This window comes from Ranitomeya imitator, chromosome 3 (assembly GCF_032444005.1).
Source record: "Ranitomeya imitator isolate aRanImi1 chromosome 3, aRanImi1.pri, whole genome shotgun sequence".
Taxonomy (NCBI): domain Eukaryota; kingdom Metazoa; phylum Chordata; class Amphibia; order Anura; family Dendrobatidae; genus Ranitomeya; species Ranitomeya imitator.
In genome coordinates this window covers 657,016,847-657,142,064 of record NC_091284.1, presented here as the reverse complement: position 1 = coordinate 657,142,064, position 125,218 = coordinate 657,016,847, and the positions used below count along the sequence as shown (strand labels likewise).

The window sequence follows — 125,218 nt, the reverse complement described above, 5'->3', positions numbered from 1 at the left end:
TTGAGTAAGTCAAAAGCACATTGCAAATAAACATTAATTACAAATCAAGAAGCATGGCGCGTCCGAGGGTGAGTAGATACCGAATAAGAATATAATCACCCTCGGACGCGCAATGCTTATTTAAAACAGCCTTCCTTCCTATGAATCAGCCCTTCCGTGGTGTAGAGAGAGGTTGTGTTACACTCCAAGGTGTTCCCCAGGTTGCCTTTCCTGAGCTTCGATCTTCCGGCTCTCGTTTAGTAGCTGTTGGAAACTACGCTGCATTAGGCCTACTAATTGTGTATGGGTGAAACAGTGGCGCATCTGCGGTCCCTCCTTCCACTAGGCCTCCACTGACCTGTCTACTGCGGCCCGTGTACCCCTTGAACCAACCTAATAAAATATTTTAAAAATTAATTTGATTATAAAAAATAAGATCGTGTTGAGATCTCAAATGCAGACATTTTAACAATCAAAACAAACACACAACAAATATCTGGAACTGTACTACAAAGGTCCAACAGCTACAATTTCTTTCTCCTGCAAGAAGTTAACTGAAAGTTTTTTGGAGTTGTTAACACAGATATGGCATCCACCGAGTGTTGTCCTGTCGCGTCTCCTTTAAATTATTTCCAATAAGATGTTAAACTACTAATTTAATAAAATCAATAATTAAAAAATTAATTGAGTAAGTCAAAAGCACATTGCAAATAAACATTAATTACAAATCAAGAAGCATGGCGCGTCCGAGGGTGAGTAGATACCGAATAAGAATATAATCACCCTCGGACGCGCAATGCTTATTTAAAACAGCCTTCCTTCCTATGAATCAGCCCTTCCGTGGTGTAGAGAGAGGTTGTGTTACACTCCAAGGTGTTCCCCAGGTTGCCTTTCCTGAGCTTCGATCTTCCGGCTCTCGTTTAGTAGCTGTTGGAAACTACGCTGCATTAGGCCTACTAATTGTGTATGGGTGAAACAGTGGCGCATCTGCGGTCCCTCCTTCCACTAGGCCTCCACTGACCTGTCTACTGCGGCCCGTGTACCCCTTGAACCAACCTAATAAAATATTTTAAAAATTAATTTGATTATAAAAAATAAGATCGTGTTGAGATCTCAAATGCAGACATTTTAACAATCAAAACAAACACACAACAAATATCTGGAACTGTACTACAAAGGTCCAACAGCTACAATTTCTTTCTCCTGCAAGAAGTTAACTGAAAGTTTTTTGGAGTTGTTAACACAGATATGGCATCCACCGAGTGTTGTCCTGTCGCGTCTCCTTTAAATTATTTCCAATAAGATGTTAAACTACTAATTTAATAAAATCAATAATTAAAAAATTAATTAAGTCAAAAGCACATTGCAAATAAACATTAATTACAAATCAAGAAGCATGGCGCGTCCGAGGGTGAGTAGATACCGAATAAGAATATAATCACCCTCGGACGCGCAATGCTTATTTACAACAGCCTTCCTTCCTAAGAATCAGCCCTTTCATGGTGTAGAGAGAGGTTGTGTTACACTAAGGTGTTCCCCGGGTTGCCTTTCATGAGCTTCGATCTTCCGGCTCTCGTTTAGTAGTTGGTGGAAACTACGCTGCATTAGGCCTACAAATTTGGTATGGGGTGTAGAGACAGGTTGTGTTACACTCCAAGGTTTTCACCAGGTTGCCTTTCCTGAGCTTCGATCTTCATGCTCTCGTTTAGTAGTTGTAGAAAAGTACGCTGCATTAGGCCTACAAAATGGGTATGGGGTGGAGAGAGATGGTGTGTTACACTCCAAGGTGTTCCCCAGGTTGCCTTTCCTGAGCTTCGATCTTCATGCTCTCGTTTAGTAGGTGTCGGAAAGTAGGCTGCATTAGGCCTAAAAAATGGGGAATGGGGTGGAGAGAGATGGTGTGTTACACTCCAAGGTGTTCCCCAGGTTTCCTTGCCATTGCTTCGGTCTTCCGACTCTCGTTTAGTAGTTGTAGAAAAGTACACTGCATTAGGCCTAAAAAATGGGTATGGGGTGGAGAGAGATGGTGTGTTACACTCCAAGGTGTTCCCCAGGTTGCCTTTCCTGAGCTTCGATCTTCATGCTCTCGTTTAGTAGGTGTCGGAAAGTAGGCTGCATTAGGCCTACAAATTGGGTATGGGGTGGAGAGAGATGGTGTGTTACACTCCAAGGTGTTCCCCAGGTTGCCTTTCCTGAGCTTCTATCTTCAGGCTCTCATTAAATTGTGGTTAAATGGAACAACTGCATTTGGCGTACTAGTTGGTTTGGGGCCTACTATCGGTGTCTGCCACTCCTTGCTGTTCTCCTGGTTTCCTGTCCTGAAATTCCATTTTCAGGCTCTCGTTAAGTAGTTGTTAATGTTAGACTGCATTTGGCCTACTAGTTGGGTTGGGGCCTACTATCGGTGTCTGCCACTCCTTGCTGTTCTCCTCCACTGAACAAAGCTGTGCCGCCTGTTTACTACGGTTGCCAATTTTGAACTGCATTTCGACTACTTACTGATTTGGCCCTACTCTCTGTGTCAGCCTCTCATTCCAGTTGTCCTCCACTGCAATGCCCCCTGGTTATTCCTGTGTTACCAATTTTGAACTGCATTTAGCCCACTTTATTCTTTGGGCCTATATCTGTGTTTCCACTTCATCGTGCCCATTGCCCAGCCAGTGATAGATGAGTCTGCTGGTACATTGACCCATAACGCAACATTCCCCGTGCACGCTACACAACAACATTGTGACCCTGCTGAAAGTCAGGTTGCTCTTCCCGCATACCATACCACCTTACACGGGGACAAAGAGGAAGGTGCAGATGAAAGTGCAGGTTCCTTCATCAGGTGGGGGGAGGAATACTAGTTGGCGACGTCACTGGCACAGGGCCTCTCATAGTACGCAAAAGTGTTGCTGCCGGTGGGAGGCGCCCCCGCCGTGCAAACACACCGCTGTACTTTGAGGGGCCCTGTGCCAGTGCCAATGCCAACGAGTGGGCCCCCCCTGCTTGCTCAGGTTCACAGCACTTGCAAAGTTGAAATACTTACCTCTCCCTGCTCCACTGCCGTGACGTGGTCCAGATTTCCTGGGCCCACTAATTACTTGAACCAGCCCTACCCCCCACAACTTTAGCCAAATGACCCCCAATTTCAAATGCCTTCCAATTATTATAAGGTAAATTACGCTTGACAAGCTTCATTAAGAAGAATGGATGGTTTTGACATTAAAATGGGCACTCTAGGTGTTTTCCTGGCCCCCACTCACTGCCGACTATGCTGCCCCATTGACTTGCATTGGGTTTCGTGTTTCGGTCGATCCCGACTTTACGTCATAATCGGCCGATTTCACTCGACCCGACTTTGGACATAGTCGGGTTTCGCAAAACCCGGCTCGACTCTAAAAAGGTCAAGGTCGCTCAACTCTAGTGAGGAACACTGTGTTCCATTCATCCCCCTCCCATACCTGGATCAGGTTTCATGCCCCCCCCGCAAGTCCAACTTAGAAAACCATTTGGCCCCAGACAATTGATTACACAAATCGGGAATGAGTGGAAGAGGGTATGTGTTTCTTACAGTGACCTTATTAAGTTCACATAAGTCGAGGCATGGGCGGAGACCACTGTCTTTTTTTTTCTTTTTACAAAAAAGAATCCTGCAGCTACAGGAGAAACAGAAGGGCGGATGAGTCCCTTGCGGAGACTCTGGGATATATACTCTTTCATGGCGGTCCGCTCAGGGCCCAAAAGGTTGAACAAATGGGCATTAGGCAATTTAGTACCCGGAATCAGGTAAATGGCACAATCAAAAGGGCGATGCGGTGGTAAAACCTCTGCCTCACTTTCGAAGAACACATCCTCGAAGTCCTTCAGGTACTTCGGAATTCCCTCCAGACCAACGGAAGACACAAATGCAGAAATCAGACATTTATTTGTACAATTCAGACCCCATTTAACAATCTCCCAGGATTCTCAGTCAATGTCTGGGTTATGACATTGCAACTAAGGGATCCCCAAAACTAAACCCGCAGGAAGATTGTCCAAAACAAAACAGGCTATACCCTCCAAATGTACAGGGCCCACCTTTAGGATGAATTTCTCAAAAATGGAGCTGATCCCATCCTTGGTGAGAGGTATGGAGTCTATAGCCACAACCTTCATGGGGGTCCCCAACCTTACTGTCCCTATCTCACAATAGGTCACCAACTTTGAGTCAATTAAGTTCACTAAAGACCCACAATCGCTGAAGAAGGGAAAACACAGTCATCCACTCCAAGTTCCACTTTTAGCAATAGTTTGAAAACTGAGGAAAAATGTACCTGAGGGTCTGGGTAACCTCCTCGACAGCTACCCAGACCTAGGCATTTTCTAACACCTTGGAAACTGCTGGACAGGAGGGACAGTCCTTTGTTATGATCTGGTGGTTTAGGAACAACATGAGACAAGCTCTGAAGGAGGTGGTATCTGTACTGACCGCAAACCCTGAACCTAGCAGCACAACTAAAAATAGCCGTGGGGGGTACCTGACGCTCCCTAGACCCCTCGGCACAGCCTAAGATCTAACTTCCCCTAAAGATGGAAACAGGAAACCTATCTTGCCTCAGAGAAAATCCCCAAAGGAAAGATAGCCCCCCACAAATATTGATGGTGAGAGGAGGGGAAAATAACATACGCAGAAATGAAATCAGATTTTAGCATAGGAGGCCAGTCTAGCTTGACAGATAGGACAGGAAAGGATACTGTGCGGTCAGTATAAAAACTACAAAACAATCCACACAGAGTTTACAAAATCTCCACACCTGACTAAAGGTGTGGAGGGTAAATCTGCTTCCCAGAGCTTCCAGCTAAGAGAAATAATCAATACTGACAAGCTGGACAAATATAGAATGCACAGAACAATAAGTCCACAACATGTGGACTGAAATGAGCAAAGCCAGAACTTATCTTTGCAGAACTGGTCAGGAAACCAGGAGAATCCAAGCAGAGATGTGAATCCAGCCAGGAAACATTGACAAGTGGCACAGGCTGAAGAAAGAGCCAGACTTAAATAGCGGAGCAGAAGAGACGATAAGTGGAGGCAGCTGATGACAGCTAACTCCAAGGAGCAGCCATACCACTAGAAACCACAAGAGGGAGCCCAAGAGCAGAACTCACAAAAGTGCCACTTACAACCACCGGAGGGAGCCCAAGAGCGGAATTCACAACAGTCCTTTCTCCAATGTCCCGGGGCACCACAATAGAAGCAGGGTTTGTTCTCTCTTCGATGTCTTCTCTCTTTCCTTCAAGGAGATGGCTCCCACCTCCATGGGCATGACAGATGGCGATGGTTCGGGTTTGACCGGAAACAAGGGAGCCTCACGTTGCACCATGCCCCTCTCTCGCAGTCTGCGACCCATGCGGACGGCCAGAGTCATAGCCTCCTCCAGAGAGTCGGGTGGTGGGTGCAGAGCCAAAGTGTCCTTTAAATGCTCGACAGCCCCCTTCAGAATAAACCTCTGAGTGCCAAGTCTTTCCAAGATACCTCCGGAGCCCATCGCCTATATTCAGAACAGTACCACTCGGCATAGAGCTTTCCCTGGGAGAGACTCATAATCGTGTCCTCAGCCAACCTCACACGATCAGGTTCATCGTAAACCCCAAAGACTCAAAGAACAGATCAGACGTTTTCTCAGCAGCAGTGGGGGATAAAATGCCCAAGCCTGCGGATCCTCCCGCAAAAGAGATATGACTATCCCCACTCTTTGACTCTCATCTCCCGAAGACGAATGGAAAACAGTAATCTGCAGCCGTCCCTAAGCACTCAGAATTTACCTTTTTCCCCAGAAAAGGTATCTGGGAGTTTGACTGAGGGTTCAGGGGAGGGCAATTAAACATCTGACACACCACTGCCAGTCCAATAGGAAGCATTCTGGACAGATTTAACAGTATCAGCCAACTCTCTTTGCACCTAATGGTGGGATGCCACCAAGGCCCTCTATTCCACTGACAGATTCTGCATCATTTTGGTCAGGTTGGTTACCTGATCCAACAGAGCATGGAGTGGATCCATGAAGGAAAGTGAGAAAGGAAAAAAAGTGCCCCAAAAATAGTTTATGGTCGGTGATAATGTAATGACACGCAGCTGGTGTCACAGGGGGTTTTGCCTAGATGGACAGAGGAGACAGACCAGCCGGAAGATCAAGCAGATGCTGCAACATGCAGCGTGAGTGGGATCCGAGACCTGGTGGAGAGCTTGGTGTCAGAAGAGATGATGGAGGTGGAGCCAGCAAGCAACCATGAGAACGGAAGCTGACCGAGGCTGCGGTACAGAGAGGGAGAGGACAGAACGCTGTCAGAGACGAGCAAAAGAGTAAAACGCCAGACGTGAGCATGAGATCCAGAGGACAAGACATGAGCGTGGTCAGAGGTGAGCCAGGGGTCAGAAGCCAGACGGGAGCATAAGAACTGGAGGGCAAGACGGGAGCGTGGTCAGGGACAAGCCGAGGGGTCAGGAAACCAGAGAGGACTGAACGGTACCAAAACGGAAGATGGAAGCACAAGTCAGGAAACAAATCGGGTCATACACAATAACGATCACACATACAGAGGAACAACGATTATAGCAGAGTAACCTGGGTCAGCTGCTCAAGTCGAATGAACAGAAGTATCACCGACACCAAACCTAGGAAGTACCATCACTAAATAGCCGCCCCTGAACCAGAGAGAGGCGAATAAAATTAACCCTGAACTGACCAGGATGGAAAGGGAACAACCTCATCCTGTTGTGAATTCTGTGGCTGAGTTCACTTCTGTGGTCACAAGTGGTATTGCAGTCTCTGGGCTTCCTCCCTCAGGTGTATTGGTGAGCTCGTTGGCTGCCTTGCTATTTAGCTCCACCTGAGTCTGTCTTCCTTGCTCCTTGTCAATGTTCCAGTGTTGGATCTGAGCTACTGCATCTTTCCTTGGGCCTGCTGCTCTGCTAGATAAGTGCTTCTAGTTTGTTTTCTGTTTTTTCTGTCCAGCTTGCTATTAACTTTTGCTGGAAGCTCTGAGAAGCAAAGGGGTGCACCGCCGTGCTGTTAGTTCGGCACGGTGGGTCTTTTTGCCCCTTTGCGTGGTTTTCGTTTTAGGGTTTTTTGTAGACTGCATAGTTCTCTTTGCTATCCTCGCTCTGTCTAGAATATCGGGCCTCACTTTGCTGAATCTATTTCATTCCTACGTTTGTCTTTTCATCTTGCTAACAGTCATTATATGTGGGGGGCTGCCTATTCCTTTGGGGTATTTCTCTGAGGTAAGTCAGGCTTGTATTTCTATCTTCAGGCTAGTCAGCTCCTCAGGCAGTGCCGAGTTGCATAGGTAGTGATAGGCGCAATCCACTGCTGCTTATAGTTGTGTGAGGATAGATCAGGTACTGCAGTCTACAGAGATTCCACGTCTCAGAGCTCGTCCTATTGTTTTTGGTTATTGCCAGATCTCTGTATGTGCGCTGATTACTGCACACTGTGTTGCCTGATTGCCGGCTATAACAGTACAAGGAGCCACAATGATTCCCAATAGAGGGAAAAAAGAAATCCTGACATCATTTTTTTTTCTTAGCTCTGTCTTCAGTCTTTTTTTTCCCCTAGACATTAGAGTGCTTCAGGACACAGCTGTGGACATGGATATTCAGGCTCTGTGCTCCTCAATGGATAATCTCGTTGTAAATGTACAAAAGATTCAAGATACTATTGATCAGAAATCGATGCTAGAACCAAGAATTCCGATTCCTGATTTGTTTTTTGGATCGGTCGTCGCTTGCGCGAGCGTAAATCTGTGCACCATCTGGCGGTATTGTCTGAGAGTAAACCTGAGCCTATGCAGTGCGACAGGACTATGACTAAAGTAGAACGGCAAGAACACAGACGTCTGAACAGACTGTGTTTCTATTGTGGTGATTCTACTCATGCTATTTCTAATTGTCCTAAACGCACTAGGCGGTTCGATAGCTCTGCCGTTATTGGTACTGTACAGTCCAAATTCCTTTTGTCCATTACCTTAATGTGCTCTTTGTCATCGTATTCTGTCATGGCGTTTGTGGATTCAGGCGCTGCCCTGAATCTGATGGATTTGGATTATGCTAAACGTTGTGGATTTTTCTTGGAGCCTTTGCGGTGTCCTATTCCGTTGAGAGGAATTGATGCTACACCTTTGGCCAAGAATAAGCCTCAGTACTGGGCCCAGCTGACCATGTGCATGGCTCCTGCACATCAGGAAGTTATTCGCTTTCTGGTACTGCATAATTTGCATGATGTGGTCGTGTTGGGGTTGCCATGGCTACAAACCCATAATCCAGTATTGGATTGGAACTCTATGTCGGTAACCAGCTGGGGTTGTCAGGGAGTATATGGTGATGTTCCATTTTTGTCTATTTCGTCATCCATTCCTTCTGACATCCCAGAGTTCTTGTCGGACTTTCAGGATGTATTTGAAGAGTCCAAGTCTGATGCCCTACCTCCGCATAGGAATTGTGATTGTGCTATCGATTTGATTCCTGGTAGTAAATTCCCTAAGGGTCGTTTATTTAATTTGTCCGTACCTGAACACACCGCTATGCGCAGTTATGTGAAGGAGTCCCTGGAGAAGGGACATATTCGCCCATCGTCGTCACCATTGGGAGCAGGGTTCTTTTTTGTAGCCAAGAAGGATGGTTCGCTAAGACCGTGTATTGATTACCGCCTTCTTAATAAGATCACTGTTAAGTTTCAGTATCCCTTGCCATTGATTTCTGACTTGTTAGCTCGGATTAAGGGGGCTAGTTGGTTTACTAAGATTGATCTTCGTGGTGCGTATAATCTGGTGAGAATCAGGCAGGGAGATGAATGGAAAACGGCATTTAATACGCCCGAGGGTCATTTTGAGTATCTGGTGATGCCGTTCGGACTTGCCAATGCTCCATCTGTTTTTCAGTCTTTTATGCATGACATTTTCCGTGAGTATCTGGATAAATTCTTGATTGTTTACTTGGATGACATTTTGATCTTCTCAGATGATTGGGAGTCTCATGTGAAGCAAGTCAGAATGGTTTTCCAGGTACTGCGTGCTAATTCCTTGTTCGTGAAGGGATCAAAGTGTCTCTTCGGTGTGCAGAAAGTTTCATTTTTGGGGTTCATCTTTTCCCCTTCTACTATCGAGATGGATCCGGTTAAGGTTCAGGCCATCCAGGATTGGACTCAGCCGACATCTCTAAAAAGTCTGCAGAAATTCCTGGGCTTTGCTAATTTTTATCGTCGCTTCATCTGTAATTTTTCTAGCATTGCCAGACCATTGACCGATTTGACCAAGAAGGGTGCTGATTTGGTTAATTGGTCTTCTGCTGCCGTGGAAGCTTTTCAGGAGTTGAAGCGTCGTTTTTGCTGTGCCCCTGTGTTGTGTCAACCTGATGTTTCTCTTCCGTTCCAGGTCGAGGTTGATGCTTCTGAGATTGGTGCAGGGGCGGTTTTGTCACAGAGAGGTTCTGGTTGCTCAGTGTTCAAACCATGTGCTTTCTTTTCCAGGAAATTTTCTGCTGCTGAGCGTAATTATGATGTGGGCAACCGAGAGTTGCTGGCCATGAAGTGGGCATTCGAGGAGTGGCGTCATTGGCTTGAGGGTGCTAAGCATCGCGTGGTGGTATTGACTGATCATAAGAACCTTACTTATCTTGAGTCTGCCAAGCGCTTGAATCCTAGACAGGCCCGTTGGTCGTTATTTTTTGCTCGTTTTGATTTTGTGATTTCATACCTTCCGGGCTCTAAAAATGTGAAGGCGGATGCTCTGTCTAGGAGTTTTGTGCCCGACTCTCCGGGGTTATCTGAGCCGGCGAGTATCCTCAAGGAAGGAGTCATTGTGTCTGCCATCTCCCCTGATTTGCGGAGAGTGTTGCAGAAATTTCAGGCTAATAAACCTGATCGTTGTCCGGCCGAGAAACTGTTCGTCCCTGATAGGTGGACTAGTAAAGTTATCTCTGAACTTCATTGTTCGGTGCTGGCCGGTCATCCAGGAATCTTTGGTACCAGGGAGTTGGTTGCTAGATCCTTCTGGTGGCCATCTCTGTCACGGGATGTGCGTGCTTTTGTGCAGTCCTGTGGAATTTGTGCTAGGGCTAAGCCCTGCTGTTCACGTGCCAGTGGGTTGCTTTTGCCCTTGCCGGTCCCGAAGAGGCCTTGGACACATATTTCGATGGATTTCATTTCTGACCTTCCCGTTTCTCAAAAAATGTCGGTCATTTGGGTGGTCTGTGATCGCTTTTCTAAAATGGTCCATCTGGTGCCCTTGGTTAAATTGCCTTCCTCCTCTGATTTGGTGCCTTTGTTCTTCCAGCATGTGGTTCGTTTACATGGCATTCCTGAGAATATTGTTTCTGACAGAGGTTCCCAGTTTGTCTCGAGGTTCTGGCGAGCCTTTTGTGGTAGGATGGGCATTGACCTATCTTTCTCCTCGGCCTTCCATCCTCAGACTAATGGCCAGACCGAACGAACCAATCAGACCTTGGAAACATATCTGAGATGTTTTGTTTCCGCTGACCAGGATGATTGGGTGTCATTTTTGCCGTTGGCTGAGTTCGCCCTTAATAATCGGGCCAGCTCGGCTACCTTGGTCTCTCCATTTTTCTGCAATTCTGGGTTCCATCCTCGTTTCTCTTCAGGACAGGTTGAGTCTTCGGACTGTCCAGGTGTGGATTCTGTGGTGGACAGGTTGCAGCAGATCTGGACTCAGGTAGTGGACAATTTGACCTTGTCCCAGGAGAAGGCTCAGCTTTTCGCTAATCGCAGACGCCGTGTGGGACCCCGACTTCGTGTTGGGGATCTGGTTTGGTTATCTTCTCGTCATATTCCTATGAAGGTTTCCTCTCCTAAATTTAAACCTCGTTTTATTGGTCCGTATAGGATTTCTGAGATTCTCAATCCGGTGTCTTTTCGTCTGACCCTCCCAGACTCCTTTTCCATACATAATGTATTCCATAGGTCGTTGTTGAGGAGATACGTGGCACCTATGGTTCCATCTGTGGAGCCTCCTGCCCCTGTTTTGGTGGAGGGGGAATTGGAGTATATTGTGGAGAAGATTTTGGATTCTCGTGTCTCTAGACGGAAACTCCAGTATCTGGTCAAATGGAAGGGTTATGCTCAGGAAGATAATTCCTGGGTTTTTGCCTCTGATGTCCATGCCCCAGATCTTGTTCGTGCCTTTCATGTGGCTCATCCTGGTCGGCCTGGGGGTTCTGGTGAGGGTTCGGTGACCCCTCCTCAAGGGGGGGGTACTGTTGTGAATTCTGTGGCTGAGTTCACTTCTGTGGTCACAAGTGGTATTGCAGTCTCTGGGCTTCCTCCCTCAGGTGTTTTGGTGAGCTCGTTGGCTGCCTTGCTATTTAGCTCCACCTGAGTCTGTCTTCCTTGCTCCTTGTCAATGTTCCAGTGTTGGATCTGAGCTACTGCATCTTTCCTTGGGCCTGCTGCTCTGCTAGATAAGTGCTTCTAGTTTGTTTTCTGTTTTTTCTGTCCAGCTTGCTATTAACTTTTGCTGGAAGCTCTGAGAAGCAAAGGGGTGCACCGCCGTGCTGTTAGTTCGGCACGGTGGGTCTTTTTGCCCCTTTGCGTGGTTTTCGTTTTAGGGTTTTTTGTAGACTGCATAGTTCTCTTTGCTATCCTCGCTCTGTCTAGAATATCGGGCCTAACTTTGCTGAATCTATTTCATTCCTACGTTTGTCTTTTCATCTTGCTAACAGTCATTATATGTGGGGGGCTGCCTATTCCTTTGGGGTATTTCTCTGAGGTAAGTCAGGCTTGTATTTCTATCTTCAGGCTAGTCAGCTCCTCAGGCAGTGCCGAGTTGCATAGGTAGTGATAGGCGCAATCCACTGCTGCTTATAGTTGTGTGAGGATAGATCAGGTACTGCAGTCTACAGAGATTCCACGTCTCAGAGCTCGTCCTATTGTTTTTGGTTATTGCCAGATCTCTGTATGTGCGCTGATTACTGCACACTGTGTTGCCTGATTGCCGGCCATAACACATCCTGGATCATGACAGATGCCATGTTGACAGAGCAGATTGGAAGAGAAAGCACTGCTTTGTTGACAAGAAGTAAAATGACACGGGGGAATTGGAGCCATCAGAAAGTGTACCTCTGCAGAACAGGAATGTAGTTAGTATATAGAGAACTTTGGGTTCAGTTTGATACATATTAGGGCAGCATAGTAACTCAGTGGTTAGCCTTATTGCCTTTCAGTGCTGGGCTCCTGGGTTTACATCTCACCAAGGACAACATCTGCAACAAGTTTTTTTTGTTTGTACTCTTGTTTCCTGCCACACTCTTAAAAGACATATTGATAGGTACTCTAGATTGCGAGCCACAATGAGACAGTGATGATAATATCTGTAAACCACCATTGAATATGATGGTGCTATATAAGTGAGTAAAATAAATCAACATATAGCAGATCTATTGCAGATTTCAAATAGGATATACAATAATATCATCACCAGATATGCCAGTGCTAAACCTAGACTTTACAATAGAGGTAAGTCCCACCATATCAAAGCAAAAGAGGGGAGAAGCCAGCGCTGCCTATGGTTAAGACGCAATACATAAAGTGCAAATGCACATATTGATTTCTAACTGTATTTTCAAAATGAGACATTTAGCAAACAATTGATCAATTCTTTGAGCCACCCCGCCACTTCACAGCATTCTCATAATGGGGCAGTCCTACTCTACGTTTTTATATTCGCTGTGCCATAAAGGCCTCCTTAATGAATTAAAAGCAAGACCACATTAAATGCAAGCTGTACCTGGAGCATTACTGAATGCTGGCTGAAGATCAGAAGAGGACGTCTTGGAATGAAGATGGGAGGCGCCGCAGCAGACCAGAGACACCCATCCGACCGGACCAGCAGCTCTCTCAGGTAAAAACCTCTTTCAGGTAATATCGGGGGCTTATCTACAGCATTACAGAATGCTGTAGATAAACCCCTGATGCCGGTGGGCTTACCTCACCCGCAATTTTCGGGGTGACAGGTTCCCTTTAACAGAAACAGTGGAGATCAAGATAAGGTCTCGAAGACCAAACAACATTTTAGTGGGAGCTGTTTGTAGTTTTGCTACAGAGGCAAATCAGAACCCCTGCTTGACTCAAAAGAGTTAGAAGACTCTGGAGTTGTGGTACATTGTTCTCTTATTCAGAGACACTCACACATTCCATTGGCCCATTTTCCTTTTCATAATTTTTAAAATGTAAAAAATAACATTTTTTTGCCAAAAATATACAGGAAATGTGTCATCTTTAACTTTAGGCCTTTTAAAGATCATTTCATCTTCAACTTTTCACAAAGCCTGGAGATTAAGTAGGGAATGGGGGAGGGATGAAATGGAGCTCACCACACTGGAAGCTGGAATCAAATCAATTGCAGCTGGTGTTTGTCCGGTGAGTGCCATACCTGCTGGTGATTACAGCCATGGTAGAGGCAAAGCAAAAAGGTTGGTTAGTGCACATACAGGTAATAAAACAAAAATAACTGGTTGGGCCACCCTTAGCAGCAACAACTACAATGAAGCATTTGCGATAACTGACAATGAGTCTTTTACAACGCTCTGGAGGAATTTTAGTCCACTCATCTTTGCAGAAATGTTGCCACATTGGAGGGTTTCTGAGCATGAACCACCTTTTACACATCATACCACAGCATCACAATCAGATTAAGGTCAGGACTTTGAGTAGGCCACTCCAAAGTCTTAATTTTGCTTTTCTTAATCCATTCAGATGTGGACCTGCTGGTGTGTTTTGGTTAATTGTCCTGCTGCATAATCCAAGTGAGCTTCAATTTTAGGTCACGAACAGATGACCGTACAGTCTCCTTCAGGGTTTTTTGATAGACAGCAGAATTTATGGTTCCATTTACACAGCAAGTCTTCCAGGTCCTGAAGGAGAAAAATAGCTCCAAACCATCACACTACCACCACAATATTTTACTGTTGGTATGATGTTCCTGTTTTGAAATGCTGTAGTACTTCTACGCCAGATGTAATGGGGCCTATACTTTCCAAAAAGTTCAACTTTTGTCTCATCAGTCCACAGAGTATTATCCCAAAAGTCTTGGGGTTTATCAAAAATTTTTCTGGCAAAACTGAGAAGAGCCTTTATGTTCTTATTGCTCAGCAGTGGTTTTCTTCTTGGAACTGTGCTATGTAGGACATTTTTGCCCAGTCTCTTTCTTATGGTGGTGTCATGAACACTGACCTTAACTGAGGCAAGTGAGGCCTGCAGTTCTTCGGATGTTGTTGTTTGGTCTTTTGTGACCTCTTGGATGAGTTGCCACTGTGCTCTTGGTGTAATTTTAGTCATCTGACCACTCACCACTGTTTCATGTTTTTGCCATTTGGGAATAATGGCCCTCATTGTGGTTCACTGGAGTCCCAAAGCTTTAGAAATTACTTTATAACTTTTTCCAGACTGATAGATCTCAATTAATTTGTTACTGATTCCTTCTAGAATTGCTTTGGATTGCAGCATTATGTCTAGCTTTTGAGGTTCTTTTGGTCTGTTTTTGTCAGGCAGGTCCTATTTAAGTGTTTTCTTGACTGAGAACAGGTGTGGCAGTAATCAGGCTTGTGTGTGGCAAGGGAATTTGAACTCAGCTTTCCAAAGATGTGATAAACTACAGTTAATTTATGTTTTAGGGTGGTGGGAGGGGGGAAATCACTTTTTCACACAGGGTCCCGTAGGTTTGGATTTCTTTTTCCCTTAATAATAAAGACCTTCATTTAAAAACTGCATTTTGTATTTACTTGTGTTATCTTTGTCTAATATTTAAATTTGTTTGATGATCTGAAACATTTAGGTGTGATAAGCATGCAAAAAAGTAGGAAATCAGGAAGGGGCAAACACTTTTTTACACAACTGTTTGTGTACGTGTTACCATCTGAAAGAAGCTAAACTATTTTTCTAATGTGTCATCCATGTTGCATCCTATTTTTTTCTCTTGCTTATTTTTTAACTGAAGACTGTCTGCACATTTTCATCCTTTGAAGTTTAATAATATATCATTTAAAATGAATGAAACTCAGACAGACCTATGTAGTACCAAGTATGTGTAAACAGTGTGTGATCCGTTTTACATGAATTCCAAATTAGAATAGGACATGCTTTGAGTTTCATGGATCAAAAACATGGATCCATTTTTAAAACTGATGTGTGTATTAAAATCTATGGGTCCGAGAATAAAGATGACAGCACTAGAATGTGTCACCCAGGTATGTGAATGTAACCTCAGGCTGTCTTTGTGTTAAAGACATAAAGGCTAGATACAGTCCTAGGAGACCTCATAGTGTTGTACACATTTTTTCTGTGCATTTGTAAGATATGGAGTACTTTCTATTAAAGGCAAATAGATTTTAGTTTTTATGCTACTTGAATTCCCCAAGCAAATTCGGCCAAGCTAGTGAACTAAAAATTCAGAAGATTCGCTCATCATTAGTAAATGGTAACAAGTAGGGTTGAGCGAAACGGGTCGAACATTTTCAAAAGTCGCCGACTTTTGGCTAAGTCGGGGTTTCATGAAACCCGATCCGACCCCTGTGCGGGGTCAGCCATGCGGTACGCGACTTTCGCGCCAAAGTCGCGTTTCAATGACGCGAAAAGCGCCATTTCTCAGCCAATGAAGGTAAACGCAGAGTGTGGGCAGCGTGATGACATAGGTCCTGGTCCCCACCATCTTAGAGAAGGGCATTGCAGTGATTGGCTTGCTGTCTGCGACGTCACAGGGGCTATAAAGAGGCGTTCCCGCCGACCGCCATCTTACTGCTGCTGATCTGAGCTTAGGGAGAGGTTGCTGCCGCTTTGTCAGAAGCAGGGATAGCGTTAGGCAGGGTCCATTAACCACAAAACCGCTTGTGCTGCAGCGATTTGCACTGTCCAACACCACCCTCGGTGTGCAGGGACAGTGGAAGTTTTTTTTTTTTTTTTTTTTTTTCCCCTCAGCGCTGTAGCTCATTGGGCTGCCCTAGAAGGCTCCCTGATAGCTGCATTGCTGTGTGTACGCCGCTGTGCAAACCAACTGCTTTTTTCAAAGCACAAATCCTCTTGTTCCTTCCTTTCTGCACAGCTATCTTTTTTGTTTGTCCACACTTTTTATTTCATTTGTGCATCAGTCCACTCCTTATTGCTGCCTGCCATACCTGGCTGAGATTACTGCAGGCAGGGAGATAGTAGCTGCCTGCCATACCTGGCTGAGATTACTGCAGGCAGGGAGATAGTAATTGTAGGACATTCCCTGTTTTTTTTTTTTTTTTTTTTTTTTTTGGTGGGAGATTAAGATTGGCAATTTGGCATTTCTGCTAGAGTGCCATCCCTGTGTGTGCCATCTCTCTCACATAGTGGGCCATAGAAAGCCTTTTCATTTTTCTGTATTTTTTTTTGTGGGGTGTATAAATTCTCCCTGATAAAAATACAGTGGGAGATTAATATTGGCCTTTGGGCTTGTGTGCCAGTCCTGAGTGTGCCATCTCTCTCACAAATAGTGGGCCATAGAAAGCCTATTTTATTTTTTTTTGGGTTTTATAAATTCTCCCTGAAAAAAAGGGAGATTAATATTGGCCTCTGGGCTTGTGTGCCAGTCCTGAGCGTGCCATCTGTGCCAGCCCTGAGCGTGCCATCTCTCTCACAAATAGTGGGCCATAGAAAGCCTATTTAATTTTTTTTTTGTTTTATAAATTTTCCCTGAAAAAAGGGAGATTAATATTGGCCTCTGGGCTTGTGTGCCAGTTGTGAGCGTGCCATCTGTGCCAGTCCTGAGCGTGCCATCTCTCTCACAAATAGTGGGCCATAGAAAGCCTATTTAATTTTTTTTTTGGTTTTATAAATTTTCCCTGAAAAAAGGGAGATTAATATTGGCCTCTGGGCTTGTGTGCCAGTTGTGAGCGTGCCATCTGTGCCAGTCCTGAGCGTGCCATCTCTCTCACAAATAGTGGGCCATAGAAAGCCTATTTAAATATTTTTTTGGTTTTATAAATTCTCCCAGAAAAAAAGGGAGATTAATATTGGCCTCTGGGCTTCTGTGCCAGTCCTGAGCGTGCCATCTGTGCCAGTCCTGAGCGTCCCATCTCTCTCACAAATAGTGGGCCATAGAAAGCCTATTTTTTTTTTTTTTTGGGTTTTAGAAATTCTCCCTGGAAAAAAAAAGGGAGATTAATATTGCCCTTTGGGCTTGTGTGCCAGTACTAAGCGTTCCATCTCTCTCTCTCTCTCAGTCAGTGGGCCATAGAACGCCTATTTTTGGTTTTATTTGTTTTCTAAATTCTCCCTGAAAAAATCATTTTATTTTATTTGGTTTCTAAATTCTTCCTGATAAAATCATATTTTTTTTATTATTTTTTTTTCTAAAGTCTCCCTGAAAAAAAAAAAAAAAACAGTGGGAGATTAATATTGGCCTTTCTGCTTGTGTGCCAGTCTTGACTCCTGGGTGCGTCATCTCTCAGTCAGTGGGCCATAGAACGCCTATTTTTGGTTTTATTTGTTTTCTAAATTCTCCCTGAAAAAATCATTTTATTTTATTTGGTTTCTAAATTCTTCCTGATAAAATCATATTTTTTTTATTATTTTTTTTTCTAAAGTCTCCCTGAAAAAAAAAAAAAAAAAACAACCAAAAAAAACAGTGGGAGATTAATATTGGCCTTTCTGCTTGTGTGCCAGTCTTGACTCCTGGGTGTGCCATCTCTCTCTCTCTCTCTCTCTCTCTCTCTCTCTCTCTCCAATTGTGGTCCATAGAAAGCCTATATTTTTTTTCCTTGATTTGGGTTCTAAAATCTACCAGAGAAAATAACTACATCAATCATTGGTAGAAAAATATTGGCCTCTGGGTTTGTGTGCCACTCCTGACTCCTGTGTGCGTCATCTCTCAGTCAGTGGGCCATAGAACGCCTATTTTTGTTTTTATTTGTTTTATAAATTCTCCCTGGAAAAATCATTTTATTTTATTTGGTTTCTAAATTCTTCCTGATAAAATCATATTTTTTTTATTATTTTTTTTTCTAAAGTCTCCCTGAAAAAAAAAAAAAACAAACAAACAAAAAAAACAGTGGGAGATTAATATTGGCCTTTCTGCTTGTGTGCCAGTCTTGACTCCTGGGTGTGCCATCTCTCTCTCTCTCTCTCTCTCTCTCCAATTGTGGTCCATAGAAAGCCTATATTTTTTTTCCTTGATTTGGGTTCCAAAATCTACCAGAGAAAATAACTACATCAATCATTGGTAGAAAAATATTGGCCTCTGGGCTTGTGTGCCACTCCTGACTCCTGTGTGCGTCATCTCTCAGTCAGTGGGCCATAGAACGCCTATTTTTGTTTTTATTTGTTTTATAAATTCTCCCTGGAAAAATCATTTTATTTTATTTGGTTTCTAAATTCTTCCTGATAAAATCATATTTTTTTTATTATTTTTTTTTCTAAAGTCTCCCTGAAAAAAAAAAAAAACAAAAAAAAAAAACAAAACCCCCCAAAAAATGGGAGATTAATATTGGCCTTTCTGCTTGTGTGCCAGTCTTGACTCCTGGGTGTGCCATCTCTCTCTCTCTCTCTCTCTCTCTCTCTCCAATTGTGGTCCATAGAAAGCCTACATTTTTTTTCCTTGATTTGGGTTCCAAAATCTACCAGAGAAAATAACTCCATCAATCATTGGTAGAAAAATATTGGCCTCTGGGCTTGTGTGCCACTCCTGATTCCTGTGTGCGTCATCTCTCACTCAGTGGCCCATAGAAAGCATATAGTTTGTTACATTTGTTTTCTAAATTCTCCCTGCAAAAATCTATTTTTTTTTTTTTGGGGGGTTTCTAAAGTGTTCCTGAAAAAAATAAAAATAAAAAAAAAATAATAGTGTGACATTAATATTAACATTTGTGCTTCAGTGACAGTCCTGCGTGTGGGGCATCTCTCTAATTTGCAGCCACCAAAAAAAGAGTGTGTAACATTGGGCCTGATTTTCGCTGTGGTCTCACCAACCTGTAAAGGGGTAGCTAAATCATACTGAAGTTATAGCTCACCGTGTAAGTTGTGTGACTGCAACAAATAACGTTAGTTTGGTTACGTTTTTAAAACAATGAGGAAGTCTAGTGGAAGAGGTCGTGGCCGGGGGCGTTCATTGTCAGCTGGTAATGAGGGTAGTGGTAGTGGTGGAGCATCAGGTGGTCGTGGGGAAAAAAATATTGCACCTAAGTCTGGAGCTGTGGAGCCAGGTTCGTCGTCCGGCTACACAAGGCCTCGAACGCTCCCTTTTCTGGGATTAGGAAAACCGCTTTTAAAGCCGGAGCAGCAAGAGCAAGTTTTGGCTTATCTTGCTGACTCAGCCTCTAGCTCTTTTGCCTCCTCTCGTGAAACTGGTAAAAGTAAAAGCAGCGCGTCGTTAGTGGATGTTCACGGTCAGGGACAAGTCACTTCCTTGTCCTCTTCAGCAAAAACAACAACAGAGAAGAATGCAGCAGGCGACACAATGGGTTACTCCATGGAGCTCTTTACACATACCGTCCCTGGCTTAGAAAGTGAAGCAGTTAACAGTCCATGCCCATTACAAGTTGAATCTGACATGGAGTGCACTGACGCACAGCCACAGCCAGACTACTATGCTGGTCCTTTGACTCAGACCACAACATTGCCCTCGCAGGGTGCTGATCAAGAATCAGACCCTGATGAGACTATGTTGCCCCATCACGAACGCTATACCACCGAACGACACGGTGACACAGACGAAGTTGCGCAGGAGGTACAAGAAGAGTTATTAGATGACCCAGTTCTTGACCCCGATTGGCAGCCATTGGGGGAACAGGGTGCAGGCGGCAGCAGTTCTGAAGCAGAGGAGGAGGAGGGGCCGCAGCAGGCATCAACATCGCCACAGGTTCCATCTGCCGGGCCCGTATCTTGCCCAAAACGCGTGGCAAAGCCAAAACCTGGTGGAGGACAGCGTGGCCATCCGGTTAAAGCTCAGTCTGCAATGCCTGAAAAGGTATCCGATGCTAGAAAGAGTGCAGTCTGGCATTTTTTTAAACAACATCCAATTGATCAGCGCAAAGTCATCTGTCAAAAATGTTCTACTTCCTTAAGCAGAGGTCAGAATCTGAAAAGTCTCAATACTAGTTGCATGCATAGACATTTAACCACCATGCATTTGAAAGCTTGGACTAACTACCAAACGTCCCTTAAGGTTGTTGCACCCTCGGCCAATGAAGCTAGTCATCAACGCAACATCCCTTCCGGCAGTGTAGGACCACCATTTAGCGCACCACCTGCTGTATCTGTGCAGGTATCTTTGCCAGGCCAAAGCAGTCAGGGTCAGGGAATCACCAGTTTCGTAGTAGGAAACACTGCATCTAGGGCACCGGCGGCAACAATACCATCTCCCACCGTCTCTCAGTCTGCCATGTCCACCGGCACCCCCGCTAGTTCCACGATCTCCAGCTCTCCAGTCCAGCTCACCCTACATGAGACTATGGTTAGAAAAAGGAAATACTTAGCCTCGCATCCGCGTACACAGGGTTTGAACGCCCACATAGCTAGACTAATCTCGTTAGAGATGATGCCCTACCGGTTAGTTGAAAGCGAAGCTTTCAAAGACCTGATGGACTACGCTGTACCACGCTACGAGCTACCCAGTCGACACTTTTTTTCCAGAAAAGCCATCCCAGCCCTCCACCAGCATGTTAAAGAGCGCATCGTCCATGCACTCAGGCAATCTGTGAGCACAAAGGTGCACCTGACAACAGATGCATGGACCAGTAGGCATGGCCAGGGACGTTACGTGTCCATCACGGCACACTGGGTAAATGTGGTGGATTCAGGGTCCACAGGGGACAGCAAGTTTGGGACAGTTCTGCCTAGCCCACGGTCTAGTAAACAGTTGTCTGTAGCCGTTCGCACCCCCTCCTCCTCCTCCTCCTCCTCGTCCTCCTGCAGAAGCAAGAGCTCGTCCACAGACCGCAGTCGCACAAACACTCCATCCGCACCTGCCACTGTTGCACACCAGGTCTCCCATTATGGGGCAGCTACTGGCATACGTCAGCAGGCTGTATTGGCTATGAAGTGTTTGGGCGACAATAGACACCCCGCGGAAGTTCTGTCCGAGTTCTTGCAGCAAGAAACGCAGTCGTGGCTGGGCACTGTAGATCTTGAGGCAGGCAAGGTAGTGAGTGATAACGGAAGGAATTTCATGGCTGCCATCTCCCTTTCCCAACTGAAACACATTCCTTGCCTGGCTCACACCTTAAACCTGGTGGTGCAGTGCTTCCTGAAAAGTTATCCGGGGTTATCCGACCTGCTCCTCAAAGTGCGTGGACTTTGCGCACATATCCGCCGTTCGCCTGTACACTCCAGCCGTATGCAGACCTATCAGCGTTCTTTGAACCTTCCCCAGCATCGCCTAATCATAGACGTTGCAACAAGGTGGAACTCAACACTGCACATGCTTCAGAGACTGTGCGAACAGAGGCGGGCTGTTATGTTTTTGTGGGAGGATACACATACACGGGCAGGCAGTAGGATGGCAGACATGGAGTTGTCAGGTGTGCAGTGGTCGAAGATTCAAGACATGTGTCAAGTCCTTCAGTGTTTTGAGGAATGCACACGGCTGGTTAGTGCAGACAACGCCATAATAAGCATGAGCATCCCCCTAATGCGTCTGCTGATGCAAAGTTTGACGCACATAAAGGATCAGGCGTCTGCACCAGAGGAAGAGGAAAGCCTTGATGACAGTCAGCGATTGTCTGGTCAGGGCAGTGTACATGACGAGGTACCGGGCGAAGAGGAGGTGGAGGATGAGGAGGATGATGGGGATGAGTATATTTTTAATGAGGAAGCTTTCCCGGGGGCACGGGAAATTGGTGGCGTGGCAAGGCCGGGTTCTGGTTTTTTGAGGGACACAAGTGACGTAGATTTGCCTGCAACTGCCCCTCAACCAAGCACAACCGCAGATTTGACAACGGGAACTTTGGCCCACATGGCGGATTATGCCTTGCGTATCCTCAAAAGGGACACACGCATTACAAAAATGATGAACGATGACGATTACTGGTTGGCCTGCCTCCTTGATCCTCGCTATAAAGGCAAATTGCAAAATATTATGCCACATGAGAACTTGGAACTAATATTAGCAACAAAACAATCAACTCTTGTTGACCGTTTGCTTCTGGCATTCCCTGCACACAGCGCCCGTGATCGTTCTCACACGAGCTCCAGGGGCCAGCAGACCAGAGGTGTTAGAGGGGCAGAAATCAGAAGTGGCGTTGGCCAGAGGGGTTTTCTGACCAGGTTGTGGAGTGATTTTTCTATGACCGCAGACAGGACAGGTACTGCAGCATCAATTCAAAGTGACAGGAGACAACATTTGTCCAGTATGGTTACAAACTATTTTTCATCCCTTATCGACGTTCTCCCTCAACCGTCATTCCCATTTGATTACTGGGCATCCAAATTAGACACCTGGCCAGAATTGGCAGAATATGCATTGCAGGAGCTTGCTTGCCCGGCAGCTAGTGTCCTATCAGAAAGAGTATTCAGTGCTGCAGGTTCAATACTAACAGAAAAAAGGACTCGTCTGGCTACCCAAAATGTAGATGATCTAACCTTCATTAAAATGAACCACAACTGGATTTCAAAATCTTTTGCCCCACCCTGCCCGGCTGACACCTAGCTTTCCTATGAAAAGGTCTTGCCTGTGGACTATTCTGAATGACTTTTCCAATCTCGTAATTTTCTTCACCTGATTGTCCAGCATACGACATGTTTCCACCTCACGAAATGGCCAAACTCCCCACACGGGGCCGTGCTATCGCCACTTTGCGCTTGGACCCTTGAGAGTGCTGTTTGTCTGAAGAGGTGGGTGTGGCCGCTTTTGGTCGACGGCACTGCCACTGGGTCCCTCATAGTACAATAAAGTGTCTCTGGCGGTGGTGGTGCGCACCCAACGTCAGACACACCGTTGTAATATGAGGGGCCCTGTGCCTGTACCGCCGGCCACAAGACAGTTCCCCCCCCCAGCTCAAACAGTGCTCTACCACTAGCAAAATTATCTCTCACAGCTTCACCAATGTGTAGTCTAGGCGCTGACATCCTTCAATGCCTGGCACTGACAATACCATTGTTTTGACATTTTTGTTATGTTAGGCCTTCGAAGCCTGTCTGCGGTCCCTTCTTTCTACAACTACTACACTGACCAGGCCACTGCTGGCCGTGTTACCCTGGAACCAATTTAAAAGTGCCTACAGTCAGCCCAATTTTGTTATGTTAGGCCTTCGAAGACTGTCTGCCGTCACTCCTTCCACTAGACTTCCACTGACCATACACTGCTGCCCATGTACCCCTGGAACCAATTTAAAGTGCCTACAGCCAGCCCAATTTTGTTATGTTAGGCCTTCGAAGCCTGTCTGCGGTCACTCCTTCCACTAGACTTCCACTGACCAGACCACTGCTGCCCGTGTACCCCTGCAACCAATTTAAAAGTGCCTACAGCCAGCCCAAGTTTGTTATGTTAGGCCTTGGAAGCCTGTCTGCGGTCACTCCTTCCACTAGACTTCCACTGACCAGACCACTGCTGCCCGTGTACCCCTGGAACCAATTTAAAAGTGCCTACAGCCAGCCCAAGTTTGTTATGTTAGGCCTTCGAAGCCTGTCTGCGGTCACTCCTTCCACTAGACTTCCACAGACCAGACCACTGCTGCCCGTGTACCCCTGGAACCAATTTAAAAGTGCCTACAGCCAGCCCAAGTTTGTTATGTTAGGCCTTGGAAGCCTGTCTGCGGTCACTCCTTCCACTAGACTTCCACTGACCAGACCACTGCTGCCCGTGTACCCCTGGAACCAATTTAAAAGTGCCTACAGCCAGCCCAAGTTTGTTATGTTAGGCCTTCGAAGCCTGTCTGCGGTCACTCCTTCCACTAGACTTCCACAGACCAGACCACTGCTGCCCGTGTACCCCTGGAACCAATTTAAAAGTGCCTACAGCCAGCCCAAGTTTGTTATGTTAGGCCTTGGAAGCCTGTCTGCGGTCACTCCTTCCACTAGACTTCCACAGACCAGACCACTGCTGCCCGTGTACCCCTGGAACCAATTTAAAAGTGCCTACAGCCAGCCCAAGTTTGTTATGTTAGGCCTTGGAAGCCTGTCTGCGGTCACTCCTTCCACTAGACTTCCACTGACCAGACCACTGCTGCCCGTGTACCCCTGGAACCAATTTAAAAGTGCCTACAGCCAGCCCAAGTTTGTTATGTTAGGCCTTCGAAGCCTGTCTGCGGTCACTCCTTCCACTAGACTTCCACAGACCAGACCACTGCTGCCCGTGTACCCCTGGAACCAATTTAAAAGTGCCTACAGCCAGCCCAAGTTTGTTATGTTAGGCCTTGGAAGCCTGTCTGCGGTCACTCCTTCCACTAGACTTCCACTGACCATACACTGCTGCCCATGTACCCCTGGAACAAATTTAAAAGTGCCTACAGCCAGCCCAAGTTTGTTATGTTAGGCCTTCGAAGCCTGTCTGCGTCCCGTTCTTTCAACTACAACTACACTGACCAGGCCACTGATGGCCGTGTTCCCCTGGAACCAATTTTAACTTGCCTACAGCCAGCCCAATGTTAGGCCGTTGATGCCTGTCTGCCGTCACTCCTTCCACTAGGCCTCCACTGACCTGTCTATTGCTGCCCGTGTACCCCTTGAACCAACATCATTAAATATAAAAAAAATTAATTTGATTATAAAAAATAAGATCGTGTTGAGATCTCAAATGCAGACATTTTAACAATCAAAACAAACACACAACAAATATCTGGAACTGTACTACAAAGGTCCAACAGCTACAATTTCTTTCTCCTGCAAGAAGTTAACTGAAAGTTTTTTGGAGTTGTTAACACAGATATGGCATCCACCGAGTGTTGTCCTGTCGCGTCTCCTTTAAATTATTTCCAATAAGATGTTAAACTATTAATTTAATAAAATCAATAATTAAAAAAATAATTGAGTAAGTCAAAAGCACATTGCAAATAAACATTAATTACAAATCAAGAAGCATGGCGCGTCCGAGGGTGAGTAGATACCGAATAAGAATATAATCACCCTCGGACGCGCAATGCTTATTTACAACAGCCTTCCATCCTAAGAATCAGCCCTTCCGTGGTGTAGAGAGAGGTTGTGTTACACTCCAAGGTGTTCCCCAGGTTGCCTTTCCTGAGCTTCGATCTTCCGGCTCTCGTTTAGTAGCTGTTGGAAACTACGCTGCATTAGGCCTACTAATTGTGTATGGGTGAAACAGTGGCGCATCTGCGGTCCCTCCTTCCACTAGGCCTCCACTGACCTGTCTACTGCGGCCCGTGTACCCCTTGAACCAACCTAATAAAATATTTAAAAAATTAATTTGATTATAAAAAATAAGATCGTGTTGAGATCTCAAATGCAGACATTTTAACAATCAAAACAAACACACAACAAATATCTGGAACTGTACTACAAAGGTCCAACAGCTACAATTTCTTTCTCCTGCAAGAAGTTAACTGAAAGTTTTTTGGAGTTGTTAACACAGATATGGCATCCACCGAGTGTTGTCCTGTCGCGTCTCCTTTAAATTATTTCCAATAAGATGTTAAACTATTAATTTAATAAAATCAATAATTAAAAAAATAATTGAGTAAGTCAAAAGCACATTGCAAATAAACATTAATTACAAATCAAGAAGCATGGCGCGTCCGAGGGTGAGTAGATACCGAATAAGAATATAATCACCCTCGGACGCGCAATGCTTATTTACAACAGCCTTCCTTCCTAAGAATCAGCCCTTTCGTGGTGTAGAGAGAGGTTGTGTTACACTCCAAGGTGTTCCCCGGGTTGCCTTTCATGAGCTTCGATCTTCCGGCTCTCGTTTAGTAGTTGGTGGAAAAGTACACAGCATTAGGCCTACAAAATGGGTATGGGGTGGAGAGAGATGGTGTGTTACACTCCAAGGTGTTCCCCAGGTTGCCTTTCCTGAGCTTCGATCTTCATGCTCTCGTTTAGTAGGTGTCGGAAAGTAGGCTGCATTAGGCCTACAAATTGGGTATGGGGTGGAGAGAGATGGTGTGTTACACTCCAAGGTGTTCCCCAGGTTTCCTTGCCATTGCTTCGGTCTTCCGACTCTCGTTTAGTAGTTGTAGAAAAGTACACAGCATTAGGCCTACAAAATGGGTATGGGGTGGAGAGAGATGGTGTGTTACACTCCAAGGTGTTCCCCAGGTTGCCTTTCCTGAGCTTCGATCTTCATGCTCTCGTTTAGTAGGTGTCGGAAAGTAGGCTGCATTAGGCCTAAAAAATGGGGAATGGGGTGGAGAGAGATGGTGTGTTACACTCCAAGGTGTTCCCCAGGTTTCCTTGCCATTGCTTCGGTCTTCCGACTCTCGTTTAGTAGTTGTAGAAAAGTACACAGCATTAGGCCTACAAAATGGGTATGGGGTGGAGAGAGATGGTGTGTTACACTCCAAGGTGTTCCCCAGGTTGCCTTTCCTGAGCTTCGATCTTCATGCTCTCGTTTAGTAGGTGTCGGAAAGTAGGCTGCATTAGGCCTACAAATTGGGTATGGGGTGGAGAGAGATGGTGTGTTACACTCCAAGGTGTTCCCCAGGTTTCCTTGCCATTGCTTCGGTCTTCCGACTCTCGTTTAGTAGTTGTAGAAAAGTACACAGCATTAGGCCTACAAAATGGGTATGGGGTGGAGAGAGATGGTGTGTTACACTCCAAGGTGTTCCCCAGGTTGCCTTTCCTGAGCTTCGATCTTCATGCTCTCGTTTAGTAGGTGTCGGAAAGTAGGCTGCATTAGGCCTAAAAAATGGGGAATGGGGTGGAGAGAAATGGTGTGTTACACTCCAAGGTGTTCCCCAGGTTTCCTTGCCATTGCTTCGGTCTTCCGACTCTCGTTTAGTAGTTGTAGAAAAGTACACAGCATTAGGCCTACAAAATGGGTATGGGGTGGAGAGAGATGGTGTGTTACACTCCAAGGTGTTCCCCAGGTTGCCTTTCCTGAGCTTCGATCTTCATGCTCTCGTTTAGTAGGTGTCGGAAAGTAGGCTGCATTAGGCCTAAAAAATGGGGAATGGGGTGGAGAGAGATGGTGTGTTACACTCCAAGGTGTTCCCCAGGTTTCCTTGCCATTGCTTCGGTCTTCCGACTCTCGTTTAGTAGTTGTAGAAAAGTACACTGCATTAGGCCTAAAAAATGGGTATGGGGTGGAGAGAGATGGTGTGTTACACTCCAAGGTGTTCCCCAGGTTGCCTTTCCTGAGCTTCGATCTTCATGCTCTCGTTTAGTAGGTGTCGGAAAGTAGGCTGCATTAGGCCTACAAATTGGGTATGGGGTGGAGAGAGATGGTGTGTTACACTCCAAGGTGTTCCCCAGGTTTCCTTGCCATTGCTTCGGTCTTCCGACTCTCGTTTAGTAGTTGTAGAAAAGTACACAGCATTAGGCCTACAAAATGGGTATGGGGTGGAGAGAGATGGTGTGTTACACTCCAAGGTGTTCCCCAGGTTGCCTTTCCTGAGCTTCTATCTTCAGGCTCTCATTAAATTGTGGTTAAATGGAACAACTGCATTTGGCGTACTAGTTGGTTTGGGGCCTACTATCGGTGTCTGCCACTCCTTGCTGTTCTCCTCCACTGAACAAAGCTGTGCCGCCTGTTTACTACGGTTGCCAATTTTGAACTGCATTTCGACTACTTACTGATTTGGCCCTACTCTCTGTGTCAGCCTCTCATTCCAGTTGTCCTCCACTGCAATGCCCCCTGGTTATTCCTGTGTTACCAATTTTGAACTGCATTTAGCCCACTTTCTTCTTTGGGCCTATATCTGTGTTTCCACTTCATCGTGCCCATTGCCCAGCCAGTGATAGATGAGTCTGCTGGTACATTGACCCATAACGCAACATTCCCCGTGCACGCTACACAACAACATTGTGACCCTGCTGAAAGTCAGGTTGCTCTTCCCGCATACCATACCACCTTACACGGGGACAAAGAGGAAGGTGCAGATGAAAGTGCAGGTTCCTTCATCAGGTGGGGGGAGGAATACTAGTTGGCGACGTCACTGGCACAGGGCCTCTCATAGTACGCAAAAGTGTTGCTGCCGGTGGGAGGCGCCCCCGCCGTGCAAACACACCGCTGTACTTTGAGGGGCCCTGTGCCAGTGCCAATGCCAACGAGTGGGCCCCCCCTGCTTGCTCAGGTTCACAGCACTTGCAAAGTTGAAATACTTACCTCTCCCTGCTCCACTGCCGTGACGTGGTCCAGATTTCCTGGGCCCACTAATTACTTGAACCAGCCCTACCCCCCACAACTTTAGCCAAATGACCCCCAATTTCAAATGCCTTCCAATTATTATAAGGTAAATTACGCTTGACAAGCTTCATTAAGAAGAATGGATGGTTTTGACATTAAAATGGGCACTCTAGGTGTTTTCCTGGCCCCCACTCACTGCCGACTATGCTGCCCCATTGACTTGCATTGGGTTTCGTGTTTCGGTCGATCCCGACTTTACGTCATAATCGGCCGATTTCACTCGACCCGACTTTGGACATAGTCGGGTTTCGCAAAACCCGGCTCGACTCTAAAAAGGTCAAGGTCGCTCAACTCTAGTAACAAGTTCAACCTACTGTTAGGAAGCATCCAATATTCCATATTCAGCTATGTAAAAATATACATCTTCTCCTCATTTGACATATTCACTCAAAAACAATGATTATTGGAAAGTCAAAAGCTACTGACATCTCATCTAATTTTATAATGGTTTTAAGGTACCTTCACACTAAGCGAGGTCGCTAGCGAGATCGCTGCTGAGTCACAAGTTTTGTGACGCAACAGCGACCTCAGTAGCGATCTCGCTATGTTTGACACGTAGCAGCGACCAGGCCCCTGCTGTGAGATCGCTGGTAGTGTCGGAATGGCCTGGACCTTTTTTTGATCGTTGAGGTCCCGCTGGGTAGCACACATCGCTGTGTTTGAGACCTTACCAACGACCTCATTGACGACTCAGACACCGACACATAGGCGTGCATTTGCGTTGCCTTTTCCGCACCCCTTCGCTCCGATTGGTGGTCGCTACTGCGTTCTGATTGGCGGTCATGCCTTCAACAGAAGGCGACATAGTAGCGCTTCCATCCTTTGTTCCTGACCGCGTGGTGGTTTGCAGATCGTTGTAGAGTTCTCCGGCCTGCGACTCCTCTTCGATTTATCTATTCTTCAACGGTTCTTCTGACACCTTTTGTGCACGGTAGGTATCGTTTGGGGTCTCAAATGCGTTCCCACCGAAGGGCTATTTTGTCGCCTCATAAGGCAAGGCCGCCACCAATCAGAACGCAGTAGCGACCACCAATCGGAACTGAATGGGCGCGGAAAAGGCTACGCAAATGCACGCCTGTGTGACTACAACGTCACACAGGACGTCCCTCATCGAGGTCTGAATCGTCATAATAGCTGCCATGTGACAGGGTCTCAACGACCAACAACATCGTTGTACAGGTCGCTACAGGTCGCCGCATCGCTGCTGCGTCGTTGGGAAGATCTCACTGTTTGACATCTCACCAGCGACCACATAGCGACGCAGCAACGATCCCTGACAGGTCGTATCGTTGTCGGGATCGCTTTAGCATCGCTAAGTGTGACAGGGCCTTTAAGTCTGTATTTGCTTTATGTACATACCTGATCCACAGACAACAAAAACAAACAATGCCAGTAGCCAAGGTCCTACAGGATATTTCTCTTCTTGTGGTCTCTAAAATGAAAAAATAATTTAGAATTTGAGTGTAAACATTCTGTTTCTCTAAAAAATAAAAAGCGCAAAAAGTGTGAATGAAATTCCACTATTATGTATATATTGAATAGCATTTCTGACATTAATTACCCACAAGTAGAAAACCATTCAATGGCTTTTTCTGTCAAGTTATTGATCATTATGTTTTTATCCCCTTTACTACTGAGCCAATTTTAACTTTAATGACGAGGCCAAATTTTTAAAATCTGACCAGTGTCATTATGTGGTAATAACTCTTCAGCAGATCCCAGTGATCCTAAGAATGTTTTTTTTCATGACACATTGTACTTTAAGTTAGTAGTAAACTTAAGTCAATATGTTTTGCTTTAAAAAAAATATTGATTTTTTGCCAAAAATTTCTAAAAATTCTCAATTTTCAAACTTTCAATCTTTATATTCTTAACCCCTTAGTGACAGAGCCAATTTGGTACTTAATGACCAAGCCAATTTTTGCAATTCTGACCACTGTCACTTTATGAGGTTATAACTCTGGAACCCTTCAACGGATCCCGCTGATTCTGAGATTGTTTTTTCGTGACATATTGTACTTCATGTTAGTGGTAACATTTCTTCGATATTACTTGCGATTATTTATGAAAAAAACGGAAATATGGCAAAAAAATTTAAAATTTTGCAATTTTCAAACTTTGTATTTTTATGCTCTTAAATCAGAGAGATATGTCATGAAAAATAGTTAATAAATAACATTTCCCACATGTCTACTTTACATCAGCACAATTTTGGAAACAAAATTTTTTTTTGTTAGGGAGTTATAAGGGTTAAAAGTTGACCAGCAATTTCTCATTTTTACAACACCATTTTATTTTAGGGACCACATCACATTTGAAGTCATTTTGAGGGGTCTATATGATAGAAAATAATGAAGTGTGACACCATTCTAAAAACTACACCCCTCAAGGTTCTCAAAACCACATTCAAGAAGTTTATTAACCCTTTACGTGCTTCACAGGAACTGAAACAATGTGGAAGGAAAAAATGAACATTTAACTTTTTTTTGCAAACATCTTAATTCAGAACCATTTTTTTTATTTTCACAAGTGTAAAAACAGAAATGTAACCATAAATTTTGTTATGCAAATTCTCCTGAATACGCCAATACCCCATATGTGGGGGTAAACCACTTTTTGGGCGCACCGCAGAACTTAGAAGTGAAAGAGCGCCGTTTGACTTTTTCAATGCAGAATTGGCTGGAATTGAGATTGGACGCCATGTCACGTTTAGAGAGCCCCTGATGTGCCTAAACAGTGGAAACTCCCCACAAGTGACAACATTTTGGAAACTAGACCCCTTAAGGAACTTATCTAGATGTGTGGTGAGCACTTTGAACCCCCAAGTGCTTCACAGAAGTTTATAACGTAGAGCCGTGAAAATAAAAAAATCGCTTTTGTTTACACAAAAATGATCTTTTCGCCTACAAATTTTTATTTTCTCAAGGGTAACAGGAGAAATTAGACCACAAAAGTTGTTGAGCGATTTCTCCTGAATACATCGATACCCGATATGTGAGGGTAAACCACTGTTAGGGCGCACCGCAGAGCTTGGAAGAGAAGGAGTGCCGTTTTACTTTTTCAATGTAGAATTGGCTGGAATTGAGATTGGATGCCATGTCGCGTTTGGAGAGCCCCTGATGTGCCTTAACAGTGGAAACCCCCCACAAGTGACACCATTTTGGAAACTAGACCCCCCATGGAACTTATCTAGATGTGTGGTGAGAACTTTGAATGCCCAAGTGCTTCACAGAAGTTTATAATGCAGAGTCGTGAAAATAAAAAATATTTTTTTTCCACAAAAAATATTTTTTAGCCCCCAAGTTTTTATTTTCACAAGGGTAACAAGAGAAATTGGACCCCAAAAGTTGTTGTCCAATTTGTCCTGAGTATGCTGGTACCCCATATGTGGGGGTAAACCACTGTTTGGGCGCACGGCAGAGCTCGGAAGGAAGGAGCGCTGTTTTGGAATGCAGACTTTGATAGAATGGTCTGCGGGCATTATGTTGCGTTTGCAGAGCCCCTGATGTACCTAACCAGTAGAAACCCTCCACAAGTGACCCCATTTTGGAAACTAGACCCCCCAAGGAACTTATCTAGTTGTGTGGTGAGAACTTTGAATGCCCAAGTGCTTCACAGAAGTTTAGAATGCAGAGTCGTGAAAATAAAAAATATTTTTTTTTCCACAAAAAAGATATTGTAGCCCCCAAGTTTTTATTTTCACAAGGGTAACAGGAGAAATTAGACTGCAATAGTTGTTGTCCAATTTATCCCGAGTACGCTGATGCACCATATGTGGGGGTAAACCACTGATTGGGCGCACGGCAGAGCTCAGAAGGGAAGGAGCGCCTTTTTGGAATGCAGACTTTGATAGAATGGTCTGTGGGCATTATGTTGCGATTGCAGAGCCCCTGATGTACCTAAACTGTAGTAACCCCCCACAAGTGACCCCATTTTGGAAACTAGACCCCCCAAGGAACTTATCTAGATGTGTGGTGAGAACTTTGAATGCCCAAGTGCTTCACAGAAGTTTAGAATGCAGAGTTGTGAAAATAAAAAATATTTTTTTTTTTCACAAAAAAGATATTGTAGCCCCCAAGTTTTTATTTTCACAAGGGTAACAGGAGAAATTGGACGACTAAAGTTGTTGTCCAATTTATCCTGAGTATGCTGATGCCCCATATGTGGGGGTAAACCATTGTTTGGGCGCACGGCAGAGCTCGGAAGGTAAGGAGCGCCGTTTTGGAATGCAGACTTAGATAGAATGGTCTGTGGGCATTATGTTGCGTTTGCAGAGCCCCTGATGTACCTAAACAGTAGTAACCCCCCACACGTGACCCCGTTTTGGAAACCAGACCCCTCAAGGAACTTATATAGATGTGTGGTGAGAACTTTGAATGCCCAAGTGCTTCACAGAAGTTTATAATGCAGAGTCATAAAAAAAAAAATATATATATATATATATTTTTCCACAAAAAGAATTTTGTAGCCCCCAAGTTTTTATTTTCACAAGGGTAACGAGAAATTGGACCCCAGAAGTTGTCCAATTTATCCCGAGTATGCTGATGCCCCATATGTGGGGGTAACCCACTGTTTGGGCGCACGGCAGAGCTCAGAAGGGAGGGAGCAACATTTGACTTTTTGAGCGCAAAATTGGCTGTCGTGTTTTGAGACCACCTGATGTACCTAAACAGTGGAAACCCCCCAATTCTAGCTCCAACCCTAACCCCAACACACCCCTAACCCTAATCCCAACCTGATCCATAATCCTAATCACTAACCCTAACCATAATCACAACCCTTACCCCAAAACAACCCTAATGTCAACCCTAACCATAACCCTAATCAAAACCCTAAATCCAACACACCCCTAATCCTAATCTCAACCTTAACCTCAAACCTAACCCTAATCCCAATACACCCCTAATCCCAAACCTAACCCTAATCCCAAGCGTAACCCTAATGCCAACCCTAACCCTAATACCAACCCTAATCCAAACCCTAACCCTAATCCCAACTCTAACCCTAACTTTAGCCCCAACCCTAGCCCTAACTTTAGCCCCAACCTTAACCCTAGCCCTAAGGCTACTTTCACACTTGCGTTGTTTGGCATCCGTCGCAATCCGTCGTTTTGGACAAGAAACGGATCCTGCAAATGTGCCCGCAGGATGCGTTTTTTGCCCATAGACTTGTATTGCCGACGGATCGTGACGGATGGCCACACGTCGTGTCAGTCGTGCACTGGATCAGTGTTTTGGCGGACCGTCAGCACAAAAAAAGTTCAATGTAACGTTTTTTTGTACGTCGCATCCGCCATTTCTGACCGCGCATGCGTGGCCGTAACTCCGCCCCCTCCTCCCCAGGACATCGATTGGGCAGCGGATGCGTTGAAAAACTTCATCCGCTGCCCACGTTGTGCACAATTTTCACAACGTGCGTCGGTATGTCGGGCCGATGCATTGTGACAGCCCCGTACCGACGTAAGTGTGAAAGAAGCCTAACCCTAAATTTAGCGCCAACCCTAACTCTAAATTTAGCCCCAACCCTAACCCTAAATTTAGCCCTAACCCTAACCCTAATCCTAACCCTAACCCTACCCCTAGCCCTAACCCTACCCCTAGCCCTAACCCTACCCCTAACCCTACCCCTAGCACTAACCCTACCCCTAGCCCTAACCCTACCCCTAGCCCTAACCCTACCCCTAGCCCTAACCCTACCCCTAACCCCAACCCTACCCCTAACCCTACCCCTAACCCTACCCCTAACCCTACCCCTAACCCTAACCCTAGCCCTAACCCTACCCCTAACCCTACCCCTAACCCTACCCCTACCCCTAGCCCTAACCCTAGCCCTAACCCTAACCCTAACCCTAATTTTAGCCCCAACTGCTCTTCTCCTGCCGGCCGGCAGATGGAGACAGATGGCGGGCGCACTGCGCATGCGCCCGCCATTTTCTTACCGGAGGAAGAAGCCAGCGGCCAGGAGGAGCAACAGGAGGACCCAGGGACACAGGTGAGTATGGCAGGGTCCCCGAATCCCCCTATTTCTCTGTCCTCTGATGTGCGATCACATCAGAGGACAGAGAATTACACTTTGACTTTTTTAGTTTTTTTTTGCGGTCGCCGGTAAACAGTTAATTACCGGCGATCGCAAAACAGGGGTCGCTAAAACCGACCCCAATCATGCTCTTTGGGGTCTCGGCTACCCCCGGCAGCCGAGACCCCAAAGATTCTCGCGGGGCCGGCCGGCGGGCGCACTGCGCATGCGCCCGCCATTTTGAAGATGGCGGCGCCCACCGGGAGACACGAGGAGCATCGGGGGAGATAGGTGAGTATTGGGGGGCCACCTGGGACCCCTTTTCTCTGTCCTCTGATGTGCGATCACATCGGAGGACAGAGAAATTAAAAAGAGATCGCGGTTTGTTTGTTTTTTGCGATCGCCGGTAAACGGTTAATTACCGGCGATCGCAAATGCGGGGTGGGTTAAAAACCCCCCAAATCATGTTCTCTGGGGTCTCAGCTACCCTCGGCAGTTGAGACCCCGGAGAAAATCCGACTCTGGGGGGCGCTATTTACTTTTTCCACAGCGCCGTTAATGAACGGCGCTGTGGTTTAAGTACCCTTAGCGGCCGCCGTTAAAAGGCGTATCGGCGGTCGCTAAGGGGTTAAACCAGTTAGTCATGCTGTACAAACTCGTGAATACATTTCTCATATGTCTACTTTACATTTGCATCACTTTTCAAAAGCCATTTTATTTTGTTAGGCTGTTAGAAGGGTTAAAACTTCAGCAGCAATTTCTACTTTTTAAAAGAATTTACAAAACCTGCTATGTTTAACCCCTTAACAACCGCTGATACGCCTTTTAATGGCAGTTAAGGGTACTTATTAGCACTGCTTTTTAATGGCTTTGAGAAATAAGGTTATAGCGCCCCCCCAGCATCAGAAATTCTCAGGGGTCTTGTCTCGGCTACCGGGGGTAGCTGAGACCCCAGAGAACATGATTCGGGTTGGTTTTTACCGACCTCAGTGTTGTGATCACCGTTATTCACGGAATAATGGCAACCTATTTATTTCTCTCTCCTCTAGCAAATCAGAGGAGAGAGAAATGAGGTCCCCTGAACCTCCCTGGTACCTCCGGCTTCTGCATTTCCAGGTAATGTCCCCCGTCTTGGCAGACGCATGTGCAGTGCGCCCCTGAGATCTGGCGACCGGCACCCGGCAACATTAGGAGATTTCTCCTATTGGTTCATTTTGATCACTGTGATAGTGTTATGATACGGTGGTTTAGGAGCAACATGGAGCGAGCTCTGAAGGAAGTGGTAACTGTACTGACCGCAGTCCCTAAGCTCAACACAACACTAGAAGTAGCCGTGGGGAGGGCGTGGCCTAGCAGGCGATGTGAACAGACGTGCAACAGAGCTCTCCCGCTTCATTATCTCTGTATTAACCCCTTAGAGGCGCCGCCGAGCGCAAATCATACTCTCAGGAGTGCACATAGTCTCGGGGAGCGAGGTGTGACCCGAAGGAACGGAATCTTATCTGAGGATGACACGCAGGAGACAGAAGGAGCTGACAGCTGCGGGAAGCTCACAGGCCCAAGATGGCGCTGAGACTGCAGAGGAGGCGGCGAGGGCAAGCGCTGCTTATCAGAGGAAGATGGATGTGATTGCTAAGTTGGAGCGATTTGCCAGGTCAGAGGAGGCTGTAAATCTACAGTCAGAGGCTGGAAGTGTGGAGTCTGGAGCAGCTGGTGCCCCCGGAGATCAGCAGGAAGGAGGGGCTCAGCTACAGTGCAGTGGGTCAGACCAGGGATCTCCTACAAGGGCCGCAGGAGCTGTTCTGCCTGCACAGTCTGACATGCCAGAAATGGAGGAGCCGACTCTGAAGGACATATTTTCAGTGGTGATGTACTGTAAGTCTGCCCTGGGGGCTCTAAACCTACGAGCGGATGAATTAAAGGGAGAGATGGTCGCTTTAAACTCTGCTATGCGTAAAGTTGAAAAGAGAGTGGAAGAGGTGGAAGAAAGGGTTGGGAGTGCAGAAGATCGGATTGGTGAATTGTTAAACAGGGAAAAAAAGTATATTCAACGTATTGCTGATCTGGAGTTTAAGACTGATGACCTTGAAAACCGATCCCGCAGGAACAACCTAAGGATTGTGGGGGTCCCAGAAAAGGCGGAAGGGAGCAACCCCACGGCTTATATTGAGGCATGGCTAAAAAACGCTGTGGGTGGAGATGGCCTTACTAAGATGTTTGCCGTTGAAAGAGCGCACCGTGTGCCCACCAGACCCCTCCCCCCCGGCTCGGCCCCAAGAGTTATCTTGGCTAAAATTCTGAACTATCAGGACCGAGACATTTTGTTGAGGAAAGCCAGGAATTGTGATGAGCTGACCATTGATGGTAATCGGGTCTCCCTTTATCCGGATTACTCTGCGGCGGTCCAAAAGCTTCGGATGAAGTTTGGAGAGGTCAAGAGGAGGTTGCGAGACTTAGATGTCCGTTATTCAATGATTTACCCAGCAAAATTAAGGGTGGTGGCTCTGGATCGGGTGCATTTTTTCCAAAATCCAGAGGAGGCGTCACAATGGCTGGATCTCAATACTAAGCATGTCAAAACGGGGCAGACCCGCTGAAACTGATTTAAGTGCTACTGAGGCAATTGTTAACCCTTCACTGTTATGTTTGGTTTGATAGTTAACTGGTACTTATACTGTGACTTTATGGTATATTGATATCATCAGGTTGTGTTCGGCGGCGCAACGAAATTTGCATTTTGGCTATGGTGGGCGGGGGAGCTGAAGGAACGCAGAGTTTTTATCGTTAGGCTGTGAAACAGCGTTCCCAGATCTCAAATTGAGAGGGAGAGTTTATTTTGATATTCTAAGAGTAGAGAGGAGTTGGGTGGGCTTAAAGAGAGGGGAGAGATAGAGAGTTATTTCAGTTGGGAATTGGGGATGGGGGGGGGAGGAGGGAGGGGGTGGGAGTTGGGGTTGAGACCTTAGGGAGCTTGAACTCATTCATTGTTTCTATAAGCTATAATGGGTGGGGAGGTTAAAATCCTAAGTTGGAATGTTAGGGGCCTTGCAAATGCTACTAAAAGAACAGCTATTTTCCAATATGTACTGAAACAGAGGCCTTCAGTGATATGTCTGCAGGAAACTCACCTAGTGAAGGAAAAGGTTGCTATTCTACAGAAGAGATGGGTGAGAAAGGCGTATCACTCAACGTTCTCAAATTATGCCAGAGGTGTGTCAATTTTGATACACGTTAGTGTTCCGTTTGAAGAGATTGAGGTAACCACCGATAAAGACGGCCAATTTGTGTTTTTAGTATGCAAGATATTTAACAGGTTAATTTGTATTGTGTCAATTTATATTCCACCACCATATTCCAAGAAAAAGATACAGGAGATTCTGGAAATTACGGGTAGGTGGGATGGGGTGCCCCTCCTTATAGTGGGGGATGTGAACAATATATCTAATGATCACTGGGACAAGGGTAGACATGCAGAGTTGAGAAGTGAAGGGAACTCTACTCCTTTTGGAAATTATCTAAGAGAAATAGGATGGATAGATTTGTGGCGGGTGCGTAATCCTAGGACATATGCCTACTCATGTTATTCAGCAACATACGGATCTTTATCTCGCATTGATGTGGCTTTGGGAAATGGGGGGGTGAATAATCTAATACATGAGGTGGAGTATAGGCCTAGAGTAATATCGGACCATAGCCCAGTACTGGTCTCTGTACAAATGACTGGGAAGAGTGGTCTGACGGGGTTGGGATGGAAATTTCACCCCTCCTGGCTACAGTATTTGGATATGGAACAGGTGGGAACTGAACTCGGGGAGTTTTTCAGGATAAATGAAGGGAGTGCGGGGAATCTTGTAGTGTGGGACACCATGAAGGCATACCTGAGAGGAATTTTATTCCGGGACATCTCGAGACATAAAACTAAGTCTAAAATTCAAGACAATGCAGTGATGGAGGAACTGAGGGTGGCGGAAGAGACACTGGCCTCTCAGAATTCAAGAGAAGCACAACTTCGTATGAGGGCGGCTCAGGTAGCGGTCGATGAACTCCATATGCGTAGGGCAGATAGGTTGAGAGCCTTTCAAAAGGAAACATTTTATTCTGAGGGAGAGAAGGTAGGACATTTGCTCTCGGTGGTGGTTTCTGCGCAGCGGGATTCTTCACATGTATACTCCATAAGAACAGAGGAAGGTAAAACGGTTACTCAGGGGGGGGAAATTTTAGACGTTTTTCGGAGATTTTATAGTAAATTATATTCCTCTAGGGTGGATAAAAGTCCTGAGGAAATGAATAGATATCTGAAAGAGGTTGACTTACCCAGACTAGGTAGAGAGGAAAGGGAGTGGATGGATAGACCGCTTGGGGAGGAAGAATTGAAGGCGGCTTTGGCGAATATGGCGGGGGGCAAGGCTCCGGGGACGGACGGTATCCCAGTAGAGGTTTATAAAATTCTTAATGCAGAGTTAATGCCCAAATTGGAGCGAGTGTTCTCTGAGTCGTTGGAGAGGGGAGTGCTGCCCCCATCAATGAGAGAGGCCACCGTGGTGGTTATTCCTAAAGCTGATAAAGATCCTCAACAGCCGGAGTCGTATAGACCAATTTCACTTCTAACGGCTGACATAAAGATTTTGGCGAAGGCCCTGGCGAACAGGCTGACCCAAGTGATCGATAAATTGATTCACCCAGACCAGTCTGGCTTTATGCCCAATAAATCCACGGCAATTAACTTGAGAAGGCTATTTTTAAATATGCAAATTCCTGCAGACAATGCCGGAAAAAGAGTTGTGGTGTCTTTAGATGCCCACAAGGCCTTTGATTGTGTGGAGTGGAGTTACTTGTGGTCGGTACTGGATCGCCTGGGGTTTGGTCCAAAATTCATCTCCTGGGTTAAGTTGCTGTACTCGTTCCCAATGGCAAAAATTAGAGTTAATAATAATTTGTCAGAGAGTTTCCCGCTGTTTAGGGGTACCAGACAGGGGTGTCCGCTGTCCCCGTTGCTCTTCGCTCTGGCCGTGGAGCCGTTAGCGGCTAAAATAAGAGGTGCTCAGGAGGTTAGAGGTTACATCTATGGTAGGAGGGAAGACAAAATTGCATTATATGCTGACGATATTTTGTTGTTCCTGGAGGATTCTGAAAGGTCCCTGTGCAATGCGGTTGCTTTGATTGAGGAGTTTGGTCGGTTTTCGGGTCTCACAATAAACTGGGATAAGTCTTGTATGTTGTTGATTGAGGGGGACAGTATGGGCAGTGGAGAGAGGGCGATAACCACAAAATTAAAGATTGTTCAAAAATTCAAATATTTGGGTATTCAGATTGCTCTTCCTCTAACTACCTTTGAGGAACTGAATTTAAGTCCATTAATGCAGAAAATTCGTACCAAGATTGCGGCATGGAACAAATTACATTTATCGGTGGTTGGTAGGGTGAACCTCTTAAAGATGATTGTAATGCCACAGTTGTTGTACGTGCTACATAACTCTCCCATTTGGATTACACAATGCAGATTCCGTAAGATTAGGTCTTTGTTTGGGGAATTAATATGGGGAGGAAAGAGTACTAGGTTTAAACAGGAGATACTTCAGAGGGCCAAAACAGAGGGGGGTCTTGCACTTCCTAATCCATGGCTATACTTCTTAGCAGCACAGTGTCAACATCTCAAAGGATGGGGGGAGGAGGCAGGGAGTGTGCAAATACCTAATAGCTTGAGGTTCTTACTACAGGCAGACGTTTTGAGTGACAGTTTGGAGGGAGGACAATTCAAAAAAATGGGTTCACATGGGTGCACTATCAAATTAATTCACAGAGTATGGGAAAAAGTCAAACTCATTAGGGAAGTGAGTGGGTTCACCAGATTCTCACCTATTTGGGACAACATTTATCTACCGGAATTTAGGCAGAGGGAGGGTTTTCACTTTTGGTCTGCAGCAGGTATTAAATGGCTGGGGCAGCTGATAAGTCAGGGCAGACTTAAAACATTTGAGGAGTTGCAGGAAGAATTTCAGTTGCCACGGTCTGAATTGTTCCAGTATAATCGTATCTCTCATGCTTATCAGGCACAGAATAAAAGGGGAGCCATAGTGGTACAGATTGATCTCATGATCGACTATATCCTTAAGAATAGCTGCACGAAGGGGGCGATTTCAGAAATATATGGGTTTCTACTTTTTTCTTTCCTGGAAAAATATCCCATCCGAGCCAAAGGGAAATGGGAAGCTGAATTGGGAATAATTGACAATGATAGATGGGAGTCGGTCCTAGAATATGTGCCCAAGATATCAATGAGTGAACCAGGCAGGCTATCACAGTTATTCGTAATCCATAGGGCCTATAGAACCCCTGACAGGTTGTTCAAGGCTGGGCTTAGGCAGAACTCGGACTGCCCTCGGTGCTCACAATCCCAGGCGGGGATATTGCATATGATGTGGCAGTGCCCTAGACTGTCCTCCTTCTGGATAGTTGTTTTAAATCGTATTGAACTGGTGTATGGATGTTCTGTCCCTAGGGTTCCACTGACTTGCATATTGGGATATGTGGAGGAAATTGTTACGGACAACATGTTTAAAATAGCTATTGCACGATTGTTATTCATTGCTAGGAAATTGATCGCCAAATTTTGGATTAGAGAGGAACCTCCAACAAGAAGAGACTTTCTTAAGCAAGCGGAGCATATACTTACTTTGGAGAAAAGTATCTACACCAAAAGGAATAAGCTGGACATCTTCCACAAGCTGTGGCAACCGTGGATGGACTTGAATTAGGATGATAAATGAGAATATAGGGAACCTAGTATTCAATGGAAATATAACGGATGTTTATTCAAATGGTTGTATGATGATGGGAAGTGGGGTGGCTCTGGCTGAGGTCTCGGGTTGGGCAGGGTGGGGGGGCTCTGGGTCGGGGGGGAAAAAGTTATCTGTAAATGTTTAATGAAACATTGCCATGAGAAATATTCTGATTGTTTATTCTTTGCGGATAATAAAAATCTATCTGATAAAAAAAAGAAGTAGCCGTGGGATGCTCCTAACTCTCCCTAGGCACCTCGTCACCGCCTAAGAGCTAACTACCCCTAAAGATAGAAGCAGGAAAACTATCTTGCCTCAGAGAAAATCCCCAAAGGATAGATTAGCCCCCCACAAATAATGACTGTGAGTGGAGAGGGAAAAGACATACACAGAATGAAACCAGGATGAGCACAGGAGGCCAGTCTAGCTTGATAGATAGGACAGGATGGAATACTGTGCGGTCAGTATAAAACACTACAAAAATCCACGCAGAGTTTACTAAAAATCTCCACACCTGACTAAAGGTGTGGAGGGTAAATCTGCTTCCCAGAGCTTCCAGCAAGACAGAATTAATTCATACTGATAACGCTGGACAAACATAGAAAGCACAGAACGGATAAGTCCACAATCAGTGAACAGAAAAAAGCAAGCAAGACTTAGCTTTGCTGAACTGGTCAGGATAACAGGGAAATCCAAAGAGATGTGAATCCAACCAGGAAACATTTACAAGTGGCACTGGCTGAAGGAAAAAGCCAGGCATAAATAGCCGAGCAGAAAAGACGATCAGTGGAAGCAGCAGCTGACAGCTAACTCCAAGGAGCAGCCATACCACTTGAAACCACAAGAGGGAGCCCAAGAGCAAAACTCACAAAAGTGCCACTTACAACCACCGGAGGGAGCCCAAGAGCGGAATTCACAACAGATAGACTCTATCACATAGATCAAAATAAAGAAAATAGTAAATCAAACTCACATTCATAATCCCCTTAGGTAAAAATAATAAGATTTAAAAAATTATTTATTTCCATTTTTCCATTAGGGTTAGAGTTGGGGCTAGGGTTAAGGTTAGGGTTGTGGTTAAAGCTAGGGTTAGGGTTGGGGCTGGGGTGAGGGTTTGGGCTAGGGTTAGGGTTGAACTAGGGTTAGGGTTGGTGCTAGGGTTAGAGCTAGGGTTAGCGTTGCAGCTAGGGCTGGGGCTAGGGTTACTTTTGGGGTTAGAGCTAGGGCTATGGTTGGGCTAGGGTTAGAGCTAGGGTTGGGGTTGGGCTAAGGTTAGAGTTGAAGCTAGGGTTAGGGTTGGCACCAAGGTTAAGGTTGGAGCTAGGGTTGGGGTTGGGGCTAGGGTTATAGCTAGGGTTAGAGTTGGGGTTAGGGTTGTGTTGGACTTAGAGTTGTGTTGTGGTTAGGGTTGTGGTGTATTGGGGTTAAGGTTGTGGTTAGGGTTATGGTTAGGTTTGGGATTAGGGTTAGGGGTGGGTTGGGGTTAGGGTTGGGTTTAGGGCTGTTTTAGGGTTGGAGTTAGATTTGGGGTTTTCCACTGTTTGGGTACATCAAGGGGTCTCCAAACGCAACATGGTGCCCACCATTGATTCCTGCTAATTTATCATTCAAAAAGTCAAATGGTGCTCCCTCCTTTCTGAGCCCTGCCATGCGCCCGAACAGTGGCTTTCCTCAACATACAGAGTATCGACATACTCAGGAGAAATTGTACAACAAATTTTGTGGTCCATTTTCTCCTGATACCCATGTGAAAATAAAAAACTTTGGTTCCAAAGTAATTTTTTTGTGAAAAAAGTAAAATATTTTTTCCTTCCACATTGCTCTCATGAAGCACCTGAAGGGTTAATAAACTTCTTGAATGTGGGTTTGTGCACCTTGAGGGGTACAGTTTTAAGAACAGTGTCACTTTTTGGTATTTCCTGTTGTATTGACCCTCAAACTCACTTCAAATGTGAGTCCCTAAAAACAATTAATTGTAAATTTTGTGGTAAAAATTAGAAATTGCTGGTCAGCTTTTAACCCCTATAATGCCCTAACAAAAAGAAATTATGTTTCCAACTTTGTGCTGATGTAAAGTAGAAATGTGAGAAATGTTATTTATTAACTATTTTGTGCTATATGAATCTCTGATTTAAGGGCACAAAAATTAAAAGTTTGAAAATTGTCAAATGTTCAAAATGTTTGCCAAATTTCCATTTTTTTCATAAATAAACACAAGTCATATTCAAGAAATTTTACCACTAACATGAAGTACAATATGTCATAAAAAAAAATCTCAGAATCAGTGGGATCTGTTTAAGCATTCCAGAGCCATAACCTCATAAAGTGACAGTGGTCAGAATTATAAAAATTGGCTTGGTCATAAAGTGCAAAATTGCCTCTGTCACTAAGGGGTTAAGAACCTATTTAGGTTTAAATGGACTTTGCAGTGCTTATTTTTTGGAAACTCCTCAAAAGTGATACCATTTTAAAAACTGCATTTCTCAAATACCGGCACTTCAAAACTGCTGTCAGGAAATTATTTAACCCTTCAGGTGCTACACAGGAATTGATGCAAAGTCGAATAAAAAAAAGTAGCCTCAATTTTTTCACTTTTACAAGAAATAGCACAAGAAAATGGATCTCAAAGTTTATTACCTAACTAGATGGCAGCCCGATTCTAAAGAATCGGGAGTCTAGAATCCATATATACTTGAAATTCGGCAGGAGCTTGAAGAGCAACGTCACTGGGCCCGCCTCCACGCAGTAGAAACTTGCTGTGAGGTAAAACTTGGGTAGAAGTAATAAGATGTATAATTATGTGCTTTATTCTAAAACTCTGGGCAAAACCGTCAATGAAAAAGACCTGGGTGTATGGGTGGATGACAAACTTAAATTCAGTGGCCAGTGTCAGGCAGCTGCTACAAAGGCAAATAAAATAATGGGATGCATTAAAAGAGGCATAGATGCTCATGAGGAGAATATAATTTTACCTCTATACAAGTCACTAGTTCGACCACACTTAGAATACTGTGCACAGTTCTGGTCTCCGGTGTATAAGAAAGACATAGCTGAACTGGAGCGGGTGCAGAGAAGAGCGACCAAGGTTATTAGAGGACTGGGGGGTCTGCAATACCAAGATAGGTTATTACACTTGGGGCTATTTAGTTTGGAAAAACGAAGACTAAGGGGTGATCTTATTTTAATGTATAAATATATGAGGGGACAGTACAAAGACCTTTCTGATGATCTTTTTAATCATAGACCTGAAACAGGGACAAGGGGGCATCCTCTGCGGTTGGAGGAAAAAAGGTTTAAGCATAATAACAGACGCGGATTCTTTACTGTAAGAGCAGTGAGACTATGGAACTCTCTGCCCTATGATGTTGTAATGAGTGATTCATTACTTAAATTTAAGAGGGGACTGGATACCTTTCTGGAAAAGTATAATGTTACAGGGTATATACACTAGATTCCTTGATAGGGCGTTGATCCAGGGAACTAGTCTGATTGCCGTATGTGGAGTCGGGAAGGAATTTTTTTCCCCAATGTGGAGCTTACTCTTTGCACATGGTTTTTTTTTGCCTTCCTCTGGATCAACATGTTAGGGCATGTTAGGTTAGGCTATGGGTTGAACTAGATGGACATATAGTCTTCCTTCAACCTTAATAACTATGTAATAACTATGTAACTATGTAAAAATTCAAAAATCACACCAAAATGGCGGGCGGAGTGTGTCACAGTACGGCACGTTTCTGATTGGTCGCTCGCAGCAGGCGGCAACCAATCAGACACTGGACACTGTTGACGTCACTTATCTCCGGACATTAGCTCCGGACATTAGCTCCGGACATTAGCTCCGGACAAAGCCACGGAAGTTGGCACAAATTGCAGGAAGTAGTATTCTAGGCAATTATATATAAGATTTCTTCTGTGTGCGAACATGTGGCTGGAAACCTCTGTTTGGACAACTGGAAGGGCTCGGAAATGAAGGCGCACCATTTGAAATTTGGAACACAAATTTGGCTGAAAGAGATTGCGGGAACCATGTTGCATTTGCAGGGCCCCTAAGGCTACTTTCACGCTTCCATTTTCTGGGGTCCGTCGTGGTGCAGCAAAATGACGTATCGATGGATGTCATGAAAATAGGTAAAAACGTGTGCGACGGATCCAGTGTAATGACGGATCCGTCATACAGAAATTCCGGGAATTTAATGTCCGGGGACGAGAGAGAGGGAGAGAGAGAGAGACACTTTTTCCCGGACTAGAAAATCCTTCTGGGCATGCTCAGCAGGGAAAAACTGGATCCGTCGCTGGATTCCAGTGTGTGACGGTTAGCGACGGATCCTGCGTCCATAGGCTTCCATTGTAGCTGACAACGGCCAGCGCAGGACGCGTCGCTGAACAATTTTCCGACGTGCACAAAAAAGTTACAATGAACGTTTTCTCTGCACGATGGACCGCTATTGGACGTGGTATATCTCGATTTTTCCAAAGCGTTTGATACCGTGCCGCACAAGAGGTTGGTACACAAAATGAGAATGCTTGGTCTTGGGGGAAAATGTGTGTAAATGGGTTAGTAACTGGCTTAGTGATAGAAAGCAGAAGGTGGTTATAAATGGTATAGTCTCTAACTGGGTCGCTGTGACCAGTGGGGTACCGCAGGGGTCGGTATTGGGACCTGTTCTCTTCAACATATTCATTAATGATCTGGTAGAAGGCTTACACAGTAAAATATCGATATTTGCAGATGATACAAAACTATGTAAAGCAGTTAATACAAGAGAAGATAGTATTCTGCTACAGATGGATCTGGATAAGTTGGAAACTTGGGCTGAAAGGTAGCAGATGAGGTTTAACAATGATAAATGTAAGGTTATACACATGGGAAGAAGGAATCAATATCACCATTACACACTGAACGGGAAACCACTGGGTAAATCTGACAGGGAGAAGGACTTGGGGATCCTAGTTAATGATAAACTTACCTGGAGCAGCCAGTGCCAGGCAGCAGCTACCAAGGCAAACAGGATCATGGGGCGCATTAAAAGAGGTCTGGATACACATGATGAGAGCATTATACTGCCTCTGTACAAATCCCTAGTTAGACCGCACATGGAGTACTGTGTCCAGTTTTGGGCACCGGTGCTCAGGAAGAATATAATGGAACTAGAGAGAGTACAAAGGAGGGCAACAAAATTAATAAAGGGGATGGGAGAACTACAATACCCAGATAGATTAGCAAAATTAGGATTATTTAGTCTAGAAAAAAGACGACTGAGGGGCGATCTAATAACCATGTATAAGTATATAAGGGGACAATACAAATATCTCGCTGAGGATCTGTTTATACCAAGGAAGGTGACGGGCACAAGGGGGCATTCTTTGCGTCTGGAGGAGAAAAGGTTTTTCCACCAACATAGAAGAGGATTCTTTACTGTTAGGGCAGTGAGAATCTGGAATTGCTTGCCTGAGGAGGTGGTGATGGCGAACTCAGTCAAGGGGTTCAAGAGAGGCCTGGATGTCTTCCTGGAGCAGAACAATATTGTATCATACAATTATTAGGTTCTGTAGAAGGACGTAGATCTGGGGGGATTTATTATGATGGAATATAGGCTGAACTGGATGGACAAATGTCTTTTTTCGGCCTTACTAACTATGTTACTATGTTACTATGTATTTTACGACGGATCCAGTGCACGACGGATGAAACGGATGGCCATCCGTCACAATCCGTTGCTAATACAAGTCTATGGGAAAATGCAGGATCCTGCAAATTTTTTTGCAGGATCCTGCATTCTCAAAAATCGATGGATTGTGACGGATCTGAAAAGATGGAAGTGTGAAGGTAGCCTAAGACACACAAACAGCAGAAAACCCCCACAAGTGACCCCATTTTGGAAACTAAATCCCTCAAGAACTTCATAAAGGAGTACAGTGAGCCTTTTGAGCTCACACATACTACACAGAATTTGATAATATTATGTTGTTATATTGAATATGTTTACTCTTTTTCATGAAAATATTGCTTTAGCCCCAAATTTTTCACTGTTTCGAGATCTAACATGAAAAAGCGGACCATACAATTTGTTACCCTCTTCCTTCTGTGCATGGTAATACCCAACATATAGTCAAAAATGTCTTTTTGGAAACACGGCAGGGCTCATAAAGGAAGAAGCGAAATTATTTGGTATTTAGAAGGTAAATTTGGCTGAAATAGATTACAGACACCATTTCTCATTTGCAGAGCACATGAGGTACCAATACAGCAGAAATCCCCACAAGTGACCTCATTTTGGAAACTAGAACCACCAAGGAATTCATCTGGGAGAATGTTGAGCTTGTTGAACCCCTAGGTGCTTCACAGAACTTATGTTTATGTTTTAAATTTTGTTTTCTCCTATAAAATGTTGTTTTAGCCCCAAATTTGTAATTTTCACAATGGATAATAGGAAAAAAATGGACCCCATAATTTTGTATGCAATTTCTTCAGAAAACTAAGATACCCCATATGTGATCAACGTGAATAAGGATGTTTCAGAGCGCTTCCTTCAGAGGATCCTTAACCCAATTTAGGATTAGAGGGATAAACTAAATGAGAAAGGGAACAGGAGATAAACAAACACATACTACAGCAAACTACAGAACACCATAACTCAAACTCCAAACTTCAACTACTTAGCTTTAGCACACAGCACAGGAAGACGAATCTCCAATAGCAACATCGAACTCCTGTTCAGCACAGCGTCTCCAAAAAGCAAGAAGCAGAGCTTTCACCAGCAGGACAGAGAGGGTCTGGCCAGGTTTTATAGGAAGAGTTAACGACCAGGTCAGAAGCAGGTAAAATGTAGCTGCATGTTTCTGACCAGCATAGAAAGGGTTGTTAACTTATTCAGCTCCAAATGAAACTAAAATTCATTTAATATAGGATCCAAATACACAGGCTAAATGGAAGATATGCGATTCACAATATGCAGTGATTACCTACTGTCAGGTCTTTCAGATTGATGTGACACGCTCTTGACATCATCCCCTTTATGAACTTTAATCATTACACCAACTGTCCTTATGCGTTATTACTACCACATTGCCCCTTAAAAACGGCAACAATCACATTGTTCTCTCTTAAGAATTATATCCACCGCATCCATCCACCCTTATGAACTATAACCACCATACTGTCACCCCTTATGAACTATAACCACCACACTGCCTCTACACCATTCTTCTTTATGAACTATAATGAAAATATAAGCAAGCTATAACTAAAACACTATCTTCTGTTATAAACTAAGATGCCACTTTATCATCCTACATGAAGTAAGATCTGTACACTGCCCCCTCCACAGTGTGATGCTTTATGATCATATGAACTATGCACTCCTAGACTCTCTCCACTTCTTGACCTCCCTTCTCCAGTGTTTGTCCTCATGTTGTCTTCAACTTAAATGTTGCACCCATTTTACCCTATCACCACTCTGTACTCCATCTTCACACTGTACCTTCACACTGTACTCCCCCATGCTGCCTCTCCAAATACTGTGGCCATTTTCATACTCTGCCCTTACACTGTAATCCCCCCCCCAAAAAAACAACAACTAAATAACAAAATATATATTTTTTTAATAAGATTTTTTTAAGTTTTTTTTTTTAGATTTTTTAAAAATTATTATTATTAGTGTCTGCAGTTCTTCTAGTTTGCAGCCCGACCGCTCGCACCAAAAGGAGAGAGCTATTTACCATATATACTTGTGTATAAGCCGACGCGAGTATAAGCCGAGGCACCTAATTTTGCCACAAAAAAATGGGAAAACGTATTGCCTCGAGTATAAGCCGGGTATGCATTGTCCCCTCATCCCCATCCTTGTCTGTATGGCTCCTTATTCCCATCCTTGTCTGCATGGCTCCTTGTTCCCGTCCTTGTTTGCCTGGCTCCTTATTCCCATCCTTGTTTGCCTGGCTCCTTATTCCCATCATTGTATGCGTGGCTCCTTATCCCTATCCTTTATTCTCATAGTCCTATATTTAGCAATGGCTAGAGTCACTTCGACATAAGGTATTATCCCTATCCTTGTCTGCATGACTCCTTATTCCCATCCTTGTCTGCATGGCTCCTTATCCCATCCTTATATGCGTGGCTCCTTATCCCTATCCTTGCATGCTTGGCCTCCATGAGAAAAGCATTAAAAAAAATAAAAAAATCCTACTTTCCTTTCTTGCCCGCCCTTGCTGCATCTCGTTCTGGTGCCATCAGCTCTTCTGTCTGAGCGATCACGTGTCCCCACTCATTAAGGGAATGAATATTCACCTCTCTCCACGCCTATGGGAGTGGAGAGAGATGAATATTCATTACCTTAATGAGCGGGCACCCATGATAGCCCGGAAGCTGCTGGAAGCCGGCAGCTGTAACTGTGCACACTATAAGAGAAATGAATATTCATTGCCAGTGCAGTGAATATTTATTTCTCTTTAGCAGCGGGCACAGGCTTTAGCCTTCTGTGACCTGCTGCTCCCCCGCCGTCTTCTGGGACAAGGACTTGTGTATAAGCCGAGGGAGGAGTTTTCAGCACAAAAAATGTGCTGAAAAACTCGGCTTATACACGATTATATATGGTAATCAGACATATGTACAGGTTTTTTGGGGAACATGTATATTCACATGTGTGAGTGCCTAGATTTTATAGACACATTGTTTTAACCCTGGGATAGGTGAAGGAGAGGTGATATTATATAATATCTGTGAACAACATTTTTTTCTTGAGGATGAAGTTATAATATACATGAAGTTATAATATACATATTCTAACTGCTAAACTGTTTGATAGACAGCGATTGCTTCCTCAGTTAGTACAACCACACCTATTTGTAATGAAAATGAAAAATTCCCAAGAGCTTGCATTATTTAACTTTAGTACATGCAATGTTAAGTCTGTGTCCATTTTGGTGTATTTTTGTATTAGATTTTGAGGGTGGGCTCCATTTTAGTCAACCAAGGTGGATCCACTATGATCAGTTATTACTTCATGATGTAATACTGTTTTTGCTCATGAGCTCCATAATAAAGCAGTGATAGATCATATTGGAGGTGTCCTGGACTTCTTTGCACTTTTACTGGCCATGCAATACAACTCTTGGACTGAGGAATGATGAAGATTATTTGTCCTTTTTCTATAGTGGCTTGCAAAGTATGCACACCCTTGTTGGTTTAACTATTTTATTACATTACAACCTGTGTTTAAATAGTTTTGTAATCCAAATTGTATGTGATGTATCAGCACTAACTGATCTAAGTTGATGAAGCAAAGTGAGAAAAATATAGGCATACATTAAATTTATGGGATCAAATAACAAAAATTGGCATGTGCATGTGTAGTTACCTTACTGCAATGAAGCCCCGAAAAATTTCTGGTGCAAGCAATTACCTTCACAAGTCTCATGCTTAGGAGAAGGAAGTCCACCTCTCAGCCCAGGAAAGGAGGGCATTAATCAAAGAGGCAGCACAGAAACCAAAGGTAACCCAGAAGGAGCTGCAGAGTTACCAAGCAGACTGGAGTATCTGTCTATACGGCCACAAAAAGCTATACTCTCCATAGATGTGGCTTTTATGGAATAGTGGGCAAAAAAAAGCCTTATATTACAAACAAAAATTGTAAGGTTAATTTTGTGCTTGCCAAAAGACATGTAGGAGAATTCCCAAATGTATGTTGGAAGGTGCTGTGGTCAGATGAGACCAAAATTGAACTGTTTGGCCATTAAGTTAAAAACTTTGTATGGTGCCAAACCAGCACAGCCCATCACCTCAACAGCACCATCCTCACAGTGAATCAAGGTTGTGGCAGTATCATGCTGTGTAGATTTTTTCCATAGCAGGAACAGGGAAAATGGTCCTATTCGAGGGGAAGATGGATGATGCGAAATACAGGGATGTTCTTGCGCAAAACTTGTTTCAGTTTGTCAGTGGTGTGAGACTGGGACGGAGATTCACCTTCCAACAACACAATTACCCAAAGCATATTGATAAAGCTACACTCCAGTTGTTTAAAGGTGAGACGGGTAAATGTTTTGGACTGGCCTAGTCAAAGCCCAGACCGTAATCTAATTGAGAATCTGTAGTCAGACTTGAAGATTGCTGTTCACCAGAGGAAACCATCTAACTTGAACGAGCTGGAGCAGTTTTATCTTGAGTAATGGGCACCGATCCCAGTGGCAAGATGTAGAAAACTCATAGGAATTTATTCAAAGCAATTTGCAGCTGTAATTGTCGCAAATGGAGGCTTTGCAAAGTACTGACTTTAGGGGGGTGAATTTTCAGTTATTTTGTCCTATTTGTTGTTTGCTTCACAAAAAAAAAATGTTCACAGTTGTAGGCATGCTCTTGTAGGTACGTGCGATCGAAATGAAGTGGAGGTTCTATGGATGCGGCTATAGCAAACGATCTGTTAAATATGCCTATAATAGAGCAAGGAATGCTAACCGCCATGACCTAATGTATTCAAAATCAACAAAACCAATAATGGACTCTTTAAGGATGGTGACACAGTACCACTCCCAATGGCAGACAAAGTATGAAATATTACAGAAACACTGGTCAATCCTCTTAGCGGATAAAACATTAAAACAATACTTACTGCGCAGACCTGCAGTAGCAAACCGACGATGTGATAACTTGCGAGATCACCTGGTTAGGAGTCACTAGTACTACACACCAACTAATCAACTACAGGTGTTTTCAGATATAAACAAGAAATCAGCTAACAACTGAGGATGCACACCATGTGGCAAGTGTGTTGCTTGTCAAAATATAGAAAAAACTAAAGGATTTTTGTCATCTAATGGCAAGAAATTTGTTATTACACATTCTATCAACTGTTCTACACAGACAGTTGTATATCATGCAACGTGCCCATGTTCCTGCTCAAAAAAATAAAGGGAACACTCAAATAACACATCCTACATATGAATGAATGAAATATTCTCATTGAATACTTTGTTCTGTACAAAGTTGAATGTGCTGACAACAAAATCACACAAAAATCATCAATGGAAATCAAATGTATTAACCAATGGAGGCCTGGATTTGGAACGATACTCAAAATCAAAGTGGAAAATCAAATTACAGGCTGATCCAACTTCAGTGGAAATGCCTCAAAACAAGGGAATGATGCTCAGCAGTGTGTGTGTGTGGCCTCCACGTGCCTGTATGACCTCCCTTCAATGCCTGGCCATGCTCCTGATGAGGCGGGGGATGGTCTCCTAAGTGATCTCCTGCCAGACCTGGACTAAAGCATCCGCCAACTGCTGGACAGTCTGTAGTGCAACGTGACGTTGGTGGATGGTGCGAGACATGATGTCCCAAATGTGTTCAATCGGATTCAGGTCTGGGGAACTGGCGGGCCAGTCCATAGCTTCAATGCCTTCATCTTGCAGGAACTGCTAACACACTCCAGCCTCATGAGGTCTGGCATTGTCCTGCATTAGGAGGAACCCAGGGCCAACTGCACCAGCATATGGTCTCACAGGGGGTCTGAGGATCTCATCTCAGTACCTAATGGCAATCAGACTACCCCTAGCGAGCACATGGAGGGTTGTGCGGCCCTCCAAAGAAATGCTACCCACACCATTACTGACCCACTGCCAAACCGGTCATGCTGAAGGATGCTGCAGGCAGCAGATCGCTCTCCATGGCATCTCCAGACTCTGTCATGTCTGTCACATGTATTCAGTGTGAACCTGCTTTCATCTGGGAAGAGCACAGGGCGCCAGTGGCGAATTTGCCAATCCTGGTGTTCTGTGGCAATTGCCAAGCGTCCTGCACGGTGTTGGGCTGTAGGCACAACCCCCATCTGTGGACGTCAGGCACTCAGACCATCCTCATGGAGTTGGTTTCTAACCGTTTGTGCAGGCACATGCACATTTTTGGCCTGCTGGAGGTCATTTTGCAGGGCTCTGGTAGTGCTCCTCCTGTTCTTCCTTGCACAAAGGCTGAGGTAGCGGTCCTGCTGCTGGGTTGTTGCTCTCCTACGGCCCTCTCTACATCTCCTGGTGTACTGGCCTGTCTCCTGGTAACGCCTCCAGCCTCTGGACACTACACTGACAGATACAGCAAACCTTCTTGCCACAGCTCGCATTGATGTGCCATCCTGGTAAAGCTGCATTACCTGAGGCACTTGTGTGGGTTGTATCGTCCGTTTCATGCTACCATGAGTGGGAAAGCACTACCAATATTCAAAAGTGACCAAAACATCAGCCAGAAAGCATTGGTACTGAGATGTGGTCTGTGGTCCCCACCTGCAGAGCCACTCCTTTACAAAGGGTGTCTTGATAATTGCCAATAATTTCCATCTGTTGTCTATTCCATCTGCACAACAGCATGTGAATTTGATTGTCAGTGTTGCTTCCTAAGAGAACAGTTGGATTTCACAGAAGTTTGATTTACTTGGAGTAATATTCTGTTGTTTAAGTGTTCCCTTTATTTTTTTGAGTGTAAAAGGACTATGAAGGTCAGGGCACGGGAACACGTGCGAGTTATTGTGGTGGCCGCAAAAGAGGATGACTTGGAACAGTTGAAGACAATCCCAAGACATTTTAAGCAGTACCATTCCTGTGATCCATCAGGCCTCCAGATTAAGGGAATTGATCGTATCCATTCCAATCTCTGTGGAGGTAACCTCAGCCGTGTGTTGGCACAAAGGGAAAAGGGAAGCTAAGTGGATTTGGACCCTGCGTACCCTCCAACCTGATGGACTTAATGAATCTCTAAGTTTTGCTCCTTTCATTTAAGCTCTGACCCCGTGCATATGTTTTTATTGTTTGGCATCTTGTTGTCTATGTGTCTGTTTGTGTTTTCATTATTGTTTTAATCTATTTTTGATGTTTTTATTTTGGTACTAATTTGTGCTATCTCCTTATGCCCTTTAGCATTGACTGATCATCCTTTTTCTTTGAGGACAATGAAGCCATATTCCCATGATCGAGTGTGGAGTTATCACCCACAATTCAATAGGACAAAACTTGGTGGCCTTATAAGAAGAAAAGACAGCCGGCTATATCCTTGTAGTATATTTGAAAACAACATCCATACTATCCCACCCAGAGTTGCCTACAACTGAAAAAGAAAGAAAAAAGGAGAAAATCTGAAGGCTCTGTAAAAAGATTACTTGAAGATGATCGACTATCTTTTAACAGCATATTCTATCAACAAAGACTCTATCACATTGCTATAGATCTCTTTATTCAGTAACGATTACTGTTGGTCCAAATTCTCTATTTATGGACTTACATACACTTGTGGATGGACGATTGGAAGATCAGTGAAGGGGCAAATTTTGGCCTGGGATCACTATGTGGACCTTTTATATTCTTACGAGTTAGGCCATGTTGAAGCCATGTGCCTTTTGGTTTTATAACATGTATTCTCCCTTGTGAGGTAATTATAGATAGTTATAGTATAGCCTGCATGATCCACATATGATTATTATGTACAGTTTATGTGGGATTGCCAATGATATGGGTTTTTATATCTTAGACATATCTGGTGAGTTTTTATATATTTTTTTACATATTCACTATTTACTCACTTTTATCTCTTTAAATAAAATTCTTTCTATTTTCTTTTTCTTTTATTATTTGGTCACATGGTTTGCTTATATGTGAGATATATGGGCTAGTTCCATGTAGTCTTACATTTTTTGGCACTATATAAGCACTAATATTTATGTATATTTCAATTGATATGCATAAATTAGTCAATTGTGAATTTTTATTTTAAATTAAAATGGCACTGTTACACTTTATCACGCTTTTGTTGTTATCTCCTTTTGGTGGCACTCATATCTGCGTTTCAGCTTCACTGTTTAATCTGCAATAATTGTAGTTGTATGTATCTTTTTTTGATAATCATGTATCACAATATTAATTTTTTATCACTAGCGGTTATTTTTTGCACAGAATCACTAACCATGGTGGGTTTTTTAAGTTTACGTTTTTATTTATTTTATCTCTCTTCCCTCATTATTATTATTATGGCGCTCTATCAATACCTAATATTGGTTCATGTACTCTATATTTCTAATTGTGATGGATTCCATGTATTTTTTGCGTTAAACTGATTGGTGGTCATCCATAAGGTGTTATATGCGAAAGGATCAATGCTCTGTGTGCATAGGTATAGACATTCTTGTGCCATACAAGTTCCGGCTGGTGCGCATGCGATCTGACACTCCGGACATGTTTCCGACGATGGGGTCTATCAGTAGTGGTGGGCGGGGCGCTGGGTGAGGTCTACGCCATCCGTTATGATGCCCTCGTTGGCTTCATGTGATCCGGATGTGTCGGCATTGCATGCGCCGACTCGCGGCCATTGAATGGGTACTTCATTTATCTTCATGCGGTCAGCATCTTATATTAAACTACAAATACTGGCATTCTGTTCTTCCATTTCCTGTTTGTCACAGAGACGTGACTAGGTGCGAGATGTAATCTGATTGGTCATCCATGGTTTATAAGATTTAGGCTATGAGACCACTTTCCCTGTTGAAGGCACGCTTCCGAAACGCACGTAGGCATTGGTAATTGGTACCATCGCCTGGACATTGGTAAGTTATGTTTACTTTTACTTTGATTTTCTGCATTCAGGGCGATATAGGTGTAACACTAATGATTGGTAGTATGTCATTTTGTAATATGGGCACGCAATATGGTCTAATGATTTGACATAATATGATGTATAACTTGAGTCCGGTTTTGAATATTTTGACTATCTAGACCTACTATATTCACCTGTTTTTGCTCTGTATTGCATACATTATTGATATTATTTAGTTCTGCCTGTCCTGTTGGTGGTGCCACTGTAACTTTTTGGCTCATATACAAGCACCATTGGCTATCTTTTTATCAGTACTTTTTAAAGTAATTACGGTAATAAAGTTTTTTCTACTTTTGCTCACAAATATGCTTTTGTTTATATATTTTTTCTTTACATGAACTGATGCAAACCCCCCAAAAAGTGAAATTCCAGGTTGTGCAGTAGCAAAATACAAAAAATGGTTGTGAATATTTTTCCAAGCCACTGTATATACTGATGAGATTGCAATTATTCAGTGAAGACAGACTTAACATTACTGAGATGGCAGTTGTTTTTATAAGATTCTACATAGAGGGGAGGAAGAAAAGGAGGTAGGTGCTAGAGGCAGAGCTCCTCTCTTCTTCTGCTGTCTGCATAAAATCTTATCATCAGAAACTACCATCTCTTATCTCAGTAATGTAACAATCTGTATTCACTGAATACAGATTTTACCTGTGAATTGAGAATTTTGACAATGAATGATCAGTCCTGGCGGAGAAAGAAACAGATTTTTCTGCTAAGATATATAACAGAGTTGCTTTGGTTCATGTGTAGTGATGAGCGAATATACTCGTTACTCGAGATTTCTCGAGCATGCTCGGGGGTCCTCTAAGTATTTTTTAGTGCTCGGAGATTTAGTTTTTCTTGCCACAGCTGAATGATTTACATTTGTTAGTCAGCAGAAGTACATGTGGGGATTCCCTTGCAACCAGGCAACTCCCACATGTACTTATGCTGGCTAGCAGATGTAAATCATTCAGCTGCGGCAAGAAAAACTAAATCTCTGAGCACTAAAAAATACTCGGAGGACCCCCCGAGCGTGCTCGAGAAATCTTGAGTAACGAGTATATTCGCTCATCACTATTCATGTGTACTATTTATTTATTAAATAAAAATGTAAAATGATTGATGGTTATTAGTGATGAGTGAGCACTAAAATGCTTGGGTGGTCATTGCTCGGGTCGAGCAAATTGTAATGCTCGGGTGCTCGACCTGAACGAGCCCAATGTAAGTCTATGGGAAACCCGAGCATTTTTGCCGCGACCCCCAATTTTTAGAGTCTAAAAATGTTGGAAATTGATGGGAACAGTGCTCAAAAGACATGGGAACATCAGGGTGAAGACCCCTGGAAGCATTTCTGATGCCCAGGTCACTGCTGTGAACAATGTTGTCAGAGTCTTACTTTTACAGAAGCAAGAAAACATACAAAAACGAAACTAAAATGGATTTTCCTGGGAAATATGTTAAGGAACATCCTTTCCAGGGTAATAAGTTGTATGTAAGGCAAAATAAATTACCCAAAAAATAAATGTTCCTCAACCACTTGGGCTATGTTCAGACATAGCGTTTTTGATGTGTTTTTCAACTTTAGCATTGCTTTCAACCAAGACAAATGCATTCACTGGGAAATGTCATTTTAACTGTAATGACACCTAAAGTGTCACTGGAGCTGCCCAGGGGGTGCTATCATTGGGGCATGTGAATGAATGCAGAGAGTGCAGGCAGAAGGAATGCAGTGCACAAGGACCTTAGACTAGTGTAGTGAGCACAGGACCTGTCACTGAGCGATCGCATGACTAGGGGGGCGGAGCTACCACACGTGAGTGCAGGGAAGGACACCCAGCACGCAGAGCACAGGGCAAAGACAGTAAACGTGGTTAAGGAGAGCCGAGACTCAGAAGCCAGACGAGCGCGCAGTACCTAGGGACAAGACAAAGAGTAAGGCCTCTTTCACACTTCCGTCATTTGGCCAACGTCGCAATGCGTAGTTTTGGAGAAAAAACGCATCCTGCAAAGTTGCCCGCAGGATGCGTTTTTTCTCCATAGACTTGCATTAGCGACACATTGCGACGTATGGCCATACGTCGCATCCATCGTGCAATGGATGCATCGTGATTTTGTGGCCCGTCATGACGAAAAAAAGTTCAATGTAACGTTTTTCGTCCGTCGGAACCGCCATTTCCGACCGCGCATGCGCGGCCGGAACTCCGCCCCCTCCTCCCCGGAACTCATAATGGGCAGCGGATGCATCTGAAAACTGCATCCGCTGCCCACGTTGTGCACTATTTGCACAACGTCCATCGGTACGTAGGGCCGACGGTTTGCGATGGCCCCGTACCGACGGAAATGTGAAAGAGGCCTAAACGGGGACAAGCCTAGGGGGTCAGATGACCAGGAGAGACAGAGCAGTACAAAAACAGGATACAGAGGCAGAAGTCAGGGGACAAACTGAATCATAGACAACAAGAAACACAAGCACAGAGCCACACGATTAAGGACGAGTCACCTGGGTCAGCAACCACTAACCGAGTATACAGAAGTATCACCGACACTAAATGCATGTACTGCCAACATTAAATAGCTGCCACAAAATAGCTGCCACAAAACCAAAGAGAGGTGGACTGAATTAACCCTGACCTGACCAGGATTGAGGCGGAACCATCCTGTCCAGAGTCATGACATTAACATTTTACAACCTTAGCTGGCCATGTGGTGTGTGACACATCATCAGACACATCCTGTTTCATTTATGAAGATGGGACCGTTAAAGGAGGAGGGCCTTCATGCGGACTTTAATATCCTTAAAGGGACAGCAGTTGTTCCTCACTATTCTTAGAGAGGCATAAGCTGGCTAAGCTTTGTTGTTCCCATTATTAAACAGTGGGTCTCCTATACTGTTATTGCCTATGCACTGAAAGCAAGTCCTGCCCCAAATTTGGACACACTCCAAAAACCAGATGTCCTGGAAGGCCCCATGAAACCAAAGTTCCCATTATTAGAAATTTGGTACTCCCATACTGCTTAAATATGCATTTAATGCAAGGCAGGCCCTGCCCCAAAGTTAAATGCACCCCAAAAACCCTTTGAACCGACGTAGTGGATGGGCACATGAAGCCAAAGTTCCCATTCTTTTTTATTTGGTACTGCCATACTGTATGCTTATGCATTGAATGCAAGGCCTGCCCTGCCCCAAAGTTATATGCTACCCAAAAACCCTTTGAACCGATGTAGTGTATGGGCACATGAAGCCAAAGTTCCCATTATTATGTTTTTTTTTTTTTTACTTTCATACAGTTTGCCCATGAAGTGAATGCAAGGCCTGCTCCAAATTTGGATGCACCCCAATAACCCCAAAAAACTGACCTCCTGGAAGGCCCCATGAAAGCAAAGTTCCCATTCTTTTTTATTTGGTTCTGCAATACTGTTTGCCTATGCATTGAATACAAGGCCTGCTCCCAAATAACCCTTTGAACCGATGTAGTGGATGGCCACATGAAACCAAATTTCCCATTATTAGGAAGTTGGTATTCCAATACTATCTGACTATGCAGTGAATTACAGTGTTAAGCCTGAAGAACCTGCATTTGAGAATTGCAGTGTTGAGGATGAAGACCCAATAGTGGAGAATTGCATTGCTGAAGCAGCTTAACAAACCCCCACATTTCCCATTATTAGGAACTGGGTCTCCCATACTGTTTGGCTATGCAGTGAATGCAAGGTCTGCCCCAAATTTGCACGCATCCCAATACCCCTTGGAAGAAGCGTGGAGGAGGATCTCATAAAAAAAATTTCCCCGTGGGGTAGACATCAACATACTGTGTAAACATTTTTTTACGGACATCAAAAACACCCTTTAACACAATAACATGGCTGTTGCATCACGGAACACTTTGACCCTGGTGAACTAGTGGTGGTGTCTGAAGAGACATGGAGGATGGCCACCTAAAAATTATTTTCCCAATTTAAAGGAGCGGGTCTCCTATACTTGCAATGCCCAAACACTAAGTGTATGGGCTGAGAAACATTTCCCCTGGGGGGTACACATCAACATAATGTGTAAACATTTTTTATGGGCATCAAAAACACCCTTTAACACAATCACGTGGCTGTTCCATCACGGACCACGGTCACCATGGTGATATAGTGGTGGTGGATGATGAGGATGAGGAAAAGGAGGAGGACGATGACAGCAAATAGGCTAAATCAGGAAGCCTATACCCATGTGTGGGTGTTAAGAGGTGCATGGTAATAGAGTTACCAAAAAAAGACTCTGGAGTAGAGTTTATGTTTCGCTGCTATCATTCGGTGGTGTACAGAAGTCTGTCCCAATCCAGACTTTGTTGATTTTTATAAGAGTCAGCCTGTCAGAATTTTCAGTTGACAGGCAGATGCGCTTATCAGTTATAATTCCACCAACGGCACTAAATACCTGCTCTGGCAAAATACTAGGCCGGGATCTCCAAGGCGTACAGAGCCAGTTCATGCCACGTGTCCTGCTTAGATACCCAATATTTATAAGGCACAGAGGAATCATGGAGGACCTTGGTACAGTTAGCAAAGTACTCCCTCAGCATCTTCCAAAACTTTGCACTCCTTGTGAGAGTATCCCCACGCCTCAGGGCCGGTACGATGGGAGGGTCTGAGAAAACGTTCCCAGAAGTTTGACAGTGTTCCCCTGCCTCTGCTGGATTGAAGTTGTGTCTCTCTCGCCTGTACTCCTTGGTTGTCCAACGAACTGTGACCTCTGCCGTCAGCGTTTTCAGATGGGAATTTTTTAAATAATTCCGCAACAAGGACCCTCTGGTACTGCACCATTTTAGTACACCTGTCTGCTTCTGGAATAAGAGATAGAAAGTTCTCCTTGTAGCATGGGTGTAGAAGTGTCAACAACCAGTAATGACTGTCACCCAAAATTTTGAGAATGCGAAGGTCACAGGAAAGGCAGTGTAACATAAACTCAGCCATGCATGCCAGACTGCTAATAGGCAAGACTTCCATGTCCCTACCAACAGGACGACTGACCATGCTGTCCTCCTCCTCCCTGTCCTCAGGCCATCCACGCAGAACAGACGGTATGACAGTTGTGTTTGTAGTACCGTCTATAGCGCACGAAAGTATCTCCTATTCTTCCTCCTCATCCTCTTCCTCATTGTCACCCAATCCACGTTGGGATGAGATGAGGCTGGGCTATGTGTAGTCGCCCTGTATGGTTTCTTGCTCCATCTCATGAATCTCTGCCTGCAATGTATCCTCTTTGAGTGAGCAGAGAGTGTTTCAGGACACAGAGAAGTGGGATGGTGATACTAATTATGGCATCATCGCCGCTCACCATCTTGGTGGAGTCCTCAATGTTTTGGAGGATGGTACATATGTCTGACATCCATGTCCACTCCTGAGGTCTTATGTGTGGAGCCAGAACTAAATACTGACTGCCTTGTTGATGCTGATAGTCAACAACTTCCCTCTTCTGCTCACAAATCCTTTCCAACATCTGCAGTGTAGAGTTCCAATGCGTGGGGACATCACACAACAGTCGGTGAGCTGGAAGCTGCAAATGCTTCTGAAGCATGGCAACAGCGTAGCTGACTTTCTCAAATGGGCACTCAGGCGGCATGCCTTGACAAGCAGATCCAGCAGCTCTGGGTAGCTTTTGACAAACCGGGCGAATGAGCAAAAACCAAGGCGCACCACACAGATGTACATATGGTATACCAACAATATGAAAATATGATATGGGGTGCAAGTGAGTGATAAACAACTATGTAATACAAACAAAGAAACAGGTATCACTCCAATGATGCACACCACATATAAAAATAAGAAACAAGATATTGAAAAAACACAAGATTTTATTGAAACACCACATAAAACATAATTAAAAACAACAAGCACAAAGCCCTGTCCATAACAATAAATGCAAGGTACAATAATATGTATAAAGCACAATAAATGTACAAACCTGCAATGCTGTAACCCTGCCTATGCCCCAGATAAAGTAAGGACTATATATGGTCAGGTGAAAATACCAAGCTGGCCAGAGAATGTACACCCTGCACCACCCTATATGTAGCGATGGGTACCTGACCCAAAAAGGTGCCTGAATATAAACAGTAACCTATGCGGCTCATGGGACACTTATAGGTGTCTTACCCAGACTCACTGGGCTATGAAAATAGTCCCAAAATAACTAACAGCAGAGAAAGGACCGCCAAATAGCGTCCCCAGCAAATGCTGGGATAAAGATTACCCAAGGCAGAAGGATGGCCAGGAACAGTCCAGGGGTAAACTGGCACGCCAGCAGGACTAGGGACAAAGCAGCCCCATGTGTATCGCCCTCCCAAGTAGGGCTTCGTCAGGGAAAGTCTTCCCCTGACGAAACCCTACTTGGGGCTGTCCAGTCTAATAATCAAAGTCTTCAGTTAATTTATTTAACTGCAGACTTCCTAATTCTGACAATATATGATGCACATACTGTCACGATTCCTCTGTATATTGCAGGTCGGTGGTCAAGTGACCACTTGTATGCCATTTGCATACTTGCGGTCATGTACCCATTAGACACTTACGTTTCTCTCAATTCTTTTCTATTGAAAGAAGCCATGTGAAACTAGTCAGCCCAAGACCATAAGTATACATACTGTATCATAATCATGCAGTCACATGACTGCCCCCTCGCATGGAATCGTGACTGTGTGTGCATGGCACACAGTAATGATTCAGCATTCTGCAATCACATAGAGTGACTACAGATGTTGATTTTTAAACCGCAGACCCAACAAAAAAAAGAAAATAGATGGTGCCCGGGTACTATGCCCATCACCAGTTCTTATGTCAGACATTGCCTTATTTCTGATTTACGACATGCTGTCAATGTATGCACATTACAGTAGATCTCCATTAACTGTAATGGGAAAGTATAAGTATAACTTTGGAGCAAGAAATATCAAACACGCTGTTCCTCCACTTATACCATTTACTCCCCAATACACCACAACAGTCAGCATTCTACAGGGCTGTCTTTCGCTAAAGTAGCAGAGTAATACCCACAAATCTACAGCTCCTGCTTCATGCAATAAGCATAAGGCCAGCTCCCCTTACTCAAGGATAGGCAATAGGCATACAATAAGATACAATACAATAAGGTTAACCGGAATCTGACATCAAATCATGCTTCCAATTCAGAGAAAAGCAGAAAATAAGAGGCAGAAACTCTGATTCCATCAGTGTGTTGCTTACTGCTGTAGTTTTGATAAAATCACTGTTGCATCTGCTGCAGCTCTGCTAGTCCTTTCACTGATTAGCTACAGATAGGTCCATATATATTTGGACAGAGACAACATTTTTCTAATTTTGGTTATAGACATTACCACAATGAATTTTAAACACAACAATTCAGATGCAGTTGAAGTTCAGACTTTCAGCTTTCAATTGAGGGTATCCACATTAAAATTGGATGAAGGGTTTAGGAGTTTCAGCTCCTTAACATGTGCTACCTTGTTTTTAAAGGGACCAAAAGTAATTGGACAGATTCAATAATTTTAAATAAAATGTTAATTTTTAGTACTTGGTTGAAAACCCTTTGTTGGCAATGACTGCCTGAAGTCTTGAACTCATGAACATCACCAGACGCTGTGTTTCCTCCTTTTTGATGCTCTGCCAGGCCTTCACAGCGGTGGCTTTCAGTTGCTGTTTGTTTGTTGGCCTTTTTGTCTAAAGTTTAGTCTTTAACAAGTGAAATGTATGCTCAATTGGGTTGAGATCAGGTGACTAACTTGGCCATTCATGAATATTCCACTTCTTTGCTATAATAAACTCCTGGGTTGCTTTGGCTTTATGTTTTGGGTCATTGTCCATCTGTAGTATGAAACGACGACCAATCAGTTTGGCTGCATTTGGATGGATCTGAGCACACAGTATGTCTCTGAATGCCTCATAATTCATTCGGCTGCTTCTGTCCTGTGTCACCTCATCAATAAACACTAGTGGCCCAGTGCCACTGGCAGCCATGCATGCCCAAGCCATCACACTGCCTCCGCTGTGTTTTACAGATGATGTGGTATGCTTTGGATCATGAGCTGTACCACGCCTTCACAATACTTTTCTCTTTCCATCATTCTGGTAGAGGTTGATCTTGGCTTCATCTGTCCATAGAATGTTCTTCCAGAACTGTGCTGGCTTTTTTAGATATTTTTTAGCAAAGTCCAGTCTAGCCTTTTTATTCTTGATGCTTATGAGTGGCTTGCACCGTGCAGTGAACCCTCTGTATTTACTTTCATGCAGTCTTCTCTTTATGGTAGATTTGGATATTGATACGCCTACCTCCTGGAGAGTGTTGTTCACTTGGTTGGCTGTTGTGAAGGGGTTTCTCTTCACCATGGAGATTATTCTGCGATCATCCACCACTGTTGTCTTCCGTAGGCGCCCCGGTCATTTTGCATTGTTGAGTTCACCAGTGCTTTCTTTCTTTCTCAGGATGTACCAAACTGTAGATTTTGCCACTCCTAATATTGTAGCAATTTCTCAGATGGGTTTTTTCTTTTATCACAGCTTAACCCCTTTACCCCCAAGGGTGGTTTGCACGTTAATGACCGGGCTAATTTTTACAATTCTGACCACTGTCCCTTTATGAGGTTATAACTCTGGAACGCTTCAACGGATCCCAGTGATTCTGACACTGTTTTCTCGTGACATATTGTACTTCATGATAGTGGTAAAATTTCTTTGATATTACCTGCGTTTATTTGTGAAAAAAATGGAAATTTGGGGAAAATTTTTAAAATTTTGCAATTTTCCAACTTTGAATTTTTATGCAATTAAATCACAGAGATATGTCACACAAAATACTTAATAAGTAAATTTTCCCACATGTCTACTTTACATCAGCACAATTTTGGAACCAAAAATTTTTTTTTTTAAGGGAGTTATAAGGGTTAAAAGTTGACCAGCAATTTCTCATTTTTACAACACCGTTTTTTTTAGGGACCACATCTCATTTGAAGTCATTTTGAGTGGTCTATATGAGAGAAAATACCCAAGTGTGACACCATTCTAAAAACTGCACCCTTCAAGGTGCTCAAAACCACATTCAAGAAGTCTATTAACCCTTCAGGTGTTTCACAGGAATTTTTGGAATGTTTAAATAAAAATGAACATTTAACTTTTTTTCACAAAAAGTTTACTTCAGCTCCAATTTGTTTAATTTTACCAAGGGTAACAGGAGAAAATGGACCCCAAAAGTTGTTGTACAATTTGTCTTGAGTACACCAATACAGTGGGTAAACCACTGTTTGGGCGCATGACAGAGCTCGGAAGGGAAGGAACGCCGTTTGACTTTTCAATGCAAAATTGACAGGAATTGAGATGGGACGCCATGTTGCGTTTTGAGAGCCCCTGATGTGCCTAAACATTGAAACCCCCCACAAGTGACACCATTTTGGAAAGTAGACCCCCTAAGGAACTTATCTAGAGATGTGGTGAGCACTTTGACCCAACAAGTGCTTCACAGAAGTTTATAATGCAGAACCGTAAAAATAAAAAATCATATTTTTTCACAAAAATTATCTTTTTGCCCTCAATTTTTTATTTTCGCAAGGGTAAGAGAAGAAATTGGACCCCAAAAGTTGTTGTACAATTTGTCCTGAGTGCGCTGATACCTCATATGTGGGGGTAAACCACTGTTTGGGTGCATGGGAGAGCTCGGAAGGTAAAATTGAAAGGAATTGAGATGGGATGCCATGTTGCATTTGGAGAGCCACTGATGTGTCTAAACATTGAAACCCCCAACAAGTGACACCATTTTGGAAAGTAGACCCCCTAAGGAACATATCTAGATGTGTGGTGAGCACTTTGACCCACCAAGGGTGTTAGGAGTCGAGTTTCCTCTGCTGCACAGGGGGAATCTCGATCCGTCTCCGCTGCGGTCTCCCATTCTCCTCCAGCCGCAGTGGAGTCTGCTCAGCAGGGACGTCGCTCCCAGTGTCTTGCTCGCTCTCACTCTGTACAGAGAGTTACTGCTGCTTCTTCAGCTCCTGCCATTAAAGTCAGTACTGGTCAGCGGCGAGCGGACTTCCCTGGGACTAAGTCCTTGTTTGCGCACACTGAGCATGCCCAGAGCAAGATCTCCCGTTGGAGATCGAGGGTCATGTGCTCTGGCTCTGCAGCGCATTCCATTGGTCCTCTTGGCAGGCCCTGGAAGGGCAAAGTATCAGCGTCTATTGCTGTGACCGCCAGTGCGGCGCCACGCGCCAGTAGTGCGCTTCCTGACCCACGTCTGGGTGCTTAGTGGTGCCTGCCAGCACGGCACAGTTCGCACTTCGGTGCTCTAATTATAAGAGTTGCCTAACACACCCTGTTGCGGTGTAGTGTCAGCAAGTGGTCTAATCGGACTTCAATCCTAGTTGGGGTTAAGTTCGCTGACTGCTTGCTCGCCTTCTATGTGCGGTACCGCGATTCTGTGACGCAACAGGATCGCTTCCTTCACGTTCGGTGAAGTTTAACCCACGCGAGTATACTTATGAGTACCGCCATATAGTCCGTCATTACTCAGCAGCAGGTTCCATCTCTGCACGGTGGACCCCGGGCTACGAATGCACCGTACACTATCAGTCTTATTATTTGGTGCGTTCCGCTAGCCCTAACAAAGGGCTTCACAGAAGTTTATAATGCAGAGCCGTAAAAATAAAACAAAAATTTTTTCCCACAAAAATTATTTTTTAGCCCCCAGTTTTGTATTTTCCCGAGGATAACAGGAGAAATTGGACCCCAAAAGTTGTCCAATTTGTCCTGAGTGCGCTGATACCCCATATGTGGGGGGAACCACTGTTTGAGCGCATGGGAGGGCTCGGAAGGGAAGGAGCGCCATTTGGAATGTAGACTTAGATGGAATGGTCTGCAGGCGTCACATTGCATTTGCAGAGCCCCTAATGTACCTAAACAGTAGAAACCCCCCACAAGTGACACCATTTTGGAAAGTAGGCCCCCGAAGGAACTCATCTAGATGTGTTGTGAGAGCTTTGAACCCCCAAGTGTTTCACTACAGTTTATAACGCAGAACCGTGCAAATAAAAAATATTTTTTTTCCACAAAAATTATTTTTTATCCCCCAGTTTTGTATTTTTCCAAGGGTAACAGGAGAAATTGGACCCTAAAAATTGTTGTCCAATTTGTCCTGAGTACGCTGATACCCGATATGTGGGGGGTAACCACCGTTTGAGCACATGGCAGAGCTCAGAAGGGAAGGAGCATCATTTGGAATGCAGACTTAGATGGATTGGTCTGCAGGCGTCACATTGCGTTTGCAGAGCCCCTAATGTATCTAAACAGTAGAAACCCCCACAAGTGACCTCATATTGGAAACTAGACCCCCCAAGGAACTTATCTAGATGTGTTGTGAGAACTTTGAACCCCCAAGTGTTTCACTACAGTTTATAACGCAGAGCCGTGAAAATAAAAAATCTTTTTTTTTCACAAAAATTATTTTTTAGCCCCCAGCTTTGTGTTTTCCCAAGGGTAGCAGGAGAAATAGGACCCCAAACGTTGTTGTCCAATTTGTCCTGAGTACACTGATACCTCATATGTGGGGGGAACCACCGTTTGGGCGCAGGGGAGAGCTCGGAAGGGAAGGGGCATTGTTTTAATTCTTCAACGCAGAATTAGCTGGAATTGAGATCGGACGCCATGTCACGTTTGGAGAGCCCCTGATGTGCCTAAACAGTGGAAACCCCCCAATTATAACTGAAACCCTAATCCAAACACACCCTTAACCATAATCTCAATGGTAACCCTAAACACACCCCTAACCCTGACACACCCCTAATCCCAACCCTATTCCCAACCGTAAATGTAATCCAAACCCTAACCCTAACTTTAGCCCCAACCCTAACTGTAGCCTTAACCCTAGCCCCAACCCTAACCCTAACCCTAGCCCTAACCCTAGCCCTAACCCTAACCCTAACCCTAACCCTAGCGCTAACCCTAATGGGAAAATGGAAATAAATACATTTTTAAAATTTTTAAAATTTTTCCCTAACTAAGGGGGTGATGAAGGGGGGTTTGATTTACTTTTGTAGCGGGTTTTTTAGCGGATTTTTATGATTGGCAGCCGTCACACACTGACGTTTTTATTGCAAAAAATATTTTTTGCGTTACCACATTTTGAGAGCTATAATTTTTCCATATTTTGGTCCACAGAGTCATGTGAGGTCTTGTTTTTTGCGGGATGAGTTGACGTTTTTATTGGTAAAATTGTCGGGCATGTGACAATTTTTAATCACTTTTTATTCCGATTTTTGTGAGGCAGAATGACCAAAAACCAGCTATTCATGAATTTCTTTTGGGGGAGGCGTTTATACCGTTCCGCGTTTGGTAAAATGGATAAATCAATTTTATTCTTCGGGTCAGTACGATTACAGTGATACCTCATTTATATAATTTTTTTATGTTTTGGCGCTTTTATACGATAAAAACTATTTTATAGAAAAAATTATTATTTTTGCATTGCTTTATTCTGAGGCCTATAACTTTTTTATTTTTTTGCTGATGATGCTGTATCACGGCTCATTTTTTGTGGGACAATATGACGTTTTCAGCGGTACCATGGTTATTTATATCCGTCTTTTTGATTGCGTGTTATTCCACTTTTTGTTTGGCGGTTAGATAATAAAGCGTTGTTTTTGCCTCTTTTTTTTTTACCGCGTTCACTGAAGGGGTTAACTAGCGGGACAGTTTTATAGGTGGGGTCGTTACTGATGTGGCGATACTAAATATGTGTACTTTTATTGTTTTTTTTTATTTAAAGAAATGTATTTATAGGAACAATATATTTTTTTTGGGTGGGGGGAATTTTGGGGGGAATTTTAAAAAACTTTTTTTTACACATGTGAAAAAATTTTTTTTTACACTATAACATTGCCCCGGGGGGGCATCATGTTAGGCTGGTTTCACATTGGCGTTTTTTGGGGTGCGTTTTTGCGGTAAAAAACGCAAAAAACGCATGGTGAAAAAACGCATGTAAATGCGTGTAAACGCTGCGTTTTTTTGCCGCATGCGTTTTTGCATGTGGTGAAAAAAACGCGGCGTTTTGACGCGTTTACATGCGTTTTTACATGCGTTTGCGTTTTTTAAACACATGCTGAGAAATGTGTGACAGCTGCCAATCATCAAAATAAAGTAAAAAACCCACTATAAACAGAAATAGTTAGGGTTAGGGGTAGGGTTAGGGGTAGGGATCATAACCCTAAACCTAACCCTAAAGGGATCCTACCCCTAACCCTACCCCTAACCCTAACCCTAAGGGATCCTAACCCTAACCCTACCCCTAACCCTAACCCTAAGGGACTCTAACCCTAACCCTACCCCTAACCCTAAGGGATTCTAACCCTAACCCTACCCCTAACCCTAACCATAAAGGGATTAGGGTTAGGGTTAGGGTTAGGATCCCTTAGGGGTAGGGTTAGGGTTAGGGGTAGGGTTAGGGGTAGGGTTAGGGTTAGGATCCCTTAGGGTTAGGGTTAGGGGTAGGGTTAGGGTTAGGGGTAGGGTTAGGGTTAGGATCCCTTAGGGTTAGGGGTAGGGGTAGGGTTAGGGGTAGGGTTAGGGGTAGGGTTAGGTTCCCTTTATCACCTTTATGTTGGGGGGTGGCATATCAGTGTGTTTTCTGGGTTTTTAATAAAAAAACGCATGCGTTTTTTACCGCAAAAAACGCATGCACCAAAAAACGCATGCGTCCCCATTGACTCCAATGTATTTTTTGACCCAAAAAAACGCATGAAAACGCATGCGTTTTTTTTTGGTCCAAAAAACGCTTCTAAAAATACTACAAGTAGCATTTCAGAAAATGAACGCATGCAGTAAAAAAACGCCTACCCCACCTCGACGAGATAGTACGTCATATGTCAGAAAGGGGTTAAGGATGGCTTGTTTCACCTGCATGGACAGCTCCTTTGACCGGATGTTTACTTCACAACAAAACGTTCCAAATGCAAGCACCACACCTCAAATCAACTCCAGGCCTTTTATCTGCTTAATTGAGAATGACATAACGAAGGGATTGCCCACACCTGTCCATGAAATAGACTTGGAGTCAAATGTCCAATTACTTTTGGTCCCTTTAAAAACAGGGTGGCACATGTTAAGGAGCTGAAACTCCTAAACCCTTCATCCAATTTTAATGTGGATACCCTCAAATGAAAGCTGAAAGTCTGATCTTCAACTGCATCTGAATTGTTTTGTTTAAAATTCATTGTGGTAATGTCTATAACAAATTAGAAAAATGTTGTCTCTGTCCAAATATATATGGACCTAACTGTATGTAGAACTTTACCTGCACCACTGATCGACATCTTTCTGCCTACTCTGTACACATACAGAAAGCTGCCAATTATAGTGGAGGTGGGCTGCTATTTTTAGGCTGGGGAAGGCCAAAATCTATTGGGCCCTTCCCAATCGGAGAATAACAGCCCCCAGCTTTCTGCTTTAGCTTGGCTGGTTGTCAAAAATAGGGGTGATCCCACACCGTTTTTTTTAAATTATTTATTTAAACAATTTAAAAAAAATGGCGTGGGACCCCTTTATTTTTGATAACCAGCCATGATAAAGCTGACAGCAGAGTGCAGAAGGCTGCATCTCTCAGTTTTGCCTGCCTTGGTTATAAAAAAAAAAAAAAAAGAACCTATGAATACTCAACCTCGCTTGCTCTGGCTGCTGTCACTGAGAGCAGGTGTAGTATGATGAGAGCAGTACTCTCTTCAGTTTACGCCATTGACTAGCTGTAACCTTTTTATCTCTGGTCACAGCTGCTGGCTCATATGTTGTCATCTGACAGCATGGGAACTGCAGTGCTTTGACCAACAGTAATGAACTTAGCACCGATCTGAGCCACCAGTGTTTCTCACAGTCACACAGATGATATTGATAGCTTGGTAAAAACACTTCTTGGAGAAGTACGTGTTCAGGGTCCATGCATGGACACTACGTGTTCAGTAGGGACCTCGAACTTTACTGTTTGGTTCGCCCATCACTAGTGATGATTGTATCGACCCACATAAAAAAGATCACATGACAATTATGCTTAACAGCTGTTTCTTGTTTCTTTGTTCATTTTACTTCCCAAAGAGTGTAATAAATAGTGATCAAAATTTGCATACACCACAAACTTGTACTAGTGAAAGCTACAGTTCATCACACAAAAAAAATGACCCCTTTTGCAGCCACGCTGATGGAAAATTGTGAAACATGGCTATCAGAATATAGTGACACAAATGCAAATTATATTTTTTTTCAACTATGCATGCATTATTTAAAACCAATGAAACATAAATAAAACTACGAAAATTATCTATGTTCATATTCATACTAACCCACAAAATACAACGAACACTATTTGTGCAGCACAGAAAACATTTACCGTATTTTCCGGCATATAAGACGACTGGGCATATAAGACGACCCCCCAACTTTTCCAGTTAAAATATAAAATCTTCTTAAAAGTCGGGGGTCTTTTTATATGCCATGTGTCGTCTTATAGGGCAGGTGACTAATGTGCCTTTTGGGGGGGAGTGGTCCCGATGACGAAGAGGGGGCATCTCACAGGAAAGTGTGAGTGGAGTATCCCCCATTACCTCATTGTAGCTGCAGTGTGGGGTCTCTATGCTGGGAGCGGCGGCGGCTGCTCCTCTTTGTGCCATGTGGGTGCTGTGCTGTGGGGCGGCGGCTCCTCTTGTGCAGCGTCGGGGCTCTGCAACTACAATGAGGTAATGGGAGATACTCCACTCACACTTTCCTGTGAGACGCCTCCTCTTCGTCATAAAAAAGAAAAAAACGTTCTGGCTCCTGGAATGTCAGATAAAAATGGAGAGGGGGGACTCGGAGCACTAAAAGACCAAAACTGGCACGGAAAGGAAGAGTTTATAATCTGTCAACAACATAAACTTTGTGCTATAGCTCAATTTCCTTGGGCATCACATGGAAACTAGCCAAACACTAGACCACAAGATGCAGAGGTCTAAAGACCAAAACTTCATCAAACCAAAAGTGGCTTCCTGTTCCCTGTCACAACCAGAGTTCAACTTTCATTTTCAAAATTATTATAAAAAAGTAAATTGTTAACATTTAACTTCATTATCTATCATGGCTGCAAGAGTGGACATATGATGCTGAGAGATGGAGCCAATACAGCAGGAAATCCTGTAGTCCAGGCATCTGTATGATGATGGAAGCCTCTTTTGCAAAGCTTCTTTACACATGAGGCTTACAGAAGTATTCCTATCTATTAAGGTATTGATGTCATTATAATATGTCCTCACTTCCTGAACTTTGGGTGGACTGATTACTGGGAAACCCAAGGATATTGAGACTGGAAGGGCCACCACGTTGCTTCTGCATCCCTAGAATGGGGCAGAGCTGCTGTCTACTCAGATGAACCCCTGACCATTCACCCAAATGGAGCTTGCCCTGAAAAGATAGATAATGTTCTGGAGAACTCAGCAAGACAATGATTATAAAGTTATCATCAATGGCTGGTGCTATTCATAAAAACACAGCTCAGTTTTATGAACTGACGAAGAATCTCTTTTCAAGACTGACAAGCCCTTTCAACAGTATATGGGCCCTTTGCAGTCCAATAGTTCTGTCTATGACTGAAGTTGTGTGCTACTTTGGGGGTAGGTGTGGACCCCCTTAGCTCTTGGGCTCCTGTGCGGTGGCACAGGTCGCAGGAATGATGTGCCCGTCCTTGATATAAATGATACTGTTCACCACATACACAAAAGTCTCAGCTTCAGAGCCTAATGACAAAGCTCCCATGAGGCATAGGATGCATCCACGTACCACATCTGTGAAAATCAATATATGCTATATCAGAAAGGGAACCTCAGGTTCTCTGCCTACTGGGGAACTACTAGTAAAATGACAGCCGATTGCATGACAACGGGTCCAGTGAACAACTAGCTGACATCTGATGACAGCTCTGTCTAATGCTCCAGCACAAAGCACCATCCATCAATGAACGCTCTAAAAAAGAGACCTGGAAATGTAGCACAGCACACACTGCACCTCCATACTGTCACCTGCAGACACAATGTACATAAATCTAAGGAGTAGATTTGTCAGCGCTCCATGTACCAAGCAGAACAATAAATAATAATATTTGTGGTGTGAGTAAACTCCAGTCTTCAAAATATAGAAAAGAAGTTCTGGCACTCGCTTTGCTTCCTTATACAAGTAAGGTTAAGGGCACATTGCGCTTCTGCACTTAGCTGAAAATATACTTTGGGAAAGGCTCCCAGCTTATAATTTAATATTCCCATAGGTTTCCATTCACCAGATGGCGGCCAAAAGTGTGTTCTTCTGACCATTATCTGTCTGCATACTGGTTTTTTAACTGTATAGGAAAGCAGAACGTTTTTATTTTCTTGCCATGGTACAGATTGGGGATGAATGTGGAGGCTTCCATCCAGACTGTGGCCACTGTTGGGCATCTGCCTCATGAGTGTATACAACCGACAGCGGGATATGTTCTACATCTATAATATAACGCTGGGAGCGTCACTCTGTCCGAAGCCTTTATAGACTGCGCAAGCGCAAGCGCATTCTGGCCCCCACAGAGTGACGCTCCCAGGAGATCACGATATGTGTAAACACTGAACGCAGACCGCGATCTCCAACAGAGAAGCAGGGACCACCAGGAGGGTAAGTATCGGCTATATTCACCTGTCCCCGTTCCAGCGCTGCGTGCGGCTCCGTGTCCCGGTCCCGGTCCTCTGCCTCTGATGTTCAGTTCAGAGGGCGCGATGACGCGCTTAATGCGCGCCACCCTCTGACTGACCAGTCACAGCCAGAGGACCCGGAAGATGGCGGCGCGCAGCGGTGGAACAGGGCCAGGTGAATATAGCAAGTGCTGACCCCCACAGCGCACCGGTGTCCCCGCCTGCTCAGGCCCCTCAGCACTCGGCGCCCAGCGACGATAGGTGAGTATGGTATTTTTTTTTATATATTGCAGCAGCATACGGGGCATATATTATGGAGCATCTTATGGGGCCATAAACCATAATGGAGCAGTGTACGGGGGCATATATTATGGAGCATCTTATGGGGCCATAAACCATAATGGAGCAGTGTACGGGGGCATATAGTATGGAGCATCTTATGGGGCCATAAACCATAATGGAGCAGTGTATGGGGGCATATAGTATGGAGCATCTTATGGGGGCCATAAACCATAATGGAGCAGTGTATGGGGGCATATAGTATGGAGCATCTTATGGGGCCATAAACCATAATGGAGCAGTGTATGGGGGCATATACAATGGAGCATCTTATGAGGGCCATAAACCATAATGGAGCAGTGTACGGGGGCGTATACAATGGAGCATCTTATGGGGGCCATAAACCATAATGAAGCAGTGTATGGGGCATATACTATGGAGCATCTTATGGGGCCATCAACCATAATGGAGCAGTGTATGGGGGCATATACCATGGAGCATCTTATGGGGCCCATAAACCTTTATGGAGCAGTATACGGGGGCATATACCATGGATCATCTTATGGGGGCCATAAACCTTTATGGAGCAGTGTACGGGGGGCATATACCATGGAGCATCTTATGGGGCCATAAACCATAATGGAGCAGTGTACGGGGGCATATACCATGGAGCATCTTATGGGGGCCATAAACCTTTATGGAACAGCGCACGGGGCATACACTATGGAGCATCTTATGGGGGCCATAAACCTTTATGGAGCAGTGTACGGGGGCATATACTATGGAGCATCTTATGGGGGCCATCAAACTTTATGGAGCAGTGTACGGGGCATAGACTATGGAGCATCTTATGGGGGCCATAAACCTTTATGGAGCAGCATATGGGGCATATGGATGGGAGCAGCAAATTAAAGAATGGTGTCACAGGATGGGAGCAGCACATGACAGGATGGGGGCGCAGGATGGGAGCAGCATATGACAGAATGGGGGCGCAGGATGGGAGCAGCACATGACAGAACGGTGGCGCAGGATGGGAGCAGCACATGACAGAATGGGGGCGCAGGATGGGAGCAGCACATGACAGAATAGGGCAGCACATGACAGAACGGGGGCGCAGGATGGGAGCAGCACATGACAGAACGGGGGCGCAGGATGGGAGCAGCACATGACAGAATGGGGTGCAGGATGGGTGCAGCACATGACAGAACAGGGGCGCAGGATGGAAGCAGCACATGACAGAACGGGGGCGCAGGATGGAAGCAGCACATGACAGAACGAGGGCGCAGGATGGGAGCAGCACATGACAGGATGGGGGCGCAGGATGAGAGCAGCAAATGACAGAATGGAGGCGCAGGATGGGTGCAGCACATGTCAGAATGGAGGCGCAGGATGGGTGCAGCACATGTCAGAATGGAGGCGCAGGATGGGTGCAGCACATGTCAGAATGGGGGCGCAGGATGGGAGCAGCACATGTCAGAATGGGGCGCAGGATGGGAGCAGCACATGACAGGATGTGGACGCAGGATGGGTGCAGCACATGACAGGATGGGGACACAGGATGGAGCAGCACATGACAGGATGGGGACGCAGGATGGAGCAGCACATATCAGGATGGAGACCATATACCAATGTAAATGCTCGCCACCCGGGCTTAGAACGGGTTCAATAGCTAGTATGTATATATTGGGAGGCAATGACTGGTGTTACATGTGAGGGTCACTGTATGTTCCCCCCAGGATGCGCACAGAGGCGTATTGAGGCCATGGGAGTGAATTGCAGTCACAACCATTGCTGTGATTGCACTGCAGAATAAAAGTAAATGTTAGTCTTGGGCAAACTATTTGTCTCAGACAGATTTAAGTAAACCTGCTCTGGGCTTTTGTGTTTTAAAACGGACTACAGGACAGTAGTGATAGAGTCTGTTTCATTCCCTGCTTGGGTTTTCCATGTGGCCTAAGGCCACAGATTCTAGTTAAAAATCCTGCAGTAAAGGGTTTAGGTGTGTCAGGTTCAGAGTCAGTGTCAGTCTGGTTTGGCAGGAGTACAGAGCAGAATGCTCTGCAGAGCTCCACCTGTGTGAGGCAACACAGACAAGCGGAGCCAAACAGCCAAGGCAGCTGGAAGGCCTGGCCATCACAGCGTACACAGCGGTGTAGTCGCCAACAACAACTGGTCTCGGAGGTGGACTGGCATGTTTATTGGCTGCAAACTGGGGGATATGGTTCCCAGCTGCGATCCGGAGGATATTGTGTGCTGTGTTTTTGCGAGTTGAACATTAAAGAGACGTTTTGCTTTGAACTTTGCTGGGTCACTGCCTCATCACTGCATAGGGTGCTACCGCTGCACTGCAATATATATACCTGTCCACCATAGGGACCCATTTAAAAAATATATCAACCGTACAACTGTCGGGTATGTATTCTCAGACACCATTTTATACCTTTACAGGAGGATCACTATTCACTGTTTATTATTACATGTGATGTGTCCATACAGCCCAATATTGTAAGTTTACTTTTTTTTTATCTGTGCTTGTATATTCATGACTTTGTTCACATGTCCTCTAATTGCAGATTACTATAATTATATAACTACATTAATTCATGTGACATATTTAAGGGGCATACTTTATTTGCTGCATATGAGTTGATAAAGACTTGTGGACAGGCTGTATCGCGTCCTAAACTCATGTATCATGTTACTTCAATAGAGAAGAAAAGAAAACAAAGTCAGTGACGGGATTTATTGTATATTTCAATAATGCACACAAAGGTGGGAGACTCCACACATACTCACAGCATGCACCCAGATCATGTCACATGACGTCAGCAACCCCCATCTCTTTCCTCACCAGGGTCTTGGTGACGTTTCCTCTCTGTGTGATGTTTTTGCTGTGTTTATCATTAGCCACCCGGATCCTTTGCTTAGCCGCCATATTCTCTATGGAAAAAGAGGGCCAGATAGTGTGCATATAATCGGGCATGCAGAATATTACCGGAGTCAGAGAAATTCCTGGAGACCATACACAAGAGTTCCTGCTGCTGGCAGACACATGCTTCATAGCACTGGCATTACCACACTGGGTTATAGAGGTTTGGGAAGTGCAAGGAATACAGGTGACATTGCCATGCAGGAAATAGAGGATAAGTAACATGGCATATGTGCCGAAACATTAATAAAGGCTGGGGAGTTTGGCAGTGAGTGCCAATGACAATTTACTCCATTGTTTGGACAATCATAATGATGAGTACTGCAATTTTACTATATGTTGGGCATATTACCTATTAGTAATAGTTCATGTTGTTCATAGTGTCAATATAATAGTGCCAACTACTGTTTCCATATGTCTTTTGTAGTGGATACTTACTGATCTGGTTGTGAAGCTCTGCAGAATTTGGTGGCATTATATACACACGTTGTCAAAATTGTTGGTACCCCTCGTTTAATGACAGAAAAACCCACAATAGTCACAAAAATAACTTGAATCTGACAAAAGTAATAATAATAAATAAAAGATCTATGAAAATGAACAAATGGAAGTCAGACATTGCTTTTCAACCATGCTTCCACAGCATTTAAAAAAAAATAAAACTCATGAAATAAGCCTGGACTGAAATGATGGTACCCCTGAAAATAATGTGACAAAAGGGACATGTAAAATCAAGGTGTGTCCACTAACTAGCATCACAGGTGTCTACAATCTTGGAATCAGTGAGTGGGCCTGTATTTAGGAATACAGATACTCACTGTGCTGTTTGATGACATGGTGTGTATCACACTCAACATGGACCTGAAGAAGCGAAGGAAAGAGTTGTCTCAGGAGATTATTAATAAAATTATAGACAAACATGTTAAAAGTAAAAGTTAGAAGACCAAGTCCAAGCAGGTTGATGTTCCTGTGACTACAGTTGCACATATTACTCAAAAATTTAAGATCCATGGGACTGTAGTCAACCTCCCTGGACGTGGTCGCAGGAGGAAAATTGATGACAAGTCAAAGAGCCGGATAATGTGAATGGTAACAAAAGAGCCCAGAAAACTTCTAAACAGATTAAAGGTGAACTTGATGCTCAAGAAACATCAGTGTCAGTTTGCACCATCCGTCGTTATATGAGCCAAAATGGACTTCATGGGAGACGACCAAGTAGGACACCATTGTTGAAAAAAAAGCCAGACTGGAATTTGCCAAACTACATCTTGACAAGCCACAAAGCTTCCTGGAGAATGTCCTATGGACAGATGAGACAAAAATGGAACTTTTTGGCAAGGCACATCAGCTCTATGTTCACAGACAGAAAAGTGAAGCATATCAAGAAAAGAACACTGTCCCTACTGTGAAGCATGGAGGAGGCTCTGTTATGTTCTGTGGATGCTTAGTTGCATCTTGCACAGGATGTCTAGAATCTGTGCAGGATACAATGAAATCTCAAGACTATCAAGGGATTCTAGAGAGAAATGTGCTGCCCAGTGTCAGAAAGCTTAGTCTCAGATGCAGGTCATGGGTCTTGCAACAGGATAATGACCCAAAACACACAGCTAAAAACACCCAAGCATGGCTAAGAGGAAAACATTGGACTATTCTGAAGTGGCCTTCTATGAGCCCTGACCTAAATCCTATTAAGCATCTTTGGAGCTGAAACAAGCCGTCTTGAAAAGGCAACCTTCAAACTCGAGACAACTGGAGCAGTTTGCTCTTGAGGAGTGGGTCAAAATACCCGTTGAGAGGTGCAGAAGTCTCATTGACAGTTACAGGAATCATTTGATTGCAGTTATTGCCTCAAAAGGTTGTGCAACAAAATATTAAGTTAAGGGTACCATAATTTCTGCCCAGGCCTATTTCATGAGTTTTATTTTTTTTTAATTCTGTGGAAGCATGGTTGAAAAGCAATGTCTGACTTTCATTTGTTCATTTTCATAGATTTTTTATTTATTATTACTTTTTGTCAGATTCAAGTTATTTCTGTGCCATTGTGGGTTTTTCGGTAATTAACCCTGCTGTGGAGCCATGAAAATAATTACTGCTTTGGTACCATGGGGTCTTTATGACCCCAGGGTCAAAATCATCATATTTCATTAAAATGACCATGCTGGCTGTTCAGAATAATCAAGTTTTATTCTGTCATCATTTCAGAACACAGTTATGAAATCAAACGTAACTTTGAAGTGATTTATTTGTCATCATCAAACACAAGCTGAAATTTATACCAAAATGCTTTACTAATAACTAAAAAGTATTCAAATTCAATAAAAAAATGCACATTAGCTGAAACTGTGGATTTTAGTAAAAACATAATGACAACGAATGATCTGGCAATAAATTTATCCCTTGCATTCACTGCACATCATAGTGCCATGTTCTTCACAAATGAACTTCTTGCAGTCATTGCAAACAAATCTCGTCTTTGTGTTCTTCGATCGAGGACAAACATAGCACCGTTTGCGCTGTCCTGTAACACTGCTGGCGTCACTTGGAACTAGCTATTGTTTATTTACAATTATATTACAAAACCTGTGAATAAACAGAAAATATTAAAAAAAGTCAGACAATAAAGCTACATTGGGGTCCGAAACACAGAAAATTGAAAATAACTTTGAAACAAAATTGAAAAACAAACTCAAAATATCATCAACATAAGCAGAAATATGTTACTTGAAAATACATAGAAGGTCAATGTCTGAGATTGACCAGTTTTAGAAATATTTCAATTTATTCAGCGTTGGGGTCTATATGACCCCATGGTCCACAGCAGGGTTAAACGAGGGGTACCAACAATTTTGACCACGTGTGTAACTAATCATTAATGTTACTATTCATGATGTGGCATATAGAATAATGTTTATATGGTAGTACCAATTATAGTACTGTACAAACCACAGTGCATAAATCATATAGATAAAAGTCACATCTACACATCACTCCTACAGGAGCTTTAATGATAATCCATTATAAATCCAGAGGTATTCACATGGAGTTGATTTCCACTTTACAGCTAACCACTCTTCCAGGAAGGCTTTCTCCAAAATTTTAGAAACATCTATGACAATTTTTGCCTGTTCATGCAGAAGATCTTTTGTGAGGTCAGACGCCTACACATTACTCCTTCAGGAGCTTCAATGAAAATCCATTCTAAATCCAGAGGTATTAACATTGAGTTGATTTCCATTTTGCAGCTATTGACTCTTCTCGAAGATTTTTGGAAAGGTCTATTAGAATTTTGTATGTTCGGCCAAAAGAGTATTTGTGAGGTCAGACACTGATGTTGGATTAGAGGGCCACGCTCACAATTTCCATACTATTCTTCCCCAAAGGTGTTGGATAGAGTTGAAGTCAGGACTCCACTAGCCGGAAGTACTCACTTGCTTCTCTGTCTACTTGTAGCGGCTGGGGCTTAGTACTGCACATCCACCTAATGTTTCAAATCAATAGGAGATGGATACGTCGCATCCTGCTACAGCCACTACAAGTAGATGGAGCAGCTCAGCAAGTGACTACTTCAGCCGGCTGCCGCTGCCACTGATAACTGCTGATCGGCGGGGGTGCCAGATGTCGGACCCTGGCCGATCACACATTGATGACCTATTCTAATGATAAGCCATCAATATAAAAGCAGTGGACAACATCTTTAAATTGTGGACTATGTTATTGGCCACAGAGTGGAAAGCTGTGCACTGGGCACGTGAGCTAACTACTGCTTTAATCCTAGCAACAATTGCCAAAAATGTCATGGTATGCTGAAGTATTAAGATTTCCCTTCACTAGAACTACAGGATTTAGGGCCAATGCTGGACAAACAATCCTATAGTATTATCCCTCCTGTTAGCACAGTCCAGTCAAGCAGGTAGCATTCTCCTGGCATTCACCAAACTCATGCATGACTCTGACTGTCAGATAGAGAAGAGTTACTTGTCACTCCATAGAACACATTTTCACTGCTCTGGAGTCCAGTGGTGGCTTTACACCCCTCCATCGACAGTGTGCATGGTGATATAAAGCATGCATGCAGCTGCTCTTCCATCAGGCTCCCAATACAGTTTTTGTACACATTTTAATGCCAGAGGAGGTTTGGATCTCTGCAGTCAATGAGTCAGCAAAACATTGGTGACTTTTATAGACTTTATGCCCCACTATGTAAGTTTATGTAGTCTTCCACTTGTGGCTGAATTGCTGTAATTTTATAAGCCCTTACACTTTTTAATAACACCACTCACATTTGATGTCACGGGTTTTCCAGGTGCGACAGATATTCATTTTGGATTCAGCTGTAGATGGTCATTTCGCATGGCATTGCAAACACGTTCTTGATTTTTGCATCTCTGTTATGGAGTGATATCCTTCCCCCTTTAGGACCTAGCAGGGACCTCCACCTTCTCCTGCTTATTGACACACACTTGCTGATTGTTTAAATACCCTGAGTCCCTTCAGCTAGATGCTGGTCTTAGCTCTATTTACCTGTTGGAAGTGTTAGAAGTCGACTAGTTTCTTCTTGGAGCCTCTTGGAAAATTGCTGGCGTGAGCTCTCTTGTGTCATCTCATGCTAAGTGTATTTCCTCATTTGTCTTCCTGCTTTGTATTTAGTTGTAAAGGGGACTGCCTAGTGCCCACCCTGTCCCCTCCCTATCCAGGGTCTATCGCTAGGAACAGTCTGGAATTAGGTTCCTGCTCGGCGACAGGTGCAAAACCTATTTAGGGACATTAGGGCAGACAGGGTGTTGTCAGATCTGCCTGGGGTCTCCACTTCCCCCTTTCTTAGTGTTTGGGCTCCCACACCTTCTTTCCGTTGCTGTGCACTTAGCATCTCCCTTACCCAGCGTGACAGGTGATCATGGCATGGAACATTTAGGAATGTATAAATTTCACAAACTGATTGTTAAAATGGTGATATTCACCGAGATCTATAGAATGAGCCATTCTGTCACAAATGTCTGTAAACTGAAGACCGCGCTCACGAGGTAGATTTTAGGTTTTTTATTGAAGCCTACGCGTTTCAAGAGCTTTCTTACTCTCTTCTTCAGGGCATATAATACATAGCACAGTACAGGGTGTATTTATACATAAGACAAAAGGAAGGGGAGGGGCGCCAAGGCACTTATACTATAATACAAAAAGCAAGATTTAAAACATATATATGGTACATAAAATCTTGGCAAATAACTTTTTATAAATTAATAACATTAATTCTTAATTGACATTTAATATTTAAATAAAATAAAAAAAATAAAAAAAACAAACAAGTCAAAGAATATCTGACATTACATTTAGCCCTTCAGGCTCAAGGGAATTCAAAGTGTATATCCAAAAAAGCTCTTTCTTATTGAGTGATTGTATGCGATTAAAAACATGTGCAGGAACGTGATCAATGGGGTGAACTCGAAATAGTGAAGAATTGCAATTATGTGAAATACTGAAGTGTTTGGAAAGACCATGTTTAAGGTAACCTATTTTGATATTATGTCGATGAGAATTCATGCGGAGGTGAAGTGGTTGTATTGTCCTACCAACATATATCTTGTTGCATGGACAAGTGATAATATAAATAACATAAGAAGTGGTGCAAGTGAAATGGTAGCTGATTGGAAAAGGGTGAGGAAAGGAAGAATGTTTAAATGCTGTACTAGTATGTGCTATATTGCCACAGCACAAACATTTTTTGTGAAAACATTTGAAAATCCCTGGTTTTTGTGAAGCAGATAATTTTTTGCATTCATCAAAACGTCTGCTGGGTGCTAGTTTATTTTTCCAACTGGGTGCTCTCCTAAAAATAATTTTGGGATGTTGCGGCACCAACTTTCCCAGTATATTATCCTCTCTCACTATGTACCACAACTCATTAATAGATTTTTTAATGAATTTGTGATCTGTGCTGAATGTGGTTAAAAAACTACAGGTAAATTCTTCTGAACTAGCTGCAATATCAGCTTTTTCTTTTTTTAGTAACATTTCTTGATTAAAATTCTTAAAAACATGCTCCAATGCTCTATTCACCAAATCCTTGGGGTATTTTTGTGCTATAAACTTATTTTTTAAAAACTCGGATTGAACCTTAAAATCACTATCGGAAGAACAATTTTTCCTAATACGCATAAACTGACTTTTTGGAATGTTACAAAGCCATTTATCAAGATGGTTGCTGTTATAATGCACATAGCTGTTACTGTCTACTTTTTAAAAAAAAATTTTTGTATGAATTTCTCCATCAACAATAAAAAATGTCACATCTAGATAGTTAATAGCGGTTTTGTTAAAAACAAAAGTAAAATCAAGACCCCAGGGGTTATTTTTGAGGAGCTACATTAAGGATTCTGCACATGTGATCAAACTTATCAGAAATATTAAGTGGAAAGACAGTTACGTATTTGTTACAGTTGATGTATGCTCCCTATATACAAATATCAAACATGAAATTGGACTTGAAAGTATGAAATTATTTATGGATACAGATCCGAGACTATTGGACAAACAGAAACAGTTTTTAATGTCTGGAATGGAGTTTATTTTAAAAAATAATTATTTTACTTTTTTGGGTGAACTGTACCGCCAGACACGAGGTGCGGCAATGGGATCACGGGTAGCACCTACATATGTTAATTTATTTATGGGTCACTTTGAGAATTCTTTTATCTATAAAAGTGCTTTTACTGACTGCATGGTGTTTTATGGTCGTTATATTGATGATCTGGTTTTTATTTGGGACACAACTTTTAAACCTCCAGAATTTTTAATGTCAGAGCTCAAAAATAACCCCTGGGGTCTTGATTTTACTTTTGTTTTTAACAAAACCGCTATTAACTATCTAGATGTGACATTTTTTATTGTTGATGGAGAAATTCATACAAAATTTTTTTTAAAAAAAGTAGACAGTAACAGCTATGTGCATTATAACAGCAACAATCTTGATAAATGGCTTTATCAAATATTTAAATATTAAATGTCAATTAAGAATTAATGTTATTAATTTATAAAGTTATTTGCCAAGATTTTATGTACCATATATATGTTTTAAATCTTGCTTTTTGTATTATAGTATAAGTGCCTTGGCGCCCCTCCCCTTCCTTTTGTCTTATGTATAAATACACCCAGAAACCCCTCTAACCTTATTAATATTCCCTGCATGCCTGCTGTCTCTTTCAATTGTGCCCTTTGGAATTCTCGCTCTGTGTGTAATAAACTCTCCTTCATTCATGACTTCTTCCTTTCTAATTCTCTTAATCTCCTGGCTCTTACTGAAACCTGGATCCAGCAGTCAGACACCACCGCTGCTGCTGCTCTTTCATATGGTGGACTACACTTTTCTCATACCCCAAGATCAGACAACAGAGCAGGTGGAGGCGTTGGTCTGCTCCTTTCACCCAAATGTACTTTCCAAGTTATCCCCCAAGTACCCTCACTTGTCTTCCCTTCCTTTGAGGTCCATGTGGTCAGACTCTACGTCCCCTTCTCCATGCGAGTGGCGGTGGTGTATCGTCCTCCCGGCCCCTCTCATCAGTTCCTGGATCACTTTGCCACCTGGCTTCCACACTTTCTCTCCTGTGACACCCCCACCCTTATCATGGGTGATTTCAACATCCCCATTGCCTCTCCCCTCTCCCCATCTGCTTCTCACCTTTTATCTCTATCCTCCTCTTTTGGCCTCTCGCAGCATACTAACTCTCCAACACATGAAGATGGAAACTCCCTTGACTTGGTCTTCTCCCGACTTTGCTCAGTGGATGATTTCACAAACTCCCCTCTCCCGCTCTCTGACCACAACCTTCTTTCATTCTCTATCAAGAACTGCCATCCCGCTCAGGTCACCCCCACTTTCCACACCTATAGAAACATACAGGCCATTAACACCCAGAAACTTATGAAGAACTTGCAGTCCTCATTGGCCCCTATTTCCTCCATCTCATGTCCTGATTCTGCATTGAAGCATTACAATGAAACCCTGCAAAGTGCTCTGGATGAAGCTGCTCCTCCTATACAGAAAACAACTCGGCACAGACGGCAACAACCGTGGCACACGCTGCAAACACGTTTCCTGCAGCGGTGCTCCAGGTGCGCAGAACGTCTGTGGAGAAAATCTAATCTACCAGAAGATTTCATCCATTATAAGTTCATGCTAAAGACATACAATTCTGCCCTTCACCTCTCCAAACAAACCTACTTCAACACCCTCATCACCTCCCTGTCCAATAACCCTAAACGTCTCTTTGACACGTTCCAGTCCCTACTCAACCCAAGAGAGCAGGCCCCAACCACGGATCTCCGTGCTGACGATCTGGCCAATTACTTCAAAGAAAAAATTGACCACATTCGACAGGAAATCATCTCCCAATCTCTTCATACCATGCACTGTCCTCCCTCCCCCACTGCATCTAGTTCACTCTCTGACTTTGAAGCAGTTACAGAAGAAGAAGTAAGCAGGCTCCTTGCATCTTCTCGCCCGACCACTTGCACCAGTGACCCCATTCCGTCACATCTCCTCCAGTCCCTTTCCCCGGCTGTCACCTCTGACCTAACAAAAATATTCAACCTTTCCCTCACTTCCGGTATTTTTCCCTCCTCATTTAAGCATGCCATCATACATCCATTACTTAAAAAACCATCCCTCGACCAAAACTGTGCCGCTAATTATAGACCTGTCTCTAATCTTCCCTTCATCTCTAAACTCCTCGAACGCCTGGTCCACTCCCGTCTTACCCGCTATCTCTCAGATAACTCTCTTCTCGACCCTCTTCAATCTGGCTTCCGCTCTTTACACTCTACTGAAACTGCCCTCATTAAAGTCTCTAATGACCTACTAACAGCTAAATCTAATGGTCACTACTCCATGCTAATTCTCTTGGATCTCTCTGCAGCATTCGACACTGTGGATCATCAGCTCCTCCTCACTATGCTCCGCTCCATCGGCCTCAAGGACACCGTTCTCTCCTGGTTCTCCTCCTATCTCTCTGACCGATCCTTCACTGTATGTTTTGCTGGTTCCTACTCCTCTCACCTTCCCCTTACTGTTGGGGTTCCTCAAGGATCAGTCCTAGGCCCCCTACTCTTCTCGTTGTATACTGCCCCTATTGGACAAACAATCAGTAGATTTGGTTTCCAGTATCATCTCTATGCTGACGACACCCAATTATACACTTCTGCTCCCGATATCACACCGACCTTTTTAGAAAACACCAGTGACTGTCTTACCGCTGTCTCTAACATCATGTCCTCCCTCTATCTGAAACTAAACCTGTCAAAAACTGAACTCCTCGTGTTCTCTCCCTCTACTAACCTACCTTTGCCTGACATTGCCATCTCCGTGTGCGGTTCCACCATTACTCCAAAGCAACATGCCCGCTGCCTTGGGGTCATCCTTGATTCTGACCTTTCATTCACCCCCTACATCCGATCACTGGCTCGCTCTTCTTACCTGCATCTCAAAAACATTTCTAGAATTCGCCCTTTTCTTACTTTCGACTCTGCAAAAACTCTTACTGTTTCACTTATTCATTCTCGTCTGGACTATTGTAACTCTCTACTAATCGGTCTCCCTCTTGCAAAACTCTCCCCGCTCCAATCTGTCCTGAATGCTGCAGCCAGGATCATATTCCTCACCAACCGTTACACCGATGCCTCTACCCTGTGCCAGTCATTACACTGGCTACCCATCCACTCCAGAATCCAGTACAAAACTACTACCCTCATCCACAAAGCACTCCATGGCTCAGCACCACCCTACATCTCCTCCCTAGTATCAGTCTACCACCCTACCCGTGCCCTCCGCTCCGCTAATGACCTCAGGTTAGCATCCTCAATAATCAGAACCTCCCACTCCCGTCTCCAAGACTTTACACGTGCTGCGCCGATTCTTTGGAATGCACTACCTAGGTTAATACGATTAATCCCCAATCCCCACAGTTTTAAGCGTGCCCTAAAAACTCATTTGTTCAGACTGGCCTACCGCCTCAATGCATTAACCTAACGATCCCTGTGTGGCCTATTTATAATAAAAAAAGAAAAAAAAAAAGAAAAGGTTCCTCGCATCATGTTCTCATACACTTTATGCAGTATTAGCCCTCTGTGTCTGTACTGCTACATACTTAGGCAGGTAACTGGTTCATGCAGCTTTACATGAACACCTGAGCCTTACACTATAGCTGGTCCGAATAACTAAAGCAATTGTTACCATCCACCTCTCGTGTCTCCCCTTTTCCCCATAGTTTGTAAGCTTGCGAGCAGGGCCCTCACTCCTCCTGGTATCTGTTTTGAACTGTATTTCTGTTATGCTGTAATGTCTATTGTCTGTACAAGTCCCCTCTATAATTTGTAAAGCGCTGCGGAATATGTTGGCGCTATATAAATAAAAATTATTATTATTATTATTATTATTACTGTGCTATGTATTATATGCCCTGAAGAAGAGAGTAAGAAAGCTCTTGAAACGCGTAGGCTTCAATAAAAAACCTAAAATCTACCTCGTGAGCGCGGTCTTCAGTTCGCCCAAGACTACTACCCTCAATATCCTTTTGGATTTTTGTGGAGACCTGCTGCTACGGTTATGCCTTCATGGGAGTTGTGACCTTTGGTTCACAACTGAAATAGGTGAGCACATTTCCCACAAAGGATTGTATTCTTTCAAATATAGTGAGACACATTGGGGGCGCCTTGTGTTTTTTTTCTTTACAAATGTCTGTAAAGACAGACTACAAGGCTAGATGGTGGGTTTTACATACCTGCAGCAAAAGGACAGAATGAAAAATCTGAAATCCCCAATACTTTTGTCGACAACGTATATAATAATGACAGCCACTATGTCACAGTGCAATCCACAAGGTGGTCTAGCCATATTTTTCTAATTGAGGGTCCAACCAAAATATCATCACAAAGGTTTCAGGAAACGGTGTCCTTACAAAACCACCAGCTGCCATATGCCCATGTAAGTGCCAGCAACACTTTTATCATCTTGGAGTTGCGCTTCCCATAGGCATTTCAGCCTTAGTTCCTCAATAAGAGGGGCCAGCAACAGTTCCCCTATAACAATGCCTACCAAAGTACTGCCACGAGAGTGCCAACAACATTACACTCTTACTTGATCTGTGCTCATGCATTGCTTTCCTCCACAGGAACCATTAAAGGGACTCTGTCACCTGAATTTGGCGGGACTGGTTTTGGGTTATATGGGCGGAGTTTTCGGGTGTTTTATTCACCCTTTCCTTACCCGCTGGCTGCATGCTGACTGCAATATTGGATTGAAGTTCATTCTCTGTCCTCCATAGTACACGCCTGCACAAGGCAAGATTGCTTTGCGCAGGCGTGTACTATGGAGGACAGAGAATGAACTTCAATCCAATATTGCAGCCAGCATGCAGCCAGCGGGTAAGGAAAGGGTGAATCAAACACCCGAAAACTCCGCCCATATGACCCAAAACCAGTCCCGCCAAATTCAGGTGACAGGTTCCCTTTAAGTTTTTTCAATCCTCTATTTTTCCCGACAACCCCTACATTAGCAAGACTTTGTACTTTTTCTTTAAGAGTAACCCTTAATCTGCCCATACATTTATATTTTTGTTGACAAGTTTTAGTATAGAAAAAAGAACAAATTGTACCCTGCTAGATTGCTTCACTGCATAGTTTCAACCACACCTATTGCAACATAAACATTTCCAAATGTTTTAATGATTTTAATTTATCAAATTACCTGGATACTATTTTGTGAAACAGATATATTTCATTCACAACTGATGTCAAAATGACATTAAAATAAGTAACACCAAGCTTTTATAGCAATAATTGTGCTCTTAATTCATGCTGTCTCTCTGAAGGGCAGGGACCTCTTTGCTGTAGGGCTTATGCACACAGAGCTTTGCGTATAGAGCATATTCAGCTGCACATCATAGTCAGGTGCTGAATGTATTCAGATTTTTCTCTAGAAACAATGTTTCTACAGGCTAATACCTCTGAGTCTGAAGAATTATGCCATAATTTATTTTCTCTTAGATGTGTACAAAATATATCACAAAATCTTTTTGTGTGTGTGTATGAAATGGATATGCAATTTGCACATGGGCATTTAATAGCATTACTAACTTGCCCGGTGCCACAATTAACCGAACGTAATGTGGAAGGAAAAAATTTACATTTCACTTTTTTCACCAAAATGTTATTTATTTTATTGTTAATTTTCACAAGGATAATAGGAGAAATGGACCCCAAAATGTGTTGTGCAATTTCTCCTGAGCATGCCAATAACCATATGTGGGCAAAACTACTGTTTACTCGCACGGCAGGGCTCAGAAGGGAAGGAGCACCACTTGACTTTTTGAAAACAAAATTTTCTGGAATCGAGAGCGTATGCCATGTTGCATTTCAAGAGCCTCTTATGTGCCTAAAGAGTGGAAACCCCCACAAAGGAACCCATTTTTGAAACTAGATCCTTTCCAGGAGCTTATCTAGATGTGTGGTGAGCACCTTGAATCCCCAGGTGATTCACAGAAATGTATAACGTTGAGCTCTGAAAATAAAAACATCACTGTTTTCCACAAAAATGTTCTTTTAGCTCCAAATTTTTTTATTTCAACAAGGGTAACAGGACAAAATGGACCACAAAAACTGTTGGGGTAACCATACAACATATGTGGGAGAAAACTACTATTTGGGGGCAAAATTGGCTGGAATAATTAGCAGATGCCATGTCGCATTTGGAGAGCCCTTAATGTGCCTAAACAGTGGAAACCCCCCACAAGTGATAACATTTTGGAAACTAGACCTCTCAAGAAATATGTCTAGATGTGTGGTGAGCACCTTGAACCCCCTGGTACTTCACAGACGTTTATTATGTAGAGCCATGGAAAATGTTATTTTAGCCCCAAATTGTGTGTTTTGCAAGAGTTATTAGGGAAAATGCACCATACAATTTGTTGGGCGATTTCTTTTGAGTCCGCTGATACCCAATATGTGGAGGAAGACTACTGTTTGGGCTCATGACAGGGATTGGAGGGGAAGGAGCACCATTTGACTTTTTGAACCCCCAGTTGCCTCACAGAAGTTTATAATGTTAAGCTGTGAAAATAAAAATCACATTTTTTCCCACAAAAAGTTATTTTAGCTCTAATTTTTAATTGTCACAACAGGAGAAATTGCACCATACAAATTATGGTGCAATTTCTCCGGAGTACGCCGAATTCCCATATGTGGAGGAAATGTACTGTTTGGGCACATGGCAGGGCTTGGAAGGGAAGGAGCTCCATTTTACTTTTTGAACTCAAAAATTACTGGAAAATTATTGAACGCCATGTTCCATTTGGAGAGCCCCCCACAAGAGACCACATTTTGGAAACTAGACCCTTCAAGGAATTTATCTATACATTTTCCCACAAAACTTGTTTTAGTCCCAATTTTTTTCATTTTCACTGCTTAGCCATACGACAAGACTTGGGAGGGACGAAGCACAATTTGCCTCCTGGAGCCCAGATTTTCCTAGCATAGTTTGCAGACTCCATATGCAGAACCCCTAAGTGCTAGAAGAACAGAATACCCCCTCCAAAAAATTATACCCCTTTAGGAATTTATCTACTGGTGTAGTTATGATTTTGACTCTGTGGGTGTTTTCCAGATCAAGTAGCAGTAGATGTTACTCAGTAAATTGCAAACTGCCATTGTAATGCCCAGTAAGTTGTAGTGACCAGTACATTGTAGTGACCAGTATATTATGACCAGCTTGTGCTTCTGGAGATATGCACCCATAAATTGGGCGGGCTCTCATCACTCCAGAAGTCATGTGAGCACCCCTCCTGGCAGTGAGTGCCGGGTGTCAGCTATGGAATCAGCTGATCACCAAGAGGCAATCCAGAGTATGTTCAAGGTTGGTAAGTACCAGCTGACCATGACGTCAGTTTCTCCGGAGTATTTGCCAGAATGGCAGTCACATGACCGCAAGAATGCGATATGCATATTCCCGGTCAGAATCCAACTAAACTATTTCTAGCCTAGCGCAATACACTTCCATTGAGCATGCCAGAAACAGTCTAGTTGGAATCTGGCCGAGACTATGCAAATCACATACTTTCGGTCATGTGACCCCTGTTCCGGCTCTGACACCAGAGAATCCTCACAGTCTGCACTGGGTGCGCTGTGAGGATTCGCAGGTCTGCAGTCACTAAGTTTTAGACCAGACAACACCTTTAATTTGTTTAGATTAGGTATGAAAGTTTTATAGTCGTAATATTCATGTAAGATCTAAAAACTGATGCCCTCACTGTCTCTGGAGCAGATTCCTCAGATGTAGTAAGTCATAAATTATTGTGAAAGATTTAGTCCTGTGCAGAGTGTATTAAAGACTGTCATAAATTTGTATTTTCAGAACCTGACTTTTAAAAGTGACAACTTCCATATGATTTATGTTTTGTCTTGGACCACAGAAATGTTTAGCCACAGGTAGATTGGTTTTTGTTTGTAATTGTGTGACAATGAGACCTCATCATCTACTTTCCATTTCTGCCTATCTAACATAGCAATACCCAGGACGAAATTTATTGCACAAAATTAGATACCTCACATTTAATGTAGAGCATCTGAATGTTCCTGGAATCCTGGAGCCTTGTAATCTGCTGTGTATTAGGAAACTGTAACTTGTCTTTAGTCTTTATATAAGTATAGGTCTTGCAGCTTCGTATATTGTAAGGATAGCCTCGTTTTGGTGTACAAGTTAGAGGGCATTAAGCGTTTTCTTGCTGTCATTCTTAGTATCCAAAGCTGTGGGCTTAAAATCACTACCAGACGTAAACAACCGTTTTTTTGTTTTAGTTTTTCTCTATATTAAAATAGTTGACATCTGAGGATCCTGATGGCTCTAATGATCTGAGCATCAGTGGAGGTGAGATGATTTAAAAATATCTTTTTAAGATGGGTCAAGTGTTCATCTCTGTCGGTTAGTGACAGAAAACCCACAATGGTCACAGAAATAACTTGAATCTGACAGAAGTAATGATAAATTGAAAATCTATGAAAATGAACAAATGAAAGTCAGACATTGCTTTTCAGCCATGCTTCCACAGAATTTTTTGTAAAAATAAAACTCATGAAATAGGCCTGGACAGAAATGATGGTACCCTTAACTTAATATTTTGCTGTACCACCTTTAGAGGCAATCACTGCAATCAAACAATTACTTTAACTGTCAATGAGACTTCTGCACCTCTCAACGGGTATTTTGGCCTAGATTCTAGACAACCTGTGTCAGATGCAGCAAAGCAGCCCTAGAACATAACAGTGCCTCCTTCATGTTTCACAGTAGGGACAGTGTTCTTTTCTTGATATGCTTCATTTTTCCATCTGTGAACACAGAGCTGATGTGCTTTGCTAAAAAGTTCCATTTTTGTCTCCTGTCCATAGAATATTCTCCCAGAAGCTTTGTTGCTTGTCAACATGTAGTTTGGCAAATTCCAGTCTGGATATTTTATGATTTTTTTTTCAACAATGGTGTCTATCTTAAATTTCTGAATAATATGTGCAATTGTAGTCACAGGAACATCAAGCTGTTTGGAGATGGTCTTATAACTTTTACCTTTAACATGTTTGTCTATAATTTTCTTTCTAATCTCCAGAGACAGCTCTTTCCTTCACTTCCTCTGGTCCATGTTCAGTGTGATACACACCATGTCACCAAATATCACAGTGAGTATCTGTAGCCCTATATACAGGCCCACTTACTGATTCCAAGATTGTAGACACCTGTGATGCTAATTAGTGGACACACCGTGAAAAAACATGTCACTTTTGCCACTTTACTGTCAGGGGTACCATCATTTCTGTCCAGGACTATTTCATGAGTTTTATTTTTTTTTTAATTCTGTGGAAGCATCGTTGAAAAGCAATGTCTGACTTTCATTTGTTAATTTTCATAGATCTTTTATTTATTATTACTTTTGTCAGATTTAAGTTATTTCTGTGACCATTGTGGGGTTTTTTTTGTCATTAAACGAGGGGTACCAACAATTTTGACCACGTGTGTACAAGTTCTTCTCACTAAATTAGAACATCATCAAAAAGTTATTTATTTCAATTCTTCAATACAAAAAGTGAAGCTCATATAGTATATAGAGTAATTACAAACAGAGTGATCTATTTCAAGTGTTTATCTCTGTTAATGTTGATGATTATGGCTTGCAGCCAATGAAAACACAAAAGTCATTATTTCAGTAAATTAAAATAATTAACAAAAACACTTACAAAGGGACTAAGCTTTTAAAAAGGTCCCCTAGTCCATTTCAGTAGACTTTACAATCATGGGGAAGACTACTGACTTGACAGATGTCCAGAAGGCAGTCACTGACACACTCCATAAGGAGGGTAAGTGTTATGAACAGGTAATTCAGAACCACAATGGACCTTGAAGTTCAGAGCACACAAAGTGACCTGACAATTACCAAAAAACATAGGACGAGCTCTGAGACGTGGGAACTCTGCTGACCGCAATCCCTAATCCTATCCAACCACACTAGAGGTAGCCGTGGAGCGCTCCTGACCAGTCCTATGCGCCTCGAGCACAGCCTGAGAAACTAGCTAGCCCTGAAGATAGAAAAATAAGCCTACCTTGCCTCAGAGAAATACCCCAAAGGAAAAGGCAGCCCCCCACATATAATGACTGTGAGTTGAGATGAAAATACAAACGCAGAGATGAAATAGATTTAGCAAAGTGAGGCCCGACTTACTGAACAGACTGAGGATAGGAAAGATTGCTTTGCGGTCAACACAAAACCCTACAAACAACCACGCAGAGGGGGCAAAAAGACCCTCCGCACCGACTAACGGTACAGAGGTGCTCCCTCTGCGTCCCAGAGCTTCCAGCAAGCAAGAAAAACCAATATAGCAAGCTGGACAGAAAAAATAGCAAACAAAAATAACACAAGCAAACTTAGCTTATGCAGAGCAGACAGGCCACAGGAACGATCCAGGAGGAAGCAAGACCAATACTAGAACATTGACTGGAGGCCAGGATCAAAGCACCAGGTGGAGTTAAATAGAGCAGCACCTAACGACTTAACCTCATCACCTGAGGAAGGAAACTCAGAAGCCGCAGTACCACTCTCATCCACCAAAGGAAGCTCATAGACAGAACCAGCCGAAGTACCACTCACGACCACAGGAGGGAGCTTGGCCACAGAATTCACAACAGTACCCCCCCCTTGAGGAGGGGTCACCGAACCCTCACCAGAGCCCCCAGGCCGACCAGGATGAGCCACATGAAAGGCACGAACCAGATCGGCAGCATGGACATCAGAGGCAAAAACCCAGGAATTATCTTCCTGACCATAACCTTTCCACTTAACCAGATACTGGAGTTTCCGTCTCGAAACACGAGAATCCAAAATCTTCTCCACTATATACTCCAACTCCCCTTCAACCAAAACCGGAGCAGGAGGATCAATAGATGGAACCACAGGTGCCACGTATCTCCGCAACAATGACCTATGGAACACGTTATGGATGGAAAAAGAAGCTGGAAGAGTCAAACAAAAAGACACAGGATTAAGAACCTCAGAAATCCTATATGGACCAATGAAACGAGGCTTAAACTTAGGAGAGGAAACCTTCATAGGAATATAACGAGATGACAACCAAACCAAATCCCCAACACGAAGTCGGGGACCCACACAGCACCTGCGGTTAGCAAAACGTTGAGCCTTCTCCTGGGACAAAGTCAAATTGTCCACTACATGAGTCCAAATCTGCTGCAACCTATCCACCACAGTATCCACACCAGGACAGTCCGAAGACTCAACCTGCCCTGAAGAGAAACGAGGGTGGAACCCAGAATTGCAGAAAAACGGCGAAACCAAAGTAGCCGAGCTGGCCCGATTATTAAGGACGAACTCAGCCAAAGGCAAAAAGGACACCCAATCATCCTGATCAGCAGAAACAAAACATCTCAGATATGTTTCCAAGGTCTGATTGGTTCGTTCAGTCTGGCCATTTGTCTGAGGATGGAAAGCCGAGGAAAAAGACAAATCAATGCCCATCCTAGCACAAAAGGCTCGCCAAAACCTCGAAACAAACTGGGAACCTCTCGATGTTCTCTGGAATGCCATGTAAACGAACCACATGCTGGAAAAACAATGGCACCAAATCAGAGGAGGAAGGCAATTTAGACAATGGCACCAAATGGACCATCTTAGAGAAGCAATCACAAACCACCCAAATGACCGACATTCTTTGAGAGACGGGGAGATCCGAAATAAAATCCATAGAGATATGTGTCCAAGGCCTCTTCGGGAGCGGCAAGGGCAAAAGTAACCCACTGGCACGAGAACAGCAGGGCTTAGCCCGAGCACAAATCCCACAGGACTGCACAAAAGAACGCACATCCCGCGACAGAGACGGCCACCAAAAGGATCTCGCCACCAAATCTCTGGTACCAAAGATTCCAGGATGACCAGCCAACACCGAACAATGAACCTCAGAGATAACTTTATTCGTCCACCTATCAGGGACAAACAGTTTCTCCGCTGGGCAACGGTCAGGTCTATTAGCCTGAAATTTTTGCAGCACCTGCCGCAAATCAGGGGAGATGGCAGACAAAATTACCCCCTCTTTGAGAATACCCGCCGGCTCAGACAAACCCGGAGAATCGGGCACAAAACTCCTAGACAGGGCATCCGCCTTCACATTTTTAGAGCCCGGAAGGTACGAAACCACAAAGTCAAAACGGGAGAAAAACAGCAACCAACGAGCCTGTCTAGGATTCAACCGTTTGGCAGACTCGAGATAAGTCAAGTTCTTGTGATCAGTCAAGACCACCACGCGATACTTAGCTCCTTCAAGCCAATGACGCCACTCCTCGAATGCCCACTTCATGGCTAGCAACTCTCGATTGCCAATATCATAATTTCGCTCAGCAGGCGAAAATTTCCTGGAAAAGAAGGCGCATGGTTTCATCACCGAGCAATCAGAACTTCTCTGCGACAAAACAGCCCCTGCTCCAATTTCAGAAGCATCAACCTCGACCTGGAACGGAAGCGAAACATCTGGTTGGCACAACACAGGGGCAGAAGAAAAACGACGCTTCAACTCCCGAAAAGCTTCCACAGCAGCAGAAGACCAATTGACCACATCCTTAAGGGCTTCAGAGAGACCCCTTCTGAAAATAGCTGCCAGCGCACATTCATTCCATTGAGTGAGCACGGACCACTTTCTAAACTTCTGACAATAAATCTCTATCTCATCCTGACCCTGACACAGAGCCAGCAAATTTTTCTCTGCCTGATCCACTGAATTAGGTTCATCGTACAGCAATCCGAGCGCCAGGAAAAACGCATCAATATTACATAATGCAGGATCTCCTGGCGCAAGGGAAAATGCCCAGTCTTGAGGGTCGCCACGTAATAAAGAAATAATAATCCTAACTTGTTGAACTGGGTCACCAGAGGAGCGGGGTTTCAAAGCCAGAAATAGTTTACAATTATTTTTAAAATTCAAAAACTTAGCTCTATCTCCAGAAAATAACTCAGGAATAGGAATTTTAGGCTCTAACATAGGATTCTGAACCACTAAATCTTGAATATTTTGTACATTTATAGCGAGATTATCCATCAAAGAGAACAGACCCTGAATGTCCATGTCCACACCTGTGTTCTGAACCACCCTGATGTAAAGGGGAAAAGAAAGACAGAACACAGTGCAAAGAAAAAAAAATGGTCTCAGAACTTCTCTTTTCCCTCTATTGAGAAGCATTAGTACTTTGGACCTCCAGTACTGTTATGAACAGGTAATTCAGAACCACAATGGACCTTGAAGTTCAGAGCACACAAAGTGACCTGACAATTACCAAAAAACATAGGACGAGCTCTGAGACGTGGGAACTCTGCTGACCGCAATCCCTAATCCTATCCAACCACACTAGAGGTAGCCGTGGAGCGCTACTGACCAGTCCTATGCGCCTCGAGCACAGGCTGAGAAACTAGCTAGCCCTGAAGATAGAAAAATAAGCCTACCTTGCCTCAGAGAAATACCCCAAAGGAAAAGGCAGCCCCCCACATATAATGACTGTGAGTTGAGATGAAAATACAAACGCAGAGATGAAATAGATTTAGCAAAGTGAGGCCCGACTTACTGAACAGACCGAGGATAGGAAAGATTGCTTTGCGGTCAACACAAAACCCTACAAACAACCACGCAGAGGGGGCAAAAAGACCCTCCGCACCGACTAACGGTACGGAGGTGCTCCCTCTGCGTCCCAGAGCTTCCAGCAAGCAAGAAAAACCAATATAGCAAGCTGGACAGAAAAAATAGCAAACAAAAATAACACAAGCAAAACTTAGCTTATGCAGAGCAGACAGGCCACAGGAACGATCCAGGAGGAAGCAAGACCAATACTAGAACATTGACTGGAGGCCAGGATCAAAGCACCAGGTGGAGTTAAATAGAGCAGCACCTAACGACTTAACCTCATCACCTGAGGAAGGAAACTCAGAAGCCGCAGTACCACTCTCATCTACCAAAGGAAGCTCAGACAGAACCAGCCGAAGTACCACTCACGACCACAGGAGGGAGCTTGGCCACAGAATTCACAACAGGTAAGCCACAAAAGGTCATTGCTAAAGAGTCTGGCTGTTCACAGAGTGCTGTATCCAAGCATATTAATGGAAAGTTGAGTGAAAGGAAAAAGTGTGGTAGAAAAAGGTGAACAATGCTTCCCTCTGTGGACAAGCTTTTTGGAGACGGAAATTTAATTCTCCAGCAGGACTTGGCACCTGTCCACTCTGTCAACAGTACCAATATCTGGTTTAAAAACAACAGTATCACTGTGCTTGATTGGCCAGCAAACTCGCCTGACCTTAACCCTTTAGAGAATCTGTGGGGTATTGTCAAGAGGAAGATGAGTGACACCAGACCCAACAATGCAGATGAGCTAAAGGCTGTTATCAAAGCAACCTGGGATACCATATCACCTCAGCAGTGCCACAGGCTGATCGCCTCCATGCCACGCATGATGCAGCAATTGATGCAAAAGGAGACCCGACAAAGTATTGAGTGCATTTACTGAACATACAGTGCCTTGCAAAAGTATTCGGCCCCCTGGAACTTTTCAACCTTTTCCCACATATCATGCTTCAAACATAAAAATATCAAATGTAAATTTTTAGTGAAGAATCAGCAACAAGTGGAACACAATCGTGAAGCTGAACAAAATTTATTGGTTATTTTAAATTTTTGTGGAAATTCAGAAACTGAAAAGTGGGGCGTGCAATATTATATGGCCCCTTTACTTTCAGTGCAGTAAACTCACTCCAGAAGTTCATTGTGGATCTCTGAATGATCCAATGTTGTCCTAAATGCCTAATGATGATAAATATAATCCACCTGTGTGTAATCAAGCCTCCGTATAAATGCACCTGCTCTGTGATAGTCTCAGGGTTCTGTTTGAAGCACAGAGAGCACCATGAAGACCAAGGAACACAACAGGCAGATCCGTGATACTGTTGTGGAGAAGTTTAAAGCCGGATTTGGATATAAAATGATATCCAAAACTTTAAACATCCGAAGGAGCACTGTGCAAGTGATCATATTGAAATGGAAGGAGTATCATACCACTGCAAATCTACCAAGACCCGGCCGTCCCTCTAAACTTTAATCTCAAACAAGGAGAAGACTGATCAGAGATGCAGCCAAGAGGCCCATGATCTCTCTGGATTAACTGCAGAGATCTACAGCTGAGGTGGGACAGTCTGTCCATAGGACAACAATCAGTCGTACACTGCACAAATCTGGCCTTTATGGAAGAGTGGCAAGAAGAAAGCCATTTCTCAAAGATATCCATAAAAAGTGTTGCTTAAAGTTTGCGACAAGCCTCTTGGTAGACACACCAAATATGTGGAAGAAGGTGCTCTGGTCAGATGAAACTAAAACCGAACTTTTTGGTAACAATGCCAAATGATATGTTTGGCGTAAAGGCAACACAGTTCATCACCCTGAACACACCTTCCCCACTGTCAAACATGGTGGTGGCAGCATCATGGTTTAGGCCTGCTTTTCTTCGGCAGGGACAGTGAAGATGGTTAAAATTGATGGGAAGATGGATGGAGAGAAATACAGGACCATTCTTGAAGAAAACCTTTTGGAGTCTGCAAAAGACCTGAGACTGGGACTGAGATTTGTCTTCCAACAAGACAATGATCCCAAACATAAAGCAAAATCTACAATGGAATGGTTCACAAATAAATGTATCCAGGTGTTGGAATGGCCAAGTCAAAGTCCAGACCTCAATCCAATCGAGAATCTGTGGAAAGAGCTGAAAACTGCTGTTCACAAACGATCTCCATCAAACCTCACTGAGCTCGAGCTCAGAATGGGCAATAATTTCAGTCTCTCGATGTGCAAAACTGGTAGAGACATAGCCCAAGCGACTTGCAGCTGTAATCACAGCAAAAGGTGGCACAACAAAGTATTAAGTTAAAGGGGCCGAATAATATTGCACGCCCTACTTTTCAGTTTTTGAATTTCCACAAAAATTTAAAATAACCAATAAATTTCGTTCAACTTCACAATTGTGTTCCACTTATTATTGATTCTTCACCAAAAATTTATATTTGGTATCTTTATGTTTGAAGCATGATATGTGGGAAAAGGTTGAAAAGATTCAGGGGGCCGAATACTTTCACAAGGCACTGTACATTTCAGTAGGCCAACATTTCGGATTTTAAAATAATTTTTCAACCTGGTGTTATAAGTATTCTTATTTCCTGAGATAATTACGTTTGGGTTTCCATTGGCTGTAAGCCATAATCACCAACAATAACAGAAATAAACATTTGAAATAAATCACTCTTTGTAAGACTCTATATAATATAGGACTTTCACTTTTTGTATTGAAGAACTGAAATAAATTAACTTTTTGATGATATTCTAATTTAGTGAGAAGCACTTGTATATCTTTTTCTATTTTTTCAAGAACAATCTCTTTTAGAGCATTTATGCTGGATATAGAGTGATGCTCAACTTATCTCTTCAGAATTCCTCATAGTGTAGGTATTTCAGTTGGGTTCAGATCAGGGCACAAACTTGGCCACTGAATCACTGTCATCCTGTTCTCCTTCAGAAACGCAACAGATGTGCGTTTTGGATCATGTCAGAAAAGTGCATGTCTACCAAAGGTATGGAGACATGCATTTAGAAAAATGAATTTTGAAAAATTGTGCCAACAGTGAAACATGGTGATGGCTGGGTGCTTATGTGGGGTTGCATGAGTGCTCCTTGTGTTGTGAGCTACATAGTATCTTGATTCACAGATGTTCTGCCCTTTATTGATAGAAAAGATACCACTATCACTCTGTGCCCTTGGTAGACGTGCACTTTTCCAACATGAAAATAATTCAAAACACACATCTAAGACCACTGTTGCATTTCTGAAGAAGAACAGTGTGAACGTGATTCAGTGGCCACGTATGTCTCCTGTTCTGAACTCAACCATGAGTAAGGCTTAATTTCAAAACGTGTAGGTTTGCATTTACCTGTTGTGACTTTCCTATTTTTTATACCACAATTTTAAAAAGGGAATAAAGGGATTGATTTTTTAATCTACGGGCTGTCCAGATGGATCATCAAAGTACTTCCAAGTATCCCTTCTATGTTTCTCTAAAACTTTTACGCTGAGAATTACCTATAGTGTAAACTGACTCTTACCTGGGGTAAGCTAACTCTCCTACATTCTCCTTACACTGCTTGATGAAGAGATCTACGTAGTCTTGAAAGCTTGCATTGTAACATCATCTATTTTATATTTGTTGGCCAATAACTGTTATCATATCTTTAATATTTTTATTTCATTCTCTTACTGAGAGTAATCAAAGATTTTAGAAATACTTTCAACCTACTCTTACAGTAGAAGCCTCAAGTGTGATGTCTTTGCAGCAGCCATGTTCCCATTAATATAGGTTGAATAGGTCATAAATAATAGATTAATGGTGGTCTGACACCCAGTACCCTCAATAATTATTTATTGTCAATTTTACAGATGGCCAGATGTAAACGGTGTACAGAGTTGAACAGCACAGCTCTGTAGACTGTGTAGCTACTTTGCTGAGAACTGAAGCTCACCTCATATTCAATTAATTAAAGGGAACCTGTCACCCCGAAAATCGCGGGTGAGGTAAGCCCACTGGCATCACCCACCCACCTCAACAGGGCAGACAAAGTACGCCTGCGCTGGAGCCGTGGCTGAAGATCAGAAGAGGATGTCTTGGAATGAAGATGGGAGGTGCCGCAGCGGACCAGAGACACCCATCCGACCGGACCAGCAGCGGGACCGCCCCTGGGTGAGTATAATCTAACCTCTTTTTCTCCTCTTTCAGGATACATCGGGGGCTTATCTACAGCATTACAGAATGCTGTAGATAAGCCCCTGATGCTGGTGGGCTTGCCTCACCCTCGATTTTCGGGGTGACAGGTTCCCTTTAATTGCAAGTTTTCTGTGCACAAATCTGTTCAGCATTTTGTTCCCATTGTTAAATGCAGCAGAACTGTAGTCGCAACTGAGCTGCTCTCCGGGTGCGCTTTGACACCTTACAGACAAGGGGTGTCCTAGTGTGCTGTAGGGTGTGGGGGGCATCACACTTACTTGTAGGTCGCAGGTCTCTGCTTCTTCCAGGCTTCTATCCTCAGGAGCCACCACACAGAATGCATGGGACTCCAAGTTCTTTGCAACTTTTACTAAATAGTCCAAGTTCATCAGGTGGATACAGATGAGATAGGGCACAGCAATTCAGACTTCTGTCCTCCGTAGCATAATTCCTCTTTTGTTCTGCCACACATTCATTCTCCACTGTCCCCAGATCTGCTGACTCCATGAGCCCTAGGTCTGAGACCCAGAAGAAGATCTAAGAAGGTTGAAACGCGTTGTCTGCATGCATAAAGCAACAGTATGTCCTTTCTTTGATCCCCCTGTGTACATCAAGGATTTCTGCAAAATTGATTATTTTAAAGATGAAATAACAAAATAGATTTTAACTGCCAAGTAGGATAGATCCGCTGGAAATATTTGTTGTTTCCTGTGGCTATTGCATCATGGGTGTGCCTCTCCCATTTCAACTCCATGCGTCTTCCAGGCAGTCAGCGGATCTCCTTAAGATGACAGCCTGGGTGAAATGGCTACAATTTTTACTTTTTTGGACAAGGGATTAGTTGTCCACTACGGCAGTGCACCTGGGTCCGGCCACCTACCACCTAATGTAACTCCATGTCTACCGATCATGTGATGTCGGAAGGCCAGGCCCGCTCAATCCCTGGCCCAAGCCCTAGGCTCCGGATGCTCTTGAAATGTCCATCAAGCATCTCCATTTGTCCACCAACTGCCCTGAACGTTTGGCCCATGCTTCCACTAGCAACTTACCACCCCAACTGAACTTGAACTCCACTCCATACTTCACTGGTTGACACTGAATTCCCTCTAAACAGGAAGTGTCCCCCTTCTTATCAGCACTAGTGTCCTCCCACTGGGCTAATCCTAATCTTATAACCATTTCCAATCTAACATGTTAACCTATTATCCTTATTCTATACTTTGCTGTCCTAAGCTTACCTTTATCCTATATTCACAATATGCATTAACACTTTATATCTCGTACATCACCACAATATCTTACATTACATTAGACTCATGTTACTTTCACATATAAAACCACACAACAGTATTCACAGTAAAATCTTGATGAAATTCTTTTGAAGCGCAGGTTACAACCTGAATGTTTCGTTTAATGAAGGGATCAGCAGAATAGGCCTCATACCACAGATTTGTGCAATGAAAGTTGAACCCTACCATTAGTAACACAATCTGCAGCTGCTGTACTGTAGCTGCTGAGTATATTGAAAAGAGTGAATCATCCGTATTAGAAAACACTCTGTCACCTTGTTGATTGTCCAGTTTTGGCAGACAGTTAAAGCCAGGCTAACAAACTGCTCTCTGTGCAGGGAATAGGACTAAAATCACATAATGGCAGATTTTATTATACTCCCTTTTATAAAAGAATCAGTGAAAGTTAATATATCCAATCCATCATCTGTACCTCATCCACTAACCTGTAAGCGACATATTTAGTTTAATTCTATAACTATTGTTTCTTTGTTGTTTTTTTTAAATAATTGTTTCACCATTTTTGGAATATTGTATTTCAATACAGTTAAATAGTTACAAAAACATATCAGTAAAGTCATTTTAGGGTATTTCAAAGATGCAAAGAGTAAATTCACCTTTAAATATCACATCTACTCATATTCTAGGTATGGTTAAGTCCAGAAATATTTGGATAGTGACACAAGTTTTGGCATTTTAGCTGTTCACCAAAACGTGTCAAAGAAACAGTTATATAATCAATATGGGCTTAAAGTGGAAACTCAAAAACCCCTTCGCAACATCCACCCAAGCTTAGAACACTGTCCATGAAGTAGGTGTTTTAGTATTTAGGTCTACCAAAAAGAGAAGACGTCATGATAGAAAATACAGAGGGTCCATCACAACATGCAAACCTTTATTCAGCCTTAAAAACAGAAAGGCCAGGTTAGACTTTGCCAAAAACTATCAAAAGAAGCCAGCCCAGTCTGGAAAAGCATTCTTTAGACAGATAAAACTAAAATCAACCTGTACCAGAATGATGTACCAAAGAAGTTATAGAGAAGGCTTGGGACAGCTCATGATCCAAAGCACACCACATCCTCTCTACAGCTCATGATCCAAAGCACACCACATCCTCTCTAAAACATGGTGGAGGTGTCACAATTCTACCCCTCAGTGTGTCCAGTGTGTCTGGGATGCAGTTACTGATGGCTCAGCCATCCAATCTGGTACAGGGGCGTACTGACCTGTCAGTGTTTTGACTGACAGCTTGGCCGATCAATCTGAGACTGGGAGGTGCTGTCTCCAGGTGTTCATTGTCCAAGTGATTGCACAGCTACTTAACTGGGCTGTTAGTCCCAGACCTCTGCCAGACCTACAGTCAGCTTTTGTTTAGTTTGTCTCTATGTGCCTTGGCTTTGGTTAATTATTTAATACAGTTATTAACCATAATCAGCATGAGTTTGTAGCAAACAAGTCATGCCAGACTAATCTAATTTCCTTCTATGATAGACTCGCTGACAGGGTGGATCTGGAAAATGTGCTATATGTAGCATATCTCAACTTCAGCAAAGCATTTGATAAAGTATCTCATACTATCATTATTTAAAAAAATGACCAAGTATGGGAATGACAAGCCTACAGTTAGGTGGATTCATATCTGGCTCAGTGATCGTACTCAAAGTGTGATAATAAATGGTAGCACTTCCAATTGGAAGAGTGTTTCAAGTGGGGCATCACAAGGTGCAATTTTTCTCTAGTTTCTGGAGAGCTTTTTGTGGTAAACCCGGGATTGACATTTTCATCTGCTTACCACACTGAAACCAACGGTCAGACTAAGGGCTCATACTCACTTGCGAGACACTCGGATGAGTCTCGCACAGCAATACCCAGCACTGAACCCAGCACTCAGGAGTGGAGCGTGCGGCTGCATGTATTCCTATGCGGCCTCACGCTCCGATCTGATTGCCGGCAGCAGCACCGGGTATTAACATGCGAGACTCATCTGAGTTTCTCGCAAGTGAGTATGAGCCCTAAGAGGACAAATTAATCTTTGGAACAAATTTCAAGGTGCTTTATGGCAAGGAGGACTGGACTTTGTTTTTACCTCCCACTGAGTTGGTCTTTAACAGTTTAGTAAATCAGTCTACTGCAACCTCGCTATCTTTCTGTAATTATGATTTTCATCCCCATTTTGTTGAATTTTCTAGGATTAGTTCTGAATGGGCTGCGGTGGAGGTCGCCATGCAGAGACTTCACATGTCTGGAGGGAGGTTCAAAAGAATTTTGGGACTGCTCAGATCTGCAAAAAGTGGAAGGCCAATAGAAGATGTTAGGTCGGTCCTGATTTTAAGATTGGGGATAAGGTTTGGTTGTCATCTAGGAACATTAAATATCAAGTGCCGTCAGCGAAGTTGAGCCCATAGTTTATTGGTCCATATGAAATACTAGAGGTGGTCAATCTGATGGCATTCCGATTAAAGCTTCATCCATCCCTTTCAGTGTTTTGATTTACAGCTCGACCGTCCAATCTGAGACTAGGAAGTGCCGGCTGTCCCCAGGTGTTCATTCTCCCAGGTGATTGCCTAACTACTTAACTGGGCTGTTAGCCCCAGACCTCGGCCCGATGTACTTTTATGTGGTTTGTTTCTCTGTACTTTCTGTTCTGTTTGTTGATCTTTCATTGCCTGACCATGGACCTCGTTCTCACCATCCATTTAACCACTTTGTGCTGATCCACTATCTTCCTGGTATTTTGTCATCGAACTGACTAAACCTTTGTCTCTTCATTCTGTTTATGACGTACCCTCCTGGCTCTTGACCTCGGACTCCTTGACTATACCAACTCACGGCCTTTTCATGAGAAGTGACTCAGCGTCGCGGGAGGCAGTTTGATGACATGGCTTCCAATGGCACTGGGTCCTTAGTGTTTATTGATGATGTGACTGAAGACAGATGGAGTCATATGAATTCTGAAATGTACAGGGTGATATTTAAAATCTCCATAGGCTGATGGGTGGAGTGCTCAATAAGAAGGCGTGTATTACAAATATCAAAAGATAGACCATCACTTCCAAACAGAAAGTCAAATGTTAACAGGTGCAAGCTAAAAGAGCCACTCTATATTTAACTAACAAATTAAAGCTGCACTTCGAAACGCTATGGTATGTAAACATTGAATATTTGTGTCTGAACCGGACATTTCATCAGGCAAGTTTGAAGGATGATAGTAGTAGTTTGGACAGAGGTTCACCTTCCAACAAGACAATTACCCAAAGCATACTGCTAAAGCAACACTTTAGTGGTCTAAGGGGAAATGTGTAAATGTTTTGGAGTGTCCACATCAATACCCAGACATTAATCCGATTGAGAGTCTGTGTTCAGACTTGAACATTGTTGATCACCAGAGGAAACCATCTAACTTAAGGAACTGGAGCACTTTTGCATTGAGCAATGGGTAAAAATCCAAGTGGTAAAATGTGGGAAGCTCATAGAGGCTTATCCAAAGAGACTTGCACTTGTAATTGCCAGAAAATGAGGCACTACAATGTACTGACTTTAGGGGGGTGAATAGTTATGCACACTGAAAATTTAGGGATATTTGGCTTTCTGGTAAAATTTTTAAGATGGTTCTAAAATGCAACATTATCTTGTACTGGTGAACTTAATGTGACCGTCTCTAAACTTTTAAATGCACATGTCCAACTATTCAATGTTGAGTACATTTTGCACAACTTGTTCTCTAACAAGGAGCTTAATAGCAAAATTTACAACAGTCCTCCATGTCATGCTGTTCCCATTTTGACATAAGACCGGGAAGACATTTAACAATTGATCAACCATTGATCACCATTGCGAGGCGTCAAGCAGGATGTTCTCAGATGGAAGTGGACACTGAGCTTAGAGTGTAAAAGAGTGTCAGCAGCAGGTTACAACAGAGATATAGAGAGACTGGAAAAGTCCCAGAAAGGCATAGGAGTGGATGTCCTTTGACCACATCCCATACTAATGACCACTTCATTATGAGCAATGGCCTTTGGAACTGGATAAAGAATGTCTCATAACTCTAGGCACATTTAAAGGAGATGAGAGGCACCCAAATGTCATGTTAGACCATTCAAAACAATTTACATCAGCATGGTCTGCATGCTAGATGACCTGCAAGGGTACCTGACCACACCACAAGGCGCAAGCATCATCGTCTTGCATGGGCCAGGGAGCATCAACACTGAACGTGAGACCAGTGAGCCTCAGTGCAGTTCACTGATGAAAGTTGTTTCCCACTAAGCAGAAATGATGGGTTGGAGATGTCAAGGAGAGCACTATTCATTAGCCACTGTTGTCACCAGACGAGCCTTTGGTGGTGGTAGTGTTACAGTGTGGGCAGGTGTGTTTAGTCAATACAGAACTGCCCTACACTTTGTGAATGGTACAGTTCCAAGCCCTTACTACTTGAATAACATCATTAATCCAGTCATTGTGCCTCTGCATACACAACACAGGCCTATCATCATCTACTGCTTTGATCACTGAAAACCATTCCCAGTGACTACCTCTTGAAGCTCATCAAGAGAATGCCAAGAGTGTGCAAAGCAGTCATCAAAGCAAAAGGTGGCTACTTTGAAGAACCTAGAATATAAGACATATTTTCAGTTGTTTCACACTTTTGTGTTAAGTATATAATTCCACATGTGTTAATTCATAGTTTTGATGCCTTCAGTGTGAATGTACAATTTTAATAGTCATGAAAATAGAGAAAAATCTTTGAATGAGAAAGTGTGTCCAAACTTTTGGTCTGTACTGTATATTGTGATGCAGTGACCCATGTTACAGTCAGGTGGCTCTGTATGTGCTGCTCAGGATACGCATAGAGGAGTATCTGTAGTGGTGATAATGATACAGTGTCTGGCATGATTGTAATTTGCTGGTATGTGTCGCAGAGGGAGCCTGTGCTGGAAGCCTGTAGCATTGTTGTTCTGGGACTTGTAGTCCCACGAGTATTTGTATAGTTAAAAGGGAGGCTTTCAGGGTTAGTCGGAGAGCTGGGTGGGACTGGCTAACCACACACACACCTCCCTATGGGGGTGGTTACAGGTACATAATGTGACCAGGGTTTGGGTCATATGTTGAGAGTATATGGACTTGAATAGTCAAAGTGTGAAATCCTGGATAGCCTGGGTGTTGGAATGTCCTGCAGTGGACTGGATTTCTGGAAGCACCTGGTGAGGCTATGGACTGCAGGCTTGTGTGTTGGAAGTGTCTGGTACTGGACTTCCTGAATAGTGCACGGAGAGGCTGATGGTCACAGTATATAAAGTCCTGGATGGTCTGTGTTGGAATGTCCTGGAGTGGACTGGATTCCTGGAAGCACATGGTGAGGCCATGGACTGAGGGCCTGTGTGTTGGAAGTGCCTGGGACTGGTTTTCCTGAATAGCGCACGAAGAGGCCATATCTGCAGAGCCTGTGATGGCTACTGTGTTGGGGAAGCTACAGTTCCGTCTGTGGGTCTGGACTATCTGAGGTGCCCTGGTCACAAAGACGGTGATTGCAGTTCGGCAGCTTCCCTGGGAACCAGTACTAACAGGAGTCAGTGTGTGGAGTAGGACCTCCTGTAAGGTAACTCCAGAAAAGGGGGTTTATGGGCAGAGAAGTATCTGCCATCGGAACAGACTGTTGGTGGTTAATGTGTTCCGTTGATGTATATAATGAACTGTTTGTGATGCGGTTTATGAGTCTAAATAAACCGGAATAGACTGTTTTTGTGAGAAACCATGCCAGAGTGCTTTAATCCCGTTGCCAAGCGAGAGTCCCCCAACGCACCCAAGGAGCGCTATCTCACTATATATATATATATATATATATATATATATATATATATATATATATATATATATATATATATATATATATGTGTAGATATACAGTTAGGGCCAGAAATATTTGGACAGTGACACAAGTTTTGTTATTTTAGCTGTTTACAAAAACATGTTCAGAAATACAATTATATATATAATATGGGCTGAAAGTGCACACTCCCAGCTGCAATATGATAGTTTCCACATCCAAATCGGAGAAAGGGTTTAGGAATCATAGCTCTGTAATGCATAGCGTCCTCTTTTTCAAGGGACCAAAAGTAATTGGACAATGGACTCTAAGCTGCAATTAACTCTGAAGGCGTCTCCCTCATTAACCTGTAATTAATGAAGTAGTTAAAAGGTCAGGGGTGGATTCCAGGTGTGTGGTTTTGCATTTGGAAGCTGTTGCTGTGAGCAGACAACATGCGGTCAAAGGAACTCTCAATTGAGGTGAAGCAGAACATCCTGAGACTGAAAAAAAAGAAAAAATCCATCAGAGAGATAGCAGACATGCTTGGAGTAGCAAAATCAACAGTTGGGTACATTCTGAGAAAAAAGGAATTGACTGGTGAGCTTGGGAACTCAAAAAGGCCTGGGCGTCCACGGATGACAACAGTGGTGGATGATCGCCGCATACTTAATTTGGTGAAGAAGAACCCGTTCACAACATCAACTGAAGTCCAGAACACTCTCAGTGAAGTAGGTGTATCTGTCTCTAAGTCAACAGTAAAGAGAAGACTCCATGACAGTAAATACAAAGGGTTCACATCTAGATGCAAACCATTCATCAATACCAAAAATAGACAGGCCAGAGTTAAATTTGCAGAAAAACACCTCAAGAAGCCAGCTCAGTTCTGGAAAAGTATTCTATGGACAGATGAGACAAAGATCAACCTGTACCAGAATGATGGGAAGAAAAAAGTTTGGAGAAGAAAGGGAACGGCACATGATCCAAGGCACACCACATCCTCTGTAAAACATGGTGGAGGCAACGTGATGGCATGGGCATGCATGGCTTTCAATGGCACTGGGTCACTTGTGTTTATTGATGACATAAGAGCAGACAAGAGTAGCCGGATGAATTCTGAAGTGTACCGGGAAACACTTTCAGCCCAGATTCAGCCAAATGCTGCAAAGTTGATTGGACGGCGCTTCATAGTACAGATGGACAATGACCCCAAGCATACAGCCAAAGCTACCCAGGAGTTCATGAGTGCCAAAAAGTGGAACATTCTGCAATGGCCAAGTCAATCTCCAGATCTAAACCCAATTGAGCATGCATTTCACTTGCTCAAATCCAGACTTAAGACGGAAAGACCCACAAACAAGCAAGACCTGAAGGCTGCGGCTGTAAAGGCCTGGCAAAGCATTAAGAAGGAGGAAACCCAGCGTTTGGTGATGTCCATGGGTTCCAGACTTAAGGCAGTGATTGCCTCCAAAGGATTTGCAACAAAATATTGAAAGTAAAAATATTTTGTTTGGGTTATGTTTATTTGTCCAATTACTTTTGACCTCCTAAAATGTGGAGTGTTTGTAAAGAAATGTGTACAATTCCTACATTTTCTATCAGATATTTTTGTTCAACCCTTCAAATTAAACGTTACAATCTGCACTTGAATTCTGTTGTAGAGGTTTCATTTGAAATCCAATGTGGTGGCATGCAGAGCCCAACTCGCGAAAATTGTGTCACTGTCCAAATATTTCTGGCCCTAACTGTATATACACTACCGTTCAAAAGTTTAGGGTCACCCAGATAATTTTGTGTTTTCCATGAAAACTCATATGAATTTAAAATCTAGTCCAGACATTGACAAGGTTCGAAAAAATGATTTTTATTTGAAATAATAATTTTCTCTTTCAAACTTTGCTTTTGACAAAGAATGCTCCCTTTGCAGCAATTACAGCACTGCAGGCCTTTGGCATTGTAGCAGTTAATTTGCTGAGGTAATCTGGAGAAATTTCACCCCATGCTTCCAGAAGCCTTTCCCAAACCTTGGTTTGGCTTGATGGGCACTTTTTGCGTACCATACGGTCAAGCTGCTCCTATAACAGCTCAATGGGGTTGAGATCTGGTGACTGCGCTGGCCACTCCATTACAGATAGAATACCAGCTGCCTGCTTCTTCCCTAAATAGTTCTTGCATAATTTGGAGGTGTGCTTTGGGTCATTGTCCTGTTGTAGGATGAAATTGGCTCCAATCAAGCGCTGTCCACAGGGTATGGCATGGTGTTGCAAAATGGAGTGATAGCCTTCCTTATTCAATATCCATTTTACCTTGTACAAGTCTCCCACTTAACCAGCACCAAAGCAACCCCAGACCATCACATTACCTCCACCATGCTTGACATATGGTGTTAGGCACTCTTCCAGCATCTTTTCAGTTGTACTGTGTCTCACAAATGTTCTTCTGTGTGATCCAAATGCCTCAAACTTGGATTTGTCTGTCCATATAACTTTTTTCCAATCTTCCCCTGTCCAACATTCTTTTGCCCATATTAATCTTTTCCTTTAATCAGCCAGTCTCAGATATGGCTTTTTCTTTGCCACTCTGCCCTGAGGGCCAGCATCCCAGAGTCGCCTCTTCACTGTAGATGTTGAGACTGGCGTTTTGCGTGTACTATTTAATGAAGCTGCCAGTTGAGGACCTGTGAACGTCGATTTATCAAACTACAGACTCTAATGTACTTGTCATGTTGCTCAGCTGTGCAGCAGGGCCTCCCACTTCTCTTTCTACTCTGGTTAGAGCCTGTTTGTTCTCTCCTCTGAAGGGAGTAGTACACACCTTTGTAGGAAATCTTCAGTTTCTTGGCAATTTCTCACATGGAATAGCCTTCATTTCTAAGAACAATAATAGACTGTGGCGTTTCACATGAAAGTTCTTTTTTTCTGGCCATTTTGAGAGTTTAATGGAACCAACAAATGTAATGCTCCAGATTCTCAACTAGCTCAAAGGAAGGTTAGGTTTATAGGTTCTCTAATCAGCCAAACTGTTTTCCACTGTGCTAACATACTTGCACAAGGGTTTTCAAGGGTATAACCATCCATTAGCCTTCTTACACAGTTAGCAAACACAAAGTACCATAAGAACACTGGAGTGATGGTTGTGAGAAATGGGCCGCTATACACCTATGAAGATATTGCATTACAACCAGACATTTGCAGCTAGAATATCATTTAGTCATTTCCCACATTAACAATGCATAGAGTGTATTTCTGAATCATTTAATGTTAGCTTCATTGGAAAAAACTGTGATTTTCTTTCAAAAATAAGGAAATTCCTAAGTGACCCTAAATATAAATATATATATATATATATATATATATATATATATTGTAGTGCAGCGCTCACTGAATGTATTGGGGACACTCACTTGGCAGCGGGATTAAGGCACACGGGAATGATTTTCCACTTAAACCAGTCCATGTGGTTTATGAGATGCAATCATAAACCACTCTAGGCCCTGTTATTCATCACAGACCTAGCATACAGTCCACTCTCAACTGCAGTTATGTCCGCACAGTTCATTAACTGACCCTCGACAGTGCACACAGTCTCCCATGCTCTGGGTTACCTGCTTGCAGGGGCGTAATTACCACTGCAACCGGGCCCGGTGGGTCAGGGGCCCGGAAGGTCCGAGGCACCCGACACCATGTTGCAGTGCAGGAGATTTCTCCCTCATGGCAACAGTCAGAGGTGTACCTAGGGGGAGGGGGCAGCCAGGGCATGTGAGAGAAAGGAAACAGCTCCGGTCAGCATGGTGAGACTTCTCCTGCTCTGCAGCCCCGGGACAGAAGGCGAGAGCAGGGGGGAGGTGCGGACAGGATGGAGCTGTGTAAGCAGGAGAAGCTAAGGAGCTGCACATTTACATCAGCCTCCCCTGTACCAGAGAGGAGAGTGTGAGATGTGTGTATGAGCTGGTATCGTGTGTGTGTGACCTGTAGTGTGTGATCTGTAGTGTGTGTGTGTGTAATCTGTAGTATGTGCATGTGTGTGTGATCTGTAGTGTGTGCGTGTGTGTGATCTGTAGTACGTGTGTGTGTGATCTGTAGTGTGTACGTGTGTGTGTGTGATGTGTAGTGTGTGTGTCTGATCTGTAGTATGTGTGTGTGATCTGTAGTATGTGTGTGTGATCTGTAGTATGTGTGTGCATGTGATCTGTAGTGTGTGTGATCTGTAGTGTGTGCGTGTGTGATCTGTAGTGTGGGCATGTGATCTGTAGTATGTGTATGATCTGCAGTGTGTGTGTGTGTGTGTGTGTGGCGTAACTACCACGGTCGTAGTGGTCGCCCCTGCGACTGGGCCTGGCATGTCAGGGGCCCGGCAGGGCACCCGACTCCTCCGCCACCGCATTGAACTATACTGGCGTCTATGATGCCGGTAGAGTTCAAAGCAATAATGGAGGAGAGAGCGTCAGCTAACGCTCCCTCTCCCATCATTCCCCTCTGTATCTGACACTGCGGGTGCGTGATGACATCACTTCATCACGCACCCGCTCTCTGCAGGACCCAGGCAGTGCAGCATCTGCACAGGTGATGGCGGACACCATATTGGCAGAGCCTGTGGTGGCTGCTGGGTCCGAGGAACATTCGGCTCTGGATCTGGCGGGGGGCACGTGGACCGATCCGCCTAGGAGGGGCGTGCCGCAGCCGCTCAGCCATGTGGAGGATCCAGAGATGAACATGGAGGTGTACGGGACCGGCGGCAGTGAGGTGTGTCTGCTGCCCATGTGTCGCCATCTTTGGCCCCCAGCATCCCCAGCCCCCTGTGACACCAGCCTTGTTTCCTCCCTGCTCTCCCATGCCCCATGTCCTCGTAGGTCCCCAGGTTCAGGTCATTGTGCTCCTCCAGGCCCCCGTATGCACCTTGTCACTCCTCCCCTGGTCCCCCAATGCTCCCCAACTCCCATGCCCTGAGTCCTCCTGCTCCCCCCATGCATTCCCAGACCCTTGTCCCCATTTGACCCATCTGCCCTGCTCTCAAGTCTCCCCTGTCCCCTTTCTCACCGTGTGTTAATAACAATAATAATAATCTTTATTTATATAGCGCCAACATATTCCGCAGTGCTTTACAGTTTAACAGTTTCAATATCTTGGGGTAGAGCATTCCAGAGGATTGGCGCAGCGCGGAAGAAGTCTTGGACTTTGGAGTGAGAGGTACGGATTAGTGCAGAGGTTAGTCGAAAGTCATTTGCAGAGCGCAGCGGTCGGCTAGGCCGATAGACCGAAATGAGGGAGGAGATGTATGGGATGCCACACTGTGGAGAGCTTTGTGGGTGAGAACAAGTACTTTGAATTGTATCCTGTAATGAATGGGCAGCCAGCGTAATGACTGGTGAAGAGCGGATGCATCTGAGTAATGACTAGCCAGATGGACGACCCTGGCTGCTGCATTTAGGATAGACTGGAGAGGGGAAAGTCGAGCAAGGGGGAGGCCAATTAGTAGAGCATTACAGTAGTCCAGGTGGGAGTGGATCAGGGCGACAGTAAGGATTTTTGTTGTTTCCATGGTGAGAAAAGGGCGGATTCTAGAGATGTTCTTTAGGTGTAAGCGGCACGAGCGGGCAAGAGATTGTATATGGGAGGTGAAGGAGAGATCGGAGTCAAACATAACACCCAGACAGCGTGCCTGCTGCCGGGGTGTTATTATGGTGCCTCGCACGGATGGCCGAGGTGTATTCCCCATCTACCCTGTCCTCGTAATCCATGTGCCCCCTTCTTCCCTGCTCCCAAGTCTCCCAGTCTTCCCCTGTCCCCTTGCAACTCCGTCTACTTGCGTCCATATCTACTTTGCCCTCTGAGTCCCCTTGTGTCCTCTTGTGCCTGTCTCCCTTGCCCCCTAGTCCCCGTGTGTCCCCTTGTGCCCTTCTCCTCTTCTTCCTAGTCCCCATGAGTCCCCTTGTGTCCATTGTTCCCGTGTGTAGCCTTGTGTCAGTCTCCCTTGCCCACTAGTCCCTGTGTGTCCCCTTGTGCTTGTCTCCTTTGTCCCCTTGTGCTTGTGTCCCTTGTCCCTGTGTGCCCTTTTGTGTCAGTCTCCCTTGCCCACTAGTCCCCTTGTGCCCTTCTTCCCTGCCTCCTAGCCCTCATGTGTCCCCTTGTTCCTGTCTTCCTTGCTCCCTAGCCCCCCTGTGTCACCATTGTGCCTGTCTCCCCTAGCCCCTTTGTGTCCTTCTCCCCTGCCCCATAGTCACCATTTGCCCATGTCTTTCTCACTGCACCTGTATGGAGGGGCTGCATTATACTTTGAGGGGGGCTGCATTATATTCTATGGGGGTTACATTATATTGTATGGTGGGGCTGCATTATACTTTTGTGGGATGGCTGCATTATACTGTGTGGGGTGGCTGCATTATACTATATGTGGGCTGCGTTATACTGTATCGAAGACTATGGGGAATACATTATACTATATGAAATACTATGGGGTGCATTATACTATGAGAAGTGAATTGTACGACTTGGATGACGATGGCGGTGCATTATACTTTATGGAGCACTATGAGGAGTGTATTATACTATATGGAGGACTGAGCAGTGTATTTTAATATATGGAGGACTATGAGGAGTGTATAATACTATATGGAGGACTGAGGAATGTATTATACTATATGGAGGACTATGAGGAGTGCATTATACTATATGGAGCACTATGAGCAGTGTAGTATACTATATGGAGGACTGAGGAGTGTAGTATACTATCTGGAGGACTGAGGAGTGTATTACACTATATGGAGCACTATGAGAAGTGTATTTTAATATATGGAGGACTATGAGGAGTGTATTATACTATATGGAGGACTGAGGAGTGTATAATACTATATGGAGGACTATGGGGAGTGTATTATACTATTGTACTATATGGAGTTCTAAGGAAAGTGTATACTATATGGATGACTATGGGGAGTGTATTATACTATACGGATGACTATGGAGAGTGTAATTATACTATATGGATGACTATGAACTTTGCAGTATATTATATAGAGGACCATGGGGGTGCATTATATTATAAGGAGTATTATGGGGGTGCATTATACTTCTTATATGGATCCCCATGACTTCTATGTAAGCCCCTGATGAGTATAATGGTTTATTTTCTTTTATAAATTACATAGCAATGGCAGTACGGGGACAAATATATACCAGGATGGGGCTCCGGATACTTACGCCACTGAGGTCACACTATACAACTTTGCAATAAAGCTATAGTGTGCGAAATGAATAGGGAAAATCTGAATTTGGGTGGAAAATATTTTTGCATAGTTGGGGGGGGCCCCATTTCAAAGTTTGCATCGGGGCCCATAACTTTCTAGTTACGCCATTGCCTGCTTGGCAGCGTTGCAGGCTTCCCCGGCTGGCATCACATGGGTTCTGACTTCCAGGGAAGCTGCCTTACTGGGATCACTGACCCGTTCTATGACTTGCTTGACAAGCTCACATTTGTCAGTTCCAGACCCTCAGAAGGACGGTAGCTTTCCCCAACAAAGATAATCGTCACAGACTCTGCAGGCACATGCCTCCTCCATGTGCCTTCCAGGAAAACCTGTACACTTGTAGGACCTTCCAACACAGAGACCATGACCAAGACCACAGTCTCATTATAACGTACAGTATGAGACCCACCCTTTGATGGGAGGTGTGTGGTTAGCCAGACCTGCCCAGCTCTCCGACTAACCCTGCAAGCCCAGTCCCTTATACCTAAACAAGGCTCGTGGAACTACAAGTCCCAGACAAACATTCCAGGCTTACAGCGCAGAGGACCTCCTCCTCTGCAACACATACCGGCCATTTACAACAATGCCTGTCACTGTCTCCCAATATATATATATATATATATATATATATATATATATAAAAATATATATATATATATATATATATATATATATATGTATATATATATATATATATATATATATATATATATATATATATATATATATATATACACATATATATATATATATATATACATATATACAGAGCATAAAATAAAAATTGTGCTGACATCCAGGTGAGCATAACCTGTAACAATAATGAGAAGCGCAACCCATCAGTACTACCCATAAATGCGCTGTCTCTCTTTTTATCTTTCTAAGAGCATAGTTGTTACAAAAGCTGACAGGTGGTCTTTAAAAGGAAAACAAAAAGTCAGGAACTACAGGCCTCTGGTGGAGTTCATCAAAGTTTGTCAGTTTTCTGGCATAAAAAGGTCACAATTTTTTGGTGCTTTTACTCCACTTTGCTACTATGGGAAAGAGGACATAGCCAGGCAAATGGTTCAAAGACAAACTTTTGAATTGTCACTTTTTAAAAAGACACAAAAAATTGCAATTCTCTTGCCAGTAGAGGAGCGGAATAAAAAGGTAGAAAAAAAAGTAGAAAAAGAGCTCCAGCCAGAAGTGTTATAAGATGTGCCGTTTTTATTGAACATCATGCATCACTTGGATAATTATGGCACAAATAAGTACAATGTAGTCTCAAGCAAAACGGATTTAATAAATTCACCTGATGTTAAATTCCTCTCTTTATGTTTGAACCCATCAGTGATGTTTTATTAAGCGATGCTAACCTGGAGTATCTCAGTAAAAACATTTTGATAGTATCAGCAGCAGTTTCTGAGTACTGTCAAGATATAATCAGCTTTATTCAGGAGAAATCGATATCTGATTTTTGTCTGGCTACCGTATGTATGTTGTATATTTCAAAGCAATTTAATATTGTACCTCATAGACATTAAGGGGGTTGTCTGGTCTAAAATGACAAGTCTGTAGTCATTTTGTGTGACTGCAGACTTGTGAATACTCCTAGTGCCCACACATGGCGCTCTGTGAGGATTCGCCGGTGTCAGTGCAAGGAACGGGTCGTGTGACCACAAGTATATGATATGCATAGGTGCATACTAAAACCCTATGTGCCAAATTAACCTATACCTATACCTATGGTAGATATTTTAGTCGTATTCATCTATACCTATGCCTATTTTAGATTTTTTTTTACCATTTAAATTTCTTAATTTAGTTTTCCTTTCCACTTCACTCCATTTGAAGCAGAGTAACCAATTTATTTACATATGTATTTATTTGACATAAAGTTGCAATACATGAATGTAGGGGTTACATTTTTTGGAAACGGAATAACGGTTTTGAGCTCCGTTTTTTTAATTGGAATATGTTCATATTAGTACAACAACGTTATCTTCCAAGTTTCATTATGATCTTTTTAGGGATTCAGTCTTTATGCGCCATATTCTGCCATACCTATGCCTCCAGTGTTATCATGGTTGGAAACGGAAAAACGGTTTTGAGCTCCATTTTTTTTATTGGAATTAGTTCATATTAGTACAACAACGTTATCTTCCAAGTTTCGTTGAGATGTTTTTAGGGATTCAGTCTTTATGTGCCGCCATATTCTGCCATACCTATGCCTCCAGTGTTATCATGGTTGGAAACGGAAAAACGGTTTTGAGCTCCATTTTTTTTATTGGAATTAGTTCATATTAGTACAACAACGTTATCTTCCAAGTTTCGTTGAGATCTTTTTAGGGATTCAGTCTTTATGTGCCGCCATATTCTGCCATACCTATGCCTAGTGTGTTATCACGGTTGGAAATGGAATAACGCTTTTGAGCTCCATTTTTTTCATTGGAATATGTTCATATTAGTACAACAACGTTATCTTCCAAGTTTCATTAGGATCTTTTTAGGGATTCAGTCTTTATGCGCCATATTCTGCCATACCTATGCCTAGTGTGTTATCACGGTTGGAAATGGAATAACGGTTTTGAGCTCCGTTTTTTTATTGGAATATGTTCATATTAGTACAACAATGTTATCATCCAAGTTCCATTAGGATCTTTTTAGGGATTCAGTCTTTATGCGCCATATTCTGCCATACCTATGCCTCCAGTGTTATCATGGTTGGAAACGGAATAACGGTTTTAAGCTCCGTTTTTTTTATTGGAATTAGTTCATATTAGTACAACAATATTATCTTCCAAGGTTCATTAGGATCTTTTTAGGGATTCAGTCTTTATGCGCCATATTCTGTCATACCTATGCCTAATGTGTTATCACTGTTGGAAACGGAAAAACGGTTTTGAGCTCCGTTTTTTATTGGAATTAGTTCATATTAGTGCAACAACGTTATCTTCCAAGTTTCATTAGGATCTTTTTAGGGATTCAGTCTTTATGCGCCATATTCTGCAATACCTATGCCTCCAGTGTTATCATGGTTGGAAACGGAAAAACGGTTTTGAGCTCCGTTTTTTTTATTGGAATTAGTTCATATTAGTACAACAACGTTATCTTCCAAGTTCCATTAGGATCTTTTTAGGGATTCAGTCTTTATGCGCCATATTCTTCCATACCTATGCCTAGTGTGTTATCATGGTTGGAAACGGAATAATGGTTTTGAGCTCCGTTTTTTTTATTGGAATTAGTTCATATTAGTACAACAACGTTATCTTCCAAATTTCATTAGGATCTTTTTAGGGATTCAGTCTTTATGCGCCCTATTTTTCCATACCTATGCCTACAGTGTTATCATGGTTGGAAACGGAAAAACGGTTTTGAGCTCCGTTTTTTATTGGAATATGTTCATATTAGTACAACAACATTATCATCCAAGTTTCATTAGGATCTTTTTAGGGATTCAGTCTTTATACGCCATAATCTGCCATACCTATGCCTACAGTGTTATCACGGTTGGAAACGGAAAAACGGTTTTGAGCTCCGTTTTTTTTATTGGAATATGTTCATATTAGTACAACAACGTTATCTTCCAAGTTTCATTAGGATCTTTTTAGGGATTCAGTCTTTATGCGCCATATTCTGCCATACCTATGCCTATGGTAGTTTTTTTTCTAAAGTTGAATTTTTTGAATCTATTTTTCCTTTCCACTTCACTCTATTTAAAAATAAATTAGCGGAGGTTAAACTTTAATTGCGTTTTCAACAAGGCAAACCCATACATTTCTATATAGTAACTTTAAATTTGAAATAAACACTGAATCCCTAAGAAGATCTTGATGAAACTTTGAAAATAAGTTTGTCATTAATATGAATTTTTTCCAGCAAGAAAAACAGAGCTTAAAAATGTAATTATGTTCTCAACAATGTTAATTCATACATTCCTATATAATAACTTTACATTTCAAATAAACAGTGAATCCCTAAGTAGATCTTTATCGAAAATTTTTGCCTTAAGGTACCGTCACACATAACGATATCGTTAAGGATATCGTTGCAACGTCACGCTTTTTGTGACGTAGCAACGATCCCGCTAACGATATCGTTATGTGTGACAGCGACCAACGATCAGGCCCCTGCTGGGAGATCGTTGGTCGTTGGGGAATGATCAGGACCTTTTTTTGGTCGCTGATCACCCACTGTTGAAAACGCAATTAAAGTTTAACCTCTGCTAATTTATTTTTAAATAGAGTGAAGTGGAAAGGAAAAATAGATTCAAAAAATTCAACTTTAGAAAAAAAACTACCATAGGCATAGCTATGGCAGAATATGGCGCATAAGGACTGAATTCCTAAAAAGATCCTAATGAAACTTGGAAGATAACATTGTTGTACTAATATGAACATATTCCAATAAAAAAAAAACGGAGCTCAAAACCGTTTTTCCGTTTCCAACCGTGATAACACATTAGGCATAGGTATGGAAGAATATGGCGCATAAAGACTGAATCCCTAAAAAGATCCTAATGAAACTTGGAAGATAACGTTGTTGTACTAATATGAACTAATTCCAATAAAAAAAATGGAGTTCAAAACCGTTTTTCCGTTTCCAACCGTGATAACACACTAGGCATAGGTATGGCAGAATATGGCGCATAAAGACTGAATCCCTAAAAAGATCTTAATGGAACTTGGAAGATAACATTGTTGTACACCATTGGACGTGGTATATCTCGATTTTTCCAAAGCGTTTGATACCGTGCTGCACAAGAGGTTGGTACACAAAATGAGAATGCTTGGTCTGGGGGAAAATGTGTGTAAATGGGTTAGTAACTGGCTTAGTGATAGAAAGCAGAGGGTGGTTATAAATGGTATAGTCTCTAACTGGGTCGCTGTGACCAGTGGGGTACCGCAGGGGTCAGTATTGGGACCTGTTCTCTTCAACATATTCATTAATGATCTGGTAGAAGGTTTACACAGTAAAATATTGATATTTGCAGATGATACAAAACTATGTAAAGCAGTTAATACAAGAGAAGATAGTATTCTGCTACAGATGGATCTGGATAAGTTGGAAACTTGGGCTGAAAGGTGGCAGATGAGGTTTAACAATGATAAATGTAAGGTTATACACATGGGAAGAAGGAATCAATATCACCATTACACACTGAACGGGAAACCACTGGGTAAATCTGACAGGGAGAAGGACTTGGGGATCCTAGTTAATGATAAACTTACCTGGAGCAGCCAGTGCCAGGCAGCAGCTGCCAAGGCAAACAGGATCATGGGGTGCATTAAAAGAGGTCTGGATACACATGATGAGAGCATTATACTGCCTCTGTACAAATCCCTAGTTAGACCGCACATGGAGTACTGTGTCCAGTTTTGGGCACCGGTGCTCAGGAAGGATATAATGGAACTAGAGAGAGAGTACAAAGGAGGGCAACAAAATTAATAAAGGGGATGGGAGAACTACAATACCCAGATAGATTAGCGAAATTAGGATTATTTAGTCTAGAAAAAAGAAGACTGAGGGGCGATCTAATAACCATGTATAAGTATATAAGGGGACAATACAAATATCTCGCTGAGGATCTGTTTATACCAAAGAAGGTGACGGGCACAAGGGGGCATTCTTTGCGTCTGGAGGAGAGAAGGTTTTTCCACCAACATAGAAGAGGATTCTTTACAGTTAGGGCAGTGAGAATCTGGAATTGCTTGCCTGAGGAGGTGGTGATGGCAAACTCAGTCGAGGGGTTCAAGAGAGGCCTGGATGTCTTCCTGGAGCAGAACAATATTGTATCATACAATTATTAGGTTCTGTAGAAGGACGTAGATCTGGGGATTTATTATGATGGAATATAGGCTGAACTGGATGGACAAATGTCTTTTTTCGGCCTTACTAACTATGTTACTATGTTACTATGTTACTATGTTACTAATATGAACTAACTCCAATAAAAAAAACGGAGCTCAAAACCGTTTTTCCGTTTCCAACCGTGATAACACACTAGGCATAGGTATGGCAGAATATGGCGCATAAAGACTGAATCCCTAAAAAGATCCTAATGAAACTTGGAAGATAACGTTGTTGTACTAATATGAACATATTCCCAAAAAAAAAACGGAGCTCAAAACCGTTTTTCCGTTTCCAACCGTGATAACACCCTAGGCATAGGTATGGAAGAATATGGCGCATAAAGACTGAATCCCTAAAAAGATCCTAATGAAACTTGGAGGATAACGTTGTTGTACTAATATGAACTAATTCCAATAAAAAAAACGGAGCTCAAAACCGTTATTCGTAATACTTACCAAAGTGATGATGGGAGAGCCTGGTGTTGCAGCTTGACTTCAGTAAGGTACAGTCACACTAAGCGACGCTGCAGCGATATAGACAATGAGCCGACCTAAACTAGATCGCTGCAGCGTCGCTGTTTAGGTCGCTGTAGAGACGTCAAACACTGTAACAGCAGAACGATGGAGGAGCGATCCAGTGACGTAACGGCGACTCGCTTATTGTTCTCGCTCCATGTAAACATTGCTGGCATCGTTGCTTTTGATGTCAAACATGACGATACACGCCGATCTAGCAACCAAATAAAGTTCCGGACTTCTAGCTCCGACCAGCGATGGCACAGCGGGATCCTGATCGCTGCTGCGTGTCAAACACAACGAGATCGCTATCCAGGACGCTGCAACGTCACAGATTGTTGTCGTTCTCGTTGCAAAGTTGCTGAGTGTGACGGTACCTTCAGATATGCCCCAGCTAGCATGTCCACTTACTCTGCATTCTGTGGTTGCTAGGGTACTGGATGTGTGAGAGGAGGGTTTATAAACTATCTCAAGGTAGACAATATTAGGCTAGGTTCTCATTGCGTTAGGGCAATCCGTTTAGCGCTAAGCGGTAGGGGATTGCGCTAACGCAATGTCTTTTTAGGAGTCGCGTTAAACGTCCCCGCTAGCGCAGATCCCCGATCTGCGAGAGCGGGGAACGGACCTCGGGCGCGCCTCGGACGCTGCAAGCAGCGTCCGCAGCGCGCCACAAAAGAACGGCACATCGCTAGCGCGTGCCGAAAATGGCACGCACTAGCAATGCGCTTTAACATTGCTGGCAATAGGAGCGCTAACGGACATGTTGCACGGCGTTAATTTCGCCGTGCAACGCTGTCTGTTAGCGCTCACCCGAAAACGAAATGAGAACCTAGCCTTAATAATATCTCACTCAAAACAACCCCCTCCCTCTCTGATAAAAACGTGAAAAAAATGCTTACATATGGTTCCCAATCATTTCTATGTAATCCACAAAACTTGTGCAAATGTTGCGATTTTTTTCCGCGAAAAAAACGAATCGCGGAAAAAAAAGCAACATCTTCATTAATTCTGCGGAATCGCTGATTTCTCGCACACTGTTAAAAATCTACCATAGGTATAGACAAATATGACAAAAAAAATCTACTATAGGCATAGGCAAAATCTACCATAGGTATAGACAAATATGACACATAGGGTTTTAGTATTTTCCATATGCATACTGCCAGCCAGAAACCCACTAGACTGTTTCCAGAGCACTCAATGCTAGTGTCTTGACTGAGGGCGCAGCCAGTCTAGTTGAGTTCCTGGCATATCATATACTTTTGGTCACGTGACCGCCGTTCCCGATGCAGAAACTGGCAAATCCTCACCGTGTGCGATGTGTGTGCACTGAGAGGATTCACAAGTCTGCAGTAACATAGAGTGACTGCAAACTAGTCATTTTAGACTGGACAACTCCTTTGAAGTAAAGGGAGATGAAATATAACTTGGGAGCATTAGTAGCTAAATGGTATCAACTAGTATCAGGAAGCTAATGAAAAGGTACATAAAATAATGGAGTATAGCAAAAGAGGCATAGATGTTCTAGATACAGTAGCGTAGCTACTGGGGAGGCAGAGGGGGCTGTTGCCCTGGGCCCTGTCACATGAAGGGGCCCACTGGGAGCCATGGCTGCAGCACAATGCCTGCTCCCCTGTCTGACAGACTCCGCACAGTGGCTGGCTGCAGAACCTCAGTCCATGCAGAGTGCCTGCTGTCTCACCTGAGGAGCTTCTTCCTGGCTGGGGCGGCAGCAGCTGCAGTTAGTTTGTGGCTGTACAGGCTCTGATTGTCTCAGGCACACTGGGTCCTAGTGCCCTCCTTGCATTTAGTTGGACACTTCCTGGTCATGCCTCACTGCCTGCAAACTTCATCAGCAAGTGGTGAGGGAACTGATAAGATGAATTTGATTTAGGCATGTCTTCGTCACTGTGGACTGAATGTGAGAGGATGGGGGTTACTGTGGGTGTTGGGGTGTGGGACATGGCACTGTGGGGGTGAATGAGAGAGGATGGGTTATTGTGGGAGGGGGGCAGGGCACTGGGGGTGAATGTGAGAAGATGGGTGTTTTGCAGGGTGCTGGGGGTGAATGTGAGAGTTTGGGGGTATTGTGAGGGCTGAGGTGGGTGAGGGGGCCCACTGCACTGGGGGAGGGGGCTGATTATTATTATTATACTGTTTAATGTCATGATATTATATGCGCTCCATCACAAGTAATAGATGCTGTCTTGGGGGGCTGGAGATGGGGAGATCGGGGTTTTTTTTATACTTGCGAGCTTAGTCTTTTAAAACTATTAGTATAACAAGCATAACAATGCAGGTTAATAGCATTAATACTTTACTAATAGGTGAGGTAGATCGGCTCACTCTGCTGCACCCAGAGGTAGTTAGTGGAACACTGCGCCTTTAAGGATGCACTTGGTTTATTAGTACAGCATAAACCAAGGTTTAAAGCACAAAAATAAATACGGCCCTTTGGGTAAAACAGCAAAGCAAAACAAAATGGTAGCACTTCGTGCAGTCCTTGCACTAGTGGGGGTCAGCCCACTCAGGGTTAACAATGTCCTTACACAATCACTATGTGCACCAACACTCTCCTTGAGAATTCCTCTCCAGGCCCTCAACAGCCTAGACTAACCCTGGAGCTCTGCTATTTAAAGCCAGACCATGTGACTCTCCATCATGTGACTGATCACATGATCCTGGCATCTCACAGGTCCTGTAAGGACACTACAGGGGAGATACGCAGACATTCTCCCTCCCACTCTATGAATGTCCACTAAAACCAGCCCATAATATAAGTTGCAGTAAACCGACCCAACACGTAGTGTGCTGGAGGAAACTATTCTGGTTTTACATCACTGATGACATCATGCGCAGTGACACATATCTCCCTTTCATCACTTCACAAGTGACTCTGTCACATAGGTTAATATTTAAGTATTAGTATAACAAGGACAAGTATTAGGCTATGTGCACATGTTGCGGTTTTTACCGCGGAACCGCTGCGATTTTGCAGCTGCGGGTCCGCAGCAGTTTCCATTGCATTTACAGTAACCTGTAAACCCTATGGAAACCGCAAACCGCTGTACACATGCTGCGGGAAAAAACGCGCAGGAACGCAGCGGTTTACAACCCGCAGCATGTCACTTCTTTGTGCAGAACTGCAGCGATTCTGCACCCATAGAAATGCATTGATCCGCTTACTTCCTGCATGGGGCTGTGCACACCATGTGGGAAGTAAGCGGATAATGTGCGGGCTATACCCGGGGTGGAGGAGAGGAGACTCTCCTCCAGGCCCCGGGAACCATATTTGTGGGTAAAAAAAGAATTAAAATAAAAAATAATGTTATACTCACCTCTCAGCGCTGCACGCGGCCGTCCGGTCTGGGTTGCTGTGCGAGCAGGGCCTGCGGTGATGTCACCGTCACATGACCGTGACGTCACGAAGGTCCTTCTCGCACAGCATCTTTGGAACCGGACCGTCGCCTGCAGCGCCGAGGAGATCGGGACATCAGAGGGTGAGTATATCATTTTTTTTATTTTTAACATTACTATTGATGCTGCATATTGCTGCATATGCAGCATCAATAGTAGGAGTAAAATCCCGCAGC

General features: G+C 43.5%; 1 protein-coding gene across 1 annotated transcript; it reads right to left on the bottom strand.

Moving 5' to 3' along the window:
- Nucleotides 1-5,568: 5,568 nt before the first annotated feature.
- SERP2 (stress associated endoplasmic reticulum protein family member 2) lies at nucleotides 5,569-76,578 on the bottom strand. Its single transcript, XM_069759867.1, has 3 exons — nucleotides 76,495-76,578; nucleotides 29,626-29,698; nucleotides 5,569-5,657 (listed from the first exon to the last, which is right to left on the bottom strand). Exons 1-3 carry the CDS (start codon nucleotides 76,576-76,578, stop codon nucleotides 5,569-5,571), a joined length of 246 nt encoding a protein of 81 aa, XP_069615968.1.
- Between the last annotated feature and the right edge of the window lie 48,640 nt (nucleotides 76,579-125,218).

What these genes read in the sequence shown, in the direction of transcription:
- SERP2 (XM_069759867.1), bottom strand. Translation starts at nt 76,578, where the DNA reads ATGGCGGCTAAGCAAAGGATCCGGGTGGCTAATGATAAACACAGCAAA. An exon ending in GAAACGTCACCAAGACCCTG is followed by an intron (nt 29,699 to 76,494) that starts GTGAGGAAAGAG and finishes TTTTCATTTTAG; the next exon opens with AGACCACAAGAAGAGAAATA. An exon ending in TTTTGTTGTCTGTGGATCAG is followed by an intron (nt 5,658 to 29,625) that starts GTATGTACATAA and finishes GAGGATCCGCAG; the next exon opens with GCTTGGGCATTTTATCCCCC.